Here is a 140,115-nt window from a genome sequence, read left to right on the forward strand (position 1 = left end):
AATGAAAATGGAGCATGAGATGAATGCAACAGAGATTGATACATGAAACCTAACATGACAAACAAGTTTACTTCTTTCTCCCAATCTATGCATATGACTATGATTGCAAGAGATAGTGCTTGCACAAATAGCGCCATAATAATTCCGATCCAAAGACCCTGCGCAGAACACGTAAATTGAAAATTAGTAATTTATATCCATGGAAGATTAAGAAAGTAGGTCAGAAGAAAACCACAAGGATCTGGTGTCACCTTTCCTCCGATGTGCTGCACAAAAGCTAATAAGACTGCAGTAGGAATTCCTATAAGATAATAGGCTCCCAGATTAACATATGCCCCAATCTTTTGCTGCCCACTTCCTCTTATGACACCTAAATTTTTAAATCAAAGTCGCTTCTCTTCAATAAATCGGCTACAAAATATTTTCTTTAAGATGAGAAACTTGGGCATGCAGAATAGTTGAGTGTTTCACATTGATACTTCACCAATTGCACTTATATATCATGTTAATCTTTTTTTTTTCTTTCCGAAATCAGTTTTATGGTATAAGCCTGGTATTATATGAAGCTTTGGAAATCGAAGATTATAACTGAAAATTCTATTGTTATGAGAGAAGAAATTGAGAGAAATAGCAAGAACCTGAAAGAACAGATTGAGGTCCATCGAAAAAGTGGGATAGTGCAACAAAAATCAACATTTCTCCAACATACTTCACAACCTCTTTTTCACTGCTGTAACAGTAACCCCAAACGTTTCGAGCCAATATCATGACAGCAGCAACCACAATGCCTTCAGTAACAATAACGGATAGTGCAACGCATATTGCTATACACACAATTCGTGGTTGCCCAGCTCCCAATTGATTTGAAACTCTTGTACTAACAGACAATGTACAAGTAAAGAACATAAAAGAATTTATGAGACAATACTCACGATAGAAGCATGCAGTACTTAAATCTAGCTGTGAACTCACTTACCTTACGGTACCACTGAAAGCCAGGGGAATCATGTAGACCATTAAACATGTGTTAAAGCTGGAAATGTATAACAATCGATTAGTAATTTCTTGGTTTCTGCTGAATTTTCATTATCTACTAACAAGAATTTGTATTTTCGTTAAGTCATTCGTTAGCATCAAATGTAAAACCTGATTGAGAGGGCTGAGGTTTCAAGCTTTGGATTAGGAAGAAAACCAGATAAGAGCACTATCATTTCGAACGACCAGACTTCTAAGCTGTTCACAGACATAAAAACAAATAACATATCCATTCTAAGTCTTTAATGTTCCAATGGTGAGTCGACTAAAGATTACCTGACCATTACAGCTGAAGGAATTGATAGTTTTAAAAAATTGGGAATTCCATGAAAGGCCTCCTTTGAGAATCCAGTCCATGTGAGCTTGCAAGAGGGAGAGACTCTGACGTAAAGACCCAATAGCAATGCATTGATTGAATATGTGACAGAGGTTGCCAAAGCAGCGCCTCTGTATCCAAGGCTGGTCTTGTATACCAGAACCCAACAGTTAAGCAAGTGCACAAGCGTTGCAGCTCCTGTGCTAACAATCAAAGGAACCACATTGTTTTGAGTTTGCAGGAATCTGGCATGCGATTCTAGGATTGCGTAAGCGAAAAGGCTAGGTATCAAGAAACAAGCATAGTTGCCAGCAGCAGCTGATATTTCTGGATCTTGACCCAAGAATTCAAGAATGTGGCCAGCATTGGCCCATACAAATGCAAGGGGAATGTTTACGAGAAGAAGAACAAGCATTGCCCTCTGCATGTGTATGCCAAGCATATGATACTGTTTTGCTCCATAAGACTGGCCACAGAACGTGTCTAACGCGCTACCCATTCCTCTCTATTCAAGAAATGAAGAGGAGAAATTTAGAGAAAAATGGAGCCTGATATTATCGTCATACACAAAAGTAACAAAAAAGTATAATTTTTTTTTATAAAAAAAATGGACAATAACAGGGGAAGCCATCTTACCGTCAAGCTCAAACCAGTCACCGAAGCGAATGAAGTGGCCATGGAGGCACCTGCGAGGGCCAGCTCTCCAACATGACCAACATACATGACTGAAATAAGCTGCAAGCCAAATAGCAAGAAATTTGATGCGACAAGTGGCCCTGCTAACAACAGCTGCTTCTTCACTTCCTCCACAATCTCATCTTTGACCGGTACTTGTTTTCTTGATAGTAATGATTGTTCTTGGGGAACTTGAATCAAGGCTGACTCGAGACTAGCTGTTTGTTCTTCGAAATCCATTTCTTGCTATTCATACGGATGCTGGAAGAGCTATAAAATGGCCCCAATCCCACATTGACGAAGAACAAAAGGTAGGGTGCTCCTCTCCCTTCTATAAAGAGGTCATCTCCAACATTCTCACACACTCTCTCTCTCTCTCTTATGCTGATTGTCTACTAGGCCAGTCATTGTGGCCTCTCCATTATTAAAGTGAACATACCAACCTACCTTTGTGTTATGTACCAATTGCGGTAACAAAATGGTTCTCTTAGCAGATTTTGATCGAATCAACAGATTTGTTAAGAATAATTAGAAGATCAGTAGATAATTAATATACCATATTTCAAGTTTGTGAAAATAGTCATTAGCCCAAAAAACAAAGAATCGGCCTCATATGCAACTTGAAAAGCAAATTAATCATAGAACGTTGCAAATCATGTCTAACAATCAGGCATATTGTTTTATATGCTCCCATGTTGTGAATTAAACAGTTGGCTCCCTCAAAGCTTGTTGTAGCTTGTTGCATGATCTGTTCGTGGCAGAGGTGCATTTTCAAAGAACCAGTCTTTAGATGTGTCTTTTGATGCCTAAAAGTTTGAATTATATATATGAACGTTAGAAACACTTCATATACATGAATTAAACATAAAAACACTCTTACATAAAGAGGAGTGTCCTCATTGAAGTGGTACCTCTTGATTAAGAGGTGCAATCCAAGAGATATATGGTTTCTGGATTAAAGTTGCACCAATTTAGAAAAGACACAAACTCCTATACAAATAGAGGAGAATTTTCTGCAAAAACTACTTACATTCAATCCTATTCATTCATAAACTCTCCTCCTTCTAGTTTCATAAAGCAAAAACCATTTAGAGATTATAATCTGTAGCAATAGCCTCTAGACATTCTTGATTCTAAAGAGTGTTTGGGGTTTGTCTTTGAGTGTGCAACTCATTGACAAACAATGCAGCTATATGTTGGGCTTCATTGTATCCATGGGCGGAACCACCCTAAGGGCTACACTGGGTTGTAGCCGAGTGAGGTTTTTTAGGGAAAAAACATCAAACTTATATATTTAACTTGTTTTAAATATTAGCCAATATATATTAACTTATTTAAGTCCAAAAAAGTTCAATTCTTTATGAATTTAGTTGCAGACAAGCAATAAAAATACACATTAAAATAGGTACACTTTCAATTCTATCGTTGAATATATTTTTATTTTGATAATATATGTTTTTCAATTGCATTTTATATGTATTTGTTTTATGATAAAGCTTATTGGGAATCAGTCAATAGGGTTATGAACTAACGTGGTTTATATGATATAATATTTACTTTTATTTATAGAAACCTATAGAAACTGTAAGTAAAAAAAAAAATTATCATTAGATTTTAAGTTCATAACTTTTGTTAGCCCACCCATTGAAAAGTTCATGGTTCCACCATTGATTGTATCCACAAGATTTATTTGTGTACCTTTGCACCCAAGTTGTGAGGGGCAAACAGAGTCTGAAAGATAGCGTGACAGGACCTGCCCCGAATTCCTCGGAATCTGTGACGAATCCTGGGATTTTTCCGACATCAAACTGATGTCGAGCCCACTTACTAACAACATCCTCTTCTCCAAAAACAAAGGAAAAGAGGTTTGAGACTTTCTACCAAAATTTTGGCAAAGTCTCCCCTGAAAAACGGACTTTTCCCAAAATTTCAACCCGTCAAACACACGGAAATAAAGATTCCCAACCAGCAGCATGCACAATACAAAAGCACACAGTTTACAAAATAGGCCTCCAGCTTTACATCCAACCCTAACATGGGCGATAACAAAGCAATTATAAGGAAATTCAGTTTACAACCGAAAACAAATGTTCAATGAAAAACAAAAACAATTAAACGTTGCCCTAAAGAAGTTCAGGGCTCGAAAGTGCGAATCTTGGCTCGGTTGCTCAACTCAGATCAAGCTACTACCTGGGGGGTGCAAAATAGAAAAATTGTGAGTGGACAAAAACAAAATTTTATCATAATTGAAAACAACATGCTAATCCCACCGTTTGGAAAACGATGCTAAAAACATGCAATTGGAACCATTCAATACGTAATCAATTTGAAACTGAGGTACTCTCATACTCCCGATATAGTATAGTACTAACCAAGTTCAATTCTTTTGACTCTAACAAACCCCTTCCCGAGATATAGGTTTACAAAACGTAATATGTAAGGAAAGATTATAAAATAATTAAGTGTATACATATATATATATATATATATATATATATATATATATAATTATATACATATAGACCACAAAAGTTCTCATGACTGTATAGATATATGCCCCAAAATTCATAAATATACGTATAATATCTACATACTACAACCTCACACCATCACGAGTATCGGGGGAAAACAATTTAACATGGGAATTGTTTGACTAGCCTGCAAAGTTTCAACTTTCTACCTTGCGTCTAGGGATGAGTTGTCCAACCGAGGGACTACCACTTTACAGCACACAAGCCGGAAAATCCAACACCAAGTGTGATAAAGTACTAACACAACCAAGTGAGCCCACACGCCGAAAAGTCCAATGCCACGTGTGGGTAAGGTAACCAAGGGAGGGTACTTATCATAGTGCAAATACGAAACTCACAAAACAATCAACAAAGTACCCAACTCTCATAATCCACTTGCCCAGTTATTTAATCATAATGTAAATAACAACTTCTCAAAGCATATAGACCATACCCAAAATATCATAAACTTTTGATATCAAAACAACAGCTAATTCCATAATTAAAACAATATATAAACTCCATAGTCAAAATAATCCAATTTAAATGCATGGTAATCTAATATTTGAAAATAATGCTCATTTAAAACAAAGTCTACTCACAGAAAGTCCGAAGCTACGTGAACCTGAGAGGGTCATGCTTGCTAAGCACACTGAGCCTAAGTACCTATTGAAGAACATGAGGACTAGATTAAATAAAGCACTTCAAACGTGAACTTTAAAACAAACTCCTAGTTTTCCTGGGACTCAAATTATGTGTACGACAAACAAGGAGTTTCTAAGGTCCAACTACGCGTTTCGAAAGGTGGAATAACTTCGGAAGACTCTCGGTCAACCGAGTGGTCAAGCTTCTCAAATTTGGTCAAGCAGGCTGCAGGGCCCACAACCTACGATTTCTGATCCGAAAGTTCCTACGGATTCAACAAAGCCTACTAAACACGTTTTGCAAGTCTCCTAATTAATCAAGGAGATTTATTTCCTTGATTAATTAAGGGATTTACTTTCCCATTCCATTTAGTTGACAAATTTGTGTATAATTAGGAGATACTTTCCTAATTCCTGATTGAATCTCATTCCTTGTATAGCACTCTGTAAACTCATATATATACCTCCTTATGGAGAAGAATAAAGTATCTGAACATATTCAAACCCGTATTCATATTTTAGCATGGTATCAGAGCAATCGATCCTAGGTTGTCTCTAAATCCCTCGTATCGAATTTCTTGAAACTCAAATCCCTCGTATCGAATTCTTTGAAACACGAACCCGTATCCTCGTATCCTGAATCTCGAAACCCTAAACACAACCCCGAAACCCTAAGCACAACCCCGAAACCCTAAACACAAATCTGAATCCCTACACATTTTTTCCCTCGTATTCTTCAATCCTTCCGCTGCCATGGATATTGTTTCCAAAACCACCGACTCCACTTCCTCATCCCCCAAATTGTTACTATTCAGAGTGACAACGCTCCGTTTCCTACCGGCATCACCTTGAGAGAGACTAATTATGCCTTATGGTCTCAGGTCATGGAGTTATGTATTGCTAGCCGCGAAAAATTGGGGTACCTCACCGGCGACACTCTGCAGCCCTCTAAGCTCTCCTCCGCTTACAGCCAATGGTGTACGGAGAACTTTCGGGTCAAAAGGTGGCTCATCGACTCCATGTCTCCAGACTTGATGGGTCGGTTCATTCGTTTTAGTACCGCCAAAGAAATCTGGGATGCCGTGAAGAAAACCTACTTTGATGGGGGGATGAAACTTTCCTCTTTGATCTCAACAAACGGGCGTTCCCCATTAAACAGAATGGTGCTCCTGTCCACAAATACTACAGCCAGCTGCAGACCATCTTTTAGGAGATTGATCATCGCACTCCGAATCGCATGCACTGTGACGCCGACGTCGCTGAGCGCCAGACTGAACTGGATCGTCTTCGTGTTCACCTTTTCCTTGTTGGGCTCGATCCTCAGTTTGATCAAGTCCGGGGGGAGATCCTACGCAAAGACCCCAAATTAGACCTTGACCAAACTTTTGCATATGTACGTCGCGAAGCTCAACAACGACTGACCATGGCCAGTACTCCAGACACTGCGGTTCTGGCCACTCAATGTTCGAGGGGCCCTCCGCTCTCTACCGGTGGCGCTTTTCAGACTCAGACCACAAGCTCTCGTCCAGAGACCAAATGCACTCATTGTGGTGGGAGCAAACATACTCGTGCTCGCTGTTATGAACTAATTGGGTACCCGGATTGGTGGGACTACTCCAAAGCTCCTCGCAGGAATAAGAGCACCTCCCTCCACACATCTTCCGTCACGGATCTTGTAAGTCCTGCTGCTCCACCTGCACCGGCTCCGGCCTCTGCTTCTGTAGCCACATCAGGTACCCAAGGTTATGTTTTGCATAGTTCCTCAAAGAAACACACATGGGTCATTGACACCGGAGCCACTGATCACATGACCTTTGATCCGGGACAAATTATCTCTCATACACCGCCTTCTTAATCCGTGGTGTCTAATGCCAATGGTGGGGAGGGTTCTCTCTCTCTCTTTGACTCCCTCACTTTGGATTCTGTGTTGATTGTTCCGTCCTTACATCATAATCTCTTGTTTGTTGCCCAAATTACTACGGCTTTGAATTGCACCGTAACCTTTTGGCCTACTCATTGTGTTTTTTAGGACATTCTCAGCAGCAAGACGATTGGTTGTGGTACTAGGAGGGGCAAACTCTATTATTTGGACATGGCATCTAACAGTGAAGCCAGCCTCAGTCAAGCTTACAAAATTGGGGGGACGAGCGTTGAGAAACAAACTTCCGAAGTATGGTTATGGCATCGCCGTCTTGGACATACTTCGTTTGGATATTTACATAAGCTATTTCCTTCATTATTTTCCAATTTAGAGAGTTCTAGTTTTAAGTGTGACATTTGTGAACTGGCCAAGAGCCATTGTGTTCCTTTTCCCTTAAGTTCCAATAAAAGTTTAATTCATTTTCCCTTGTTCATTCTGATGTTTGGAGCCCTGCTAAAATTACCACTCCTGGGGGAGCTAGATGGTTTGTCACGTTCATTGATGATTGCACACGCATGACCTGGGTTTCCCTTCTCAAAACTAAAGGGGAAGTCAGTTCCCAGTTTCAACAGTTTTATCACATGGTGGAGACACAATTTCATACCTGGATTCAGGTTCTTCGGTCTGACAATGGCGGGGAATTTCTCAACCATGATCTTAATGAGTTCTTCCAAGATCACGGTATCATCCATCAACGCTCATGCCCTTCCACTCCTCAACAGAATGGTGTGGCTGAACGAAAGAATAGACACTTACTGGAAGTAGTTCGTGCATCCCTCTTTAGTGCAAATATGCCTCGGTCCTTTTGGGGCGAGGCCGTACTCTCTGCAGCATATCTTATCAATCGGATTCCCTCTAGTATCCTCCAATTCTGAACCCCCCTTCAAACACTCCAACACCAGAGCCAAATACCTCCCACCCAAAACCTGGAACCCCGCATATTTGGTTGTGTAGTCTTTATCCACTCACATGATCACCAATGCAGCAAATTAGATCCCCGTGCCGACAAGTGTGTGTTCATTGGTTATGCACCTCATCAGAAAGGTTACCGGTGTTATCATCCTCCAAGTCAGAAAGTGTATACTTCTATGGATGTTGTGTTCCGGGAATAAGAGAACTATTTTTCGGATGCATAGGAGGACCCTTCTCGAATTTCTGAATTTTTTCCTTCAGCGGTTTTTCCAGATTCATTCCAGACTCAGAACGACCGGTCGCAGATCTCTAGCAATCGGTCTCCCCATGAAAATGACCGGTTGCTAGATGCAAACGACCGGTGGCAAACGACTCTGCCTGAAAGCGACCGGTCGCATGTCTCTCATGACCGGTCGTCACGCACATCCACGACTCTGCCTGAAAGCGACCGGTCTCATGCCTCTCACGACCGGTCGCCACGCACGTCCACAACTCTGCCTGAAAGCGACCGGTCGCTCCCCCCAGTTTTTTCTGAAATTGTTCCGCTTCAGTCCGATCCCAGCCATCACACTCAGGAGGAGAGAATTGAAGAATTTGTGCCTACTCCGGAGAATTCTTTAGCTCCAGTACCACACCAATCACCTGCTGAGGACGTCATTCAGGTAACTTCTCTACCTGAAACTGATAACATTGAAATAATTGATTGCATTTCAGAAAGTGCAGAGCCTACATATCAGATTCCAAAAAGGAAGAATCGTGGCAAACCCCTAGTTCACTACGAAGCAGATCTAAATGCAAAGGGTAAATATCCCATCAACAATTATGTATCCCTCACGAGATTATCTGAGTCACGGGTACACTTTGTGAAGCAGTTAGCCGACGTACCTGTTCCCAACAGTGTAACTGAAGCACTAGAAGACCCAAAATGGAAAGAAGCCATGAATGAAGAAATGCGAGCTCTCCAGAAGAATGGCACATGGGAACTCGTGCCATTACCTCATGGAAAGAAGACAGTGGGATGCAGGTGGATCTATACTGTGAAACTCAAGGCAGATGGATCTATTGAAAGATATAAAGCTAGATTGGTGGCAAAGGGATACACACAGAGATATGGGATAGACTACCAAGAAACCTTTGCCCCAGTAGCCAAGATCAAAACTATCAGAGTCCTCCTGTCTCTAGCAGCAAATCTCGATTGGCCATTACATCAGTTTGATGTAAAGAATGCATTCTTACATGGAGACTGTTAAGCTCATAATTTCATAAATATACATGCCCTATTTACTTACTTCTTTTGCTTAGTTTCCTAGATTTCTATGTTATTTGCCTCCCTTTGTGTGTTTTGTAGGCCAAAGGAGCATGAGAGCATAATTCATGCAATTCAAGCATGTTAAGGCCTAATTTGGATGAAGGGAAGAAGAGCTTAAAGACAAACTCATTTTTGGCTACAGCCCCCTGCCAGTCCAGTTCCGTAGGTCATATTGCAAGCTTTGTTTCAACAACCTACATAGCTCGAATGAGGCCACATTCTTCATGAAAGTTGTTCCAATGGGTGTGTAATATAACATATCCAAAATTCAGCCCCATTGGATAAATATGGAGTCTGTTACCTAGCAAACACAGAGCCATGCTCAGGATGGATTTTATCAGCGCGCAAAATGAGTTAGCAATTTGTTTTGGCCTTAACTTCCTCCTCCGACCTTGGATTGGCCCAAATGATATATGGCTGGAAAGAAGACATTCTGAACTTCAAGTTTGAGTGCTTAAAGTCTTAATTTGCTTAAGGGAAGCCCAATTCGTAAGCCCTTGAAGTTGCTGGTCATGCTGACCTCAGGATGAGCTATTATTTCTGGTTGGAAGCTTGGTCATGGTGATATGAAGATGAGCTAGGGCTGCTGGTGGGATTTATTAGTGAAGTGCATCAACCATTTCAGATTTTATAATGGAAGTGTTGTATGCATTAGTGAAGTGCATCAACCATTTCAGATTTTATAAAACAAGTGTTGTATGCATTAACCATACTTAATTCAGATTTTCAGCTTCCTTAGGCCTATATATAGTGAGGTTTCCCAAGCTTGTAAACACACCCCAAGGGGGGGAGCTCTCAAACACTTCTCTAGAGCTCCCTTCCCTTCTCTCCCTCAAATTCTCTTAGTTACATTTTCTAGTTTTCAATTGTTGTAATGAAATATTTGTGCTGAAATTCTCTTTAAGTCTTTCCAAGTTCTACTTTAATTTTCATTGTTATGTAAATTCTTTTCTTTAGTTTCAAGTTTGATTAGTTTCCAAGTTTCAATTATGGTTCATGTTCTTATTCATTATGCTTATAAGTTAATATGCTAGTTTGAATGATTGATCACCATTTAGGCTTGCATGTTAGCTATCTTGGTTTGAATTAAGAGTATACACCATGCTTTAATTCGAATTGAACTATGAATAGGAAGAGTATGTATGGACATTCGACAACAGGGATTAGATACATACTTGGTTGTTTAAAATGTTCTTCTATGCTTAATGGGTTCCTAATGCTTAATTTTAGGTTAGACAACAAATGATCAAATTAGGGAATTAGGAACACAAGGTTATGACCACACACCATGGCTTAATCATACTTTAGCTAGAATCAATCCATTAATCTAAATTGAACTTGGGAACTTATCTGCTTGAGTTAGTTATTTTCTTTCTTTCTTGTTGTATTTATTTCCTTTTTTTTTTCATTTCTATTTTGTGTAGGGAAATGAATTGGATCATTCAATCACCAATCCTCGTGGGATCGACCTCGCACTTACATATGCTAAACTACCAACGGCTCGTGCACTTGCGAGTATCACAAGTTGAGGATGCAACTGAATCCATTTTGGTGCAGCTGTATCTACACAACAAGTTTTTGGCGCCGTTGCCGGGGATCGGTAACAGTGTTTGATTCTATTTGGCTTTCCTACTTTATTTTTTTTCTTAACTGGACAATTTCTTGTTTTAAAGTTAATGACGTTAATGGACAAGTTGTGTTTGTAGTCCAACAGAAAAGGACAATTGCCCAACAAGCAAGAGAACTGGGTTTAAGTCCCAGCTTACACAACCCATTGGTGCTTGTTGCTTTGAAGCATGGAATTGGATGTGTGTTGATTTTCCTTTTCATTCTAGTTTTTATTTCCTCATCCTTTTAATTCTATTTCAAGTTTTCTATGTTTGTTTTAGCAATTTATTATAGCTCAATAATAAATGGAGAGAGATGGCAACCTCAATCATAAGAATGGGAAGTGTGGAGCAGTGGGAGAAGTCGCGACCTCCAAGTGCATCCATGCTCGACCTAATCGCTTCAAGGGGGAGCATTTCAATCCTTTCTCTTCTTTGAATTCTGTTTATTTTCGTAGTTGTTTTTGCCTTTTGGTCCATGCTGAGTTCTTTGTTTTTCTATGCTGAATCCAACCATATAAAGAACGTAAAATTTGGACTTACGGTTGGAAAGTTATAGCCTAAAAACTGAACAGAGGTCGAAGCTGAAAAACATAGAAACGAATCTGTCCAAATTGTGATAAACGGGTGATAGAAAGTGCTGTTTGTTTGTTTTTTTTCTTTGGTTTCTTGGTTTGTTTCTTTTAGTACAACAATTTATGTTGTTTGTTTGAATTTGTTTACAGTACTTAGTTCATTTTTGTTTATGGTTTGTTGTTTCATTTTATCTTAATTTGTTTTTATTTCTTATCTTAAAAATTTTAAAATAAAATAAAAAAAAAAAGATTTTTCATATGAGCCGACTTATGGTAACCCCAGTGAGCACTTCCGTTAATACAGTGTCTAGGAGTTCTTTAGGCGACACCTTCGGTGTCTAAGAAGTTTGGGTTTTAAGCGGGACCATTGTGACCCCTCCAACCTTCCCGGATCCCCTGGCTGTGTTTTCTGAGGCCCTTAACTGGTCATCCGTGAGTTGCTTGTATATTTGTGTGTTTTAAAAACAATAATAATAAATATAAAAAAAAAAATTGAAAATTGAAATTTGGGTTTTTATTTTTCCTTGTAAATTGCAATTTGGAACTTCTTTGTTGTTTTTTTTTTTCTTTGTGTGGTCAGTTAGTTGTAAATAATAATAACAAAAAAAAACAAAAACAAAAATTTTAAAAAAATTCAATTTGGAACTTCTTGGTTTTCTTTTATGTTTTTTTTGTTTTATTAGGTTAGTTTATTTATTTACGTGGTGTGGTTAGTTAGTTTATTTCTGAGTGTTAAAAACACATTTTTATTCAAACATTGCATTCAAAAAGATAAAAAGTTTAAAACAAAAAAACAAAAAAAACATTCAAGTAAATTAAAAATAAAAACAACTTCTTCATCTTCATCTTCATCTTCATCGCATGCCTCTGTTTTCTCTTACTTGCAGAATCTGCAGCAGCTCCACATGGTCCTCATTTTTTCTCTGCAATGCTTCCACGTGCTGATTGGCACAATAGAGCCGCTTCTGCAAGTCCGCCACCATAGCCTTCAAGGAAGCTATTTCCTCGCTCATCGCGGCACACTCCCGTGTTCTCGCCAGCAATCGCATGCCCAAATTGGTAGCCGAGACAGCGTGGAGTACAGTTAAATTGTGGGACTCCTCCACCGCTGCCTTGTCAGACCTCTGTGCCACATGCAGATGATCTGTCGGTGTGAGCTTGTTACCAATCATGCCTCCCAGCAGCGCTGCTCTGTTCGGCATTGCCTCAGAAAAGTTCGGTATTATCTCAGCAAAGTTTGAGGCCGTACCGTGATGATATGTGGAGTTTGGGAAGACATGGTTTGGAGGAACCCTTATCTGCGCATTCGGTGGCGCAAGGGACAATTCAAGGTTAAGATCATCAAGGTGAGTGCATGAGGATGCCATTGTTTTGTTTTTGGATTTTTTGATGTTTTTCTCTGAATTTGCAGGAAGAAATGCGGGGTGCTCTTCTACTTCACCGAGATGAGTTTAAATAGACTTATACAGACGAGGGAGCCGAAAGCACTTCGGATCTCGAGGGTGCTATCCTGTGCTCTTTTCTCTCGGATCCCTTCATTTCCAGCGCAAATTGCGAGCACGTTTTTTTTTTTTAAAAGGGAGCATGCTTACACTTTCACTTACTTTTGCCTCCCTGTTTTCTGATGTTTGTGTTTTTGCTTTTTTCAGTTGTTATTTTATTTTTATTTTTTTCAATTGTTTTCTTCTTGTTTGTCAGGTTTCTCAAGAATTTAGTTGGAAGAAGAGACAAAATTAAAGATGCGTCTTGGACACCTGGTGCAAGAATCCCATCTCTTCTTTTAAATTCTTATTTGAATTCCGTGTTTATTTCAGTTTTTATTTATTTATTTATTTATTTTGTTTTTATTAGGTTTTATAATTTAAAACTCATAGGATATTCTTTGAAGGAGCTAAATTTTTGGTAACTCCAGTGAGCAACCGCAGTCTATACAGTGTCTAGGAGTTCTTTAGGCGGCACCTTCGGTGTCTAAGAAGTTCGGGTTTTAAGCGGGACCATTGTGACCCCTCCAACCTTCCCGGAACCCCTGGCTGTGTTTTCTGAGGCCCTTAACTGGTCATCCTTAAGTTTTTCTCTTAAAAGAAGAAGCAGCTATTTGTGTGTTTACTTAACTAATAAAAATTTCATGTTTGGGTTTTCGTGTTTTTGTTTGATTGTCATTCTTTAAATTTAGGGTCAATCGTCTCTTTGAGATAGCATAACATTTTTATATAAATAATAAATAAAAAAACTTTAAAAATAAATAAATAAATAAAAACTGAAATCATTTCTTCTTGGCGCTCGGTGTCTCGACCATAGGAGCTTTTAGTTTGGCCGTCTGGATGTCCACTTCTGGGTCTTCACGCACAGCCTCTTGGGGCTCATCACTTGAGCTCCCAAAGATCGCAATCTTAGCTTGAGCGTAACTACTCTCACGATCTGCTTGTTTGCGTTTACCCGGTCGGTCTAGGTCCTCCAGCTGCTTTCGCATGTCGCGAGAATACAACTCTACCATCTTTGATAGGTTTTTATTCTCGTCCCGCAATACTTCTAGCTGGTGTCGATTCACCTCCACTATCCTTGACCTTTCCCTTTTCAAGCTTTTTATAGCACTCTGACAATCTTCAACCATACTTCGCTCCGCCGCCAACTGAGCTTTGAGCACCTCCACCTCATGGGACTTCGCAAGTAGGCGATGACCCAAACTTGCGACACATGCTGTACTCTGCACGCTCAGTGCCAGGGCATCACTCGTGACCCGGTTGTCATCCCTTGTCCCGAACACACGTATATCTTTGGGAGTCACTAAATTTCTGCCAACTCCAATAGCAACATCGTTGTCTAGGAGTATTGAGTCATTGACAGACACAGGCCCCCGGGAGGAGCTAAAGTAGGGCATCCATACTGGTGCCGCTGCTTGGCCCAATGTCTGAGTCGGTGGAGCTAGGTTGAGATCCAACGAAAATGGGTAGGAAGAGGCCATTTGATTTCTGATTTTTTTTTCTTCTTTTCTCTTTTGTGTTTCTAAGTTTGTGGTTTTGTTTTTATCCCCATCTTTTTCCTTCTTATATACATAGTCTTTGACAAACCCTAGCCATTGCAGCGTCTAAGCATTTCTGAATCTCCAGCATTCCTCGAGTCCCACAACCTTCTCGCTTTCCAACCATACCCAACTCATTTATCACGACATGTCTTTTCTGAACGGACGCGTTCAGTAAAGCCTTCGCGCCTTTCCATGAGCCCGTAATTTCTGCTTGTGAAATCTGCGGCGCTTCTATCTGTCAACACGTGTCTCGCTCAGTCTGCCCATGACTATCCATGAGACGACATCAGGGACCACATTCCCTCTTTTTAGAAATCCCGCTTTGCGCTCATAATTCACGTTTTATCTTTTTAAGAAAAAATTAAAATTAAAACGTGTGGCCTTTGGATTTCATTGTGGGTCGGGTTTTCACCATTGTTTTGGTTTCAAAGTGAGTTAACTTTCTTTGGGGTTGGGCTTTCAAACGTTTGGGTTTTAGTTTGCGTAAGACTGTCTGTTTAGGGCTTACTGTTTTGAGTGTTTTACTGTTTCGTTATTTATTTATTTGTTTGTTTGTTTGTTTTGTAATTTTTATTTTTATTTATTTTATTTTATTTTATTTGTGTATTTTAATTCAAGTGTGTTTTGTGATTTATATTTACTTTAGTACCTTTCATTTCTTGTTATGACATTGTTTGTGGCTAATTTTTAAACATTGAGGACAATGTTCATTTCTAGGTTTGGGGGTATTGGAGTTTAGCATGTAAATTTGGTTTTTCCTTAATTAAATTTTTTTTATTTTATTAAGTCTTGCTTTTATTTTGATTTTTTTTAGTCACTTTCCGAATACATATGATGAGATTGTGATAAATGTTTGCATGACTTAAATGAAAATTGGATTTCATATAAATAAATAATAATAAATAAATAAAATTGGCATTGTTCTAGCATGATATGCTTGAAACCTTCTTTACACTTGCCATTTGTTTCATAATTTTCCAATTAAAGGATTTGCATGATCTAAAGAATTGTATGAAGCATAAATTAGACTTATATAACCAACCATATAAAGTGAGCTTTTGAGCCTTGTACTTCAATTCATGAGTGTTATACACATACTCTTAATTTCTTGTCATCTAAGTTGTTGTTTGATCTCATTATTCATTGATTTGGTTGAACACTTAAAAGTCATTCATTCTTATGCAATTTGACTTCACGACATTTAAGAAGTGATATTAAGGCCCTCTTTGGATCGTTTGTGCCTTTCAAGCTAACCTTATGCATGCTTAAGCATGATTTTCCATTGTTAACCATTTTGAGCCTACATGTAAACCTTTTCTTTCATTTACCAATTATATTTCCTCGCCTTAGCCCGAAAAACAAATATTTACCTTTCTAAGGAACTCATAGGGAATGGGTGTTACATTTCGAAAGAAAATATATATATATATATATATATATATATATCACACAATTGGTGAAAGAAAAGAGAAAAGTTGTGATTAAGTGGTGGTTGAATGAAATTTCATTTTTGGGTTTCATTTTTGGGCCTTCAAAATAAATTGGTGGTTGTTCAGGAAAGGAGTGAATCAATGTAAATGAAGGTATAAGGAGTTTTGATCATGTAAAAGAAAAATAAATTCTCATTGTGATGATTCGAAGTCTTGTAAACAAATGTTTTATGCTCTTATATTTTGAGTTCCTTGGACTTTGTTTTATCCATACCTTTCATTTCTTACTCACCTTACACCCTTGGCCCCATTACAACCTATGTTAAAGACCTAAATTGATCTTAAATGTCATGTGGTTGAATTGCATTCATTTTTCTACTTTTAAGTGTTTGGCATCCTTCTTGAGATCATATTAATGCAAGTTCTTCATCTTTCTATTTCGAGTTAAGTCTTTATGGTTTAACTCTAATCTCATGTTTATAACTGAGTGTTGCATTATAGCCCTCTTCCGAGTGATTCATTTGTGAGAGGACAACTTTGGTGAGATTTGAAGTTGAACTTGTGCTTTGTATGATTTTTGAAATTGTGTGAAAACTAAGATTGGGGAATTTGTTGCATTTGGCTATCACACTACCACACTTTGAGCATATTATGTTTTGAACTTTGCCGCTTTGTGAATAATGTTTAAAAATTGAGCTTTTATTGTTAAAACTTTTGAGTCATGTGCATGAGTCATTTCTCTTCAGAAAATGTTCGGAAAGATTGTTTTGAGTTCTTTTTATTTTTGTAATTTTTTTTGTTTTGTTTTGTTTTGTTTTTGTTAATGTAATTATTTTTTTTGTTTTTGTTTTTTATTTTGCTTAAGGACTAACAATCTTTTAAGTTTTCTAATTACCTTGTTTTACAGAGTCAGTAAAACGTTTGTGGGTATCGTATCTGTTAAACCCTCAGGAGACACAACTCCTCCTACTAGGGATGCCTAGAGGTTTAAAGGCTTGTTGCATATGCTCAATGCAATCGAGTTACCTACGAAAGTGGTCTAGTTAACTTCTTGTTTTGTTTTTAGCTTTGTTTTTCTTTTGTTTTGCTCGAGGACTAGCAAAATTTAAGTTTGGGGGTGTGTTAAGCTCATAATTTCATAAATATACATGCCCTATTTACTTACTTCTTTTGCTTAGTTTCCTAGATTTCTATGTTATTTGCCTCCCTTTGTGTGTTTTGTAGACCAAAGGAGCATGAGAGCATAATTCATGCAATTCAAGCATGTTAAGGCCTAATTTGGATGAAGGGAAGAAGAGCTTAAAGACAAACTCATTTTTGGCTACAGCCCCCTGCCAGTCCAGTTCCGTAGGTCATATTGCAAGCTTTGTTTCAACAACCTACATAGCTCGAATGAGGCCACATTCTTCATGAAAGTTGTTCCAATGGGTGTGTAATATAACATATCCAAAATTCAGCCCCATTGGATAAATATGGAGTCTGTTACCTAGCAAACACAGAGCCATGCTCAGGATGGATTTTATCAGCGCGCAAAATGAGTTAGCAATTTGTTTTGGCCTTAACTTCCTCCTCCGACCTTGGATTGGCCCAAATGATATATGGCTGGAAAGAAGACATTCTGAACTTCAAGTTTGAGTGCTTAAAGTCTTAATTTGCTTAAGGGAAGCCCAATTCGTAAGCCCTTGAAGTTGCTGGTCATGCTGACCTCAGGATGAGCTATTATTTCTGGTTGGAAGCTTGGTCATGGTGACATGAAGATGAGCTAGGGCTGCTGGTGGGATTTATTAGTGAAGTGCATCAACCATTTCAGATTTTATAATGGAAGTGTTGTATGCATTAGTGAAGTGCATCAACCATTTCAGATTTTATAAAACAAGTGTTGTATGCATTAGCCATACTTAATTCAGATTTTCAGCTTCCTTAGGCCTATATATAGTGAGGTTTCCCAAGCTTGTAAACACACCCCAAGGGGGGGAGCTCTCAAACACTTCTCTAGAGCTCCCTTCCCTTCTCTCCCTCAAATTCTCTTAGTTACATTTTCTAGTTTTCAATTGTTGTAATGAAATATTTGTGCTGAAATTCTCTTTAAGTCTTTCCAAGTTCTACTTTAATTTTCATTGTTATGTAAATTCTTTTCTTTAGTTTCAAGTTTGATTAGTTTCCAAGTTTCAATTATGGTTCATGTTCTTATTCATTATGCTTATAAGTTAATATGCTAGTTTGAATGATTGATCACCATTTAGGCTTGCATGTTAGCTATCTTGGTTTGAATTAAGAGTATACACCATGCTTTAATTCGAATTGAACTATGAATAGGAAGAGTATGTATGGACATTCGACAACAGGGATTAGATACATACTTGGTTGTTTAAAATGTTCTTCTATGCTTAATGGGTTCCTAATGCTTAATTTTATGTTAGACAACAAATGATCAAATTAGGGAATTAGGAACACAAGGTTATGACCACACACCATGGCTTAATCATACTTTAGCTAGAATCAATCCATTAATCTAAATTGAACTTGGGAACTTATCTGCTTGAGTTAGTTATTTTCTTTCTTTCTTGTTGTATTTATTTCCTTTTTTTTTTCATTTCTATTTTGTGTAGGGAAATGAATTGGATCATTCAATCACCAATCCTCGTGGGATCGACCTCGCACTTACATATGCTAAACTACCAACGGCTCGTGCACTTGCGAGTATCACAAGTTGAGGATGCAACTGAATCCATTTTGGTGCAGCTGTATTTACACAACAGAGACCTGGAAGAAGAAGTATATATGGACTTACCACCAGGATGTAACTTCACTCGTGACAAGGAGAATCAAGTTTGCAAGCTCAAAAAGTCATTGTATGGGTTAAAGCAGTCTCCCAAGGCATAGTTTGGTAGATTCACTAAATCCATGAAGAATTTTGGATATACACAGAGTAATTCGGATCACACTTTGTTCTTGAAGCGTGATGGAAAGAAGCTTACCGCACTGATTGTTTATGTGGATGACATAGTTGTGACTGGAAACGACACATGAGAGCAAGTGAAACTGCAGAAGTATTTGTCTCAGGAATTTGAGATGAAGGATTTAGGTGATCTGAAGTACTTTCTTGGAATTGAAGTAGCAAGGTCCGCAAATGGTATATTTCTGTTACAGAGGAAGTATGTATTGGATCTACTTGCTAAAACAGGATTGCTTGGATGTAAGCCTGCTGACACACCAATCGAGATGAATCACAAGTTGTGTGAAGGTATGGATCAAGAACCAACCAATAAGGAACAGTACCAACGCCTTGTTGGAAGGTTAATATATTTAGCCCACACAAGACCAGATATTGCATATGCTGTGAGTGTGGTTAGTCAGTTTATGCATTCACCCAGTGTCTCATAGGAATGCAGTTGATCGAATCTTAAGGTACTTAAAGCTAGCCCCTGGAAAAGGATTAATGTTCTCAAAAAATAGAGATCTTGAAGTTGTGGGATACACAGATGCTGATTGGGCTGGATCCATTACTGACAGACGCTCTACTTCAGGTTACTTCACCTTCGTGGGAGGTAATCTAGTCACTTGGTGGAGTAAAAAATAAAATGTGGTTTCTCGGTCTAGTGCAGAAGCAGAGTATCGAGGAATGGCTCATGGAGTTTGTGAATTGCTATGGATCAGAAGACTCTTGACAGAATTGGATTTCAAGCCAGAAAAGCCAATGGAGTTGCATTGTGACAACAAGTCAGCTATTGATATTGCCCATAATCCAGTTCAACATGATCGAACCAAACATGTTGAGGTGGATAGACATTTTATCAAAGAAAAAATTGAGAAGAAGATCATCCGCCTACCATTCGTAAAATCAGAAGATCAATTAGCTGATATCTTAACCAAAGCTGTTTGTAGCAGAGTGTTTTATGACTCACTTACCAAGTTGAGCATTGGTGACGTATATGCACCAACTTGAGGAGGAGTGTTGACGTGAGTCTCCTAATTAATCAAGGAGATTTATTTCCTTGATTAATTAAGGGATTTACTTTCCCATTCCATTTAGTTGACAAATTTGTGTATAATTAGGAGATACTTTCCTAATTCCTGATTGAATCTCATTCCTTGTATAGCACTTTGTAAACTCATATATATACCTCCTTATGGAGAAGAATAAAGTATCTGAACATATTCAAACCCGTATTCATATTTTAGCAGGTCTCAATCGAGCAATCAGATCGGTCTCGATCGGACGGTCATCGGTCGGATCGCTCTCGATTGGACGGTCCTGGTTTCATCGGAGAAGGTGGGGGACGGGAAAAGGAGGCCAGGCCGGTTCGAATGGGGGTGGTCTCGTGGCCGGAGGTGGTCGGAGGAGGGAGTTTGCCAGCCAAACAGTGGCCGGCGTTGTTTCATCACCGAGAGGAGAGAGAGAGAGAGAGAGAGAGAGAGAGAGAGAGAGAGAGAGAGAGAGAGAGAGAACAAGTTGGGTTTTTAAAAATCCAACTTCAAAAAAATTATGGTGTGCCACTGTACTTCCATTGACCGTAACTTCTTCGTTAAAACTCCAATTTGGGCCCACTACGTGTCTACGAACTCGTATCGATAAGCTCTATGCAATAATACCACTCAAATCCCAAAAATCCTTATGGATTGAAAAGTGACTAACGTAACCTTACCCCAATGGCAAAATTATAATTTCACAATTAAATAAATTAAATAAACGGTTAAAATTGGGTCGGGGTGTCACTTAGCGTTTATGTGCCTTAAAGCAACCTTTCATGTCTTTCATCTTCCATAGCCATAACCATAAACATACACATATCCAACACAATTCCCATTTATGCTTGCTTAAATGGAACGACATGCTTACATGAAATGAGACAAACAATGAATTGGGGAAATCGGGAATGACAGTGAGGGATGAAATGGATATGAAATCAACTATTCCTACCTAATCAATCTAATTTTTGAGTTTTCTGGTGTACATTACCAGGGACGGACCCAGGATTTCTAATGTTTTTTCATGTGCGGTGTGGGGGTTAGTTCCTTTTTTTTATTTGTTGGTCAGCCTAGTCCTAGTGAGATTAGTTAATAATATTTTATTTGAGTGGCCTAGGCTAGGGTATTAATTTAGCCTTAACAAAAACAAGTTCCCTGGACTATAGCCCAGATTAGCATGTTAGTAGGACCGTCCCTGATTACGGATTCTAATGTTATGTGTTAGTAAAGGCGAGAGAAATCACCAGTTGGAATTCGATTATTCATATGTACAAAACGTAGGGAAGTCAAGTCATCGTAATAATTTCAATATCCACCCCAGGTAACATGCAGGGCCGGCCCTGGGTGATTGAAGGCCCAGGGCAAAACTCTAAGAGTGTGCCCTTTATTCATAAATTATTATTTTTTAATCAAATAATTAATTGAGTGCTGCTATTTCCATCATCTTGTCCTATTTTCCCACCCACCATATCTTTAAAATTTTAAAGACAAGTTTATCTTTTTGTAAAATAACTTATAAGGACTTATGTAACCCATTCTAAATAATTACCGACCCAATTTGACAAAACTCATTAACTAGTGTATTGCAATTTGCAAGTATGAGAATCGATTGAAATAGCCTTCCTCACCATTTGAGACAAAAACCAAAAGCCTGATAAGAAAATCCTTGTTTAGAGAAACCTAGGGAGGAGATGCATGCTTTGGGTGAGAGAGAGAGAGAGAGAGAGAGAGAGAGAGAGAGAGAGAATTCTTATGCCTGCCACCATTGGGGGACCCATAATTTTTTTAGCGGAGGTGCAATATTGACTAAGTATGAAAAATGGTTTTTCGGAATAATCATTTTCTCAAGATAATTTTTGGCGGCTTTTATTCCTTACACATCAAATAAGAAAACTTGATTTTATGGAATTTTAGTATGAAGTATATATTGACTTAATGAGCCATCATTTTTAGCATAAATCGTATTTTGCACTAAAACCGATTTTTCATATTTTTATTTGGTGGGAATTTGATTTTCTAGTATTTTTATTTGAATCCAAATGGGAGGTACTTCCTTATTTACATTGTAAACTTAAGTAAATGGAGTAATATAAAAATAAATGAAAGTAAAAGGACAAAGACATTTACTTAAATGTTGAAAATGGAAATAAGGTAATATGTACACTAGTTGAGCATAGGGGCAATATAATGTAGCCATACCCATTACTTTTAGTTATTTTATTTTTTTATGAGCACTTATAATTTTGTTTTGCATATACATATATATTTTTTTGTCTGATCATATACATATATATAAGCTAATATAATTTTTTTTTGTGCCCTTCTCAATCGTGGGCCCCCGGTGGTGGCCCTGGTTGCCCTGGCCAAGGGCCGGCCCTGGTAACATGAGTTCATGTGCTCCGGCGGCATCGATCATGGGTCCATATACAAACTAGGTGAAACACCAAAATTAAACATCACATCTCTTTTGCCTTGAGTCCTTGTATTCAAGAAAGATTATTGGGACAAACTCCACGTTTCTGATGGAATAAATAGACTCCGTTTTGTGATTGCTTCTAATTACCTACCCTCGTGCATGCATGACAGGACACTCCTTATAGCCGAAGCCTAGCTCAGATTTCGCAAGATCCCGTGCCAGCCACGTGATCTTTTTTACTCTATAATTGCATGAATGTGGGCATTCATGTATCTGAGATTATATGATATATATATATATATATATATATATATATATATATATATAAGTGGTTGTTCTTGCTTCCTTCAAGTCTCGTGGGTGTTTTTGACTTTATATATATAGATTCATTTTTATTCTGCGCAAGGGCCGCGAGCTTCTTTTTTAGATTGGCAAGAGAGATGTAAAAAATGTTTGGCACGGACGACATGTTGGATGCTGTCACTGATGTAGTACAGCCCTGGGTGTGTTAGTTTAAACACTTGGAGCAATAGGACAAAAATGAATATGAGAAGTTGAAGGGAAGAAAAGATAGAAGGAAGACGGAAATAAGAGAGTTTAAGATAAAACTGAATTTTAAAGAACTACATGGGGTATTTATAGTAAACTAAAATTTATAGACAATAGGATAAAAAACCCCTAGCTAAAACAAAAATCATATTCCTATTAAAATAGGAAACTTAGAAATCCTATTAGAATTTGAAAAACTAACAAATAAATTAGAAAACTAAACAATTTAGGTCCTACGCAACCTGCATCAGTCACTCTATTAGTGGAGTACTTTATTATTGATAATAAAGTGAAGTAATAGGAGGAAGTGATTTGCAATAACTTTGCATGAAATTAAACGTGAAATCATGAAGAGTTAGATTTTCCTTCCTATTGTTGTTATTTTCACAGATATGCCATTTATGCCAATAAATAGGCATTCGAGAATGCCTTACCTTGGAGATCATCCGGAGAAGAGTCACAAAGCATCAATAAAAAGTTTCTGAGTGTAGGAAAGCCGTCAAAGAGAGAGAACAATATTGTCAATTGTAGTATGAGAGGAGTAAATACAATCATGCAAGGGGTTTGCATCTCAAGTTAAAAAGTAAGTACTCTTACACCCTAGGTCCTATGTTCGAAGCCCTTCTCCGCCAATAATTCGTGTATAATGAGAATACAATTGCTATAATATTACGTATGTTTTAGAATATATGTACATTAACTCTCTTTTTTCCTGTATAATATTATACAATAGCTGAATTAGATTTGAACTTAAGACCCTTTTAATGCCCACCTCACTCTAAGGTGTACAATGCCCACCTCACTCTAATGCCACTTGAGATGGTTTCTACTGAGGTTTTTTATTTTGGGATTTTTGTCTTTCTTTTTTTTTGGGCTTTTGGCTTCCGGGTTAAATGTTTTGTTGTATTTTGGGCTTTTTAATTATGTTTGGTTGGGCTTTATTTTTGGGGCTTAATGTTGTAGCTTGGCCAACCCTTCCTCTTTTCTTTGGAACAACCCTTTTCTATATTCCTTCCTTTTGCCGGAGAACCTTTTTTTTTTTTTTTTTTTTTTATGAACAAAAGTTTAGGAGGAGGGGAGGTTACTCCATCCCAGGTCTCTTTGAGGAATTACAGAAGGTTTAAAATTGGTACTTCAGTGAATGGGGTAAATTAAAACCCCAATAGATAAATTTAAGACAACAATGATAATTGTTCGTAGTAACAATATGACTAGTCAATTACTAGTCATAGACTTATGAACAAACAAGCCTAGCACAGACTTATCACAAATCATATGTTAAAACCTACAAGCCTAAAAGAGAACTATGTGACAACCTAGGCACTCAGAAGGACCCGTCAATCTAGGGATCTCATGTGCTACCAACAACTAGAGTGAAAGGTGTGTGAACATTCATCAACATTTAAGAGATAATAGATATAGTATGACTAATCATAAACTTATTATTTGAGCTAGTAGCTTCTCCAAACTTAGTTGAGCTAGTAGCTTGTCCTTCATGGAAATGGCAGCTAGTCCATCAGCTTATTCAACCCTTGGCACCCCAACTGAGCTCCGGATCGTCATCGATGAATGAAATATAGATTTTAAAATGAAATGGTCAGTTTCTTCAAGAAACCATCTTCTTCAAGAAATCAACAGAGAATCTGATCTAGCGAGGATGATGAAGTGTTTAAACTAAACCCTAGATGCATATTTCAAAAACCAATTTTCAAAATCTCATAATGAAAATCCAAACCTCACCAAGTAAAGAATGTAAAGTAAAAGTTTTACTTTCAAAAATTCTCAATGGGTGAAGTGGATTTCGAAAATAGAAGCTGATTTCAAAAGCTATTTGGAAATCTCAATACCAGAAGTCATGAACACTCTCAGACAAACCAAACAAAAAACCAAGTTTTCCAAAATTTTGCAAATGAAAGAGATAAGAGATTAAAACTTTGATATGCAAAGCTATTGTCAAATTTTCTTAAAAAGAAGTAGCTTTCATAATGAAATCTTGAAAACCCATTCCTATGCCATGAACACTCTCAGACAAACCAAACAGAAAGCCAAGTTTTCCAAAATAGTGAAAATGAAAGAGATGAGAGATTAAAACTTTGTATCACTAACAAAAGTTCGAAAAATGAAATTTCAATGAAAGCCCAAAAGGAATTCAAGAACCCATGAACTCTTCTCCCAAAAACCAAAACCTAATTTATGCACATTCTCTCACTAGAACTCTCTCTCTCTCTCTCTCTCTCTCTCTCTCTCTCTCTAAAAACCCATTTGAAAAATGTAAATGAGAGAGTTGGTGAGTCCATACCAACCCCAGCCTTTTTAGCATGTCAAAAGGACACTTGGTAGCCAATGATTAGACTTATAGTAAGCAAAATCACGTGCCTTGGTTAAAAATCTTGTGCTGGAAATACTGTCCTATATAACTAGTCATCAAGACAAATTATTGTGATGAAGATGCTGATTTTCCTAATGATGCCCATTGTAAATGAATGCATAAATGACCTTGGTTTTGTAGCCTCATAAGCTCTTCAATGTACTTTAACTTTGTAGCAAATACCCAAGGCCTAATTTCTAAAGATGAGCTAAGAGGAATTACATGAAAGTGTACATTTGGCAAGGAAAACCAATTCTAAGAATTCAAAACCTAACAGCAGTTCTTAGCTCTTTTTTAAGTTTTTACATATTACCCACCAAGAGGGATTGTTGGCAACAGAACTCGAATCTAGGCCTTGATAGCAAAGAAAACCCTTCTGTATGTTCTTTAATGAAGCATTTTTAATGACAAAAAAAAAACCAAAATACATGCCACCTCATGTTCACGCATCTTGGGGCTTTAATTTACTTATCACCCAAGTAAAAAAAAATTTGCTTAAATTGATTTCAATTCATCATTTAGCTTATGGAAGCTTGGCCATTTTGTGCACAATTTTATTGTTGGCTCATTCCTTTTAGGAGAAACTCTATTGGACGATTTGATCAAATAATGACCATTTTCAATCTCAATGGTTTCTAATTTGTACTGTAAACTTCATGGGAAGCGCTTGAATATATGTGTTCGTGAAAATGCCTAGGAAAATTTTCTGTCTATATTGTATATTGTTGGTGCTCAAGTAAATGTCAATGTCACCAGGTGTTTGATCAAATGCATCACTGAAAATGCTCGAGAAAATTTACGAAAATGGAAAATGAAAAGTTTACAAGAACCAACTTGAAGATTCCAATCTAACAATTTGATCATCAGTTTTTACTAAATGCATCGGCCACGGTCGTTGTGTTGTACACTCTATCGGAGGCTTTCTTCACCTACATAAGAAATGAAATATGGAGCATGAGATGAATGTAACAGAGATTGATACATGAAACCTAACATGACAAAGTAGTTTACTTCTTTCTCCCAATCTGTGCATGTGATTATGATTGCAAGAAATAGTGCCTGGACAACCAGAGCCACAATAATTCCGGTCCAAAGACCCTGCGAAAAACATGTTAATTTGAATCAATAAAATGTCCCTGAAAGATTCAGAAAGTAGGAGGTAAACTACAGTAAAACAAAGTATGGAGGGGACTTGAAAAAATAGAAGTACAACGACTATATGTCACCTTCCCTCCAAGGTGCAGGGCAAAAGCTAATACAACTGAAGTTGGGATGCCCATAAGATAGTAAGCTCCCAGATTAACATATGCCCCAATCTTTTGTTGTCCACTTCCTCTTATGACACCTGAAATTGTAAATTCAAGTCATTTTCATCAAATCAGCAATAAAATCTTCCCTGAAAATGAGAAACCGCGGCATATGGGTAGTATTGAATCCCACAGTTTGATCATATGAGTTGAGTAAAACCCTTTTATATTATCTTTTGTTCTGTTGACTTCAGTTTTAGCTATAGGTTATGCCAGGTATTGCATAAAGGTTTGCAAAACCAGAATCAGAAGGAAAAAAAATTTATTGTTATGAGAAAGGAAATGGTGAAAAACTGCAGAAACCTGAAAGCACAGACTGAAGTCCATCAAAAAAGTGGGATATTGCAACCAAAATCAACATTTCTCCAACATAATTCACAACTTCCATTTCACTGCTGTAACAGTGGCCCCAAACGTTTCGACCCAAAATGAGGACAGTGCCAATCAAAATGCCCTCAAGAATCACTATGGACAGTGCAACACGTACTGCTAGAACTGCGAGTCGTGGTTGCCCAGCACCCAATTGATTGGAGACCCTTGTGCTGTTATATAGAAGTAAATAACAGAATAGAATTTTTGAGACAAAATGTTCAACAACAGGAACGTACAAAACTTAGATGTAGATTTAGAGTTTTAAACTGACCTTGCTGTACCACTGAATGCCATGGGAATCATGTAAATCATTGAGCATGTGTTAAGGCTGCAAATGTGTCAAAGCCGGTTAGTAATATATTTGTTTCTGCTTCATCTGCTTCATCTTCACTAACTAGAAATATGAAAACACTCTCTTTTTAAGCTTAGTTAGAACAAATGCAAACCTGATTGACAGGACTGAGGTTTCAAGCTTTGGATTAGGAAGAAAACCAGATAATAGGACCATCATTTCGAATGACCAGATTTCTAAGCTGTCACAGGCATAAAACCAACAAACAACTATTAGTAAGTGCCAGCATTTCAAAATCTCAAATACATCGAAAGATGTCGAATATCTTTATTTCGGTTTCCCACTGTATTTTAACCCCCTAATGTTACAACAGTATTAGTGAAACAACTAAAGGTTACCTGATCATTACAGCTGAAGGAACAGAGAGTTTGAGAAAATTGAGAATTCCATGGAAGGCATCCTTTGAGAACCCAGTCCATGTGTGCTTGCAAGAGGGAGAGACTCTGACATAAATAACCAATGCCAACGCGTTGATCCAATACGAGATGGAGTTTGCCACCGCAGCACCTCTATATCCAAGGCTAGTCTTGTATACCAAAACCCAACAGACAATCAAGTGCAATAGTGTTGCAGTGCCTGTGCTAACAATCATGGGAACCACATTGTTTTGACTTTGCAAAAATTTGGAGTGGCATTGGTTGACTGCATAAGCGAAGATGCATGGTATCAGGAAACGAGCGTAACTTCCAGCAGCAGCTGCTATTTCTGGATCTTGACCCAAGAACTCAAGAATATGACCAGCATTGAACCATATAATTGAAAGAGGAATGCAGACCAGCAGAAGAACAAGCATTGCTCTCTGTAAGTGTATGCCAAGCATATGATACTGCTTTGCTCCATAGGACTGGCCACAGAAGGTGTCTAATGCACTGCTCATTCCTATCTGTTCAACAAATTAAGATTAAAATGAGGACTATTATATCATCATTGGTTCAAACACATCAAGCATCACAATTTACATACATCATACTATATATGTATATATAGTATGCAAATATAAATAGCATAAACAAAATTAAGGGGGAAAAGCAAGGGGCTCGTAGCTCAAGTGGTTAAGAGCATTTATCCCTGCACCCGCACTCCTGTGAACGAATCCCCCCTACCCCAATATCTCATGTATCAGAAAATAAAAATTAAGGGGGAAAAACTACAAGTATTTTTTTCTCTCTTATTTTTAAAACGAAAAGTACCAGGCTGCCTCTCTATTAGATTTCACAGTGGTCTTAAGCTCTCTGTGTCTCTCTATTTTGTCTGAGTCTTGAGAGTATAAGCCTTTTATGGTATAGGTTTATTTCTACTACAATCAATTATCCTATAAATTACTAAGTCATATGAAATAAGAAAAGAAGCCACCTTACAATCAAGCTGAAACCAGTGACTGAAGCAAATGAAGTGGCCATGGAAGCACCTGCAAGTGACAGCTCTCCAAGATGACCAACATACATGACTGAAATCACCTGCATACCAAAAAGCAAGAAATTTGATGACACAAGTGGCCCTGCTAAAGACAGCTGCTTCTTCACTTCCTTGATAATCTCATCTTTGGATAGTCTTCCCTTTGTTGTTTGTGATTCATGTTCTTGAGGAGCTGGAAGCAAGGGAGATTCAAGACCAGCTGCTTGTTCTTCGGCATCCATTTGTTCTGTTTTTCCTCTTCAAAGAGCAAGAGCTGATGGCATCAACTTTGTGGACGAAAGAGTTATAAATAAAAGGGTAAATTGCCGAGTACCCCACCCCCAATTATTTTGACTGTCGAAATTACCCCTTTGAATTAATTTTTCAGCCAATTTAGCCCTCATATTAAATTTATTAGCCAATTTCGCCCCTGCCGTTAGTGTTTTCACAATTCAATCCAAATGCCCGTCAAATATAAGAGTTTTTTGACATTTTACAAGATATAGTGTTTGTACCATACCTGACCCTCCACTCGTACAACGACACGTGGATCTCATAAACTCGCCCAAGCACCCAAGGCCTCGGACAATCGGCGTAGGCTACTGATGATATTGTCTCAAAGCAGCAAAAGATCATTACAAGCCCAACACAGCCTACAATCGGTGTCCCCTACCGATTCTGCAGAATCAACCTCGAAGCACCCGCCTGAAATATCTAAGGACTCGTGTCAACCTCATAGGGCCCTCCCACGAGTCCCACATCGAAAATGAGCACTAAGAGCATACTAAATGCCCTCTATAAATATGCCCCTTCCACTACAATACAGAGGTAAGACTTTTCAGCTTGACTTTTATACTTCTATATGGTCAACAGCAAGAGCTCTTAAAACAACAAACTTACTTCGGCATCGGAGGGTCTTAGGCTGGTTCCACACCGGTTCCATAGACCTCACGAGTCTCGACTTCTTTCTATTCAGGATCGGCATCCAAGGACAGGAAGAATCGACATCCAACATCCAATCGATCTCTTGATCGTCCATCCCACTTGTAAGTTGCACTCATCTCCATCTGTTCAGTTTTTAGTGCCAACATATAGTACTAAGAAAAATAAGAAAAATGCCCCCCACCCTCGATTTCTTCCCCCCCCCCCCCCCCCCCCCCCCCTTTTTTTCCAATCCCCCCAACCCCGCAGAACCCAGAACCATCGCCCCCTATGTTCGATTTCTTCTCCCCCCACCCCCACTGATTTCTTCTCCCCCCAACCCCCCTATTATACACATAAAATTATATTAAAATATTATATGGTGGCTTGAACTTTTCAGTTCTAAAAGATTAAGTGAGAAAATTTCAATTTTATGGTGTAAAGTGAGAAACCAATATCCCCCCCCTCCCACCCCTCCCACCCCTTCCTCCCATCCTCTACCTGCAAAAACCAATATCCCCTTTCTCCCCCTCCCCCCGATTTATTTCTCCCCCATTCAAGCTCTTTGAAGAACCAGTGAAAAAAAAATTCAATTTTTAATTCAACAGTAAAGCATATGCCTAATATGGTAATTTTTTAACAGAGATTTTGATGGAAATTGCCAAAAACTAACCGTACGGGGTAAATTGGGGATAAAATTTAGTATGAGGGCTAAATTGGCAAGAAAAAAAGTTCAAGGTGGAGATTTCGACAAGCTTGATAGTTCATGGTGTTTTTTGGCAAATAATCCTATATAAAATGGGAATTGAAATGTTGCTGGCAATTATTTATAGCAAGTGTGGAGGCCCATTATTTTTTGATGGACTTGGGAAAGGTAGATTTTGAACTTGAAATCTCTATTTTTCTTTTTTAGTAAAAAACTTGAGATTTCTTTCAATATTAGGAAACCGATGTATCATTATACTCTAATTAGTAAAATACATAATGGGAAAAGTACAAATAAAATACGTACGTGTTTTATTTGGAAAATTTTCTGCAAGATACAACTGAAAAGTTCAGCCACTATATAATATTTTAATATATATATATATATATATTTCAATAATATGTGAAAAATACGTAATAGGTGAATTTTATATGTATTATTTAAAATATGTACGTACGTGTGTAATACGTGTATTGTTATTGTATGTTTGCTTCTTTTTTCTTTTTTTTTAAAGTGTATCTTACCGAGTCTTTAAGACGTGTAAGGAAAATGGAAATATTATTGAAAAATACATATGTACTTGTATAATACGAGCATTAAACGAAAAAAAGTACTTACTATGCATTAGACTAAGAATCCCACCATAAAAATTTATGTAATATTAAAAATTGACTACCTCATCATGTGGTAATAAATGTACTTCTTCGAGAATTTTCCATTATTTAGTAGTGTTATTTAGTGATTTAAAATTTGTAAACCAAAAAATAATAAGCTATGTAACATTTAATATGTATTGTTGAAAGTACATTACTCCAATAGTAAAAATGTGGATATTCATCCTCTCCTCTGTATATGCATATTCGTCTAATAGACTTTGTGCCAACTAGATAACAGTATCAAGTTTTTTTTTTTTTTTAATTTTAATCTATGGAAGTGTATAACATCACGTGATATATTCTTATTGAACTCATACATCACGTGGCATACTCTAATTATTATCACATATAATAATTTCTTTGTTTCCACTAAAGTACAAAGTTTAATACTTATATATATACCCTTACTAAAATACCCTTGCTAAATTTGCAATTTTCTTCTCTCTGTTTTTTTTTTGTTCAAAATTTTCTTCTTTTACAAGAATTGGTGGAATACAGTTGGTTCACGCAAGTTATTAAAACAAATGAATTATGTTTTGAAGGATAGCATCCACAGAGATAACTTCGTCTTTTCCTCTGTTTGAAATTGAAAGGTCCTTAAAATTGATTTTCATTTGATGTGCAGTCAAAGTTGGTGGATTTCATTGACAATTCTTCTGTACGTGGAATCCAGCCTCAATGATGTCGACATCTTGTTTTTTTTTTTTTTGGTCTGAACCATGAGGTGGTCCTGGATGGGCCCCAACTATGGGTGGCACCTTTAAGTCTTAACCACAACCCAGACTAATCCCCACTCACACCGGGTCGGCCCGTAAGGAGTAAAGTGTTGGCCAAAGTGGTGACTCCGTACGAGAGCAGGGATCGAACCCCTGACCTCTCTTAAGGAATGAGAGTGCCGAACCACTCACACCAACCACTTTGGTTGATGTCGACATCTTGTTTCAGTCATGCATAATAATAGCATATGATCATGTCTGATGGGCTGGACTGGATTGGATATATTCAATTAAAATGAACATGGGTTGAGTCCGTTGTTTGATGAGTTTCAAATGCACTTGGGACCGGTTTGGATGAAAATAATCACGTCGGCTACGAATCTAGTAGACGAGGGATTAGGAAACCCAAGCAGAGACGTGGGTTTACAACAACGCCTCCGCCTCTTCTTCTTCTCGTCTTCTCTTTATTAGATTTTCTTCTCTGATGCTACAATCTTATGACTTATCCACATACAGGCACGGACCTTAGTACAGGCTAACCTGGGCTACAGCCCGGGGGCTTTTAGTTTTTCTGAGCTTAAATTAACATTTAGCCCGGCTGCCATAAGAAAGAACAGAGAGATGAGCATACGGAGAGAGAAGAAAGAACAGAAGAAGAGAGGAAGAAGGAAAAAGGAAAAGGAAAGAGGGAGAGAGAGAGAGAGAGAGAAAGAGGAAAAAAGAATAAAAAAAGAGAGGGAGAGATTAAAAAGGAGAGAGACAAGAAAACAAAATATAATAAAAAAAAAAGAGGGGGAGATGTATTTTGTCAGGTGCACTGCCCCAAAATGGGATGTTTTTATTTTATCATTACTTTCTTTTTTAACTTCAATTCCTTATAAATATCTTTTGTTTTTTTTCTTTCTTTATTTCCCTTCAATTCCTTCCAAATATTTCAACAATATTATTAATAATTCCAACATTTTCTCTGTTTCAAATGTCGTATAATAACAAAAAGTTCTAAATATGATGAAGAAAATATACTGAAAAAAGTGCTTATATAAAATAAAAATATAACAAACAAGGGCTTATAATTTACCTCAAAAAAATTTAGCCACCTCTGTGGGTTACCTTTAGTTTTTAGTACCTAAAATCTATTGTTCAAGCCTAAAACTCAAGGTAAATTTTCTTAATATATTTGTACTTAAGGTAAATTTAGCCCGCTCGATTTGCAATTCCTAGGTCCGTCCCTGTCCACATATTTCAAGCAATCTTATCATTTACTCTCTCTTTTTCAAGCAATCTTATCATTTACTCTCTCTCTCTCTCTCTCTCTCTGAAATAGTAACCAAAAAGAAAAAGGACTTTGAATAGAAGGATGGTGGACCTAAAGAGAAGGATAAATCATAAATAAATAAAAAGATCTTTTCACCATAATTCTTTTTTTCATTTTTCTAGTTATTCCTTAAACTTGAATTCTTTCTTCTTCTTTTTTTTTTTTTTTGGAATTTTGTTGATGAGTTGATCTAATTTAATCTCAGTTGTTCTGGGTTAATGAATAATATCAATGTTCGATATAAGTCCCAATCTAAATAATTTATTATTTAATTTGATGCTTTTTAATTTTAATTTTGTGTCTATTTTAGTAATTATTTATGATATTAAATAATGAAATAAACACTAAAATTTAATTAAAAAATCGAAATCCAAGAGTCCAGTCTGGTCCAGCAAATTGATGTACCAAACAACTGATAGGACTTAAAAGTCCAAGCCAATCCAAGCCAATCCAAGCCAACCCAGTTCAATACTTAAAGTCCAATCCTAACCAATTCAGTCCAGCTCACCAAACGGGGCCTATATGTCCATCTCGGTCCACCATTATCTCTTTGGTCATACGATATCATATACTGCAAAGAGGAACACTCCAAAACAGAGACCTCAATCTAAAATGAGGAAAAGTCGATGAAATCATAGTGGTTGATAAATTTTTTCGTTTGTCTTCAAGCCATTTTGTTGTTAATGGGAAACTGGCTCAGATTAGTTCTTTTCTCTATCCGTGTTTGTGAAAATGCCTGTCTATGTTGTCTATTGTTGGTGCTCAAGTAAATGTCTGTCTGCATCACTGAAAATGCTCGAGCACAACTCCAGAAAAATGACCAAAATGGAAAATAAAATGTTCACAAGAACCAATGTTGGGACCCAATACCTAATTTGGAAAAGGTAAGGAAATAGCAATTGGAAATAAAAGGAAGAGAACAACTTTTTCATTTCATGCCTTTTTCAGAATCAACGAGAAGGATATATACAGACTCTCAAATGCCAGATGGCCACAGGCCAGCTAGATGACAACTAATTCCCTACAAATAAGGAACACTGCTAGCCCTTATTCTTAACGGAAATAGATAGGTGATAAACTAGTGATAGGGTACAAACAACCAACTTGAAGATGCCAACCTAACAATTTAAAATGATCATGACTTCAGCACCAGTTTTGCTACGACACATTGGCCGCGGTCTTTGTGTTGTACACTCTATCAGATGCTTTCTTCACCTACAAAGGAAATGAAAAATCGAGCATATATAAGATGAATGTAACAGAGATTGATACATGAAACCTAGCATGACAAAGTAGTTTACTTCTTTCTCCCAATCTGTGCGTGTGATTATGATTGCAAGAAATAGTGTCTGGGAAAATAGAGCCACAATAATTCCGGTCCAAAGACCCTGCAAAAACATGTTAATCTGATATCAATGTAATGGTCCTGAAAGATTCAGATGTGCAACAAGAGGGAGGGGACTTGAAAAAATAGCAGTACAAGGACTAATATATATCACCTTCCCTCCAAGGTGCAGGACAAAAGCTAATACAACTGAAGTTGGAATGCCCATAAGATAGTAAGCTCCCAAATTAACATATGCCCCAATCTTTTGTTGTCCACTTCCTCTTATGACACCTGAAATTGTAAATTCAAGTCACTTCTTTTCATCAAATCAGCAATAAAATCTTCCCTGAAAATGAGAAACCGCGGCATATGGGTAGTATTGAATCCCACAGTTTGATCATATGAGTTGAGTAAAACCTTTTTATTATCTTTTGTTCTGTTGACTTCAGTTTTAGCTGTAGGTTATGCCAGGTATTGCATAAAGGTTTGCAAAACCAGAATCAGAAGGGAAAAAAAATCTATTGTTATGAGAGAGGAAATGGTGAAAAACTGCAGAAACCTGATAGCACAGACTGAAGTCCATCAAAAAAGTGGGATATTGCAACCAAAATCAACATTTCTCCAACATAATTCACAACTTCCATTTCACTGCTGTAACAGTAGCCCCAAACTTTTCGACCCAAAATGAGGACAGTGCCAATCAAAATGCCCTCAAGAATCACAATGGACAGTGCAACACGTACTGCTAGAACTGCGAGTCGCGGTTGCCCAGCACCCAATTGATTGGAGACCCTTGTGCTGTTATATAGAAGTAAATAACAGAATAGAATTCTTGAGACAAAATGTGCAAAAACAGGAACATACAAAACTTAGATGTAGATTTAGAGTCTTAGACTCACCTTGCTGCACCACTGAATGCCATGGGAATCATGAAAACCATTGAGCATGTGTTAAGGCTGCAAATGTGTCAAAGCCGGTTAGTAATATCTTTGTTTCTACTTCATCTGCTTCATCTTCACTAGCTAGAAATATGAAAACACTCTCTCTTTTTAAGCTTAGTACAAATGCAAACCTGATTGACAGGACTGAGGTTTCAAGCTTTGGATTAGGAAGAAAACCAGATAAGAGGACCATCATTTCGAATGACCAGATTTCTAAGCTGTCACAAACATAAAACCAACAAACAACTGTTAGTAAGTGCCAGCATTTCAAAGTCTAAAATACATCGAAAGATGTCGAATATTTTTATTTCGGTTTCCCACTGTCTTTTAACCCTCTAATGTTACAATAGTATTAGTGAAACAACTAAAGGTTACCTGATCATTACAGCTGAAGGAACAGAGAGTTTGAGAAAATTGAGAATTCCACGGAAGGCATCCTTTGAGAACCCGGTCCATGTGTGCTTGCAAGAGGGAGAGACTCTGACATAAATAACCAATGTCAACGCGCTGATCCAATACGAGATGGAGTTTGCCACCGCAGCACCTCTATATCCAAGGCTAGTCTTGTATACCAAAACCCAACAGACAATCAAGTGCAACAGTGTTGCAGTGCCTGTGCTAACAATCATGGGAAACACATTGTTTTGACTTTGCAAAAATCTGGAGTGGCATTGGTTGACTGCATAAGCGAAGAGGCATGGTATCAGGAAACGAGCGTAACTTCCAGCAGCAGCTGCTATTTCTGGATCTTGACCCAAGAACTCAAGAATATGACCAGCATTGAACCATATAATTGAAAGAGGAATGCAGACCAGCAGAAGAACAAGCATTGCTCTCTGTAAGTGTATGCCAAGCATATGATACTGCTTTGCTCCATAGGACTGGCCACAGAAGGTGTCTAATGCAAAGCTCATTCCTATCTGTTCAACAAATTAAGATTAAAATGAGGACTATTATATCATCATTGGTTCAAACACATCAAACATCACAATTTACATACATCATACTACATACATATATTCGGTTGAGGGATCTCTCAAATAAGCTTATTTGAGGGACACCCTTGTAGGGCCCACTACGCATTGTATTTCACTATTCTAAACCCTGTATTTTGTAGATATTCATACAAAGATCATCTCTATAAAAAAAAAATCACTTAAAATCCGATATCATTCAACCATTCAATTAAATTATTAAAATTTAAGTACTTTCTTGAAGCATCTTGTTCATTGATTTTGTTGGTCTCAATTAGATGCCTTAATAATTTTTAATTTGTGTGATTTTTTGCAAGGATGATCTATGAATGAAGATTTAAATTGGATCTTTGAAAAAAAAATCGTAGAATACCCCAAAGGGGACTATATATATATCAATCACAAATTAGGCAATCAAAATTAAGGGGGAATGCAAGGGACTTGTAGCTCAAGTGGTTAAAAGTATTTATCTCTGCACGCGCCATCCTGTGAACGATTCCCCCTCCCCCAATATCTTATGTATCAAAAAAAAAAAATGAAGGGGGAAAAACTACAAGTATTTATTGTCTCTTCTTTTTGGAGAATGAAAAGTACTAGGCTGCCTCTCTATTAGATTTCACAGTGGTCTTAATCTCTCTGTGTCTCTCTATTTTGTCTGAGTCTTGAGAGTATAAGCCTTTTATGGTGTAGTTTTATTTCTACTACAATGAAATTATCCTATAAATTACTAAGTCGTATGAAATAAGAAAAGAAATTTCTACTACAATGAATTATCCTATAAATTACTAAGTCGTATGAAATAAGAAAAGAAGCCATCTTACAATCAAGCTCAAACCAGTCACTGTAGCAAATGAAGTGGCCATGGAAGCCCCTGCAAGTGCCAGCTCTCCAAGATGGCCAACATACATAACTGAAATCACCTGCATACCAAAGAGCAAGAAATTTGATGACACAAGTGGCCCAGCTAAAGACAGCTGCTTCTTCACCTCCTTGATAATCTCATCTTTGGTTAGTTTTCCCTTTGTTGTTTGTGATTCATGTTCTTGAGGAGCTGGAAGCAAGGGAGATTCAAGACCAGCTGCTTGTTCTTCGGCATCCATTTTCTGTTTTTCCTCTTTGAAAAGCAAGAGAGGATGGCATCAACTTTATGGAGAAAGAGTTATATATGATCAAGCCACGACAAGTTTTGAATTCTTTTGGGAACTGTGGAGAGAGAGAGGTGATTAAATGGGAATTGAAACGTTGCTGCCAATTATTTACAGTAAGTAAGAGTAGAGGCCCATTGCTTTTTGTAAAATTCTATACAAGCAATAAATTGAACCGCAGACCTTAGGTGAATGGGTAAATACTTCTAAGTGAATGGGTAAATACTTCTAACTACTTGAGTTAAAATCCTTTTGCAAGGACCATTTTTTTTTATATTTAAGAGAAATTTGAACTTAAAATCTCTCTCTCTCTTTATAATTTACTTGAAATTTCTTTCAAAGTTGAGGAAAGAGATATACCCTTGACCAAGAATATAACCCAATGATACGGTAGTTGAAGTTGTAAGCCATAGCAATTTATGAAATTTTAAAATTAACTGTCTCATCCATATTATTTAGTAGTATTATTTAGTGATGTAATTGTTTGTAAACAAAAAATTATAAGGCATGTAACATGTAATATGTACTCTTGAATGTAATAGTAAAAGTTGTCATGGTTGATGTAAAACTGTGGCTCTTCATCCTCACTTTGTATATACAGGTTCATCTAATAGACTTTGTGCTATTTAGATAACAGTATCAGTTTTCGTTCTCAATAGAACACCACCTGAACGAAACTTGATACTGTTACTCAAGTATAGAGTTTAATACTTACGCATATCCCCTTGCTAAATTTGCAATTTTTTCTCAACAAGAACTGGGGGAATACAGTTAGTTCACGTGAGTTAAAATATTTTTTTTATGAAAACTTTTCTATTGAAATAGATGATAATATATTAAATTCACAAACATTACACAAATGCTAGGGTTCGAACTCAAGATCTTTTTTGAGTTAACAATTGCTTTAAACTATTACACTAGTGAGTCATTTGCCACGTCAATTAATTATGTTTTAACTTTCAAGGATAGCATTCTAGAGATAACTTTGTCTTTTCCTCTGTTTGAAAGGGCTTTCTTGAAATTGAATTGCCCGTGGAAAAAAAAAATCCTAGATGTTTCCATTTGAAGGCCAAGCCAGCCTCAGTGGTGTCGACAAGTCCCTCTTGGTCCATCCATTATCTAAAATGAGGAAAAGTCAATGAAATGAGAGCGATGTGCAGTCCAGCCTCAGTGGTGTCGTCTTTTTATGGAATCTCTTGATTATATTATATAAAATAAAGGCTAGAGGGAGACTAAATTGAAAGGATAATGATTTCCACACTTAATTGAAATATCATCTCTCCTTGTTTGTTGTATTGTAAGCACGTGCTGCTTGACGGTGGACTTGCAGCCCAAGTCTGATAACGAATGATGTTTATAGTTGTTGGAAAAATCGGGTATAATTGCTTTATTTTAATCACATGGAAATTCAGAAAAAATCATTCAATTCAAACTTAAAAATTAACGTATGCTTACAAACATACACAACGAAAAAACCACATAATATGGATTAGAAGAACTTGAATAATTGAGTCGAGACAAGTGTTGGACACACCCCACACAAGTGGTTATTGGCGCTCGCCTCCTAGGATACAACTCATGTCCTTGTGAAAGAATACTACAATTCACAAGGACTCTTTGAACCAGATTATGTAGGAAACCCTCTCACAGACCCTAATCATTACTACACTAAGACTCTTTGGATTCAAATGGATAAACATTGACTAAATCAATTCAGTTTTTTAATTGCAGGAAGACTACTCTATTTGTAGATACTAAAAAACCATTTCCAAAAGCTTATGTCCCAATATAAAAAACCAACTAATGCATCCATTGAATAAACATGTGCTTTGATACCTCTTCTTAAAAATTGACAGAGGACAACATGATCTCATGAACTCTATTAATTTCCATTCAAATAGGAAAATTAATATTAATTAATATTAAATTTCCAACAATAATTATTGTTATAGACCAACTCTGGGTCTGGAATGAGCCTCCTACTTGTTTACTGCCCAATTCTGGATCAAAATTCTTCCTCTCAAAGAAAAAAAGAACGTCAAAATTCTAAGATTTTGTGCTGTAAAAAATATTTTGGCCAAACGTGGCAGTGTGCTGTAAAAGAGTTTTGTGCTCCGCCGGTGTCACATAATAGCCAATGTTTTAAATAGGGTTTTTCTACATAATGTGCCTTGTCTTGTGAAGTTACCAAATAGCACACTCTATGTGAGCTATGTGCTATAGCTTGGTAATTTGCATGAGACGAGCATTAAAAAAACAACTTCTAACAATTCAATGCTTACGCTACGTCCTAATCAACATCAAATGAGACGCATTGTAAGATGAGTGCATGCTTTGATTTTTCCAGTTCTCCATCTTGGAATTTCATACCTTGGAAATAGGTAGGTATCGTGGGCTTGCTTGTTGTTGGGTCTTTGAATTTTTGTCACGTTTCAAATGCAAGTCTCCAATGTATTAAAGAAAATAATAAGTAGAAGAAAAAAAAACCAAATTGAAGTTTCACTTTTATTGGCGCCAAGAAAGACAATGAAGTACCTGATGTAAACTCTAGTGGGGAATTGGCCTTTCCCCAAATCCCCTCTTCTTCTTCTTCTTCCTCACTTCCAAATTCCAAGCTCTCCTTGCCCAACTCCAGACCTACAGAAAGAGTAGCAGTGGACCCACCTTCTTCTTTTGGCAGTAATTACCAACTACCCTTGCTCCATTCTATCTCTGCACAACCATTGGACCCACCAGCCCAACAACCGATTTCACCCATTTCACAAACTGAAGAACCAACAAAGTTCAATAATGAAACTGAGCAAGACCCAAATCGTGAAAGAGGAGAAGAGAGAAGAGAGAATATAAAAGAGGAGAATAGAGAAGAAGGAACGGGATGGATGGGAAGAAGAGAGGTGACGACAAAGGTTTCATTGTAAACCCACCTATGGGGTTGGGTTTCATAACCATAGTTATTTGGGACTTGGATCCGAAGGCCCATATCCAATACGAGACACATGTAAGCCCACCAAACAATGGTTAGGATCCATGTTACCCATGAGGTTTACCAATTTCGTATACCTGAGCTCACCCAACACATTACTTCAATAAGCATGATTTAACACGACCCTAAGCCATTTCGTTACAAACACTACTACATGGCTCGGATGTGAGGGTGCGAATAATATGCAACACCTAGTGCCTTCTCTAGCGTCGAAGCACTTGACAAACTTAAGTGGGCCCAAGCCAAATAAACATGTGGGGCTTAATAAGCAAGTTGTGGTGTGAATGATTACAAAAGTCCATAAGGCATATTGAGGCTCAAAATGTAGAATTTTTGGGCTAATTAGAGGCACCAAAACCCAAACTCACTTTATTGAGCCTAACTACATGGGTTAGCCAAAGAGAGAATTCCCAACACCTCATCTTTGAGAATGAACCAGCTTTGTCCAAAATTCAATTGGAGTCATTAAAACCCAACCAGCCTAGATGCATCTACCAAGAAAAACAAAGCCTTTGACCTTTTCCCTCACGTAGGAAAAGATAAGGGAAAGCCAAGATAGGGCTTTGCCAAGGAGGAAAGCCGTTGCAAGGTCCAGATGCAGTAGGGCTTTGAGCATCAAAAAAATGTTTTGTCCCAATGTCTATGGACCTAGCTAATTTAAAAAATGTTTCATTGATGAAAAGAAGAATTGGGAGAAGTAGCAGTACGAGCAAACATATTCTCTATCTGCTGAAATAGTAAATCTCAACTCAAGCCTTAACCTTTCCATTTTGTTCATTTCCTTCTAAACACCACCCAAATCTTTTCTACAAAACATTGTTTTAACTCAAGCAGCACAAATTCTTCTCTCTCTCTCTCTCTCTCTCTCTCTCTCTCTCTCTCTCTCTTCTTGATTTACCATAACTATTTCTCTTATTGGTGAGAATCATCGAAGAAAACCAAAGCACTCTTTAAGAATTTACACCCTTTGGAATGTCAAATATAGTGTAATTGAGAGAGTAAAGAGTGAGGAATAAGAGATGTTTTGCAGAGAATTCTCCCTTATATCTTTGTATTGCTATCATGGAGATATTTATACACAATGTAGAAAGGGTAACTATTAGTTACAAACAAGTATACAAAACCATGGAGCATTTCCAGGATTTGTGTCTCCCTAAAACATGGAAAATGTAAACATACCTAACTAAGACTTGCCTAACTATGACTTGCCTAATTATGACTTGCCTAACTTACTTGCCTAACTTACTTGACTAACACTCCCCCTCAAGTTGGTGCAAAGATATCACGCATGCCCAACTTGTCAAGTGAGGCATAGAAAACTTTACTTGATACGGCCTTTGTCAGAATGTCGGCAAGTTGGTTTTCCGAGTTTACAAACGGAAACTTAATTATACCACTTTCAAGCTTTTCTTTGATGAAGTGTCGGTCGACTTCCACATGTTTGGTACGGTCGTGTTGTACTGGGTTATGTGCTATCTCGATAGCAGCTTTATTGTCACAGTACAAGTTTGTAGCTTTTAAGGGTTTAACTCCAAGATCCTTCAGTAATCTCCGTAACCAGAGCAATTCACACACTCCTTGAGCCATTCCCCTGAATTCTGCTTCAGCACTTGATCTAGCCACAACTTTTTGTTTCTTACTTCTCCAAGTGACTAAGTTGCCACCCACAAATGTAAAGTATCCAGATGTAGACCGTCTATCTGTGATGGATCCTGCCCAATCAGCATCTGTGTATCCTTCCGGGTACATATGTGTATGTTTGGAGAACATTAATCCTTTTGCAGGGGCAGCCTTCAAGTACCTCAGAATCCGAGTTACTCCATTCATGTGTGTCTCACTCGGTTGATGCATAAACTGACTCACCATACTTACAGCATAAGCTATGTCGGGGCGTGTGTGTGACAGATAGATCAGTCGCCCAACTAACCTTTGATACCTTTCTTTGTCAGTGGGTACTTGATCTGGATACATCCCTAACTTGTGGTTCTGCTCAATAGGTGTGTCAGCTGGCTTGCAATCAAGCATTCCAGTTTCTGTTAGCAAATCTAACACATATTTTCGTTGGGATAGAAATATGCCATGTTTTGATCTAGCAACTTCTATGCCAAGGAAATATTGTAACTCACCCAAGTCCTTCATCTCAAATTCACTAGCAAGGAGCTTCTGCAGATTCTTCATTTCTTCATTGTTATTACCGGTAACCACCATATCATCAACATAGATGATGAGGGCCGTCAGTTTGTTACCACGACGCTTTAAGAATAAAGTGTGATCCGAGTGACTCTGAGAGTATCCAAAACGCTTCATGGAATCAGTGAATCTTCCAAACCAAGCTCGTGGCGACTGCTTGAGCCCATATAGTGATTTTTTCAGCTTGCAAACGGTGTTGGGACCGAATGTCGTAGAGATCCCTGGTGGTGGTTCCATATACACTTCTTCTTGCAAGTCCCCGTGAAGGAACGCATTCTTTACATCATACTGCAGTAGTGGCCAATCAAGATTTGCAGCCAATGACATTAGAACACGAACAGTGTTGATCTTGGCAACAGGTGCAAATGTCTCATGGTAGTCAATTCCATATGTTTGTGTATACCCTTTGGCTACTAATCGAGCTTTGTATCTGTCTATGGATCCATCAGCTTTGTATTTAACAGTGTATATCCACCGACATCCAACTGGTTTCATCCCTTGTGGTAACTGAACCATCTCCCATGTAGAATTCTTTTCCAGAGCTTCCATTTCAATTGCCATTGCTTCAGCCCATCTGGAATCTGTTATAGCATCCTGCCACTTATTTGGAACACATACAGTAGATAATTGATTGACAAATGATGCATATGACTTTGACAATCTATGAGTTGAAACATGGTTATTAATGGGATATTTAGACTTGGCAGCAAGGTCAGGACAATATTGAGGTTTGGGTTTTCCTCTAGTGGTCCTAGGTGGGAGAGTGTATGGTATAGGATTAGGTGGTTCGGGAATTACCTCGAGTGTTTCTTCATCACGAGACGATTGGTCCGATGGTTGAGAAGAAGGGGTTGTATTTTGTAGTTGATCACAGCAAACATTTGGATTGTCATCTCCGGGATCTTCACCAAATAAGAACGATAATGTTTCTGTACCTTCATTGCTGTCCAGATATCCAGTTTCAAGTCTCGGCGACCGGTCGCTGGCTTCTGGGCGACCGGTCGTTTTTGAATCTGTACACAAGCGACCGGTCGTTTCTGGAAGGCGACCGGTCGTTTCCGGCATTTTTGACTCTGTGAAAAAACGACCGGTCGTTTCTGGGAGGCGACCGGTCGTTTCAGGACGATTTTCAGTGTTGTTGGAGCACGACGACCGGTCGCTGAGGTCCGGGCGACCGGTCGCTTTTGAACAGACTTGATTTTCTTCTTGAGCCTTGTTTTCCTTCTCTTCATTCCTCCTCTCCCCCTGAAGAGAAGGGGGCGTAACAGTTTTAAAGTATGATAAATCTTCATGGAATGTGGCATCCATAGTGACAAAGAGCTTGCGAGTAGGAGGATGGTAACACTTGTATCCTTTTTGATTTGATCCATACCCAACGAACGCACAACGAATGGCACAAGGGTCCAGTTTACTTCTTTGATGAGATGGAACATGAGCATATACAACACAACCAAATATGCGAGGAGGCAACTTGAGGACTGTAGGAAGAGAGACGTGACGAGCCAAGGTGTTCAGTGGAGTTTCAAACTTCAAAACACTACTAGGCACTCGATTAATGACATAGACTGCAGAAAGGAGGGCATGTCCCCATAAGTAGTGAGGGACCGATTGATCCAGCATGTATGCACGAGCAACCTCAAGTAATTGTCGATTCTTTCGCTCTGCGACATCATTTTGTTGTGGAGTAAAAGGTGTGGAGGTTTGATGAATGATGCCGTGGTCTCGAAAAAATTGTTCCAAGACCTTGTTCACATATTCCCCACCATTATCAGACCGGAATACTTTGATGGAGGCTTGGAATTGTGTGGTAATCATAGCATGAAATTCACGGATTGCAGCGGAAACATCACTTTTATGAGCAAGTAAGTATACCCAAGTCATGCGAGTGCAATCGTCAATAAATGTAACAAACCATCTTTTGCCATTGGAAGAGACTTTAGCAGGACCCCAAACATCAGAGTGAACCAAATCAAAAGGAAATTCTGTCTTATTATCACTTAAGGGAAAAACAGTTCGATGGCTTTTGGCCAATACACAGGTTTCACACTGAAACTGGTGATTATCTAAGCCACGAAACAAAGACGGAAACAAACGTTGAAGATAGCCAAATGATGGATGCCCTAGACGACGATGCCAGAGCCAAATCTGGTGTTGATTTCGAGCTTGTGAGCTGGAACTATGAGTATGAGCTGCCCTTGGTGGTGGAGATACCGTCAAGGAATACAACCCCCCTCTTCGTTTACCATGCCCAATCGTCGCGTGAGTCGTGAGGTCCTGAAAAATACAATGGGAAGGATAGAATGTGGCATAACAATTATGTGAGTCAAGTAATTTTCCAACAGACAGCAAATTGCAATTGATGGAGGGAACAAGTAGTGTATGAGATAAAGATAAGGAAGGGGAAAGTGATATAGTTCCTTCACCAGCAACATTAGAAGGAACTCCATTGGCACTAGTAATGTATGGATGACAAGACTTAGAAGATAATGTGGAAAACATAGTAGAGTCAAAAATCATATGATCAGTGGCACCTGTATCAATTATCCATGTAGTGGGTCGTGTACCTGATTCGGAGTCAGAAAGTAGAGTGGAAGATGGAGAAGCATCGGTAGTTATAACACATGCTGCCTTGGGAGTTTTGTTGCGGGACTTGAGAGCATCCCACCACTCAGGATAACCATGAAGCTTAAAGCACTTCTCAACAAGATGATTACCACCACAATGAGTGCACTTCTGAGTTCCCTTTGCATCGTCAGTTTTGGGACCCCGGGGGGGAAATCCGGAGGACGTACGGTGTGGTGGTCGATAGGGCTTGACGGCCATTGCACTTCCCCCGCCAAGCATGGAGGATTGTCGGTTATCTTCTTCTACCACAAGTGCATAAGCTTCAATGACTGCTGGAAGCGGGTTCATAGCAAGAATCCGACTACGAACGGAATCAAAGTTGGGATCGAGTCCTCCCAAAAAATCGTACACACGTTCAACTTCAAGTGCTTGTTGATGAAGAGCCACATCATCGGGATTGGTATGTTTGCAGGGACGGAGGCTGTCAATTTCCTGCCATATGATGTGTAACTTTTCATAGAAGACATTCACAGGCTCACCATTTTGAGAGGTGGTGACGGACTGGCGACGGAGTTGGTACAACTTGGAGCTATTCTGAGTAACAGTGTAAGTCTTCCGAGATGCATCCCACACCGCATAAGCCGTTGAGCAATGGTCAAATAAGGCACGTACATTTTTGGTCATGGAATTGAGGAGCCATGACTGCACCAAACAGTTGTCTTCATCCCAAGTTTCATAGCTAGGATCATCAATGGCAGGTGCAATTTTTTTACCATTAATGAAACCAGCCATACGACGAGCAGTGATGGCCAAGCGAACACTACGAGACCATGCAGGATAGTTGGACCCATCCAACTTATCAGGAGTAATTTGAGAGTAATCATGAGAGGACCGGAGTGGTGGAGTTGTGGAGTCGCTTTTGGTGGAGTCGATCTTAGAGGAGTCGGCAGTGGAGTTGGTGGTGTCTTCCATGAGGTAAATAGGTGAAGAGATTGATGCTGGGAAGAGGAAAAGTTGGTGCTGGAAAATTGGTACAGGAAAGAGGTAAAGAGATGCAGCGGAAGATAGCTTAGAACTTCAGCAAACAAGAGCACAATTTTCAGCAAAGTGTAGAGGCAAGGCAAGGGTAAAGGTAGGAGCAATACAGCAGCAAAGTATGAGCAAGGGTAAGTAGAGATTAGGCAAGGATAAGGTTATGCAGAGGCAACCAAAATCGATTGCTCTGATACCATGTCAAATATAGTGTAATTGAGAGAGTAAAGAGTGAGGAATAAGAGATGTTTTGCAGAGAATTCTCCCTTATATCTTTGTATTGCTATCATGGAGATATTTATACACAATGTAGAAAGGGTAACTATTAGTTACAAACAAGTATACAAAACCATGGAGCATTTCCAGGATTTGTGTCTCCCTAAAACATGGAAAATGTAAACATACCTAACTAAGACTTGCCTAACTATGACTTGCCTAATTATGACTTGCCTAACTTACTTGCCTAACTTACTTGACTAACATGGTTACTTGACTAACATGGAAGTGTCTGGGGCCCGGTTTTGTGAACCTAGAGAAAGGGGGCAGCATCACTCATCTTTGAAGCGGCCCAAGTCCATTAAATTTGCTGGAAAATTCTTCACCGTGAATTTGACTCCTCGGTTGGTGTTGACCTGAATAGTTCCCAACCCTTTATTAATAATAAAAATAGGAAATTACAAACATACTTCTAATTCTAACGTGGATGAATTGCGGGCGTGCCAGCATCCGACCTCTTGCCCTTGGGTTCTCCTACATTGAAGACAAGGCTTTAGTGTGCTTAATCAACCAAGTTATCGGTGACACTCTAACTCAGTAAGTGAACTCGAATTCTTGTTCCAAAGGAGTTAAATCCAAACCTTGAAAAGTGTGTAGATCTATCTTGAAAATATAAATATCCTACAACGCGACTGGTGAAAAGCATAAAACTAGATGGTGCTCAAGAACTTTGCGAAGAACAAAATCTTATTTGATATAAAAAAGATAGATGGTACAACAACCTCTAGCAATTGGCTAGAAACTGAAAAAACAGTATAAAGATATTTTGACAGCACTTGGGATGCATTCCATGACTATTTGATCTTTTTTTTAGTCGAAAGATTACTATTTGATCTTGATCTCCAAATCTGATAATGATTTAACTCAAGACCCCAACTACCGGATCACATTGGCATTCATTGTTCAGAACTTCCCTGACTCGGTGTCCAAGTCAAACAAGACTTTGAATCAAATGGAGCAACCCGTTGGGCCGCACCAATCTTTATGTTTTTATGGGTTGTTGCACATTGTAGTTCAAGCTTTGAAAAGGGGGTTTGCCTTTGCACCTTAGGTCTCACGTGCATATCCTCCATTCTCCTCCATTCTCCTCCATTCCAATGTTGCTTGTATACCAAAAAGAAGAAGAAACAAATAAAAAAACATTGGTCCCATCACCACCAGTTCCAGTTGGTCACCCAGTCCAGCCATTTACGCTTGCTCGGTCCACATATTATTTCATTAACCAAAACATTTAAATCTTCAGTTGTGCGACCATACGATTTAACAGCCTCTTCAGCAAACACTTTGAGGATACTAGTTCTCTCTCTCATTTCGTTTCCTTGTTTACTCGACAAAAATAATTCCAATGCCTTCATTGCTCCACTTTTTGTCAAAACACCTCCTTCAATCCCCACACCAATTCTCCACAAAACCTCTAAAGTTCTCATGTTCAGTGGCTGGTCAGCCAGAAAAGGCCTACATATCATTGGCACACCACCCGTTATGCTCTCCAAAACTGAATTCCATCCACAATGTGTCACAAAAACTCCAACAGAGGAATGATTTAATACTTTAGCCTGGGAAACCCAGGGGACTACTTTTCCAAGTCCATTTCGATCTGTTCTTTCAACAAATCCCTCGGGGAAATCTTTTTCATTTCCCCTAAATGACCAGATAAACGGAAATCTGCCTTCCTCTAGGGCTTCGGCTAAGGCTGCTAGCTCATGAGGGGGCAGTTTTGCTATAATTCCGAAGCTAACGTAGGCTACGGAAGCACGTTTGTGCTTGTCTAACCACTCTAAGCAGCCGTGCTCGTCATGAATTGGTGCTGTTGGTATTAGAGAGAAGGGTCCAACATGAAGGAATTTGTGGAACCTTTTCTTTAGCTCAAACACAACTTCGAGGTCTATATCTTGAAAAGAGTTTATGGCAACTGCAGTTGCCTGTGGTAGCTTCTGTCCCATTTTATGGACCATAACTGCAATTGGTGATTCTGAATTTTCAAATGCTACTCCTTCAGGCAAATCAGATGCATGGAATGCTGAAAATCCAGGAAGGAAGTCTAGGGTTTGGTCTTTGTCTCCTGCAAAAGGAAAAAATAACACAAATAAATAATGTTAATATTGTAATCTATTGGGAACTATGATTCTTGCTCTAAATAGTTAAAGCTAGGTGCTCTTATATTGTCATACAAATAATTATATTTCTAGACTGTGAATCTTGTTCACACATGGATCGAGGCAAAAAATATTTCTATTTTGACAATCACATATGTAATTGAAACTTGATTGAAATATTCGACTAAGAAAATTATTTCTTACCACTAGCTCCCACTTTTTCTCTAATCACATCGGTACCAACATGAGCAAGCAGAGAGCGTTGTCCCGAAGTCCATAAGGGCACCCAAGGGACCTGCATTTCTTCTGCCATCTCTCCTGCAAACCAAAGAAACGCATCTGATATCAAGCAGCCCACCTTCTGGCCAATCTCAGCCTCGGCCTCTTCAATACCTTTCTTAAAGCTGCCCGGTGCCACATTAAGAAAGAGATCAATTGGCTCCAAAGGGTTCCCAGAGAACGCATAGCCCCCTGGCACGCCATCCCATACGTTGAAAGGCTTAATATTTTCAAACCCCTTGCTGTTGGATTCTGTGAAGAGGGAGCTATTGGATTTAGCAAGGCTCAAGAATGAGAACTTCACTTTAGGGGCCATGGCTGAGATTATACGGATAAAGCGGAGAAGAGTGCCAGGATGGGAGGCGAACGGAAAGACTATGACGGCAACATGTTGAGTACAAGCTTTGTGGTTCATTATTGGCATTGTGACAGTATATTGGATTTTGATTAATTGTGTTCTTTGAGTTTTTGCATGTAATTAATGGAGTTGGTGACGGTAAATATATATGTGGGAGAGAAAGAGGAAGTTAATTAGCTACTGACAACAACAATTTAACAAACATGAGGTGTTTTCGTTTTCGCACGTTTGGAAATGGGTAGTTTTATTTTATTTTTTTTCACCTTTTAAAAATTGTTAAATTGGTTAGTTTTGTGCGAGGACAATTGCTAGACTTTAGTTCCTGTTTGATTAACCAGGTTGGACATGATCATACCATTAAGAGGAAACAGATCTCCTAACAAATACTTGGGCATGATGATTACCGTGTTTACACTAGAGGAAAAATAGAACAAATACTTGGGGCATCATTAACTAACAAATACTTGGGGGTGTGATGATTACCAACTTATGTGTTATAAGATGGGTTGATATATATATATTTCGTACACCTAAGGTAGAATATTAATAAATAGATGTATAGGTTATAATATGAGGGGATAGCTTAAGACGAAAACACTCTCTCAAACCCTAGTTCCCTCTCTCCCAAAAAACTCTCCTAGAGTCGTTTTCACTTTGAGGGGGAAGGAAGTCACTGTTCTTCATCCTCTCTCCCCTCTTCTCTTCCTCCCTCTCTTCTCCCCCCATTTTTAGAGACAAAAGGTTTTCCTTATTTGTTTCGTTTTGTTATGATTTTCCTCCAACCATCACAGGTGGCTATGTCTCGGCGTCGGATCTCCACTTGCGTTTTGGCGTCGAATCTCCACCACCATCTTTTTTGCGGTTTCTTTATGTTCATAATAAGTTATAGAGACTCTTTGGGTTCTCTGCGTAGGTTTCACCTCTTCTTTTTAAAGAGTTTTTCACCTCTCATTTGTGAGAGCTTTTCACCTTTCCTTTGTGATAGATTTTCATCTCTCATTTGTGAGAGTTTTATTTGTGTTGTTATGGCTTGGTTTTTCCAAGCTTTATCTTTGTTTTATTATTCTGAGTTTGCAATCTTAGTTGGGATGCCTATGCCAAAGTTTATTCGATCCTCCGTGATTGTTATTGGAGGCGCACCAAATTATCTTGGAACAAAATCGGGTCGGTTTTTGTCGCCGTCGCCGCAGCCCCCTCCCCGATCCAGAATGGCTGCCTCCTATTCAACTCAGATCCCCCTCCTCCCCGACCCCAGATTTCCACCCCACCCCTCTCCTCCCCGACCCCAAACCCTGTGTCGTGAGTTGCAGAGAGAGAAGAGAGAAAAAAAATTCAGGAATTTTCAAATGAAACCAACCCCATCAAATGAAATAAAAGGCCATAATTTTGGGAGGGGATTGAGCTGATAATTTTGGTATGTGGGAGGGAGGAGACGGTGGAGATGGTACGCACAGAGAGACTTTTTTTTCTTTTTAAATTTAAAATTTTAAAGTTTTTTTTTCATTTTTAATTAATAATTAGTTATTTATTTGTAACTACACGTGGCATAATATGAGTGGTCCATTTGGTCCGTTGATTGCCACATAATTATTTAACTGCAAATTTGACAGTCAAACTAACACAGAGATATGAAAGTGGTAAAAATAAAACTTTGGGTATCAAGTTGACATGAAATAAACTTTAAATAGCAAAGTCTGAATTTCGGAAAACTTGAAACTTATCCAATTTTTTTTTAGAACCTAGCACATTGTCTAGTTTTCTTAATAAATTGGATATGTTGCCCATAATTTGTTGCATCAATTTAACTGTGTGGGGACAGGCGTCATGGCCTCCCCCTCCCCAAACTACCTTGAAACAAGTATTACAAAACTACATAATATTACTTGGTGACAATCTCCACCAAGCTATTGAAAGCTCGTGGGGAGCTACCATTCCCTTCAACAGCTTGTTGGGCAAGATTTTGTAGGACCTTTAATTTTTCTCTCATTTCTTCTCCTTCTTTTTGCTTCAAGACCAGTTCCAAGGCCTTAATCGCTGCAGGTTTTGTGATGAGCCCTCCCTCAACCCCAACACCAATTCCCCATGCAGCCTCTACCGTCCTCATGTTAAGATTTTGGTCCCCAAAAAATGGCCTGCAAATCATAGGCACACCACCAACAATGCTCTCCAAAATCGAATTCCACCCACAATGTGTCACAAAAACCCCAGTTGAAGAATGCCCCAAGACTTGCACTTGTGGAGCCCATGAAAGTATTTTCCCATTTAGGCGCATTTTGTCATACCCCTTGGGCAATATTTCCTCTATGTTGCCCCTAAATGACCAAATAAATGGAAACCCACTTTCAATCAATGCTTCAGCAAATGCTGCTAGCTCATGAGGTGGTGGTGTCACCACGCTTCCAAAGCTAATATATGCCACTGATGCTGGCTTCTGCGTGTCCAACCACTCTAAGCAACCACTTTCGTCGTTAAGCAATGGTGGCGGTGATGGTGATGGTGATGACGGTATTAGGCTAAAGGGTCCAACGTTGAGGAACTTCTGGAATCTTGACTTGAGCACATTTACAACTTCAGGGTCTACTTCTTCAAAAGAATTTATTGCAACAGCGGTTGCTTTGGGCAGCTTTTGTCCCATTTTGTATAATAGGGTAGCTAAGGGTGACTCTAACTTTCCTACTATTCCTTCAGGTAGGTCGTCCATCTGAAATCTTGAAAATCCAGGAAGGAAGTCGAGGGTTTGTTTTCCACCTCCTGAAAATAAATGTTATGATGCTATCAATATTCAACTAATGTATATGATCAGTATAATTAACCTACTTTATGAGCCAAAATAAGCTGCAAATTAATTCAGAAAAACTAAACTTAATTATGGACTAATAAATACAACAAAAGAAAGAAAATAAAACTCTCTCCTGTGGATTCTTCGTGCGCCATCTACCAAAGCAACCACAAGTCAACTGCCCGACTTATTTAATAAAAGTACCAGGGAATTCGAGCTTAGGTTCATGTGCCACCTACTCACGGGCTTAAGTACTTGTTAAATTTATTAAATTCATTATTTAGACTAAACGTTGAAATAGTATGAAATTACTCTATTAGCCTTAAGTATTAAGTTCATTATTTAGACTGTACAAGACAAAGAAACTGAATACATTATACCTGAATAAGGCTAGGCTTACCACATTGAGTACGTATTATCTCTTTAATATAAGTGGCGCCCACCAATACAATGGGGCGCACCTCTACGAGAAATAATACACGGTGTGATATATAGATATGGTATGTCTAGAATAGCACACTCATTGATCTTCTAGAGTAGAGTAACAAGAACGAGGAGAAAAGAGTCAAATTATTCTTCAACAAAACCACTAGGCAGTAGCATATATAATTAAATTAACAATGCATTGAACTTCCTATGGCCAAAATTCGCTGACTTTTTATAACAAAAAATAAAAATAAAAATAAAAATTCGAAATGACCATAAAATGCATAAAAGGTTGAATAAAGCGTGTAGGGTCCTTGTTCATAAAAAAAAAAAAAGCGTGTAGGGTCCTTGGGTAATTATCGAATAGGAAATGAATCCTTACCACTGGTTCCAAGCCTTTGGCGTATCAAGTCTGTGTCAACATGAACCAGCAGTGAACGTGGTCCACCCGTCCAAACCGGCACCCAGGGGACTTTCATTTCCTCCGCCATATCTCCAACAAACCAGAAGAACGCATCCGATACCAAACAACCAACCCTCAAACCCGTCGCCGCCTCGGCATCCTTCAAACTCCTCATAAAGTTCTCAGGCGCCGCCTTCAAGAAAAACCCGACAGCCACCTCAGGGTTTCTAGAGGGCACAAAGTCCTCTGGCAACCCGTCAGGCACGTTGTAAGCCTTCACATTGTGGAGGCTCAACGGCGACTTGGAGAAGAGGGCAGCGTTGGCTTTGGAAGTTGTCAGGAACGAGAAGGTCACCTGCGGGGCCCCCGCAGCCAGTCTGAGGACGAGGCTGAGGAGAGGGCCGGCATGGGAACCGAAGGGAAAGGCCAAAACGGCAACATGGTGAGTTTGGGGTTTGGAGTTTCCTACCATAGTTATTGGATGGTCTTGATCTTGTCCTGCATGTTAGCCTAAACCTCAGACCACATTTTTTTTTTATAGGAGGGGAACATGGATAGGTAGGTAAAGAAATGGTAGCAAATTACTTGTGCGTGGTTATGGCACGTTCAATGATATTTTTTGGTTGTTGAAAAGAAGTTAATGACATAGTGGAGAGAGCTGGGAGATACTTGGTTGTGAAACGAACAACGAGGCGTGAGAATTAATTTCACCATGTATGTGACGGTGTTAATACAACAGCCATACATATGTGACAACTAATTAATTCTAGAGTTTACTCAAAAGCTCATGAAATATTTGAGCTATATCGCCTGAAACGACCCCTTGAAGGATATAAACTGCCATAAAATTCTCAATTAAGGATTAACACTAAGAACCTGAAGCTCAAGTTATGTACTCAATATTATTAGGATAACCAATAGATATAAATTGCTACAATTGCCTAAGTGAGTACTACGAATTCAAATTTGATATAGTGGCAACATATATCATCTATTGGAAAAGTTATTGAAATTCCTGAAGAATTAAATCATTTGAAATATTGCCTCGATCAGTAGATCGAGCATTGAGCCAACGTAATTCTTATTCTCTAATTTTGTGTGTGTAAGGTCTATTTTATTTTTCCAAACAAATGGACCTACAAAAATTTAAATTTGGAGAACCTATGATATGACCTACAAGTAACATAAACACAAATTTCAGGGGCCTTCCTCATGAACTATCAAATCTACACGTTGCTTTAGTTATTCTCTGATCCTCAACAATTTTTAGTTTGTTATACAAATGCTAGCAGTTTTATTATATAGAAAATTTGGTATAAGTCCAAAATTGAGAATATAAGTTGGATTTAATCTTCGCATTTGTTGTCATTGATGTAAGTCCTTTGACTTTTCTGCCAAATAAGATTACATTCCTTTTTGGTATTTTATTATGTAGATCTATTATTATTATTATTATTTAAATTATCTTGTTATTCCTATTATACCCTTGAAGTATAAATTAATTTATAACACAATAATTACGAGATCTACAATTGTTATGTAGATATATTAATTATTATTATTATATACTCTTGTAGATATATTATCCTATGGTGTAGGTACGTATATTGTCGTATTGCGTACTGCATAGGTATAAATGTGGTTTTTCAGATTTTTGATGTGTAATAGTTTTTCAGAAGCCCTAAATTTTATTGTAATTAATCTCCAAGCTTTCTACTTGATATTACTTGGTGACAATGTCCACCAAGCTATTGAAAGCTTGGCTGGAGCTACCATTAGATTCAACCGCTTGTTGAGCAAGAATTTTAAGGGCCCCGATTTTGTCTCTCATTTCCTTTCCTTCTTTATGTTTCAAAACAAGTTCCAAGGCCTTCACCATTCCAATTTTTGTAATGACCCCTCCCTCAAACTCAGTTCCAATTCCCCAAACAGCCACTACGGTCCTCATGTTGAGCGTGTGGTCACCAAAAAATGGCCTGCAAATCATAGGCACCCCACCAGAAATGCTCTCCATAACCGAATTCCACCCAGCATGTGTCACAAAAACCCCAACTGAGGCATGTCCCAAGACCTGCACCTGGGGAGCCCATGAAACTATTTTCCCATTTAGGCTACTTTTGTTGTACCCTTTGGGCAAGAAATCCTCTATGTTGCCCCTAAATGACCAAATAAATGGAAACCCAGTTTCAATCAATGCTTGAGCTAGGGCTTCTAGCTCATGAGGTGGTGGGGTTGCCGCGCTTCCAAAGGCAATATATACCACAGATGCAGGCTTGTTCTTGTCCAGCCACTCTATGCAACCACTTTTGTCTTCGGGCGATTGTGGTGATCTTGATATTAGGCTCATCGGTCCATAGTTGAGCAACTTCTGAAACCTTGACTTGAGTGCATTCTCAATTTCAGGGTCTACGTCATCGAAAGAGTTAACCGCAACAACAGTTGCTTTGAGCAGTTTTTGTCCCATTTTGTGTAGCAGGGTTGCTATGGGTGAATCCAAGTTTCCTGTTACTACTCCATCCGGTAAGTCACGTATCTGAAATCTTGAAAATCCGGGAAGGAAGTCAAGCGGCTGTTTTCCACCTCCTGAAAAAAAAAAAAAGGGCAATGGTTAAAGGAATTAAAGTCCTTCATGAGCCAGACGAAGCTGCAAGTTCAGAAAAATTTAAATGAATTATGGGGGTCTTTTTTTCTTTTTCTTCTTTCGTTAGAATGAAGAGGCCTTTTTGGGTTTTACCTACAGTTCCGGTCCAAATTTGGGGGCCTTATATTGGGCTGCGGCCCGCACAGTAGGTGCGCACATGAGAGAGACGGGCTCATCGCCGGTTAGCCCGATGGCATTTCAAATGAGCCGATAGAGCAGCACCCAACACCCCAACAACGTCCATCATATAAAATGGGCTCAATGTCCAATTATGAAGCGGCCTATAGTAATTAGTAATGGCTACCTTTTTGTTGTTGTTTTAGAGGAGATGCTCTATAAAATATAAGCACCCTAAAAGAGTACAACATATAAACCTAACAGCGAGTTTCTATCGGACGTCCTACATTAAGTCTCAACAAATCTAAATACTGAAAACAAAAAGATACAACAATCGAAATTAAAATCAAGCAGTGAAAGTATCTAAACTAATCAGGTTAAAATCTTCGTAAAAATAAACTAATATAAAATAACAAAATTGAAGTAAAAAAAAATTAACCAAGAAACGATTGAGTATAAAACATATGTTAAACAATGAATAAATCACATAGTCCAACTCATTGGAATATATACACAAATATTAGGTATTAGACATAACAATTCTTATTAATTAGGATTTGAGACATAAAGTATTTCTATTTGGGTTTTAATACCTAGGAATCAAATTTTGTTTTGGATTTAGCCAAAGAGGAGGCCCAAATTCATTGGGCATGTCTAAATTAGAAATGTAAAAAATACAATTTTACCCTTTTTGTTTAAAAGCCTCGCCAAAATCAGATCTCATCATTCCCCTATCTCTCTCGACTGGAAAGCAAAGCATCCACATTCCCAATTTCACAGTGACTTTCCATCGTCTTAACGACCTTATCTCGTCGTCGTTGCTTCCCGAAAGTTGCTCACCATCACTTCCTCTATTATCTTCCCAAAATACCCGACCCAAACAACCAGCGTTAATGGCCAATTTTGGCTGGAACAGTCTAGTAGTCGTGGCCTACTGCAAACCCAATTTAATGGCGAGTTTTCGTCACCATAACGAACTTATCTCACTATAGTTCCTTTACAAAAGTTGCTCACCATCACATTCTCTATCATCCCGCCAAAATACCCAACCCAAACAGCTGGAGTTTGTGGTCAATTTTGTCTAGAACAGTCCAACAGTCATGGGACTGTAGCACCACGATATCCAAGCCCTGTCTAGTGAAGTGTCACTGCTATCACCTGTGTTATTTGGCTCGTCTAGGTCAATCAACTCATCTCTCTCATTTCTGCTTCTCTTTCAATTCTCTTAGTTTGGCACCCAATCAATTTTGCCATGGAGTAAGAAACCAAACAAAAAGAACGTGGTTTGCAGTTTCAGTTTTTGCATTGCAGTTTCTGTTTCCATTTTAGTACTTTCATCATGGTCTTGCATTTTGGTTCCTCACTTATCAATATGTTTATTTTTCCCCCATACTCTGTAGTGTAGTTTTTATTTCTATAAAATTAGTTTTTGTTTTTGTCGCTATTTTTTATTTTTTGTTCAAAATTTTTGTTTTGTTTTTTGCATTTTTTTTGTTTTTCTTTACATAATTGATATCCACATTTTTTTTGGGTTAAAAATCCCCCTTAAATATGAGAACTTTTGGTTTTTTATAGAAACTGCAGTGCATTTTTCGATCTTCTTCTTCTATTGCAGTATTCATGTTTTGATGTGAAGCTCAGTTTTTGACAGAACCCGACCCAAATTCCACTTTGGAATCCGAGTCGAACCTTGTGCATGTCTGACACCTGGCGGTTGTACGGCACAATTGACCAAAATTGCCCTTCTAACCAAAATTCAATGAAATTCAAGTGCGACTTCTGCCAAAAATTCGGCAGAGTCTCCCCTGTAAATTGAACATTTCCCAAAAAAATTGCCACCTGTAAAACATGCATACATATTTATATATAACCCAACTACCAGGCCTCAAACATCATATCATTCTGGCCTCAGGCCTCAATAAATTGAACAAATCATTCTGCTAACAACATTCAATTCAATTTCTTAGAACATCCCCAGAACAATGTTAGATTTCATAATAACTTAACTGGACTACCTTTTTATTACTTGACCTCGCGGCTGCACCTATTTACTCCAAGCTGCCTATGTACCCTTAACAAGGAATCAAGCCACACGTAGTTCTTCCAAATTTTCTTATCAATCATATACTGAATATAAATATGTCATACACTGAACTCCCTTTATTTTAGTTTAAGAATATCTCAGAACTGAAACTCTCTCCAACTAGGCATACCCCCATTCCTAATCCGTCAATTCTATTAATACCGTCAATTCCAACCTTGCAGGCCTTGGAGACACCAAGTCCACTTGAGCCGCAATCCTTGCAAGCCTCGGAGATACCACTTCTATCTGAGCCGCAATCCTCGCACCACACGGTTCAGGGGTCCTCGAAACACGTGGGGCATTATTTATAAATGACAATGTTTCAAACAACTAGGGGGTACCCTTGTGATGGGTTTGAAAAACCGTATCCCAAACTTATATCAATACTTTCCTTTTATTTCACAATCTATTTCCTGGCCTTTATATCAATTTTCTGATAAATTGATTCAGATAACTCATTCCCGGTCAAGACTCGTTTACATGGTCCTTCTAACTTGGTCAGGACTCGTTTACATGGTCGTTTACAGGACTCGTTTACATGGTCCTGTCAACTCTTAAAACGCTGTCACCAAAGACAATTCAGATTTGGCCATCAATGGTTAGAGTTGATGTTGATTCAACAGTTTCAAATGATTAAATGGTGAAGTTCGTTGAAGATAGTTAAAGTAAGCAAATCACATAGGAATACATAATTTTTGAGACATTTAATTGCACATCAAGGGCAAGGAAGGGTGCCGAAGGAGTATTTCAGAGAGTACTTAGGGAAGATTTGGAAGATACTCATAGTATCCTCTACAGTTGGCGTAGGCATGCATCATTCAAGTTGCTTATAACCATGTTGAGGTGGATGATGATTACAAATTGATAAAAGATCATTTCTGGAATTCTTTTCGAAGAATTATGTCGGCAACACCGTCTATCAATTTTAATGAAGGAGGAAAGCTGGAAATACTGAATCCGCTGAGATGAGATAAAAATTGTCAGGAGCTTTCAAAGGTTGGATCATTTCATAAAAGAAATTACAGGAGCAAAATTGTTGAAGAAAGTCGATGGATAAGCTACATAGGAATGGGTGAAATGGGAGCTTTTGCCTGATTATAAAAATGGCGTATGGTATTGCATGAGGTGGATGTTCATAATATGAACCAATACCCTATTCTGATTAGATTATGATTTGATTGCATAATTTATAATTTCCCTCATGTCAGTCACTTGCTTGGCCCCTTTTCTTTGGAACACGAAATGTTCCGAATTTGGTTTCATCAGGATTTGAACAAGGGACTAGAGTCTTTAACAGTGAACAAAGGTCGGGAGAGGTACTAGAGTCCTGACATTTAAGTTGCATTTTGGTGATATTCATGTTTTAAAGGCCAGCCTATGGAATGTTTTGAAGTTGAGTGACCCTCGGATTGAAGCTTCTTCATGGGGAGGTTTGGGAAATGTGGGAAGTTAAGTTCTCGTCATACCAAGTTGAGGAGGAGGTTACTTGGGAACCTGAGTAAAAGATGTGGGGCCAGTATCCATACCCCTTTAGTGACATGTATGAAATTTCGAGGATGAAATTTTATAAGGGGGGTAGATTGTAACAACCTGGTTCTAAATTAATAGATAAATATTAAATTATACAAGAAAAAGATAATTTTACCCCCGAGATTTATTTAAATGATTGAAGAGTTGACTTTTTATTCGGGGAAGATTAAATAATTAAAATAAGAAAAAATAAATTTATATGAGGAAAGAAGTGGAAATGAATAATCAAATAAAATGATTTGAATTAATTAAGGTTTTTGGAAATTAAAGTATTATTTAATATTAAAGGGGTAAAAAGGTCATTTTAAGTTCGGGAGGGAATTTGGAAGTTTCGATTGGACCACTGCGTAGAGCACGTTGAGACGAGTTCGTAGCCATGTAATGGGCCCGAATCGGGGTTGTAACGAAGACATCGCGATCAAGAATAGGCCAATTGCATAACCGTAAATATTTCGAAGTTCAATTTTTTTTAAAACCCATAATTTCTTCACTTGGGTAGCTCTACCAGCCAACTTCAGGTCGTGATTTCTCCCAACTTTGGCCTCCGTTTCAAGCAAGACCAGTCCCAAATGAACCACCACACTTCCCTCTTCCAACCCAGCCCTTCGCCGCCTCAATCGGCCACTGTAGTCGCCGGAATCAGCCACGAAATAGGCAGTTTTGGACATATTTTTCTTAAACTTTCACCGGCCGTTTCTCCCTCCTCCGGCCACCATACTGGTCGAATAAGGTATGCTTTTCCACCTATTTTTTATGCTCTAACTGATGGTTGGGTAGGATTTGAGAAATTTCTAGTGTTGATAGGTTGAAATTCGAGTTGGATTTGGCTGGTTTTCGGATTGCATTTCCAGCCACTTCCGCTTGTTTTTTTGGGGTAGGTCTAAGAACAAAATTGCTTCCAAATGGGGTTTTACACCTAGGGTAGGAGTTTGGGCTGACGTTTTGGAGAATTTATGGCCGCCGAAAATTACTCTGCACACCCAACACACGGCCGGTGCGTGGGCGGAGCCTGGGCCAGGTGTCGGGGACCACTTCTGGTCCTAAAATGATATTCGTGTTCTCACGAGCGCGTAGTTACTTTCGGATTTCAATTCGGATAACGTTTGAACCCCGAACGGATCTCGCCTATTATGCGATTTCCGGGTTCGATACGTTTGAACCGTTGGATCATAGTCAATTTCATATATGTTGATCTAGGTAATTCTATGATCATGTAGGATTTGACGGATCGTAAAACGGAGTCCCGGATACTCTAGAAACCCCAACCTAGGGCTAAGTTTATAGTAACCGTCTGATCGTACGATCGTGATTAATTCGACCGTCCGATCAAGACCAAACTTTCGGGACATGTGTCCTAGGCATATTGGAACCTTTAGGGACTCCCAGTTTTGTGATATGAGGTCGTGGGCCCTGCGAGCCCAGTTGACCAAGTTTAGGCGGTTTGACCCCTCGGTTGACCATGAGTCTTCCGAGGCAGTTATATCCTTTGGGAAGGGTTAGAAGGACCATGTAAATGAGTCCTAACTGGGAAAGAGTTATCTGAATTGAAATCTGAAAGTACCTACGCACTCGTGAGAACACGATGATCATTTTAGGATCGGAAGTGTTCCCCGACACATGGCCCATAGGCCTACTATGCGTGGGTGTGCAGAGTAATTTCCGGCGGCTGAAAATTCTCCAAACCGCCAACCCAAACTCCTACTCTAAGTGTAAAACCCCATTTGGAACCATATTTGTTCTTGGACCTACCCCGAAAAACAAGCGGAAATGGCCGGAAATGTAATCCCAAAACCGGCCAAAATCCAATTCGAATTTCAACCTATCAACGCTTGAAATTTCTCAAATCCTATCCAACCAACAGCTCGAGCATGAAAAATAGATGGAAAAGCATACCTTATTCGACCGGTTTGGTGGCCTGAGGGAGAAACGGCTGGCGAAAGTTTAAGAAAAATCTATCCAAAATCATCTGTTTCGTGGTTGATTCCGGCGACTACGGTGGCAGATCAAGGCGGTGAAGGGCTGAGGTTGGAAGAGGGAAGTATGATGGTTCGTTTGGGACCGGTCTTGCTTGAAACGGTGGCCAAAGTTGGGAGAAATCACAACCTGAAGTTGGCTGGTCGAGCTGCCCAATGAAGAAATTCTGGGTTTTAAAAAAAACTGAACTTCGAAATATTTACGGTTATGCCACTGGCCGATTCTTGATCGCTATTTCTTCATTACAACTCCGATTCGGGCACACTACGTGTCTACGGACTCGTCTCGACGTGCTCTACGCAATGATCCAATCGGAATTTCCAAATTCCCTTCCTAACTTAAAATGACCTTTTTGCCCCTTTAATATTAAATAATACTTTAATTTCCAAAAACCTTAATTAATTCAAATCATTTTATTTGATTATTCATTTCCACTTCTTTCCTCATTTAAACTTATTTCCTCTTATTTTAATTATTTAATCTTTCCTGAAGAAAAAAAAGTCAACTCTTCAATCATTTCAATAAATCCCGGGGGTAAAATTTTCTTTTTCTTGTATAATTTAAAATTTAACTATTAATTTAGGACCGGGTCGTTACAGTTTTTCTACTATTGAGGTATGTATATTCTTGTTGAAATTGTTATTTGAATTTTCTACTTTTTTTTCTTCTATTTTTATAAGTTGTTTTTTCAACTCTTTGATGTTGTTTTTGTTTTTACTTTGGATTTTTTATTATATCATATTTGATGTAACATCCCGGTCCAAAATAAAAGGAATGATGAATTAATTAATTTCAAGAATTATGAATTTAAAATTTTGCCCTTGGAGTAGGGGTAATTTGGTCATTTTTAATCCGGAAGGATTTCAGAGCAGTGGCTGGTACCTTTACGTATGTCGTATTGAGACGCATCCGTAGACATACGGTAGGCTTGAATCGAAGTTGTAACTAGAAAGTTACAAGCAAAACATCACCAGTAGCATAATCGTAAATAAGTTGAACTTTGATTTTAATTAAAAAACAGAAAACCCCTCATATCTCTCTCTCTCTTCCCAGTTCCTCCCTCTACGCGCGAACCCCTCTCCCTGTTACTGTTCATCCGAACTGTTTTTGGGCCGCCATCTTCTCCTCCGGCCAACCCAAGCGACGGCATTGGTACCAAAATGACTGGCTAGTTGTCCTCTTCCCATCCCGACCAACCTCAGCCGCTGGAACCACTGGAGATGGCCAGAAAGCCCAAAAATTCGACCGATTTTGACCCAGTTTTAACAGATTTTTCACCGGCGGTTTCTTCCTCCTCCGGCTACCAAACCGATCGATTAAGGTATGTTTTTCCACTTATTTTTCATGCTCTAGCTGATGGTTGGGTAGGAATTGAGAAATTTCTGCGTTTTGGTAGTTAAATGGGGATTGAAAATCTGCCAGTTTTCGGCCTCCGATCCGGCCACTTCCGGCCATTTTTCGGGGTAGGTCCAAATTGTCACACCCCGGGATCGTCTCCGCCATATCACGATATTGTCCATTTTAGGCCCCCCTCTCTGCCCTCACGGTTTTGTTTCTGGGAGCTCACGAGCAACTTCCCAGTGTCACCTATCCTGGGATTGCTCTAGTCCCAACTCGCTTAACTTCGGAGTTCTCATGACTCCGAAGCCAGTGAGCTCCCAAAAGGCCTCATACGAGATGGAGGTGGGCATGTACATATAAGGCACATCACCCATTCTTCGTTGGTCGATGTGGGATTTTACAATCCACCCCCCTTAGGGGCTCGACGTCCTCGTCGACATACTCGCACCACATGGCAGAGTGGCTCTGATACCAAATTGTCACACCCCTGGATCGTCTCTGCCGTAACATGATATTGTCCGCTTTGGGCCCCCCTCTCTGCCCTCACGGTTTTGTTTCTGGGAGCTCACGAACAACTTCCCAGTGGGTCACCCATCCTGGGATTGCTCTAGTCCCAACTCTCTTAACTTCGGAGTTCTCATGACTCTGAAGTCAGCGAGCTCCCAAAATGCCTCATGCTAGATGGAGGCGGGATGTGAAGAGACAACTAGCCGGTCATTTTGGTACCAATGCCGTCGCTTGGGTTGGCTGGAGGAGAAGATGGCTGCCCAAAAACTGTTCGGATGAACAGTAACAGGGAGAGGGGGTCACACGCAGAGGGAGGAACCGGGAAGAGAGAGAGAGAGAGAGAAAGGAGGGGTTTTCAGTTTTTTAATTAAAATCAAACTTCAACTTATTTACGATTATGCCACTGGTGATGTTTTGCTCGTAACTTTCTCGTTACAACTCCGATTCAAGCCTACCGCATGTCTATGGATGCGTCTCAATACGACCTACGTAAAGGTACTTGCCACTATCCCAAAATCCTTCCGGATTAAAAATGACCAAATTACCCCTACCCGAGGGCAAAATTTTAAATTCATAATTCTTGAAATTAATTAATTCACCATTCTTTTTATTTTGGGTCGGGATGTTACAATTGAGTTTGAGGTGTTGTTTGGTTAGAGATTTTTGTATAATTTTATAGTACTGTCATCATAGTTTTGACTTTTAGTTCCTCACTTTTAGTAGGTGCATTTTTACTCAGACTCTGCATTGCAGTTTTTGTTTATGCTTTGAAGTTTTCGCTTCTGCATTGTAGTTTCCATTTTCCGTTTTAATACTTTTGTCATGGTTTTTCTTTTTGGTTCCTCACTAATTTTAGTACTTTCATCATGGTTTTGCAGTGCATTTTTTGTTTTTGTTTGGAGTTTGTAGTGTGTAGTTTTTGTTTTTGTTTTTGTTTTTATGTCATTGATATCTACATTGTATTGTTGTTGCAGTTTCTGTTTTTGTGTGAATTTGTGTTGAAATTAATTTTTTTTAAACCTTTGATTGTTTATATAAATATTGTGCAATTGAATAAATATCACAAAAACAAGTTTGGTGTAGTGGTTTGTGAGTGAAGCTTCCTTCTTTAAGGGTCAAGGTTCAAGTCCCTTCAATGACACAAAAATTTTGGTCTTTGGCCTTATGCTAATTAGATGAAATTGTACCAATCTTCCAAATTAGTAAACTATAGTGTTTTAAAATGAAAGCGATATGAGAAAGTGTTTTTAGTGCCAAATAGTTGTATTTGGAAAGAAAGATGGGAATTTTTCAATTGGAGATGGATCTTAGAAAACATTTTTGTATGAATATATGTCTTATTCACACTCGGAATAGACCCTCTCTTCCGACATGAGAATACTTTTTTATAAGTAAATATGCAACTCAATAAGTACCGGACCACAGCAGACAATAGTTAGATTAATAAATTGGCATTCTATTGCCTACTTCCTCCATTCACGATGCATAATAAGCCATTCACGATGCGTAATTCAATTGTCTTAATTTTGATGTTAGATCGCTCCGTTATTGTAACGTTTGCATTAAATCCTATACTTGTATATTCTAAAGATTATATACATTGTTGCCAACAATGTCATTTCACTGTCTGTTTGATTTTATATCTTAGTCAAAAGAAACAAAAATGCTCCAAAAGCCCAAATACTATTTATGCAACATTCTCACACCAAAAAAACAAAAAGCTACTGTGACTATATCTTTAACCAAAATATTGTAACTCATCTCTAAGTTTTATGTATTAACTCTGAATAAAGTATTAGTAGAGGAGGAAAAAAAAATGGACATGCGGGAGCCCCGAGTGAATTGGTTGAAAGAAGAAAAATAAGAGTAAATGTAGGATAATAGAGAAAAAGGAAATAACACAGACTTACAAAATTACTAGCTCTTCGCTATTCAAGTTGTTATTTGAAATTGTTAATTCGAATGGAGGGTAGGTAATATTGGATATTTTCCATTTTCAATCACACGTAGTGTTTTAGACGAGAGTACGAAGAATAAGGCAGACAAAGACTTAGTCAAGTTGGCTAGAGAGATATGTGCTCCTCATTATGCAATCGAGTTAGAATCCCCCACTCCGTAATTTAGTTTAAATTAAAGTATAATATCGTTTGTATTCAAAAAATATCAAAAGTAGAAAGAATATGGAGAAAAGAGTGCTCAAATATCAAATGATTCTTCAGGCAAACCACAAGGCATATACTAGAATATATACATAACAATGGATCTAGTTTCCTATGGCCAAAATTGGTTTAACTATAAAATGTATGAACTTAATATCTAAATTTCAGTTGCCAAAAACAAAAATAAACATTTCAGAAACATATAAATGCTCACAAAATGAAATTAAAGGAAATTGATTGCTTACCAGTAACGGTTCCAATCCTTTCCCGTATGAAGTCAGTCTGTACATGAACAAGAAGTGACCGTGGTCCACTAGTCCAAACCGGCACCCAGGGCACTTTGATCTCCTCCGACATATCTCCCCCGAACCAAAAGAACGCATCGGTCACCAAACACCTGACCTTCAAACCCGTAGCCGCCTCGGCGTTCTTCAAACCCCTCATGAAGTTACTGAGCGCCGCCTTCAAAAACAACCCGATAGCTTCCTCAAAGTTGGCTGAGGGCACGAAACCCTCAGGCAACCCATCCGCCACTTCGTGAGGCTCAACATTGTGGAAGCTCGACTGCGAGACTTTGGAGAGGAGGGAGGAGTTTGCTCTAGAAGTGGTGAAGAAGGAGAAGAGGACGTGTGGGGAAGCTGGAGCTAGTTTGAGAACAACGTCGAGAAGAGCACTTGCATGGCTCCCAAAAGGGAAGGCCAGAACGGCAATATGGTGAGTTTGGGGTTTGGGGTTTCCTACCATAGTTGCTAGTGGTCTTGGCTTTGTGCTAGCTAGCTGTAGAGACTGTGACTTACTTATATATGAGGAACAGTAGATGAGGGCAGAAGTGTCGGTGGCTATAGAAAGGTAGATGGAGATACTTGGTTATCAAACGAACAACAAGTCCTCCAAATAAAAGTCTGATATAATTGTGGTTGTAATAATTGACAAAGAAAAGTTACCACAAATAAAGTAAGCGAAAAAACAATCTAACTTGTCTCCTTTTGTGTTATTGAGGAATTACACTAGGTCCTCGTGTTGAGCTTGCGGTCCCCAAAAAAATGCTTGCATTTATGTATCTCATAGGCACACCACTAGCAACACTCTTCAAAACCGAATTCTAGCATGTACCACTATCATAGGTGCTCCTGAATGATGACTATAAATAAATGGAAACCCGCTTTCGATGTTTGTCACAGATGCAGGCTTGCTTGTCCAGCCATTCTCAGCAACCACTGCCATCTTTATGCAATGACGGTGATGATGATATTATAAAAAGGTTGCCATGTGGTGGGTTTGGGTAAACAAGTTTTTGTTGATATTTAAGGCTTTTAAAATTTTAAACGTTAGTTTTTAAATTCATTTGGCTGTTTTCCTATTTATTATGAGGTTATACCATTTGAATTCTCAGTTTTTTTTTAATAAATTTATTGCCTTAATTTTCTGGTCTAAATTATACTTGGATGTTACAATTGTTGGATGCCTATAAAAGGTCACTCCTCCTTCACATTTGAAAAACACCACAATCTGATTTCTCCTACTTCCATACTTTCTCTACTTTCGATATTATTATTTTTGAGCAACGGTTTTGTGACTTGGAGACTTTTATCCAACTATGAACATGTTTATAACGGACCTTAAACTTGAGTAGTATTGGGGGTTGTATTTTGGAGTCTTGTAGACCATCAATACATGCACGTAGGGAGGCTACAAAGGGCCAAAAAGAGCTCAAGCCATCTATAGAAATCATCATGTCAAAGAAGCTTCAAGAAGCTGATAATTAACTTAGATAACCAAAGAAGAGAAACTTGTATAAGTACATAATATTCTCTCAATGAAGCACCAATTTATGGGACACCAAACAATACAAAATGTTGAAACCAAAGAAAGAACAGCAAAGACCCTCCCTGGGGTTGTTGGTCTCAAATCAATATAGTGACTTGAGCTTTATTATCCCACATGTCTCGCCAACTACCCCATTTTCTTAGGAGAAGAGGGTGTGTAATTGGAGAAAATGGTGTTATCATGCTTGCATATAAAATATATTGACATCAATCCATGAAACAACGGTAAACTATGTATATGGAATATTACTTGCTGGGTTTTAGAATTTTTCTTTGTATTATAAACATGTCACCTACTAGGCAATTCTAGATGTACAAAACAACTATGAAAAATTGAGCAATTGGCTCAATCTCAAAGAGGAGCTCTTGATAAATTCATTTTTCTTTGCTTATTGTTTGTACTGAACTTACTTATTATTTATCTTTCTCAAATTGAAAAGTTTAAAATTTTATGAATTTTTTATTATCATTGCATGCTAATTGATGATGAAGTTAGCTAAAAAAAGTTGTTTCATAACATTAAGTCATGCTAATTTTTTAGTTTTTTTATATTTAGTTTTTCTTTATTATATGAGGACCTCAATTTAAGTTTCTTTATTATATGAGGACCTCACTTTTTAAAACAAAAATCCATATTCTACTGATATCGACAAACCTTTGAACATGTCTTCATACAACTAGGTTTCACTTTGGGAAGTAACTGTTAATCAAATAAAAATTTCTAGAAGAGAATAAATCTTTGTTCTTATTTTAATGCCTCCTCTCTCCAGGGTTCTAATCCTTTAACATAAATATTAATTGAAAATATTCAAAATCAATTTCTTCCTTTAAATGCGATAGAAGAATCTATCATAAATTTAGAGTATATATTAATTTGGCAACCCACCCTGAAATGATATGAAATTGGAGAAATAATTATTTAATAGGTTATTAATTGAAACCTTTGTGGCTTAATTTGTCCCCCACAAAAACAAATGTGGCAATCATCATCGAACATGGGTGCCACCCCAGAGTTGACACTTTATACCCCAAAAATCCAACTACTGCGGCCTCCAAATTATAAATAAACACAATGACCCACTTATAACACAAACTTCCCCAAATTCTCTCAAATAAAAGAATATTTGGACTTTCACAAAACAAAATGCCTGCAGCATTGTACTACTACTTCACCACCACAATTCTTCTCGTCCTTATCTCAAGCACAAATGCTGCAACAAGGCACAGCCAGTACCTAAGCCAGGCTAACCAATTTTTGGCTCCTCAAAATGCTGCCCGGTCAGCCACCAAAATGAAGCCATTGGTTTGGGATGCGAAGTTGGCAGGGTATGCACAATGGTATGCAAACCAAAGGCGATACGACTGCGCTTTGAGGCACTCAAACGGCCCTTATGGGGAGAACATTTTCTGGGGTAGTGGCACCGGGTGGACACCGGCTCAGGCAGTGACGGCATGGGCTTCGGAGAGCAGGTGGTACAATTACTGGTCTAATTCTTGTGCTAGAGGGCAGGAATGTGGGCATTATACACAGATTGTGTGGAGGTCCACAAGAAGAGTTGGGTGTGCTAGAGTCACTTGTTTGGGTGGTAGGGGTGTGTTCATGGTTTGCAACTATGACCCTCCTGGGAATTATATTGGAGAAAGGCCTTATTGAATATTTCATAGAAATTGCATGCTGTTTATGTGCCTTTGAGGCTGGCAACAATGGAGACTATTTATGTGGATTTTTCTAATCTCTATTTAATTATAACTAATAATATTACAGGATTATATTATATAATTAAGCGGCATGAACCTTGAGGATTGCGTCTATAGCTTTATGAGTTTTATTTATGCGTTGTAAGACCACAAAGGCGATTACATATCTTGGAGTGAAAAGATAAGAATGCTTGACAGAAATGTTGGTGCATTTGTTTGGTAGATTATTTTCTTCTCTTTTGAGGGGTGAGTATATTATCTATAATCGGGGCATCATTAACAATTTAATATACGTAAGTTCAAGTAATTAGAGCATTCATTTCTCCTCCCGAGGTCGATCATCTGTTCGATTGCTCACACCTTCAATATAATTAGATTGCATGATAATCATGTAAACATATCAACTTAATTTAATAAAATAGCTCCTAAACCAGAAGCAGTGTTTTAAGGTAGAAGGAGTTTTTGGTACTTCCATTATTTTTTTTCCTTCAAACTAGGGATGGATGCGATCCGATTTGGCTCAATTCTTGCCTAAAATCATAACCAGAACTGCCCTATGCATTCAGTCCAATTCAGTCTGTTTTTGACTGAGATGACTAAAAGGAGTGAACTAATCGAAACCTATAAAATCCAGTTCGGTTCTTCCAATTCTTGGTTTAGGCCGGCTATTTTTTATTTTTTATTTTTTTAAAATTCCAGCTAGTTTGAAGTTCAAACTAGCTGGTAATGAAACTGGGTCCAAGATGTAGGCTGAAAGGATAACTAAGAACCCATATTGGCCTGAATAATGAATATGACACAGACTGTAAAGTTACATGCATGTCACCTTCATACAATGTCTCACTCTCATGACCCCAATAAATAATAAATAAAAATATATAAAGTCATATATACATTGTTATCTTATATTTAAGAATTGGTTATTAGGAAAATTCATTGTAGTGCAATTTCTTTCTTTTATACATTTTCCTACGCCCATGAATTTTTTTTTATTTTATAAATTTTATGTAGCTTTGATAAATTCATATATAAGGAATAAGGACAACGTGCAAGCAATAAAGGTGTGACTTTCTGCACCAAGTAGCCAAGCCAGGGTTGGAAGAATGCGGTCAAAATGCAAGACAGGCTCCAGGTTTAAAATATTTAGTAGCATACATATTTAATTCACACTTACAGCCATATATATATATATATATATACACTTTGTACAAGACTTCGGCTTTTGTAATTTTCAACCACATGAACTAACTGAGCCCACACCTAGGGCCTAGCTAGATGACCATTTACATATATAATATTACATATTGTTTATACAATATATAATTTACTTTAATTTAATCTAAACTACGAGTGGGAATTTGTACTCACGTGCCGAGTGGGAAGCGCTCTTAACTAAGCCCATACCTTAAAATTGAGCATTACTAATATGGCCTCTCACCAATATAATTACCAGGCGGATCATAATTACAAGTCATAAAAACATCTCCATCATCACACACCGCCCTAGCACACCCAACTCTTCTTGTACTCTTCCACACAATTTGAGTATAATGCCCACACATTTGCCCAGCCTCACACGTATTTGTCACATAAGTATAGTACTTCTCTTCAGCTGCCCATGTATTCACTGCGTCACTCGGCGTCCAAGTCGAGCCACTGCCCCAGTATATGTTCTCTCCGAGCTTGAACTCGCCTTCCGGGAACGAATGCTCCAACTTGCAGTCCGATTTTCTTATGCCTGCCCACCATTGAGCATATTTTTCAAGCTGAAAGTCCCACATCAAAGGTATCTCCCACTTGGCTGCCCTGACCAAATTGTGTTGGTACAAAAATTCTAGGGACTCTCCTATGCAATCCCAGCATAGTTGCTTTGAGACCCTCAGTATGGTCTCGTTGTTGGGCTTTTGTTGGAAAAAATGTGTTTGAGAAGTGGCTGAAACAATAGAGTTGGAAGTGAGAATAACGTAGAGGACAAAGAAGAAGATGAGGAATTGGGGCTTCATTTTTTTTCTGCTTGTCCCACGTCTCGTTTGTGGAGCATATGCTTGGAGAGAAGAGAGGAAGAAGAACCACACGCAGTAGGATGTGTGGAGCACAAGGGAGATTATAATTGGAAGGTGTTGTAGATTCTGGTTTCTTTGCATGGCATATTTATATATAAGTCTCTATGTATGATTGAAGGTGCTCTCGTGAATTTGGCTAATGTTGTGTCCGTGAACTGTGTTTTGTTTTATTAGGGGACATTGTGCCCACCATGGTGCTCTCTAGAACATATGATGCGTGGCATAAGAAAGCTTTAGGTACAATCAAGATATTGTGGCTAGTAAACTAGGTTCCAAAGATTTAATTTTTGTCTTTTTTTTAAATACAAGCAATAGTCTAAATTATAAGAAGAGAGGATTGCTCATACACAAACTATTCAAAGTGTCATGGGATCTGAACTTGAGAACGAGCTCTTTTCCAAGGAAAATACGATGTTTTCTAGTAGTGGCCACTAGCCTAGACCCGATTGGCCATTTTTTTTGTTTCAATGATTAGAAAATGATAATTTTTCATAGACAAATATATGCTAGAAAAGTAAACAAATAAGTACAAGAAATTTAAATATATAATTGTTGGAATATTACAATATTTATTATTGTTGGTGTTTGGTGGTTGTTGTATTGGAACCATTAGAATTTACTCTGCTTGGTCCCTGAACTTGTGCTTAATTTTGAATTGACCCTATATCTTTTTTTCTTAGAAAATTAAAGATATGAACATTTTTTTAGCCAATTTCCCCCAATTTTCATTCAATTTTATGTTAAATTATTAAAAAATATATTATTTTTTTTTTGGAAAAATACAAGAGAACGAGAAAAAAATAATGTAAAAACCTATCCCCACCCAGACACCCATTCGCGCCCCTCTTCCCCTCTGTTTTTTTCCTCCTCTCTCCACGCTTCTCCCCAGGCCAACCAGCATACATTCAAAGCCATAAGAGAGAGCATGTGTCTGTGAAAAAGGCTTAGCCAAATTCAGAGAGAGATTGGAGATTTTATTGGATTTGGATAGGCTCTGTGTTTCATTTGGGACCGAGATATTTGGGTGGCATAGAGAAAGAAGAAGGGCAAAACAACCAGAAGTGAAGAACAAAGACGCAGCCTGTTGATGTCAAACTCTTCACCCCTGACGCACCTTCCCCCGCCTCCCTCTCTATCTCGTCGCCCTCTTCACTTAGGCTTTAGGATTTTGATCTTTTTTTTTTCCTTTTAATTTCTGCAAATTTAATTTGTGAAAACTTGAACAACAAAAAAATTGGAGCTTGCATGGGTTGTGGGAGGGCGTCGACAGGGTGGGGTGGACCATGAGCAGCGCCGCCGGGAGAGAGTGCCCAAAGAAAGAGAAAGAGAGGGATGACAATTTTCCCCAAGTAAGGATCTTCGTGGGGATTCAATCTTAATAGGTCGGGTATCAAGGATAAAAAAAGGGTATGGAGACGGGTACGGAGAATTTTTTGAGTGTGGTGTTCGGGAAAGAGCGGGGATTGAATTTTAATAGCCAACTCGAACCCTCCACGTTTAGCATATATATATATATATATGCTATTAAAGTGATTGTGCCAACTAAGTTTTATAATTACAAGTCATAAACACATCTCCATCAACACACAGCCCTAGCACACCCAACTCTTCTTGTACTCTTCCACACAATTTGAGTATAATGCCCACACATTTGCCCAGCCTCACACGTATTTGTCACATAAGTATAATACTTCTCTTCAGCTGCCAATGTCTTCACTGCGTCACTCGGCGTCCAAGTCGAGCCACTGCCCCAGTATATGTTCTCTCCAAGCTTGAACTCGCCTTCCGGGAACGAATGCTCCAACTTGCAGTCCGATTTTCTTATGCCTGCCCACCATTGAGCATATTTTTCAAGCTGAAAGTCCCACATCAAAGGCATCTCCCACTTGTTTGCCCTGACCAAATTGTGTTGGTACAAAAATTCTAGGGACTCTCCTATGCAACCCCAGCATAGTTGCTTTGGGATCCTCAGTATGGTCTCGTTGTTGGGCTTTTGTTGGAAAAAATGTGTTTGAGAAGTGGCTGAAACAATAGAGTTGGAAGTGAGAATAATGTAGAGGACAAAGAAGGAGATGAGGAAATGGGGCTTCATTTGTTTTTTTCAGCTTGTCCTAGGTCTCGTTTGTGGAGCATATGCTTGGAGAGAAGAGAGGAAGAAGAACCACACGCAGTAGGATATGTGGAGCACAAAGGAGCTTATAATTGGAAGGTGTTGTAGATTCTGGTTTTCTTTGCATGCCATATCATAAATAACTCTCTATGTATGATTGGAGGTGCTCTCGTGAATTTGGCTAATGTTGTGCCCGTGAACTGTGTTTTGTTTTATTAGGGGACATTGTGCCCACCATGTTGCACTCTAGAACATCATGCGTGGCATAAGAAAGCTTTAGGTACAATCAAGATATTGTGGCTAGTAAACTAGGTTCCAAAGGTTTAATTTTCTGTTTTTTTTATATAAAAAAATACAAGCAATAGTCTAAATTATAAGAAAAGGGGTTGCTCACTTGCAAACTATTCAAAGTGTCATGGAATTCAAACTTGAGACCAAGATTTTTCCGCATAAAGTATGATGTTTTCTATTAGTGGTCACTAGGCTAGACCTGATTGACTTTTTTTTTAATGATGGGAAAATGATAATTTTTCATAGACAAATATATGCTATAAAAGTAAAACAAATAAGTACAAGGAATTTAAATATATACTTGCTGGAATATTACAATATTTATTATTGTTGGTGTTTGGTGGTTGTTGTATTGGAAACGTTAGAATTTGCTGGTGATTACCATATCTTTTTTTATTTATAGAAAATTAAAGATATGAACATGTTTTTAGCCAATTTCCCCCAATTTCCCCCAATTTTCATCCAATTTTATATTTAATTATTAAAATTAATTATTTTACTTTTTTTGGAAAAATACAAGAGAACGAGAAAAAAATTAAAAAAAAACCTATCTCCATCCACAGACCCAGACCCATTCGTGCCCCCCTCCCCTATGTTTTTTTCCCCTTCCTCCTCTCTCCGATGCTTCTCCCCAGGCCAACCAGCATACATTCAAGGGTCTTTATATAATAGGCTCTTGCAACTCTAATAGTCTATACAAAAATTCATCTACATATATATTTACTTCCAACCAAAATCCAGTTTTGAAAACGGAAGCCATGAAGGATAAAAGTTGCCCATTTCTTATTACTTATTTACAAAACCCTGCCATTTTTGTTATCCAGCGATTTTTCCTAAACAATCTCTAATATCGCCTTTCCATTATTATGGTGTTGCTGGACTCAACAAATCAAAACATTCTCATAATACATATAATATATGTTCGTTCATAAATAATATGTATATATAGCTATACATATAAACCATAATTACATATAATGTAGGTATATTAAAACAGATACACTATTCATACTAGGTAAATTATATTTTTCATAAAACAAACAATAAAAAGATTATTAGTTATTTTTCATAGAACAAGTAATAGGTACATTATTTTTTCAACATAATTAGTATGTACAGTATTATTCATAAAAAATTATAAAGTAGATTATTAGTCATGTATAATTCATAAAAAGAAAATAACATAAACATTTTTATTAAACAACCGATTACCTAAATCTGTATTTATTGTTAAATTTTAAAAAAATATTTCCAAATTAATTTCTATATCCATTACAACCATTTGGAGATCTCTCCAATTTCAACGTCTGTCATTATATACAATCCAATTAAAAACTGTTTCCATATTGATTCCTACATTAATATACAAAATGCAATAATGGCTTAGTTGGGGGTATTTTTGGAATCTGAAAAGTACAATGAATAAGATTTTATGCTTATATTTATGTTGATGATATACTGATTACCGGATATAATTTGGCTGCCATCAATTCCCTTAAAGGTTTCCTTCATACCCGTTTTTGCATCAAGGATCTTGGGGACAATAGAGACTCGGTAATGGCCTATAGCTGAGTGGCTATACGGGTGTATATAAGTATAGCCGTGCGGCTATACTATTTTTTTTTTTTTTTTTTTTTTATAAAAATCAAGTATAGCCGCGCAGCTTTTTTTTATAAAGAAAAAGGCAAAACAGAGTATAGCCGTGCGACGATATTATTTTTAAAATTTTGTTTTGGAAAAACCGAGTATAGCAGCGCCACTATACTATTTTTTTAATGAAAAAAAATATTAGAAAAACTCACATCCTCTCCAACTATCTTTTTTGAAAATCTATACTTATTGGTGCGCTGGTGTTGCAGTGAGATGAATCACACAACCTTCCCCAACATATATACCTGCATTGAGTGCATGTCACCATGCTATATGTTATTATAACGATCCATCTTATCATTAACAAATCAAAATAACTTTCTACAATATATACTCACCGTCACCATGGTGGGAGTATGTACCCAAATACATGCATAGATATGGACTAGAAGGAGACTAGGGTTTCAGTCTCATTCCTATCAAACTCATAGATGTGGACTCGAACTCAGATCTTGTCTGGGTCCTTTGCATGTGGTTCATATTTAACACTTGACTTTAAATAACCTTTACAAGAATTATCACTGATTTAATAATAATAATAATAATAATGAAGATGATGGTTTGATGGGAATGGAACTGAAACCGAGTAGGTTTGGAAACCGCGTTACACCAAGACTCCAACAGTAAACCAAGACTCCAACAATACAACAAAAGAAAAGAAAAAGAAAAAGAAAAGAAAAAATAAACATACAACTTGTGAAGATGGATCAGAAGACATAAGACTTAAAGAGAACATGAAGTCCATTCTTACAATACAATACAATACAATACAAGCTTCTAATTTAGAGATACTAAGTACGTGTGCTCTCCCTTCCTATTCAAGATGTACGTATTTCTCAGTTGCTGGTTAGATAAAATGTGCATCTCTCTCTCAACATCAAAAAGCTAATGCAATAGAGCTTATCTTAGCTTACAACATGAGTTTATTGAAACATACTAACTAATTAACTAGCTATAGCTTCTTAATGAAAAATTGGTTTTTAAACAAACACATGTACTAGGCTTAAGATAGTAGGGAGGATGATGATTCAGATGCGTCGACCTTGTCCTCCTCCTTCTCCATTGACTCTATAACCTCGTCGAGTTCATCTTGGTCAACATCCTTGTTTAAGAGCTTTTCGAGATTGGCTATCATTTCCTTAAAGGGTAATTTAATCTGAGTTTCAATAGTTTGTTTCAACTCCATGAGTTTGGTTGGGTCATGAACCTGCACATCCTGAAGAAGCCTATCAATTTTATTCTTCAAGAATGATTTGACTGCGTGTTTAGCCAAATTAACAGCAGAGAATGCCTGCCCGCTCATATGCTTGCCGGTTTTGCAGTAAATTGCAAAGGCCTCGCAATTGTTTTCGAACAGGTCGTATTCACCGAAACCTTTGCTGCTCAGTAAATTGGTGGCACGACTTATGCTTTCATCTGATGAATCACAACGCCCCGTCGTGCAAGTTCCTACTTTTTTTTATTAAGAAGTGACTAACAGAGACACCATATTCGAAGCGATAAAGCTCCTTCCCTGCAAGGAAGCAGTCAACACAAGTCATGACCGCTCCTCGCACCGTCTGTGGGTGATGCGCACAGGTTTCGCAATGCCGTCGTCGTCCTATCCATGATGTTTTTGCTTCTTTTGTTCTAGTGAAGTGGATCACTGATAAGTGCATTATTTACTATATTTTTATATCTCTTTTATTTGGTTTTTGTAGGGAAAGTTAATTTAAAATAGCATTATTACCTTACTTTCCTTATTTTCAGCTATTCTGCACTCTTGGAAGGATTTCGACTGAAAATCGACTTTTCAAATGAATTTTAGCGCAAGGCCAATTGGAGAAGAAAGCTAAGACATTGAAGATCATTGTATCAAAGTTTCATAATTTTCTACCAAGCCAAATGCTCCAGACTTGCAAGTCAAGACAGCCTAAGTTGAAATTCCGTCAAAACTGCACTGCTGTGGAAGATTGAAGATTTGAAGACCTTTCCGATTTTTCCTAGTGGCGTGTAATATATGCCTGGAAAGCTTAGACATAAAGCTACGTTTCTCATATTTTTCCAGAATTTTCTAGGAAGTGGAATGACCCCAAAGTGTACGTGCAAGTTGGCTGACGTGTTTCCAAGTCAAAGAAGGATTCTTTCCTAATTTGTTTCCTTAATTGTTTGGGATTTTGTTTTGCTTTAGGAGAGTTTTTCCAGACCTTTTAAGAGTAGGGTTTAGTTGTTTTACACTATATAAGATCACCCTAAGGATCTCTTCAGATCATCCTCCCATATACCATACTTTTCCACCAACTTTCATACACCCAAAGAAACATCAGAGAGAGCCAAGGATTTGCTGCTGCACTACTTGAGGAGCTTTCGAAGGTGTTCCTGTGGAGACTCCGAAGATCAAATTCATCTGCCAAATCGGTTTTATGACAATAATTCTCTTGTTTATCTTTTCTTTTGTCATGAACTAATTATCCTTGCTAGGGCTACGATGTAGCCTAACCATGAATACTTAATTTTTATAGTTATATTAATTTCTTATTACTATTCCATATTGAGTATTTGTTACTGTTCTTAATGCTTTGAATATCTGGCCAATATTTAATTGATTTGATGATCCAAGCGGAGACCGAGAGGAGATGTTTGGTGTTTGCTTCTTGTAACAAATACCATGACTTGAATGAGTGCCCGAGAGGGACTAACATGACTCATGCAGTTTTCTTGCAGGTTCTCATAGAACTTAATGGGTTCTTGATTTTCTAAATCCGTTGCTCGAGAGAGAATGGGTTGTTAATTAAGAATACTTTTGGTTGAGCCCGAGAGGGGATATCGAATGAATTAGGAGAAACCAACTGTCAACATGGATAGTAATTAGGGTTAATTGGCTATAAGAATTAAGTGGAATTGGTTATGGTGAAATCGGATGCTCTAGTGTCTCATCATCTTAATTTTCTATCATTAATTAAATTGCTATTTTTCATAATTGTTTTAGGTTACTTAAATCAATCAATCTTCTTAATCAATTGTTCAGATAAACTTTTGAATTAATCATAATTGGTAATTAATAGGAAATTACAGTCTTCGTGGGAACGATACTCTACTTATTTCTATATTACTTGTGCGAATTGTGCGCTTGCAATAATTTCACAACAAGTTTTTGGCGCCGCTGCCGGGGATTGTTTTATTTTCTATTAATATCAATATATTTTAATTCGGAGTTTAATTTGAATTTTTCTTTTTATTTTCAGGTACATTGGATTTTTCCGACACCCCCATTTATGGCGGATGAAGCTGAAAGAGCAGTGAGGGAATTTGGCCCCCCAGTGGCAACTCCCTCAGCGATCCGACGTCCTTCTATTGCAGCCAACAATTTTGAGATCAAGCCAGCCATGATCACCATGCTACAGAATTCATCCGTATTTTGTGGTCTGCCGAATGAAGATCCAAATATACATCTTGCGATATTTTTGGAGATTTGTGACACATCCAAGTTCAATGGGGTATCTGACGATGCGATTCGTTTAAGGCTATTCCCCTTTTCCTTGAAGGATAAAGCCAAGCTTTGGTTACTGTCACAGCCACAAGACTCCATCCGTACTTGGGATGATTTATCCAAGAAATTCCTTGCTAAATTTTTCCCACCAGCCAAAACTGCAAAATTCCGACAAGATATTATGTCATTCGCTCAGTATGATAAGGAGCCTTTATATGAAGCTTGGGAACGATTCAAAGATTTGTTGCGCAAGTGCCCTCACCATGAGCTACCAACCTGGATTCAAGTTCAAACTTTCTACAATGGGTTGAGTCAAACAAGCAGGACACTAGTTGATGCAGCTGCTGGAGGGGCTTTAATGGCAAAAACGGCTACTGAAGCATTTGAATTATTGGAGACCATGGCATCCAACAACTACCAATGGCCGAGTGAGAGAATGAATCCGAAGCCAGCTGGGGTCTTGGAAGTCGATGCTATAGCTTTGCTAGCAACACAAATTTCTAACCTTACTAAAAAAGTTGATTCTTTGAGTGTTAATGCTATAAACACTAATACTAATTTTGGTTGTGATTTTTGTGCAGGTCCTCATCCAAGTTCAGATTGCACCACAGGGAACCCATTCACGTCTGTTGAGCAAGTCAATCAGGTTGGAGAATTTAATCGACAAATAAATAATCCTTATTCCAATACATACAACCCCGGTTGGCGAAACCATCCAAATTTTTCATGGAGCAATACTCAGAATGTATGTGCAGAGACCACCACCTGGCTTTCCGGCTCAAGAGAAGAAAATAAATTTGGAAGATGCACTTACTCAGTTGACTATGTCTACCACCAAATTTATGACTGAAACAAAAACCCAATTTCAAAATCAGAGCGCTTCTATTCGGAATTTGGAGGTGCAAGTAGGCCAACTAGCTAATGTATTGAGTGGAAGAAATCAAGGAGTATGGCAAAGCCAACCCGAAATTAATCCGAAAAATCAAGAACAAGTAATGGCAATCACACTTCGGGAAGGGAAGCAAGTGAACACAGCGGTCATCTTGGAAAAAGAAAAATTAGAAAAAGAGGAAGAAGCTGAGAAATCTCAAGAAGAAGAAAATTATGCTGCTATGCCGTCCCCTTCTCCTCCATTGAAGCCATATGTCCCACCGATCCCTTTTCCGCAGAGGCTGAAGAAAAATAAAATTGATGGGCAATCTTCTGATTTCTTAGAAATGTTCAAAAAGGTGCAAATCAACATTCCATTCGCTGCAGCTTTGGAACAAATGCCAAGTTATGCAACATTCATGAAAGACATCCTTTCCAAGAAAAGGAAATTTGGTGATCATGAGAAAATCCAACTGACAGAAGAGTGCAGTGCCATCCTACAACGGAAGCTTCCACCAAAGAAAAAAGATAGAGGGAGTTTTAAAATTCCATGTACTATTGGAAATAATTTCTTTGAAAAAGCTTTATGTGATTTGGGTTCTAGCATTAATTTACTACCTTTATCTGTTGCTAAAAAGATTGGTATTGGTGAAATTAAACCCACCACTGTTTCTTTGCAGATGGCGGACAGGTCAATCACATACCCAGACGGAATTATTGAAGATGTTTTAGTAAAGGTTGATACACTCATATTCCCAGCAGATTTTTTGGTTTTGGATATGGAAGAAGATTCTGACACACAATTAATTTTGGGCCGTCCATTCCTGATTACTGGACAGACTCTGATTGACATGGAAGAAGGTTTAATAACTGTGAGAGTTGGGAATGAAAAAGCGACATTCAAAGTTTTTGAACCAATAACATTTCACGGAAAAGCAGAGGAAAAGGAGACTCCAAGCCATCCATTGGTACATGCCTCCACCTCTAAAGCTGACAAACCAAGAGTTGCCAAACCTGCCTTGTACTTGGATGAACCAAAACCATATGACCCAGGAAGGAATGAGTTAGAGGAACTTCAAAATAAATCTTATGAAAGTGCAAGAATTTACAAGGAGCATACAAAGAAGTGGCATGACAAGCATATCAAGAATGATCGTGACGATATAACCTTCAAAGTCAAAGGCCATCGATTGAAACCACATATGGCAGCTGCATTTCTTAAGGATGAGACCAACGTCCTCCTCAATAATCCCAAATAACGCATCTGAAAGTCGGGCTATTGACTTTAAACTAAGCGCTTGTTGGGAGGCAACCCAACTAGGTACCTTCGTTCCTTATCTTTTTAATTTTTCGTTTGTGTGCTTCTCGCGTTCATTACTTTTACTATTCTCTGTCCTTACTTTTATTTTCATTTTAAACATTGAGGACAATGTTTGGTTTAGGTTTGAGGTGGGTAACATTCGTTTTATTTTAATTTTTTTTTCGTTTTTAGTCTTTTTTGAGTCATGCAAAACATTGGTGTTTATGTTTCGATAATACTGTTTTAATCTGTAATGGATTTGAAGATTTGGCCCGCGTTGTCTTCTTCAGTTTTTTGTGCTGAATCCAGCCATATAAGGGCCGTAATTTTCTGACTTTTCGTTTGCAAGTTATAGCTATTTTTCTGAACAGGGGTCTGGATCTGGAATTTTTCTGCGATTCAGTACTGATTTCTGTTTTCAACATCAGTTTTCATGAAGTTCTACTCTGTTTTCTGGTATTTTTTTCTAAAGAGAAGTTGTGCGTTTGTTTGTCTATTTTCTGAGCATATAAGGCTTGTCAAAATCTGTGCAATACTTTAAGGGATAATTGTTGAAAACTGATCTAAGGTCGAAATTGAAAAGAAGCAGTTTTTGTGAAATATAAATTCTAGTTAAAGTTATCACTTTTCCTTGCTAATAGAGATGTATATGTCATGTTTTGATCATGAATGCTTTACTAACGTGTTGCCATGAAGGGTTATTGCATTATAATCTTTGCACTTCACAATACCATACTCGTAATATTTTGGTGGACAAGGTTGCTATGCTCGAATGACTATGGAATATTAGTGGAGACTACCTTTGTGAGATATTGAGCCAAAAGCCATTCCTTGAGAGGGGTTTTATTGTTTCTACTCTTAAACACTCTTCGATTTTGTTCTTAATTAGATTGCTCTCATTAGGTTTGTATTGGATACTAAAGAATTCTCTTATTTTTGTAGGTACGTCGCTTCCAAGTTGGATGGACCATGAGATATGATGTTAGGCTATGCATGTTTTCACCCTCTAAAAGACCTTTCATCCTACCCTTTTGTGTGCGTCATTAGCCCCTTTGTAACCAAACACTTAACCTTTCTTTCACCACCCTTATTATCTATGACCTATACAACCCGTTTCTAAGCCATACCTTATAGCTTAGGATGTGCCAAAGTGATGAAAATAAGAAGGTTGAGCTCTACACCAAAGAATTGGCGTGTACCGAGGTGTTTGTGCAAAATTGCAAGAAGAAGAAAAAAAAAATATAAGAAAAGATGAAAAAAAAAAAAAAGTATTTTGCAATTCAAAAGAGTAAAAGTTCAAAATCACTCCAAATGGAGTAGGAAATATGCACAATTCCTGGACGCTAAATACTACAAAATGTCAAAAGGAGCTGGCCGTGTATGTGATCATGAATAATGCTTTGGTATGTCCTAAGTTTTTGTTATTCCTTTCCTTTCTTTCATACCCCAAGCCTAGCCTTTCATTACAACCTGAGTAGAAGACCTAACTGATCTTTTGGGAAATCTTGCTTGGAGGTGAGGTATGTACTCTAGTTCTTAGTATTTGATTCTTTTCATGAGACATTATTTTCAGAAATTTCCATTCTTCAAGCTAAGCATATGTGTTAATATTTGATTTCCATTACATAACTTCATACACATATGTGACATTTGAGTGTAAGCCTAGGATTCCGAGAGAAAAAATAGAGTGATATCCGGTGAGGGATAGAGTCAAGGCGAAATAATTCCATGGCATTCGAGTGTGGTTATCTTTAAGCTTGGAAGTTATGACTTTTGGTATTACACGTTACACCATGATGCAATTATACTCAAAGTGGCATAGCTTTAGTGATGCAAATGTGATTGGCATGCATTGGTTTTTATTAGCTTGTTTAAAGTGGTGCCTTTAACGACTTTGTTTTGCAGTTAAACGTTTGTGGGTATCGTAACTGGTAAACCCTCAGGAGACACAACTCCTCCTACTAGGGACACCTAGAGGTTTAACGGCTTGTGGCACATGCTAAGTGCCATCGAGTTTACCTGCGAAAGTGGTTTAGTTAGTTTTTCGTTTTGTTTTTTTGTGTTTGTTTCTAATTTTGCTCGAGGACTAGCAAAAGATAGGTTTGAGGTAGTTTGATAAGTGCATTATTTACTATATTTTTATATCTCTTTTATTTGGTTTTTATAGGGAAAGTTAATTTAAAATAGCATTATTACCTTACTTTCCTTATTTTCAGCTATTCTGCACTCTTGGAAGGATTTCGACTGAAAATCGACTTTTCAAATGAATTTTAGCGCAAGGCCAATTGGAGAAGAAAGCTAAGACATTGAAGATCATTGTATCAAAGTTTCATAATTTTCTACCAAGCCAAATGCTCCAGACTTGCAAGTCAAGACAGCCTAAGTTGAAATTCCGTCAAAACTGCACTGCTGTGGAAGATTGAAGATTTGAAGACCTTTCCGATTTTTCCTAGTGGCGTGTAATATATGCCTGGAAAGCTTAGACATAAAGCTACGTTTCTCATATTTTTCCAGAATTTTCTAGGAAGTGGAATGACCCCAAAGTGTACGTGCAAGTTGGCTGACGTGTTTCCAAGTCAAAGAAGGATTCTTTCCTAATTTGTTTCCTTAATTGTTTGGGATTTTGTTTTGCTTTAGGAGAGTTTTTCCAGACCTTTTAAGAGTAGGGTTTAGTTGTTTTACACTATATAAGATCACCCTAAGGATCTCTTCAGATCATCCTCCCATATACCATACTTTTCCACCAACTTTCATACACCCAAAGAAACATCAGAGAGAGCCAAGGATTTGCTGCTGCACTACTTGAGGAGCTTTCGAAGGTGTTCCTGTGGAGACTCCGAAGATCAAATTCATCTGCCAAATCGGTTTTATGACAATAATTCTCTTGTTTATCTTTTCTTTTGTCATGAACTAATTATCCTTGCTAGGGCTACGATGTAGCCTAACCATGAATACTTAATTTTTATAGTTATATTAATTTCTTATTACTATTCCATATTGAGTATTTGTTACTGTTCTTAATGCTTTGAATATCTGGCCAATATTTAATTGATTTGATGATCCAAGCGGAGACCGAGAGGAGATGTTTGGTGTTTGCTTCTTGTAACAAATACCATGACTTGAATGAGTGCCCGAGAGGGACTAACATGACTCATGCAGTTTTCTTGCAGGTTCTCATAGAACTTAATGGGTTCTTGATTTTCTAAATCCGTTGCTCGAGAGAGAATGGGTTGTTAATTAAGAATACTTTTGGTTGAGCCCGAGAGGGGATATCGAATGAATTAGGAGAAACCAACTGTCAACATGGATAGTAATTAGGGTTAATTGGCTATAAGAATTAAGTGGAATTGGTTATGGTGAAATCGGATGCTCTAGTGTCTCATCATCTTAATTTTCTATCATTAATTAAATTGCTATTTTTCATAATTGTTTTAGGTTACTTAAATCAATCAATCTTCTTAATCAATTGTTCAGATAAACTTTTGAATTAATCATAATTGGTAATTAATAGGAAATTACAGTCTTCGTGGGAACGATACTCTACTTATTTCTATATTACTTGTGCGAATTGTGCGCTTGCAATAATTTCACAACAATCACCCTATCTCCCCCCACATATATTCCTACACACACATATATATATGAATTGCAATTTGCATGTATATATATGTAACCGAAATATGTATATATATATATATATAGGATGAGAGGTTATTAATTAATTCTCTCATCTCATGAATGATGAACCTGAAAAACACACACACACAATTATATATAAAATTTGGGTTGTTAGTTACTGACCATGGTGGGAGTATAAGTACAACATTCTATAGCAATAGATGTGATCTCCTAGCTGGAGCTGGGACCTATTCACTTTGTTTGAGCGCAATCCCATCTCTCTCTCTCTCTCTCTCTCTCTCTCTCTCTCTCTCTCTCTCTCTCATCCAAAACCAAAGTGTGGAGATGTTGCACTTGCATTACATGGACTCAAATCAACTCTATTACTTATAGCATGTGGCTATGAAATCCACGTTGTTCGTATTGTCGCCAACACTTAGACTTGAAATGGTCTTATTGGAATTGTCTCCGACTTCTAGATGAACTTAACTGTAGATGGGACTGAAACCGAGTAGTTGGAAACCAAGACTACTCAAAACTTAGAATTTTTTAGTACGCTAAAGACCAAGACTACTCAAACAGTTGACCTTATACAACACAAAACCTTTCCATGACGTCTGATTTGCGTTATGGAAAGCAATTAATGACGTGGATCAGGCATCGTAAACCTTGTCGTGGAAACAGGGACGGACCCAGGATTTTAAAATGGGGTGGGCTAGATTTACCTTATTGAACTGTGAGATTTTAGGCTTATGGATTGATCATATCTATATATATAATGTAAGAACATATAATTTTTATTTTATTTGTTTAAAAGACCTATTTTACACCAACAATGCCAACTAAGGTCTACCATGATGAACAAAAATGAATTCAAAGAAAAGAAAATTCATAAGAAAATTCAAAAATGAAAATTTATCATCACAAAGATAGAGTCAGATAGACACATGACAACTAAAGGTAACACTACAATTATCCGATTAGTTCAAATTAATATTTCTGCTATAAATGGGATTAACATTAACACTGACTATAAGAAATAAATAAAAAAAACTCACCTGGGCTATAGCCCAGGTTGTACAAGTCATAGGACCGTCCCTGCGTGGAAAGGAGGGGTCATGGAAAAGTTTTTCAAAACACGTCGTGTGTTCCATGTCATTGAATGGGCTTTCAATGATGCGGATTGCATGTCGTTGAAATTCTTTATAAAAACATTCAATAAATTTTTTAATCTGTATATATATTATTGAAGAAAAATGTGAACCTCCTAACACAATTTTACCACCACTAATTAAATAATGGGGTTTTATTATTTTAGATTCGACCCATTCGAGACGCAAGTCTCTTAATTACAATCCCTTGCTTCAAGGGAAAACCCTTTGATTCCATCATAAAGAAACAGAACGTGTGTGTTTGGTTTTGCGGCTGCTCCCAAGTCCAACCTCAGAGTGCCTACGTATCCCTCGCGGGAATCAAGCCACTTGTGGTTCAAAGAATTGCAATGACTCATTGCAAAAGAGAAAATTTGTATGAATTTGATTGAGAAAGTGTTTGAGTGAATTTAGCTGAATAAACCAGAGATTCGATTTTGATGTGTGTTTGGGGTGAATTTGGTTAAAAAAATGAACCAGGGATTCAATTTGGATTTGAGATTTGGGCGGTTGCATCTAGATTGAGTCTCTAGATTGCCTACGTACCCTTTCGAAGGGATCAAGCCAACGTAGTTCAGAATTGATTTGGAAATTAATGAGTAAGTGTGGACCACTAATTAAGAATTTGTGTCTTTGAGACAGTTTGGAGATTTTGAGATTTCCATAGGTAGATAACCCATGAGAAAAATTGGAAATCAATGGGTAAGTGTGGCTCACTGATTGAGAATTTCTGTTTGAGAGATTTGAATTTAATCTCATTGGACTTTTCATGGGTAGATGACCCATGGGGAAAATTGGATGGTTTTGTACCATTTTTCTTATTATTAATATCCAAGAAAAATAATGAGTAATTTTAAATGCTATTAAACAGAGCCTTTGGATGGTTTTGGGATGTCACACCAAGGAAAATCCTTCATTGAGCATCTAGCAAAAATGAAAAGTATGTGGAATGAGCTTGCACTGTGTCAGTAGCATTTTTTTTTCTTCTTAAATGCTATTAAACAGAGCCTTTATAACTTTTTCACTGAAAATGCAAGTGTCCATCAAAATGCTATAGTACAAAGTAGATTGAACTATTAAATCAAAGCTCCTTTTTAAATGAAACAAAGCCGGTTCGACATAATTCGATTTTTATGTAGCCCATTTTTGGTAAGCGCGATTTCTCTTTTGAAAGCGTTGTCTTTTTATAAAGTGGAGCGTTTATATTTGCCACGTCAACAATTAACAATTCTATTAACAGATTGACTAATGGGAATAGTCAATTTGGAGAATTCATTCGAGTTTGTGTATTAATTTGTAAATCACCTAAAACTCGTGTATCAACTTAAAACAATAATTAAAGTTAACCAAAATATTTAATTTAAAAAAATAAAAAACAGAAAAAATAAACAAACAAACAAACGGATGATTTTTGTATCTTGCAGCAACAGATCAGGCCCTTCGCTGGGTCATCATTGACTGAAATGCCAAAAATAATACCACGTGATTATATAATGATTTTTTGGGTCAAGAGCACGTGCTTATATTACTCGATTGATCTTTCACAACATGAACAGAACATTATCTTGCAAAGCTGATTCAATCAAAACAAAAATAGAAAAAGGATCAATATTAAATAATTTTTTATTTGATTAGTGAATATACCAACAAAAAAGGAAAAAACCGGTAATCTCCGCGCCTACATTCATTCACTGCTTTCAATGACAGCAGCTTCCATTTCACTGCTCATACTTTACTCGACGCTTTTTCATACCCCAATCTCTCTCTCTTTCTCTCTCTCTAAAACACATGATCGCGGCCATTTCTCCCCTCCATTCTGCAACCACGGTCCACGCTGCCAACCCGACCCGAAAGAACCGCTCTTGCGAGGCCCTCTGCTGCAGCAGCAACCTAGGGTTTCGGTCCTCTGAGCGTAGGCGGTGGGTAAACCCGACCCGGATGGAGTTGCTGAACCGAATTATAGGCGGCGGAGGCTGCTTCAGGGACCCCAGCCGCCGGGAGATTAAGGTGGAGATCGACAGCGGGGGCGAGGATGTCTTCGCCGCCCACCCCAAGGGCGGCGCTGTGCCTGAACATCTTGTCATTATGGTCAATGGAATCATCGGCAGGTTCGCCTTTCCCATTTTAATTTGTGGGTTGATAAAATGTGCTTGTTTTTTTTTTCAGTATATGTGGTGATATGTGTAAAATTATAGTTATATATGTGTTTGTTAAAGTAGAATTGGAAATGGTATGCCTCATTGGAATGAAGCAATCTAAAAGATAATTAAGGTTGCTTTCAATGCTTTATTCTGTAGACTAAGAGAAACGTGGGTTTTGTATTGTGCTCTGCTTGTTTTTTGGCAGCTCGACTCAGTGGAAGAGACGAGCCAAAATCAAGCAAAATATTAAGCTTGTTAAAAAAAATACAAATCAAGCTTTAACTTTGATATGCTTGATTTGCAAAACTTGTGAGCAGTTCAAATTTCATCACAACGAGGCCACTTGAGTTCGACTTGAGTGCCGGATGGCTCATAGTAAGACTCATCCTTTGCTTATGTCCAAGCGAAGCCAAGACAAGCTCAGGCTTGGCACATCCCACATACAAACCAAACCAAGCTCAACCTTGGAAAGAATTATTCAAGCCAAGCTTGAGTACATTTATGTCGAGCCAAGCCTAAACACCCCATTACTTGGCTTGGTTTAGCTCATTTCTATGAAGCAAGGATATGCCAGTTTAGCTTTGTATCCCATATTGGATACGATACGCTCCGATATGCGTCGGATACATTTCGGAGACAACGGATATGTTTTCTGACACCTGGATATGTGTATCCAGCATACTGGACACGGTCAGATACGTCTGTAGAAATTTAGATGGGAGTAGGAATCTGGAGAATAACCCGTGATGGTTTTTTTGATTGTATTGCAACTCTTTATATTGTTAACAGTTGACTTGTACATAAAGTATATGCAGAAACTCTGATTGGCTGTAGGATGAAGGAGATTTGATCCTGATTGAGACCTATGTTTTTCAATTTTTTAGAGTTTTTGGATGTTTTAAATTTGAATGATCTTTTAAAATCTTTAAAGTTTGATTGAAATGAATGTTATTTAAAATATTTTTTGAATTATATATATATTTTTACTATATATTAAATTATTAATATATATTTTTAATTGTCATATCCATGACGTATTGTATCCTAGTTTTTAGAGATTTTCCGTATCGCCGTGTCGTTTCGTGTCGTATTAGGCTCATTTAGAGCATCCATAATGGACTCCCTAAACCACCTCCTTAGATAAAATTTAGGGAGAAAGTGAGAAAACCCACCTCCAACCATGCTCCCTATCCAACTCCTAAAATAGGGACACCTCTAGGAGCTCCTAAATCTGAGGAGAGAGAACTCAAAGCCTACCCCTCAAAAAGGATGCACAGACAAAGAATTGGTTGAATCTCATCCTTCAAATTACTTTTGTAGCCTTATCTTCTGTACCCATCTGTGATTTCAAGCGGTATATATCTTCTTCCTATTAAAGATACTCCCTTGTAAATATTCCAAATTCTTATGTTGTCCGTCCCTGACTAATCATGCTGTTTGTCATTTTTTAAGCATGCTTTTGCTGCATCTCATTTGAAATTTTTCCGTGATTTCAGTGCTTCAGACTGGAGATATGCTGCAGAACAGTTTGTGAACAAGCTTCCTGATAAAGTAATTGTGCACCGTGAGTGCTTCTTGTCGCTTATGATTTCCTCTCTACATGTGCACCGAATATACTAAGCAATTACATATATTAGATTCTTTTCTATTTGTAAACATTTATTTAATTGGTGCGAAGGTCAAGTTTGGATTTGACTGCGTATACTAAAATCCTAGGCAAACCTGAGTGCAAAATATGATTAAGAACCCTCTTTCCAAGTCTGTTCTGAATCTGAACTACATAATGCATCTGGCAGTAGTTTCCTCCATCCACATTATACTAAATGTTCATACGAATTGAACGTGTCAGTGAAGGTCAAATAAGGGACAATTGTAAACAACCCAACTTTAATTCCCAACGTTTCCTTTCCAGCACTCATGGTATGCTCACTTTAGAGTTTACACATTGTTCTCTTTTTTATGCAAGGGTTTGGTACCTTTTCTTGGGACATGTAAGTTGGGATAAATAGTGTTCTCCATTAATAAATCAAAGATGAAATCAATTAAATGAATTATCTTTGGCTCCCAATGAATTGTGCATGGCCATCCACCATCCACCATCTGCAACTTGGCCCTGCCTCCACTGTCCATGCTTGAAAATTCATCTTATAGTACCCCTACCCCCCCAACTCCCAATTACTCCAACTATGAAACTATATCAAAGGTGTAGTTGAGTTGAACCATTAGAGTTAAACAAGCCAACATTCGCACAGAAAAATTTACAACACAAAGTTCAAATCAAATAATATGAAGACAATGCTTGAGGCTCCTCGCGATGACACTTTGGTGTTTCAGGATGGGAGAGGAAGTTTGAATTTGTTCGCTGGGATGGCGTCTGTCTTACTTAAACCTTGTTATGTTTTAGCCCATCTATAGTCTTGTATAAACCAGGAAATCCGAAGTTTGATTTGAGATAATAGTTTGCAAAATTAAAGCAAGATGGCTTCTGTCTTTCATTTGAAAATAATAATAATAATTGTCGATGCTCTTCTGTATCTGACATCTGTTTATTGATGCTGTAATATGGTAGGAAAGCTGTTAGTCATCAAAACATTCAAATTCTACAAGTTCCTCCTTTGCTGCAAATTTAGTGTAGGAATCAGAGTCTTATCCAGAATGCATGATTTTTCTGACTTGGTATTTTTCCCGCAGGCAGTGAATGTAACTCTTCAATGATGACATTTGATGGTGTTGACATGATGGGTGAAAGGCTAGCCGAAGAGGTATTTGGAAATAGCATATTTGTCCTCATGTTTTAGCATAGCTCCCTTGGTTTATGAAACTATCCTCAAGTGGGTATTTTTTTAATGCAAATAACATGTATAGTACTCTCCAATATAAGAAAACTGCAAAGACAAATACCAATATTAGAAAGTTTTTATTTGAACTTTATTCAAATCTTGAATTCTAGAATAATATGTGATGCAGGTATTAGCTGTTGTCAGAAATAGGTCTGAGGTGCGGAAAATATCATTTGTGGCTCACTCTTTAGGAGGGTTGGTTGCGAGGTATGCCATCGGGAGGCTCTACGAACATTGTCCAAAATCTGAACACTCAGGTCATAATGGTAATTGCCTAATTGAAGGGCATACAAATAATTTGACACAATCCCTTGACCAGCCTCACCACGGTACAATTGCTGGACTGGAACCAATGAACTTTATAACGTTCGCAACACCACATCTTGGTTCAAGGGGAAATAAACAGGTAGATCAAGTAACTGTTGTGTTTGCTATGGATAAACAAAAATTGAACATTTATGCACACAAAGGTGGTTGCTAGAAATCTTTTGTCCTTTCATAGTGGAAATAAACAGGTAGATCAAATAACTGATGTGTTTGCTATGGATAAACAAAAATTGAACATCTATGCACACAAAGGTGTTTGCTAGAAAGATGTTGTCCTTCCGTAGTGGAAATAAACAGGTAGATCAAGTAACTGTTGTGTTTGCTATCGATAAACAAAAATTGAACATTTATGCGCACAAAGGTGTTTGCTAGGAATCTGTTGTCCTTTCATAGTGTGTGTGTGTGTGTGTGTGTGTGTGAGAGAGAGAGAGAGAGAGAGAGAGAGAGAGAGAGAGAGAGAGAGAGAGAGAGAGAGGGAGGGAGAACAAAGGGGTTGGCTAGAGAATCTGTTGTCCTTTCATAGTGTGTGTGAGTGTCTGTGTGTGCGCGTGTGTGAGAGAGTGAGAGAGAGACAGACGGAGACACAGAGAGAGCCTTCTTTTTCTATATGTTTAGTTATTTTCTATATTCTATTTAAATTCTCAAGTTTCTACATTCTTATTTATCATTCAATTGTTTACTATTGATTTTTAGTAATTCGTTTTGTGATTTGAAGGATATGCTTGGTTTGACAACTGATAAGATAAGCATTGAAATATGTAGTGTTGACAAGTAGCTGGTTGTTGAAGGTTTCCTAATGTATTTGTTACTTCCATTCTATATTAGAGAATCTTCTCAGTAAATGTAGAGAATCTGTGCAATGTTATCATACACCTCTATTTCTAATTGATTATCACATTTGTTTTGTGAACTTAAACTCTGTTTTGTTAACTTTGTTTCCACAGCTCCCATTTCTCTGTGGTCTTCCTTTTCTTGAGAGAAGAGCTTCTCAAACTGCACACTTTATTGTTGGGAGATCCGGGAAGCATCTCTTCCTAACAGATGATGATGATGGCAGACCTCCTCTTCTTCTTCGAATGGTTAATGACTCTGATGACCTAAAATTCATGTTAGTAATACTATGTCCATAATGCTCATTGATTTCATAAACATTCAATTATAATCAGTTTTGTCAATGGTATTACAATATTTTTCTCTGGCATGCACAGATCAGCATTACGTGCATTTAAGCGCCGTGTGGCATATGCTAATGCAAATTATGATCGTATCCTTTTTCCGGATTTAAATTGCTTTGAAAATATTGATATCTCTCATACATTGTTTATATGTTTAAAACCATGAATGTCTTGTTTAAGTTCACTGATTTTTAAGATATGGTTGGGTGGAGAACATCTTCAATCCGGCGTCAAGATGAACTTCCGAAGGTAAGGCTTCCTTGTTTCCCTCTCCACGTCATGCCTGTTCAGGGTTTATATATCAGTTATGTTCCAAACTCACTCCAATACTTTTTTCTTCATTGCTTATTTGCAGTCCAATCTACTTGGAACCAATGACAGATATCCGCATATTGTATATGTCAAGCAAGAAACTTTTGATGATATTCATATGAAAGCCTCTTCATGTGCTCAAGACCAAAAAATAGACTTGGAAGGTTTGTCAAACTTTTTATCTGCTTGGTTGTGTTTAACTATTGGAATAACTGAGGGACCTGGGCTTTGGGCCAGATTGTGTGGCTGGTTAGGTCCTAAGTTTATGTCTCCACCCAATAAGGACAAAACTGTTTAAGTTGTGTGCCTAGCAATGGGCCTTTTGCAGAGACATGGTGCCATTTTTTTGAAATGTTAAAACATTTAGCAGATGGGCAAGTAGGACAGCAGTGGTGTATTCTGTAGTAGTCTTTATATTGTGTTAACGTACATAGATACTTTTACATTCTGCACACTATCATGTTAATAGACACTGGAATGGCGGTTATTTGGACAAGGAGAGAAATAGGAGTGGTCATCAGGAGAGACACAGAAGGGGAAACTATTGACAACCTCTTCATCATTTATAACTTTAGTATTTCGTTTTTCGAGAAAAGGTCCCATCCTTCAATATCATGATTGGGTCGACCAGGCCAGATCATGAAAGGGAGTCAGCTGTCTGCGCGAGTCACCTTCTTCTAGGCTCCGCTGTATTACTGTATTTGGGGTTTATATGCCATGAGAATGACATAACTCATCTGTCCTTAAACAACACTTCAAAACCTGAAGTCAGAGTTGCCTGAGTGCAGCAGTGCCAGATACATAGTAAATTTCCTTTCCAACATGCTTTTTACCGCCTGTTACACATGTTTTCTCTTTGTCCCTCATTATTGACTTCAGGACAGAGTACTGTTTCTTACAATGATTTCAGGTTGTCTTATGTTATATATTCAAATTCTTTTCTGGTTTACTTCCAGCTTTAAGTAGTATTTTTCATTTCTTGTGTATAGAGGAGATGATTAGAGGCCTTACTCAGATACCTTGGGAACGTGTGGATGTCAGCTTTCAAAAAAGTCGACAACGATATATTGCTCATAATACCATTCAGGCAAGTTTTGGTTGGCTCTATTGCTATGACTAATTAGTGGCATGTACACAGATAATTTTTTGTTTTATACAAAATACTGAAGGAAGCATTTTAACTTTGAGCGGATATATAGGCAGACTGCTATATGGTAGAAGTTAGTTTCTAGATTTTAACCCCTTTTAAGGCGTAGAACTTGTCCAAGTTCCTAATGAACTATACTCGTAACAAATTTATTGTCATAGAGAAGCATTTGGTGTTGTGTGTTTTCTTTTTCTTATATATATCTACTCCTTCATGCCCATGCAGGTGAAGAGTTACTGGTTGAATTCTGATGGTGCAGATGTGGTTTTCCATATGATAGATTACTTCCTTCTCTAAGTCTTCTTTAAGTTTGATTTTTTATTTCTTCCAATACGTGATTCAACAATGGATTAGACTGCTGCTTTATTAAATTTATCAATTTTAAAGCTTGTCATGTACATTTTCACCTATGAAGATACTGTGATGTATATTTGTCAAATGTAAATGCAGAGATGTGTGTAAGCTCTCATTATTGTTGCAAGCCATGTCCAAGTTGTTAGTTTCTGCATGAATACCTTTATTTTGTAATCAAACCCTTATACTGGCCTTTTGTAATTAAATTGAAACCATGGAATAGATGAGTCTGCGTTTGTGCTGGACTTCATTTTAAAGTTGATTTACGTAACTTGCGGTGTAACCAAAATGTACTCTTTAAGAATTATTTCAGCCTTCAATTTATATTTGTAGTTTGTAATTGATCTCCTTGGCCCTTGAAACTTTGATAAACTTTGTATTAGAAAAAGTAGTCCTTGGGCACTGACTGTGTTATTCATATTGTACTTGAGAATCTGGCACAAAAATTTTGGCCACATTTGAGGAAGTTGTGAAGATAGTCATGCTCTTAACGTCAGTAGGAATTAACTCAGTGACTGGAAGCCTTGAGGCTGTATGGTCCCAGTACCCTTTCTTAAGAACCAACCAATTACAGCAATAGAAACTATACTAAACTTTTAAGTAATAGATAGATGTGAAATGTAGTGAGTAAAAAAAATGTTCTATGTAATAGATAGATGTATTAGGAGAATTTTTTTAATTAAAAAAGTCATATTCATCACAATCACCACAACAAGCACGGCCATCGCCACATCCACTGCAACCACTACCATAAGCATGCCACTGCTGTCATCACCACTGCCCTTGCCAGTGCCAGTTGCAGTTGTTGCGACGGCACCAACCATCCTTGCCAGTTGGCACTACTAGCGCCACTGTCTCCACCGCTCATCATCCCTGCTGGCTCCACCGTTGCCACTACCATTCCCTTGCTTCCACCACTAGTAATGCCATGCCACCATCACAACCTTTCCACCTACACGCTGTTGTGACCACCCCCCCCAAAGGCCCCATCACCACCGTAACTGCCATCTTCAACACTAAAACCAACCACCACCGGAACCAATAGTGCTGCCTCTACAGCTGCCACTGCTACCACCGCCAGCATTCCCCATCCCTGACATCACCCCAACCCCAACCTCACCACCACCAACATGGCACTTCAATTTCATAATATTATAGCTTGTATTAAGATTTGTATTGTTGTTTGGATTATGATATAAATTTATTAGTTTGGGATACAATAGGTCAATTAGTTAATGGAGAAAACAGGGAATACTGGTTTTAAAATATGATCTGTTATGCTGAACTAGTTTAAGCTATATTGATTTGGATTGTTGAAGAAAGTATATTTGGAGCTTGAATATGGAGTCACGTTGTAGATAAATAATCAAATCTGCTCTGGAAAAAAAAATAAAAAAATCAAGGCAAGAACTTATAAATCTTTGAAATTTCCCTTCGTCACAGCAGGAAAATAGTGCTTTTGGATTGTGACTTGTTTTGTAAACAAGTAGAGAATAGTGCTTTTGGATCGTTCAAGAAAGCTGTTTTTGCTTGAATATGAATCTATCTTTAGACAAATATATAAATCTGGTTTCAACAAATCAGTAAATTTTATTTCTTGTCATATATGTAGTACAATGGAAAACCGCAGTGGTGAAATCCGCTGTCATCTTCAGGCAACATATTTTGTCTGAGAAGTTGGGTAAAAATGATAAAAATGAATACACAGCAGAATTTGAAAGCAATCAAAACGTTCTGCTCTTCTTGCTCTTCTTTTCTTCCGGCCAGCGAGCAAAAAAGCTTTCCAGAAATCAGGGTTTTTTTTATTTTTTATTTTTTATTTTTTATGGTTCTTATTAATCTACATTTACAGCTTCCTTTAGGAACCATCTGTAACTTGGTATTGAGAAAAAAACAAAACCAAAAAACAAGAAGAAGCTACTCAAGACGATGAATAGCCACGGTAGTCTTTAATTTTTCTGGAATTTGTCTCCTCAGAGCTGCATATAATTATTGAAAAATAGTTTGTCAGCCAGCTGCAGCAATCTATGTTATATACTTGTAGTGATCATTGCAGAATAATACCTTTCTTTTTTTCGGATACTTTGGCATTGAATGCTGACCACATCAGACTCTTGCATTTGTGATGAAACAGCAGGTTCCTCTGTCAGCTGGCTTGATAAACTCTTACAGAACTGAACATTTTCAACATAATGTTATCTGAGTAAGTAAACAATTTTTTTGATTATAAATGCAAAAACCAGCTCATGGATATGGTCATTATACTTCTCTGTATGTTCCAAGCTCCCCTGCAGATCTTGATATTTCTACGACGCAATTAGTCGGAGCAACTTCAATCACCTGCCAGTTGCCACTCGAGTTCGTCAGCATACAAAAGATTGAAATTAAAATCCTTCATTCATTTGAGTCAGAAAAATGTATGACAATTACTCACCTCTGCTGATATGTCAATATATGATCTAGAGCATCTAGTCATAATCTGTTTTGCATGCATTTTCATCTGATGAAAAGAAATCATTAGTTTGCAGGAACTGTGAAAACAGGAAAGAAAAAGAAAGCAATAATATAAGTTTCCTGTACCCTTAAGTTATTCGTTCTTTCTACCGAAAGGCTCACATCCATTGCAGCAGCTTCTATTTTCTTTATGGTTTCCTTAATCGTATGCTTGGATCCAATCCTTGTTTTCTGCTTGTTTTCATCCTAAACAAAGATTGCAGTTCAACAATATTCATTATAAGCCAAAAGAAAAAAGAAAAAAAAGCAGGATAGATATTATAGCAAATCTATTTCTTTTCATTGCAGACTTGCCTCTTCCTCGAAAAGACCTGACAAATCGAGATCATTTGACATGGCTATCAATTGGAATGCATTTATAAAACTTGCAGATTTTGGGATTTTTGTCTCCATGTCATTCTCCTGCAAGGAACAAATAACAACGTTAACACAAATCTGACATTTGGTATTAAAAGTGTGATTATAGCATTTCCTCTGTAGTGCAATTATGGTTGAGCTTACCTCAGTTGAATCAAAAGCAGCATTGACATCATCTAAGTGTATTTTATCGTCACTATTGTTTCCACATGAAGGCACATAATCCTTTTGAAACCATTCATTTTCCAGGATCTTTGGTATTGTTAGTCTCTGCTTTGATAAAGGAAGCATATCAGACAATGTACTCTATGAAAGATATGATCAGTCAACACGGTAAATGTTGCATTATTCAACGAAAAATGCTTTAAAGCGTCTAACAAATGTGGCAGAGCTATACCGTTTTAGGATTTGGATCAAGTATTCCGGAGATCAGCTTCTTTTGGCTTTCTGTAAACCATTGTGGAAATGTGTAATCTGCTCTGCAAATCTATCCATGGGCAGAAGTTTCAGATACAGGTAATTTGTTTGTATTCGAAATGGGGATTTGCTTATTGGATGCTTTTGAAGTATACCTTTCTATATAAACTCATCAAGCTAGAGTCATCAAATGGTAGATCACCAGCAAGTAATTCAAAAAGAATCACTCCACAAGACCAAACATCTGCAGCTCCTCCGTCGTAGACCTTATTGACAAGCAGCTGTTCATGAATAATGAAGGCGATCAACCACATAACGAAGTGAAATTCAGGTATGAATTTTGTACATTACAATGGTTAGTCATTTTGAGCTGATAATTTTTCTTTCTATGCACAACTTCACAAAACGTAATTTGATTTGCTACATACCTCAGGAGCAACATAACTTGGAGATCCACATTTTGTTGACAAAAGGTCACCAGGCTGTTGATCATCAGAATTTCAGCAAAGCACCAATTTTTATTGTCAGATTTTAGGACTTACAAATAAATAATGGCTCAAGAACATAAGGAATTTGCAAAATTGTCGCTACCTTACGCAATGCACTTAGTCCAAAATCGGATATCTTCAGGTTCCCCTTACTGCCCAAAAGCAAGTTTTCTGGCTGTATAAGATGCCATAGTCCTTGTCAGTTCCCGGACCTCCCCTGTGGAGAATTTTCGCAAAAATGATGTGTATGGTTGTGTTTTAGTTTTTACTCACCTTTAGATCTCTGTGATATACACCTCTGTTGTGACAGTAGTCCACTGCATCAATCAATTGCTGAAAAAGTTTTCTTGCCTCTCCTTCACTAAATCTTTTGGCATACAACTTTTTTTTAAAAAAAAAACATAAGAAATTCAAATTACTATACACATGAAAAAGCTAGCTACCCAAAAAATTATTGTTGGATCAGAGATGAAGGGTAGATGAGTCTCACCATCTTGTCTGAGAGTTGACCTCCACATACATATTCCATTACTATGTAAATTTTGGTCTTTGTACCAATCACCTATAATCGAAATTCGAAACAAAATCTCTAAATTCATTGGACTCAAAATTTGTATATACCAAACTTTTGTAGCTGCTAAAGATATATACCTCATGTATCCGTACAATGTTGGAGTGGTTTAGAAGCTTCATGGTTCTAATTTCTCTCTGTACCTGAAATTTGTGGACAACAGGTTTGTTCAGTTTTTCATTTTGTCCAAGAAAACAAACAAACAGACAAATCAAATCAAAAGGTTGATTTTTAGTTTTGCCTGATTCTTGAGATTGCTTTCCATGACCATATGCTTATCCAGGATCTTGATGGCAACATACTTGCCATTGGTGCTGTCCAGTGCCAGCTTAACCTTGGCAAAAGTACCTTCTCCAATCGTCCGCCCGAGCTGGTACTTCCCTATGTTGCTGGCAAATCCCATGTTTCTGAACTCAGAGAGAAGCCAAATAACAAATCAAATCCCCTGCCTTCTTCTTCTCCAACAATATATCTGTTCCTCCTAAATCCCCTGCAAATGCTCCTTATATCCTGGCTGTTGTAAATCTTGTTCGAAAACGAAAAACATTCGATCGAATTCGGGATGTAGCTCGTGCTTATTTCTAGCTGCCATAGTAATGGCTGAGGTTTTGTGATTATATATGAGGGATACAGTTGACAGATTACATGTGGTTTCTAATAACTGAGTCCTACCAGTTGAGAGAACTCATTTTGCTTTTGTGTGTTTGTGGGGAGAGAGAGAGAGTCCTTGCATGGAATTTGGAAAGTTCAATGACTAGTTGGCTAGTTGGTATGGACCATGGACGGTAAACGTGTTTTGAATGGAAGGTGGCCGTTGATAAGGTATTTCATGTAGATATGGTCAATGAGAAAAGGGGCAACATTAATATTGTTAAATATTTTAGAATGATGGTGAGGAAAACCAAAACCCAATTGTGGAATGCAACATTGTTATCAAAGCCTTAAACTCATACACGTTCAAATTTGCCCTCTGCACAGCGCTTGATATGTTATAAATTAATTGACCACCAAATGATGGATTTTGCGTATACGATTTATATGTTGATATGGTGTTTATACTCAAATTAGAGTCGTCTCTCAATCTTACATTTTAATCATTCTTTATGTTTTATAAGATAATTAGTATGTAATTTTATGTTTTGTTTGTGAAAAATCGAATTTCTATTTGTAGTCTTATGAAATGAAGTTCGGAGCAGAAGACTTCTCATCAAGGCGGATCCATGGAATTTTATAGGGGTGGGCTAATTTTTTATTATGAGAAATCCATTATATTACTTTTTTTTTTCTTCTTAAAAACAGGTTTACATGGTTAATTGGCTATAGGCTATAGGTTTTTATTTTTTTTTATGCAAATTAAATGAGTGGTAGCAACTATTCTTCAATTAACAATTTTTAAATTTTATGGGAGTACAAATAGAAGTAGGGGGTGCAGTCATATAGATTTACAATTGCACAATCACAAGCTTCAACAAAACCAAGAGACAGCTAGACTAAATAAAAGTAGAGATCAAGTAAATAGACTAAACCAAAAAAAGGATGAGTCATCAATAAAATCCAAAATTTAACTCCCAAACCCTAAATCATTGAAATTGGAAATTAAACAAAAAGTAAGAGAGAAACCTACTAATATTAAAGAACCCATTCAATACAATTTTTTTCATCACCAACTTTAGCACTAAGCTAGAGCCCACTCTAGCTCATACATAAATCTGCCGTTGTTTCTCATCTATATGAAATGAAATCAAGTATATAGTTATAGTTTTCTATTATATAAAGTTTACAAGGGCGTTAGATATTAGCTTAGTTAAGTTGGCTAAAGTGAATTCCTACTCTGAACACTCAAATTCAAATTTCCGTTTCCGTAGTTTAGATTAGAAAAGTAAAATATCATTTGTATTATAAAAAAAAAGTTTACAAGGATTAGGGGTTTGTGCATGGCACCACACCATCTGTACTGAAATGGTCATAATTGAAGGCAAACCTATCTCTTCCAATATGCAAAACTATCACGTAACACACGTTTTCCTTTTTTATTTTAAGCACGTGAAGGAAACTTTTATCATTATTTTCAGGGAGGAAAACTCTGATCGACTTTAGGAATTTATATTATATTTATCTCAGTGGAAGACAAATCTGTAAACTTTATTTTACATATTCTTAATTACAATGGTAAGTGGCTTTTCTTTGGGGGATGTGGAAGAACTGTAGCCTCTTGATTTGTTACCAGTGTTAAACTGTAGAATATGAATGCTTCTGGCTTGACTTTGTATTTTAGCTTTGACAACAAAGCTTCCAGGTTTCAAACCTTTTTTAGTTTTTAATGATAACCCAGAAGTAATTAATTAATAAGTATCTTTTTTCCTTTTTCTTTTTTGACATACAAGTCATAATCTAAACTATAAGAGAGGGCGTTTCTCTCCCACACGCTATCAAGATATCATGAGATTTCGTAAAACCCATTTAACCGAATTAGACCCGTTTCGCATAATTATAAATGACAACGGCTCGATGGAGCAGCCAATATTGATGTTTCATTAATTTATAAATACAACTTGAAGAAGTCCCAATCCCAAGCATATGTTTCATTAATTTATCAGCTCTACCTGGACCGCGTACTTTATTTTTTGGAACACTGGCGATACGAACTTTCCCATTTTCTTGGGAGAAGTTGCTCATATTTTTCATAATAGCATTCTCCTTTTTTGTTGGTGGGGGGGGGGGGGGGGGAATTTGCCATAACATTTGTTTATTTATTTATTTTCCTTTTCCTAAGTATTGGAAGATTAGATGCATGCATGCTACAAGTACTCCTTCTTCGATTTGTTGTTGCACGTGATGGGAGTTTGTTGAAGTAGATACTACCTGATTGAGGTGCATGTTTTTGTCTCTTCCACCAAGGTTTGTTGAAAATGTTCACCTACGTTAAAAAGTTAAGGGATCGAATCTGAGTTTAGTTCCCCATTACCAATTGATTTTGATCCTCAACTTTCTTCAAGACTAGCAAATTTGGGTTTCCATCCACATGGTAAAGTGTTACTTATGAATTATGATTGATTAATTTGGCATTACAAAACAAGTAATAATTAATTCATTAATTAATTGCGGGACAAATCTCATTTGTATACACATGACATGGGCTTCATTTTCAGCATTTTCAGCATCATATGTTGGGGGGTTTGCATTATTTTAACTCATGTCTTTGTGGCATTCCTTTTAACACATGGAAAATTTATTTCTTAGCAACTTCCTGATTTGCCAGCTATATAAAGTGCAAGCATTTTTATGAATTTTTTTCGTCTGTAAGTGTGAGCACCACGTTTTGTTTACAGACTGTACTTGGTGAATGATTGGTAATAATATTATAATGCAGTATTAGCTTATTTACTTGCTTTTAAATTATTTCACTCATTTAATTAGTTGAAATTGCGGGATGGAAAATATCTGAAATATGTATATATCAAAAAAGAAATAAATAAGGTTTTTTTTTTTTATATACAAGCGATATTAAAAGAAGGGAAAATCGAACCTAAAACCTCGAGTGCATGAGTAAGTACTCTTAACCAACAAAACTATAGGATTATTTTTCTAAAACTTCGTTTCCCCAGAAATCTGTATGTGCTGGAGATAAAATTATTGTATGGCGTTTGCTGAGTGTGATACATGTGACCCCTCGGGTGTGGGAAACAATAATATTCTGGATCTAAATCAATATGGTGCATGTGACCCCTTGGGTGTCAACTAATTTTAGGGCTTTGATTAATTACTTACAATTAATACGCAGCAATAACTGGAATTTAAATTCTTATTTACATACATATGTGTGACCCTCAAAAAACCTTCTCTCGGAATGTCACTTACAGCAACTCACTTTGGTATTACCATGAAATCATCTTCAATACTAACAGTCATACGAGATCTTCGAGATATATCTTAAGAGAGTTCATGTGTTAATATACCAGAATACATTTAAATTAATCCAATGACTGAGTGTGGATGAACGATAATTTCTTTTTATTTATTTATTTTTATAAGTACAAATAGCATCTTCGTGTCTTAAACTAAACAAAGTTTGATTTTCAATTCTACACAAACTAAAAAAGTAATTTTCATTTTCCATTCTTTGTGAAAAAAATATGAGAAATGATTTCTCAACAAGCCAAACAAGGCACCTCAACAAATCCATGAGAATCATAAAGAAAAATTTCGAATGCTCCAAATAAATCTACCATCATCAATTCCCGCAAAACAAAAACAAAAACAAAAAGAAATAAAATATATATAATTAACCACATGAAACTTGAGACATCAAAAAGTTCAATAAGTTTAACCACATGAAACGTGTACAAATTAAAGTTCACACACTTATTTTCTCCATCTCACCCCCTAACACTTTTTCTCTTTTTTTGCAATAATTTAAAGTTCACACTTATTTTCTCCATCTCACCCTCTAACACTTTTTCTCTTTTTGCAATAATTTCCATATAGAGTAACTTCCATCACGTGCATCACATGTGTCATGCTGCTAGCTTGCTCTAGGGTCAAATCAAAATATTTTTTTGAGATTTTCTATTTAAATTCCGCACTTCTCTTTGTTCATCCAAATACTTAAATTATTAAGCTGTAAGTTTTATTATTGTGTAAAAAGACAAAAAAGGTCATCCAACTTAATAATTAACCCTAGTACTTCTATACACACACCCTGACTTCTTGTTTACAAACTCTCTCTCTCTCGTACTTCTATACACACACCCCAACTTCTTGTTTACCAACTCACTCTCACTCTCTCTCTCTCTCTCTCTCTCTCTCTCTCTCTCTCTCTCTCTCTCTCTCTCTCTCTCGTACTTCTATACACACACACCCCCACACACACCAATTTCTTGTTTACAACCTCACTCTCTCTCTCTGTGTAGAAAGTATTAAATTTCGGGTTTGGGGTTCCATTTGTTTGTGTTTTTTTCTGCTGGGAACAAAGAAAATTGTGGGGTTTAAATAGAAAATCTCTTTTATTTCTTATTTTTTCAGTTTGGGGTGTATTTAAAGGTAGTTTGGGAAGATAGTGAGGTTTTCTTAAAAATTGTGAAAATTTAAATTAAAAGATGGGGTGAACTAAGAGAAGTGTGGGGTTTAAATTGAAAATCTCTATTTTTATTTATTTATTATTATTGCAAGGGTTTAGGGTAAATGTAAAAAATTAGGCCCTTAAATTATATCACACGGTATAGGTACTAGTACGGATACGCCGATATGATATGATATGGCGAAATTCTAAAAACTAGGATACGGATACGGCACCGATACGGTGATTAAAATAATATAAGTAGCAAAAATTAATATTGTTTAATAGGATTAAAATCATCCATCATAAGTCAAAACATAAAACTAGACACAAAATACAAGTCTACATAAACAAAACACAATATACAAGTCTTCATAGGATTGTTTAAATCATAAAAAAAACAAAACAAAAATAAATTAAAACATTGAGAAGCCACTTCCCAAATCTCTAACTTCATTCATCAATATCACCAAAGGTAGATATGATAGCTTTTAATCCCTTCTTCCTATTTCTTCTTCTTTTTTGGTTACTCTTTCAAATGAAATGAAGACCTAGCTTCTATGAAGAAGAAGAGGTTGGGTCTTTACAAATGGAGTTTTTAAAATTAACTATATCGGAATATAGTAGGAGTATCGGTGTATCAAATACAAGTATCCACAAATTTGATGAGAGTATCTGTATATTGAATACGAGTATTGGCATATTAGATACGAGTATCGGTACGAGTATCGGAGTATCAAATATGAGTATACCCCTCCAATTAAGAGTATCAGTGCAACTTATATAATTTTTTTTTTCACTTAAGTATTTTTCAATCTAGATTTAACTTGTTCAAATTAATTAAAAATTTAACATTCAAGATAAATTTTATCAATTCAAACATCAATATATAAAAATCTAAAATAAGAGGCTACGCTTGATACATTCAAATCTAATGCATACACAAGATAAATACTTGTAACAATTTAGTCATTTATTTTTCTTTCTTGGCTTTCAGATTGTTGTTTTTTCATGAATCATTGCTACTTGAAATCAGAAACAGTACAAGGAAATCTAATGGAATTTTAAAACTTCAAATAATAAACAAGGAACAACATAACTTGGAATTTGAGAAATGCCCCTCCACAACAGCAAACTTAAAAATTCCAAATTTGCAATCAATTAGAGCTTGAAAGAGTTGAAAGACCTCATGTTACTTTTTTTATAAAATAAAAATAAAACTATACCTCTTTATAATTAAAAAAAATTTAAATTTTGTCGCCTCTGGATAGTGGGCCCAGGGCAGTCACACTGCCTACCCTTGTCTAGGGGCAGCATTGATTGTGGGTCATATATGACGATAATATTTCGGCCAATAAAAAAATAGGTAGATTAAAATTGGTCGTTTACAAAATGAAAAAAAAAAGAAGAGCTTTACTATTATACCCAATATAGGGGCACAAATTATAAAAAGCCCCTATATGAAATGTACTTTAGAAACACATTCAAAGCTTATTTACAACATAACAAAGAGGCTTCAAACTTTCTATAAATTACAAAACTGCCATCAATTTTCTTAAAACAAATCCAACCCTAAAACTCACCAAAAAAAAAAAAAACCAAAACAGTCAAAGGAAAATAAAAGAAAGACTTATTACCCATGAAACTTCGATCAAATCTCACTTTACCCCCAAAGTTAAAGTGGCCCACTTAAAACCCTTGACCGTAGTTTTGTGTTCCACTTTACCCCTTCCCCCCCTCCCTCACAATTAACGTCATTCAAAAGACCGTAAAAAATGATGACGTGGTAAGGTCATTATGGTAAAAGTACCCACGGTGGCCAATTGCTGAACGTAGTCAGCATCCTACGTGGCATAGTGGACCCCACAGGTTTTTAAAATCCAAATCTAAGTAGTTGAAGGGGTGAAGTGGACCCCAGTTAACAATTCGCTCTCTTCTTCTTCGATAAAAGGGTTTCTAAACCTAGAAAAATTACTTACCACCATTTGAAGGATTTAAGGTTGTATACCTAGAGAGAAAAAAAAATTATCCATCTTTCTTCGATTAAAGGGTGTGAAGATGAGGAAAGAACCTCCACGAGGAGAAAAGCTGGCCGTTGCTACACCTCATTGCTACTGTGGGAGGCTTGCTTGGCTGCAAACTTCTTGGATAGAGTTCAACCCACTTCGGAGGTTCTTTGTGTGTCCAAAGTTAGAGGTAGGTTTTGAATTTGCTATTTTACCGAAATTTGGACAATAAATTGTGAGATTGTGATGGAACTTTTGTTTGAATGCAGCGGGGGAAAAACAGGCATAAAGTTAATGCTTGAGCCTAAATCTAAAAATGCTTTATCAAATTGAACATCATTAATAATACACGAAATTGTAAAACTCTCTGGATCCTTTAGTTTTGGAGGCAATTTCTTAACCAACACCGCGCTACACTCTTCAATTAACAACACTTTCTCATGCGCTACGAATTTCCTTTTGTTTGTACATGCATCCTTCAAAAATTTGGATAAGAAGGAAATTGTTTGTTGGTGTCCAACAATAGAATATTGATATGGAAGTTTTTGAACATCTCTAAAATATCCATTTGATCTTTCTTTTGTTTATGGACTCGTTGGGCTGCTGGAAACTGAAGTGGGGGAACATAAATCCTTTCTTTTGTAGGGGTGATTTGATCAACATTAGTGGTTCTTTCGAAATCACTTGGTTTGCCTTGGGTAGGTGCTGGAAGTAGTCCTTTAGTTTCTTTTGTACCTTCATCTACTTTTCCAACACTTATCGTGGCTTCTTCTCGTCTATCATATGACTTGCCACTTCTCAGAGTTCTAATGGACTTGACATGCTCAACATTTCGAGGATTAATTTCGGATTGGCTTGGGAATGTGTCTTGTGTCCTCTCATGCACAATAGTTGCGAGTTGGCCTACTTGAGTTTCTAACTTAGTGATGGACGCTTGCATAGTATTCTGATTTTGTTGAGAAGTCTGTACAAACTGAGCAATTAAGTCTTCCAATGCTGGTTTTTTAGGCTCACTCAAAGGCTGCATTTGTTGCTGGAAGCGATGGCTAGAACTAACTTGTTGTTGCTGGTTGCTCTATGAAAAATTTGAGTGTTATACCACCCCAGCTTATAAGTGTTCGAATATGGATCATTCCGAGGTCATTGAAATGAATTAACTTGGCAAACTTGCTCAAAACCTTGCGTAGTAGATGGACAAAGTTCCATTAGTTGAGTTGGGTCAGAACAAATGGCGCAAACTTGCTGTGGGGAAGGTGGAATAACAACATGCATAAGAGTTTCAAGTTTTTTCTCAAGGCTTGAAATTTGAGCAGCAACCGCAGTGTTCGTGTCGACTTCATGAATTCCTACCTTCTTTGTCCGCTCACTGCCCCATTGTTGATTATTATTGGCAAGCAAATCAAATTGATCAAATGCTTCTTGAGGTGTCTTCTCCATCAATGCACCTCCACATGCAGAGTCAACCATTCATTTGTTTGTAGTCGTAAGTCTTTCATAAAAGAAGTGCATCTGCATCCAATCAATAATGCCATGTTGAGGGCATTTTTGCAGTAACTCTCTAAATCTCTCCCAAGCTTCATAGAATGACTCTTGCTCTTCTTGAGTAAAACACATGATATCACTTCTAAGCTAATTCATTTTTTGTGCTAATCCCTCTCATGAATTAATGGGTTCAGCTGGCAGTGAGTGAAGCCAAGCTTTGGCTCTATCCTTTAATGAAAACGGGAACAATTTCATCCTAACCACTTCATCAGAGACATTTAGGATCTTGATAGTGCCACAAATGTCAAAAAGTTCCCGAATATGCATGTTAGGGTCTTCGTTCGACTTGCCATAGAAAGATGATAACAAGTGAATCATTCCATACTTGAGTTCAAATGAATCTGCTTCGACTTCTGGTACTACAATACATGATGGAGTGTTGGAAAGAGTTTGGATGGAGTACTCCTTCATAGCTCGAGCAGGTTGTGCTCATTCCATTGCTTCCTATTGCGCTAATTGTTGTTCCCCAACGTTCTTGTCACTCTTCTCGTTTATATTTTCAACGGAACCTCTATCTTCTTGATGTTCCAGTGAGTGAGTGAATTTGTATTTTTGTTTCCTAACTGTTCTCTCAATCTCAGGATCAAATAGTATGATGTCTTGACCTTGAGAGTGTCTACCAGTCATACACTAAGCTGAACCTAATAAACAAGACAAACAAGAAACACAAATCAATTCCAATAATCTGAAATTTTCCAGTAAATTTTATAAAAAACGAAATAAATAAAATAAAACTAAGAAAATAGAAATGAATTATAAATAATAATATATATATATATAACGAAATAAACAAAAAGAAAATTGAAAAGCTAAATTAAGATTGAACTAAATCGTAGTTGACAAAGACAATTCCAGGCAATTGCGCCAAAAACTTGTTCTGAATTTTAGACAACCTGAAAAATGGAGATTATAAAGATTAGTCTAAACACAAATTATACTCGCAAGTGCACAAGGTCAATCGTAATTTAGTATGGCAAATACGAGGTCATTCTCATGAGGATTGAATTCAACTTCCAACTAGTCTAACCTAATTTACTTCACAAAATACTTTAACTACTCTAATTATATAAACAGAAAATTAAACACGTAGCATACTCACGTAAACACAAAAGGGGTTTTTGAAAGAATGATTTAATTAACAACGAAATTAAAAGAAAAAAACAAGTAGAAAGTCACGAAACACAAGATGAGAAATTCAAATTGATAAAAGCACTAGGACAATAAATTCACCACTTGTAATCGGATCTAGCCTCTTATTCACCTACCTATTAACTAACCATTTGATGTCGCTGCTTAGTTTTCCTTTTTCATGAATTACCTATGGTATTTAGGCTAACTCGTATATTCCTACATGCAATTCGCCTATGGTATTTAGGTCAAATATCAACACATAGAAACTCATTAAGATCAGTGAAAACCTCCAACAAGCATGTAAACCCTAGGAGAATGGTATCTACCCTAGACGAATTACATATCCTAATCACAAGAAGCAAGCCTCAAATTAAGTGTGGTATTTACTCTAATTTGCATCCGATTAACTCAATTAAAAGTGTAGATGGTGATCAAGCATCAAGATAATCAACCAAGTTATTAAGCACAATGATTAAGAATCCCATCAAACGGCAATCAATAGATAGGTAAAATAAGAAAACTAGATTATCATACTAGGGTTACATCATACCTTAGCAACAGAAAATTAGTTACACATAATCATATAATTCGACATAAGCAAAAACATAAGGCAGAAAAAATAAAACTTAGTCAAGTGCGGTACTCGTCTGGCGTCTCCAATTTCTCCCAGTCTTCGCGTGACCCCAAAGGAGTTGTTTCTCATGCTTAAATAAAACACCACACGTCTATTCCTACCCTAGCTGGGCTTTTACAATAGCCCAAAAATAAAGAAAAACATAATTAAAACATAAATCAAAACTGGGTAAGTAATTGACTCAAACTTCCTACTTTGATTGGGATAACACATCAATTTCTTTGCACGCACGTTTGGGGTGGTTCCTCCTCCAAGAAAATTCGGGAAAAATATGTAAATTGTAGGTGTTTGTCTTATCTTTCTAGCCATATATCGCACGCCTTGAGGAAAAATTAGGAAAGTCTTCAAATAATCATTCTTCCAAAATAAAACTTAGCCAATTGCGGTACTCTTCTAGCGTCTCCAATTTCTCCCAGTCTTTGCGTGACCCCAAAGGAGTTGTTTCTCATGCTTAAATAAAACATCACACGTCTATTCCTACCCTAGCTTGGCTTTTACAACATCCCAAAAATAAAGAAAAACCTAATTAAAACATAAATCCAAAATGGGTAAGTAATTGACTCTTTTTCCTACTTTGATTGGGATAACACGTCAATTTCTTTGCACACACGGGATTGCACCTTATGCTGACGTAACTTCAAATACTGCTCTCAATAGCTGCGCCGAAAATTCTAGAAAAATTCCACAATCATCTTCAAGATCTTAGCTTTCATCTCCAACTGGTCTTGTACAAAAACTCCACCAAAAAGTCATATATTTCCATTGAAAACAAATTACTTGCTCTGGAAAGCTGAAATTTGAGAAAATAAAGTAATAAGTCCTTTTTACCTCCATGGTGTACTTCAAAGGTGATTGTTCCTTTGTCATCTGCACAACATGACATAAAAAAAACACACTTTAACCACTGCCTAGTCATATGTACAATTTTAAAAGGACAACACAACCACTAAACTACCAGTAAACAGACATGGAGCAAGATTCACAAGCAACTAACATTTTTAAGGCACTAAAAGAACCTTTAAACAACTAGTAAACATGAAAACATAACAGCAAGACATAGGAGACCACAACAATTTTTTATTTCAGGCTTTTCAAACTCAACACCTTTGTACCCAACCCAACAAAGCAAGTAGACAATAAAGAAGCTTGAACTTGGAACACACTCTGTAAATCTCTTGCTTTCGTCGATTCCATTTCAAAAGAGAAGGGCCACTTACCGTACTCGGGTTGAGAACCTCCTTTCTCTCTTGGCACCGTCATTGTCCTTTTCAATCTCTCTAATATTCGCGATTCTCCCAAGATTTTGATTCTTCTGCAATATTCACTCCTTCTCAATTTTTCGAATCTCTCTCTCTCTCTCTCTCTCTCTCTCTCTTCGATTACACACTCCAAACCTTAATCCCCAAATTATTTCGACTGAGAAACTTCATCTTTTGGACAAATCTACGAACTGAGCTGCTTAGATTTGGATTTTAAAAGTCTGTGGGTTCCACTATGCCACATAGAATGTTGACTACGCTCAACAATTGGTTACCGTGGGTGCTTTTACCATAATGACCCTGCCACGTCAACATTTTTTTATGGTCTTTTGAATGGTGTTAATGGTGAGGGTTAAAGTGGAACACAAAACCACAATCAAGTGGGTTAAGGGGCCACTTTAACTTTGAGGGGGTAAAGTAAGATTTGACTAAAGTTTCAGGGGGTACTTGTTGTGTAGATTTAGCTCCACCAAAATGGATTCAGCTGCATCCTCAACTTGTGATACTCGCAAGTGCACGAACCGTTGGTAGTTTAGCGTATGTAAGTGCGAGGTCGATTCCACAGGGATTGGTGATTGAATGATCCAATTCATTTTCCCTACACAAAACAGAAATGAAAAAGAAAGGAAATAAATAAAACAAGGAAGAAATAACTCAAGCAAATAAGTTCCCAAGTTCAATTAGATTAATGGATTGATTCTAGCTAAAATATGATTAAGCCATGGTGTGTGGTCATAACCTTGTGTTCCTAATTCCCTAATTTGATCATTTGTTGTCTAACCTAAAATTAAGCATTAGGAACCCATTAAGCATAGAAGAACAATTTAAACAACCAAGCATGTATCTAATCCCTGTTGTCGAATGTCCATACATACTCTTCCTATTCATAGTTCAATTCGAATTAAAGCATGGTGTATACTCTTAATTCAAACCAAGATAGCTAACATGCAAGCCTAAATGGTGATCAATCATTCAAACTAGCATATTAACTTATAAGCATAATGAATAAGAACATGAACCATAATTGAAACTTGGAAACTAATCAAACTTGAAAACTTAAGAAAAGACTTTACATTACAAAGAAAAATAAATTACAACTAAGAAGCAAAAGGAAAGCTAGAATTGAGAACTAGAAAGCAAAATTAAGAGAATTTGAGGGAGAGAAGGGAAGGGAGCTCTAGAGAAGTGTTTGAGAGCTCCCCCCCTTGGGGTGTGTTTACAAGCTTAGAGAACTTCCCTATTTATAGGCCTAGGGGAAGTGAAAATCTGAATTCAATATGGCTAATGCATACAACACTTGTTTTATAAAATCTGAAATGGTTGATGCACTTGTATTAGAAAATCTAAATTGGGTGATGCACTTGTACTAGAAAATCTTGAATTGGTTGATGCACTTCACCAATAGATCCCACCAGCAGCCCTAGCTCATCTTCATGTCACCATGACCAAGCTTCCAACCAGAAATGATAGCTCATACCTAGCTCACCATGACCAAGCATCCAACCAGCACATGCTGAGGTCAGCATGACCAGCAACTTCAAGGGCTTACAACTTGGGCTTCTCTTAATCAAATTAGGACTTTAAGCACTTGAAATTGAAGTTCAGAATGTCTTCTTTCCAGCCATATGTTATTTGGGCCAATCCAAGGTCGGAGGAGGAAGTTAAGGCCAAAACAAATTGCTAACTCATTTTCCGCGCTGATAAGATCCATCCTGAGCATGGCTCTGTGTTTGCTAGGTAACAGACTCCATATTTATCCAATGGGGCTGAAGTTTGGATATGTTATAGTACACACCCATTGGAACAACTTTCATGAAGAATGCTGCCTCATCCGAGCTGTGTAGGTTGCTGAAACAAAGCTTGCAATATGACCTACGGAACTGGACTGGCAGGGGGCTGTAGCCAAAATGAGTTTGTCTTTTAAGCTCTTCATCCATTCATCCAAATTAGGCCTTAACATGCTTGAATTTGCATGAATTATGTTCTCTAAAGCCATCATTATTACCTAAAGCTCAATGAACTGAAAGATAAACACAAAAAGGATTAAAAGCACAAGTTTAACTCAAAAACATAACCAAATCATAAGTTAAAAGGGTACAAAATGATATGTAATTTATGCACCGATCAAATACCCCCAAACCTAGATTTTGCTAGTCCTCGAGCAAAACAACACAAAACAAAGTTAAAAACAAAACAAGAAGTTAATTAGACCACTTTCGTAGGTAACTCGATTGCATTTAGCGTATGCAACAAGCCTTTAAACCTCTAGGCATCCCTAGTAGGAGGAGTTGTGTCTCCTGAGGGTTTAACAGATACGATACCCACAAACGTTTTTCTAACTCTACAAAACAAAATGGTTAGAAAACTTATTAGATTTGTTAGTCCTTAAGCAAAATAAAAATAAAAATAAAAATAAAAATAAAAATAATTATACAAACAAAAATAAAACCAAAAACCAAAAAATAAATAAATAAAATAAATAAATAAAAACAAAACAAAAGTAAGACTCAAAACAATCTTCCCGAACATTTTCTAAAGAGAAATGACTCATGCACATGACTCAAAAGTTTTTAACAATAAAAACTCAATTTTAGACATTATTCACAAAGCGGCAAAGTTCAAAACATAATATGCTCAAAGTGTAGTAGTGTGATAGCCAAATGCAACAAATTCCCCAATCTTAGTTTTCACACAATTTCAAAAATCATACAAAGCACAAGTTCAACTTCAAATCTCACCAAAGTTGTCCTCTCACAAATGAATCACTCAGAAGAGGGCTATAATGCAACACTCAGTTATAAACATGAGATTAGAGTTAAACCATAAAGACTTAACTCAAAATAGAAAGATGAAGAACTTGCATTAATATGATCTCAAGAAGGATGCCAAACACTTAAAAGCAGAAAATGAATGCAATTCAACCACATGACATTTAAGATCAATTTAGGTCTTTAGTAAAGGTTGTAATTGGGCCAAGGGAGTAAGGTGAGTAAGAAATGAAAGGTATGGATAATACAAAGTCCAAGGAACTCGCAATATAAGAGCATAAAACAATTGTTTACAAGACTTCGAATCATCACGATTATATTTTTTCTTTTACATGATCAAAACTCCTTATACCTTCATTTACAATGGTTTACACTCCTTTCCAAACAACAATTATTTTTGAAGGCCCAAAAATGAATTTTCATTCAACTACCATTTAATCACAACTTTTTTTTTTCTTTTCTTTCACCGATTGAGTGAAGTTCTCTTTTTTTTTTTTTTTTATGTAATATCCCTTCCCAAACTTAGCATGAAAAACACATCCGAATTAGAGCTCATGAGTTCCTTAGAAAGGTAAATATTTGTTTTTCGGGCTAAGGCGAGGAAATATAATTGGTAAAATGAAAGAAAAGGTTTACATGTAGGCTCAAAATGGTTAACAATGGAAAGTCATGCTTAAGCATGCATAAGGTTAGCTTGAAAGGCACAAACGATCCAAAGAGGGCCTTAATATCACTTCTTAAATGTCATGAAATCAAATTGCATAAGAATGAATGACTTTTAAGTGTTCAACCAAATCAATGAATAATGAGATCAAACAACAACTTTGATGACAAGAAAATAAGAGTATGTATATAACACTCATGAATTGAAGTACAAGGCTCAAAAGCTCACTTTATATGGTTGGTTATATAAGTCTAATTTATGCTTCATACAATTCTTTAGATCATGCAAATCCTTTAATTGGAAAATTATGAAACAAATGGCAAGTTTAAAGAAGGTTTCAAGCATATCATGTTAGAACAATGCCAAATTAAAATAAATTTTTTTAATTTTTTTTTTAATAAAGAAAAAAAAAACATTAAAATAAAATGAAATCCAATTTTCATTTAAGTCATGCAAACATTTATCACAATCTCATCAAATGTGTTCGGAAAGTGAATAAAATAAAAATAAAAATAAAAGCAAGACTCAAACAAAATAAAATAAAAATAAAAACAAGCAAAAAAATTAAATTAAATTAAGGAAAAAAATCAAATTTACATGCTAAACTCCAATACCCCCAAACCTAGAAATGAACATTGTCCTCAATGTTTAAAAATTAGGAACAAGCAATGTCATAGCAAGAAATGAAAGGTACTAAAGTAAATATAAATCACAAAACACACAAGAATTAAAATACACAAATAAAATAATTACAAAAATAAAAATTACAAAACAAACAAACAAACAAACAAAAAAAAGTAAACCCTAATCACACAATTCTGAAACCCAAAAAAAAAAAAAATTTGAAGCCCAAAGCCCACAATGAAATTAACCCACCTTGAAACCAAAACAAGGTGAAAAACCGACCCAAAATGAATTCTGAAGCCCACACATTTTATTATTATTTTTACGTTTTTTTTTTATAATTTTTTTTTTTTTTAAAAAAAAAAAAACGTGCAATGGGAGCGCAAAGAGTGTGATTTCTGAAAGGGAAGAGCGTGGTCCCTGATGCCTTGGTTCCTGGGAAGTCACGGGTGAAAGGGGTGAGAGACGTGTCGCCGCGCAGAAGCAGCTGTCACATCCCCCAAGCCAGAATTATTGGCTTCTTGGGTGAAGCGGGACGACTTTTTCACTAGAAGGTGGTGAAAGGTGAAAATGCAATTAAGGGGGGTTGGGAAACGGGTGCGGCGACATATAGAGATAAGCCGTAAGGGCCGCACAGAACTCAGAACCGCAGCGGCTAGGGTTTAGCAGACTAAGTCTATAAAAGGTAAAAAGAAAGGGTAAAAAAAAACACAAACTCAGAAACACACAAAAGAGAAAAGAAAGAAAGAAGAAAAGAGAGTGAGAAATCAAATGGCCTCTAACTACCCATTTTCGTTGGATCTCAACCTAGCTCCACCGACTCAGACACGAGGCCAAGCAGCGGCACCAGTATGGATGCCCTACTTTGCCTCCGCACGGGGGCCTGTGACAGTAACTGACTCAATACTCCTGGACAACGATGTTGCCATTGGAGTGGGCAGAAATCTGGTGACTCCTAAAGATATACGTGTGTTTGGGACAAGAGATGACAACCGGGTCACGAGTGATGCCATGGCACTGAGCGTGCAGAGTACAGCAACAGTCGCAAGTTTGGGTCATCGCCTACTTGCGAAGTCCCATGAGGTAGAGGTGCTGAAAGGTCAGTTGGCGGCGGAGCGAAGTATGGTTGAGGAGTGTCAGACTGCTATAAAAAGCCTGAAAAGGGAGAGGTCAAGGATAGTGGAGGTGAATCGACACCAGCTAGAAGTATTGCGGGACGAGAATAGAAACCTATCAAAGATGGTAGAGTTGTACTCTCGCGACATGCGAAAACAGCTGGAAGACCTAGACCGACCGGGTAAACGCAAACAAGCAGATCGCGAGAGTAGTTACGCTCAAGCTAAGATTGCGATCTTTGGGAACTCAAGTGATGAGCCCCAAGAAGCTGTGCGTGAAGCCCCGGAAGAGGACAGCCAGAGGGCCAAACTCAAAGCTCCAATGGTCGAGACACCAAGCACCGAGAAGAAATGATTTCCTACTGCATTATTGTTGTTTTTATTTTATTTTGTTGTTTTTGTATTTTCGTTATTTTGTTTCGGAAATAAAAGAGTAAGGTTGCAGAAAGAAAAAGAAAAAGAAAAAGAAAAAGAAAACAAAGACGACAAACGGAAAAGAAAACACATTTCCCTAACTAAAATAAGATAAAGATGATAGCCGAAAGGGAAAAGCAAAAACACAAAGCTCTAGAAAATGAAAGTAACGGGCAAAAACATTAAACACCAGAAAACACGGAAAAAAGAAAAGTAAAGTAAAAGTAAAGGTGCTCCCCCTTGAAGCGATTAGGTCGAGCATGCCCGGGAAATCCGAAATGGTGTTGGCTCTCTCTCATCAGCATATGTCTATTTAAACCACACCTCTGCAAGCGGATGATACCCAGCATTTCTTCCTGCAAACTCAAGGAAAAACATCAAAAAATTCAGAAGCAAAACAAATGGCATCCTCATGCACTCACCTTGATGATCTCAACCTTGAGCTCTCACTTGCACCACCGAATGCCCAGACAAGGGCTCCTCCAACTCATGTCTTCCCAAACTCCACATATCATCACGGCACGGCCTCAAACTTTGCTGAGGCAATACCGAACTTTTCTGAGGCACTGTCGAACAGAGCAGTGCTGCTAGGAGGCATGATTAGCAGCAAGCTCACTCCGACAGATCATCTGCATGTGGCACAGAGGTCTGATAAGGCAGCGGTAGAGGAGTCCCACAATTTAACTGTGCTCCACGCGGTCTCCGCTACCAATTTGAGCATGCGATTACTGGCGAGGACAAGGGAGTGTGCCGCGATGAGCGAGGAAATAGCTTCCTTGAAGGCTATGGTGGCGGACTTGCAGAAGCGGCTCTACTGTGCCAATCAGCACGTGGAAGCACTGCAGAGAAAAAATGAGGACCATGTGGAGCTGCTGCAGATTCTACAAGTGCGAGAAAATAGAGGCAAGCCATGATGATGATGGAGATGAAGAAGATGAAGAAGATGATGAAGAAGATGATGATGTTGTTTTTTTATTTTTATTGTTTTTTTTTATGTTTTTTTTTTTTTGTTTTGTTTTGTTTTTTTTTTTTTATGCAATGTTTGAAATAAAAAAAAGTGTTTTAACACTCAGAAATAAACTAACTAACCATACCACGTAAATAAATAAACTAACATAACAAAACAAAAACAGAAACAAAACAAAAACAAAGACTCAACAGAAAAGAAAACAAAGAAAATAAAGAAAACTTAATTTAAAAACACACGAATATACAAGCAACTCACGGATGACCAGTTAAGGGCCTCAGAAAACACAGCCAGGGGATCCGGGAAGATTGGAGGGGTCACAATGGTCCCGCTTAAAACCCAAACTTCTTAGACACCGAAGGTGTCGCCTAAAGAACTCCTAGACACTGTATTAACGGAAGTGCTCACTGGGGTTACCATAAGTCGGCTCATATGAAAAATCTTTTTTTTTATTAAAATTTTTAAGATAAGAAACAAAAACACATTAAGATAAAATGAAACAACAAACCACAAACAAAAAAGAACTAAGTACTGTAAACAAATTCAAACAAACAACATAAATTGTTGTAATAAAAGAAACAAACCAAGAAACCAAAGAAAAAAAACAAACAGCACTTTCTATCACCCGTTTATCACCCGTTTATCACCATTTGGACAGATTCGTTTCTATGTTTTTCAGCTTTGACCTCTGTTCAGTTTTTAGGCTATAACTTTCCAACCGTAAGTCCAAATGTTACGTTCTTTATATGGTTGGATTCAGCATAGAAAAACAAAGAACTCAACGCGGACCAAAAGGTAAAAACAACTACGGAAATAAACAGAATTCAAAGAAGAGAAAGGATTGAAATGCTCCCCCTTGAAGCGATTAGGTCGAGTGTGATGCACTTGGAGGTCGCGACTTCTCCCATTGCTCCACACTTCCCATTCTTATGATTGAGGTTGCCATCTCTCTCCGTTTTTATTAAGCTGTCATAAATTGCTAAAACAAACACACAAACTTGAAATGGAATTAAAAGGATTAGGAAATAAAAACTAAAATGAAAAGGAAAATCAACACACATCCAATTCCATGCTTCAAAGCAACAAGCACCAATGGGTTGTGTAAGCTGGGACTTAAACCCAGTTCTCTTGCTTGTTGGGCAATTGTCCTTTTCTGTTGGACTACAAACACAACTTGTCCATTAACGTCATTAACTTTAAAACTTGAAATTGTCTAGAAAAACATGAAAATGAAAAATAAAAATAAAACAAGTAGGGAAAAGAAATAGAACCAAACTATGTTGCCAATCCCCGGCAACGGCGCCAAAAACTTGTTGTGTAGATTTAGCTCCACCAAAATGGATTCAGCTGCATCCTCAACTTGTGATACTCGCAAGTGCACGAACCGTTGGTAGTTTAGCGTATGTAAGTGCGAGGTCGATTCCACAGGGATTGGTGATTGAATGATCCAATTCATTTTCCCTACACAAAACAGAAATGAAAAAGAAAGGAAATAAATAAAACAAGGAAGAAATAACTCAAGCAAATAAGTTCCCAAGTTCAATTAGATTAATGGATTGATTCTAGCTAAAATATGATTAAGCCATGGTGTGTGGTCATAACCTTGTGTTCCTAATTCCCTAATTTGATCATTTGTTGTCTAACCTAAAATTAAGCATTAGGAACCCATTAAGCATAGAAGAACAATTTAAACAACCAAGCATGTATCTAATCCCTGTTGTCGAATGTCCATGACCATACATACTCTTCCTATTCATAGTTCAATTCGAATTAAAGCATGGTGTATACTCTTAATTCAAACCAAGATAGCTAACATGCAAGCCTAAATGGTGATCAATCATTCAAACTAGCATATTAACTTATAAGCATAATGAATAAGAACATGAACCATAATTGAAACTTGGAAACTAATCAAACTTGAAAACTTAAGAAAAGACTTTACATTACAAAGAAAAATAAATTACAACTAAGAAGCAAAAGGAAAGCTAGAATTGAGAACTAGAAAGCAAAATTAAGAGAATTTGAGGGAGAGAAGGGAAGGGAGCTCTAGAGAAGTGTTTGAGAGCTCCCCCCCTTGGGGTGTGTTTACAAGCTTAGAGAACTTCCCTATTTATAGGCCTAGGGGAAGTGAAAATCTGAATTCAATATGGCTAATGCATACAACACTTGTTTTATAAAATCTGAAATGGTTGATGCACTTGTATTAGAAAATCTAAATTGGGTGATGCACTTGTACTAGAAAATCTTGAATTGGTTGATGCACTTCACCAATAGATTCCACCAGCAGCCCTAGCTCATCTTCATGTCACCATGACCAAGCTTCCAACCAGAAATGATAGCTCATACCTAGCTCACCATGACCAAGCATCCAACCAGCACATGCTGAGGTCAGCATGACCAGCAACTTCAAGGGCTTACAACTTGGGCTTCTCTTAATCAAATTAGGACTTTAAGCACTTGAAATTGAAGTTCAGAATGTCTTCTTTCCAGCCATATGTTATTTGGGCCAATCCAAGGTCGGAGGAGGAAGTTAAGGCCAAAACAAATTGCTAACTCATTTTCCGCGCTGATAAGATCCATCCTGAGCATGGCTCTGTGTTTGCTAGGTAACAGACTCCATATTTATCCAATGGGGCTGAAGTTTGGATATGTTATAGTACACACCCATTGGAACAACTTTCATGAAGAATGCTGCCTCATCCGAGCTGTGTAGGTTGCTGAAACAAAGCTTGCAATATGACCTACGGAACTGGACTGGCAGGGGGCTGTAGCCAAAATGAGTTTGTCTTTTAAGCTCTTCATCCATTCATCCAAATTAGGCCTTAACATGCTTGAATTTGCATGAATTATGTTCTCTAAAGCCATCATTATTACCTAAAGCTCAATGAACTGAAAGATAAACACAAAAAGGATTAAAAGCACAAGTTTAACTCAAAAACATAACCAAATCATAAGTTAAAAGGGTACAAAATGATATGTAATTTATGCACCGATCAGTACTACAATAAATAAGCCTAAAAGAAATTAATAATGGGAAAAACCGATCAATCACGCAACCCAAGTTCAATGTCAATACATTTCTCATGACTATTAATAAACATTCTACAATTGTTAATACACTTTTTATAACTATTAAGACACTTTATATGTATGTTAATTTCTTTTTATTTATTTATTAATATGGCAAAACCAGAAATTATTGCCATCCATGCCCCCTCAAACAATTCCCGAGCTGATCCCATATCCCCAAACTTAGTATAAGCAACAATTAACTTGGTCCAAAAAAACCACACTTCACATGTATATCAATCATGATGTTTCCTACATACAAGTCCGCCGCAAACTCGCCAACAAAGATCGTATGCGCATGTATCTGCCTACCCAACTTCACACCAAGCACATCCCCACAAGCTAAGACTCAGTAATAATGTTTGATCAGTAGCCTCATACCTCCAACACGAAATATCTTGAGGTATGAGGCTATGAGCTATATGGTCTCATTTTCCTTTTCGTTGACCTTAACTAGAATATTGGCTGATCATGATGCTGCATGCACTCTAAGCCTGTTCCAACCGTCGGAGTTTTGCTGATGAAGCTCTGACGAGGGTCTTTAGAATTATCATAAGGTGAAAGATTTGTCAAAGTCATGATAGGTATAGTCTTGTTTTCATGGGGGTGATGTTGTTGATTTGGACATCAATAATTACTGATAATGATTTTAATGTTGCCTTTATTTTAAAAAGAAGAAAGATTAGAGAGAAAGTGGTTAGCATTCCCTTTACTGCTGGAGGAATAATTACACACTATAATATAATGCCAGTCAATTTTGATGCATTTGTTTCTCTGAGCATCTATCCACTGAGAGAGAGAGAGAGAGAGAGAGAGAGAGAGAGAGAGAGAGAGAGAGAGAGAGAGAGAGAGAGAGAGAGAGAGAGAGAGAGAGAGAGAGAGAGGAAGCCATAATTTTGAAGAACAATTTGTTATGCTCATGCTCATGCTCATGTTGGGCGGCGTAGCCGCATTGACTGGGAGGTGGGCGTGAACCTCCTTGACTTTTTATGATTTGAACGCCATAAAAAAGAAAAGGAAAATTTGATAACTAATTTAATGTTAAAAGGGCAATGACGGTATTTCATCTCATTAATTAAGCTAAATAAATGGTATAGCGTTTCTTTTTGGGTTTGTTAATTTATTCTTTTGTTTCTTTATTTCTAAAATGAGGTATATTAGTTAATTAATCAACCTTCTGGTCAATTACAGGGGACATGGATCATTTGGGAAGTAGCTTCAAGGGCCATGGAGAAGCCATTAGCTGCGAGGATAAAATTTTTACGAAGATGCCAATCACCATCGCATATATACGTTGCTTTCCTTAGTCAGATAATATGTTGTTTTTTTATAGTAAGATAATATGTTGTTTTCCTTAAATATTTTTTTATAACACAAGTGATGCTGAAAGAAGGGGATTCGAACGCAAGAACTTGAGTGCATGAATAACTCATTTTCACCACTTAAGTTATAAGTCCCTTACGTTACTAATATTGTCAACGCACGCCTTGAAGGTGACTTGGATGACTTCGCTTGTTTGTTTGCATACTGGGGTACCACAAGCACAAGTCCAACTTTAAACCAAATCAAATTGCTTGATCTCATCGCCTAATCCTAATGTTTGAATATTTTTCTTTTGATTGGTTATAATATCAGAGGAGACCAATTAAAAGCTTCCTCTTGGAAATAATGAGTTTCTAAAGAAAAAAATATTAATCCATTTGAAGACTAATCAACATAAAAGCGAAATTGGAATCTAACTTGTTTTGGACTAAGTCAAGTGTGAGTCGTAGACTAAGTCAAGTGTGAGTCGTAGACGAAGTCAAGCTTAGATCCGATTTGAAGGGGAGATTGGTATGATGGCATGTTGTTTATGAGTGGTGGCGTGTGTTCATTGGTTCAGTATCATTGTTTTGTGGCATTAGTATGTTAATTTGTTATCTTTAAATCAGGGAATTTGGTTAATTGAGATGTTAAACAGTTGGATTAGGCGCTGAGTGTTTAGTGGAATATTCATGGGTTTGATTAGGGGTGGGCACTCAAACCAGCGAACCGGAAATCCGAGCCGAACCACACCGAATCAAACCGGAAAAAAACCGAGTTGACCAAAAAGTCAACAACCGGTCAAAAACCGAACTGGACCGATTTGGACCGGTTTTGGATCCGGTTTCATGTCTTCAAAAACCGGACCGGGCCGAACCGAACCGGTCAAATTAAAAAAATATATAATTTCAATATTTATTTATATTTAATGCTATATTTTTAATCTAACAACTAATATTATTCAAGTGCAATTTCAAAATATCTATCTTTTCTAACTTTAATATTTATTTTTATAAGAAATTGAATAATTTGTTAATTTTCAAGTAAAATAAATAAATTTTCAGTTGAAAATAATATTAAAAAAATAATTTTTATAATCCGGTTCAACCCGAACCGAATTGGAACTGGAATCGGACCGAAATCGGTTCAACCCAAACCGGACAGTTTTTGAAATTTTTTAATTAAAACCGAACCGATCCAAACCGAATAAATAGTACCGGATCGGTTCTAATTTGAGGCAAAAATCGGTCCAACCCGAACCGTGCCCACCCCTAGGTTTGATGGTCCTTTTAATAGAGCAACACGTGGGCTTCTAGGGCGATTCATTCCACACGTTGTCCTTAGGCCCCGACCGCATGAGTATTAAGGGTTTTTGGGCCTTGTTTTTGGCCTTTTGAGCCCATCCACTTCCTTAAGTTGCGAGACTTTGTTTTTGATCTTTTTTTGACAATTTCTATGACAAATCTAGCCTTATTAACAATTAAAAATACCAAGACATGCATTAATTAAACTTTTTATTGCATATTTTTAATTTAGGTGTATAAATGGAAAACTAAACGAAATGTGTTTCCAGTTCCTCTACAAATCGAACATGGGAAAGAGTCTTCGATTTCACTTGCTTAGGTAAAAGATATGGGGATTGATTTCCCATCAATTCTTTTCCGTTAACCAAATAGGTTCCAAGAGCATAGCAAGGGTGAAAGACCAACAATTATAAAGCAAACCCAATATGACCAATAAGACTCATCAATCAGCTCAAAGAATATGATTCAAAAGGCCTAAATCCAAGTGTATTCATCTATATAAAGCAAATGGGAGATATGTTGTTTTTTCTCCTGTGTATGGCTTATGTTGTTTACATGAACAACAAAGGAAAAGAGTCAATATATTTCTTTGGTTTTCTCATCTACTAATGTATTATACACTTCATTTTCAGAAAATAAAAACAATGAAAACGTGTCTGATAGTACAATTTGAAATAATAATATGTGAGTTATTTTTATGAAAACTTTTTCCACGAGAATGAAAATAACTTTTTTCTGTTTTCTATAAGTACACATGAACTTGTTTTCATTTTTAATGAAAACATTCTCAGTGTTTTCTGTTTTGGGCCACCGAATGTGTTTTTACCTCATTTTTGTTCTCTGAAAATGAAAACAACCTCTTAAAACGTTACCAAACGGACCTCAGCGTTCTGTTTTGGTTATTGATAATTTGATATCGTCACCGCTGAGTCAGACAATGATCCTTGCCACGATAAGATAAAAACGGATCACTCTCATTATCCCATACGATAAGACCAATTGTTTAGTCACCAACAAGAAATAAAAGCAGCTGTCCAATGAAATTTTGCCTGTGATACAATTACCTCCTCACGTGTAATGCTATCATACATATTCAGATAATCCTTGTACTTTTTTGTTTTTGTTGGCATGGCATCCTGATTTTGTTCGAGAATCGAGATCATAGGCAAAAGATCATCTTGTCAAGTGACACATTTGTCACTGTTATTATCTCTAATAAGCAGCAACCAGAAGGGTAAACTGGTAAATCAAAACACATGTAACAAATGGTTTGGAAGTTTGAACCCCCTGAATGCTATGGAAGGATAAGGGTGAGCTAATCTAATCCCATTTGGAACTAATTGGAAATTTAAGTTCTGCATTTATTTTGGGAAACCAGTTATATATATATACAGAGACTTAGTTTCTTTAGCACTTGCAGAGAGCCCATCTCATTCTGTAAGTTCCTTCTCCCTCTCTGTTTTTGTAGACAACACTCTGAGCCTTGTGTGGTTGATTTTCAACTGCCTTTTTGGTTTTGATGAAACTGTTGGATATGATAATTAAGAACAAGTGAGTAGTCTAAGCTTTGGGTACTTTAAAGTTTGAACCTTTCTGCTTTGATGATCAAATATTTTAAGTTTTGGTGGAAACCCATCTTTTTATTATGTGCTGATTTTGATGATGGGTGTCCATTATAATTGAATAAATGTTTGCCTCTGTGTTTTTATGATTGTGGGTCACCCCCAAATTTCTCATATAAAGTGTGAGTTTATTAATTGATGGTTGGTGATCAGTGGTCCTTCTGAGCTTTATATGGCTGAGCTCTCCACAGAGGGCTCACTAAATTTCTGTATGGGGTCTCTAGGTGAGAGAGAGAGAGAGAGAGAGGTTTTGTGTGAAACTGATAATGGGTTTTTCCCAGAATACAATTATGATTTGTGTGTATATTCGTAATTATGGTAAATGATCAATTGGTTGGTCTGTTTTGTATATTGCAGAGGTATTTGCATGAGACAATGAAAATGAAGGCTGGGAGGATATTGCTGCTTCTTCTTTGTTTGAGTGTGGTTACCTTTGGAGTGGTAAAAAAATCTTCCTCTACCTACAATATTTTCTTATATATATACGTATATATTTTTTGTTTAAACATTATTTCCACTAGAAATTTTTTCTTGTTGTCATCCCTTTTGTTTACGCAGATTGCTGGTCCGCAAACATGTCCTGCATCGGATCTTGAAAGTGGGTGTAGTGATTCGGAGGAATGGAGAGGGGAATTTTTCCCTGGAATTCCCAAAATTAAGTATGAGGTAGAAAGACTTATGAAACATTTCTCTTATCTTTATAGACCTTTTCTGTTTAGAATAATTTCCTCCTATACACATGAGATTCATATAAGTTACCCATTTTTTCAGTTAACTTGATTTTGAGGAACGATTGCATCTGAACATCTTTATGATTTTTCTTAATCAAAAAAATATCTTTATTGTTTTTGTTTGGCCAAATTTTCATTTTGTTTCTTATTAATTTAAGAAAATTTTCATTACAAAGCTGTTTCATTTATAAATGCTAAACTTTAGTGGTTATCTTCCACCAAATATACACCATACATATTTTTTGTCTTTCAGGGCCCGTCTAGCAAGAACCCCTTATCCTTCAAATGGTATAATGCGGAAGAGGAAATTCTCGGGAAGAAAATGAAGGTCGGTTCTTCTCTCTAATAAGTTTTGAATTTATCTAGCAGTTAATGGTTTGTGACTGAATTTTTTGACAATCATAGGATTGGTTGAGGTTTAGTGTTGCATTTTGGCACACATTCCGTGGAACGGGAGGTGACCCATTTGGTGCACCTACAAAGAATTGGCCATGGGAGGATGGAACTAATTCTGTGGCTATGGCCAAAAGAAGGAGTAAGAGTATTCTCTGTTATTTAAATCTTCTGCATTTGGCATTGAGGAATATATCAACTAAAGAAATATTTATATTTGCGTACCTGAAAATGCAGTGAGAGCCAACTTTGAGTTCATAAACAAGCTTGGAGTCGATAGGTGGTGCTTCCATGACAGGGATATAGCTCCTGATGGAGAAACTTTGGAGGTGAGTCAATTTTTAAGGTTACTTTACTGCTGAAATTTATGACACTGTTTAGAATGTGAGCAAAGAAGGTATGAGATGGGAGATTACATTTTTTTTTTCATAGAAAGTACAGATAACACAAAACTGGAAAGTGTTCATTTACCTTGTATGTTTGTTACAGGAATCTAACAAAAACTTGGATGAAGTGGTGGCCCTTGCTAAGGAGCTTCAGGTACCAGGAACTGATTATATGAGTCAATTCACATAAATTATAAAGGCAATCCATTTTCATGCAAATTGGAGTTCTGTTACAAAGGCTTAAAGACATGACAGAAATACTAAAATCTTTGACCGCAATTTAGCTAGGGCTCATAGGTTGTTTGATGTTCCTTTTCTACTCACTTTACTTTGCAAATGGATTATGACCAAAAAAAAAAAAAAAAAAAAACCAGCATTCTTATTTTAGCATTTTCATTGTTTTCAACACCTTTGTCTATTTTATAGATGCCAACTTGTTTGTGTACGTATGTTTCAATTATAAGAAGCCATCTCCCTCATTTAAATTCCTTGTTATGTGACTGTAGGGAAGCAAAATTCGACCTTTGTGGGGCACAGCTCAGCTGTTTCTGCATCCTCGCTACATGCATGGTGGTGCTACTAGGTAATCTTTGTATTAAATATTTAATATACTCTGTTCTTGGACTCATTGCATGGACTAATACTCTCAACATGCTTTACAGCCCTGAAGTAGGTGTATATGCATATGCTGCTGCTCAAGTTAAGAAAGCCATTGAGGTGGGTTTTGGTGTGTGTAATAACAAATAATGAAGTTAATTGTTTGCATGCATGTAAATTTGTAATGTTGTTATTTCTTTGAAATGTCTGTGATGTGTTACATATCCTGCAGGTCACAAATTATTTAGGGGGCGAAAATTATGTCTTCTGGGGTGGCCGCGAGGGTTACCAGAGTCTCTTGAATACTGACATGGGACGAGAGCTTGATCATCTGGTGTGTTTTATTTGCAGATATTTTAAACGATAAGCTTCCTTTCATTTATACATTCAACTTGTGTCTCATTTAATTAAAAAAATGTTTTTTTTTGCTTGATAAGAATTCAACTTCTCTCGAGTAAACCATCTTTTGGCAACTGTAGTGCAAACCTACCAAGGGATCTGCTTTATATATGCTACCATATTACTGTGATCTATTCATTGTTTTCATAATGATGCCTTCCTCGTTACTTAGCATGAGCTGTGGTTTGTATTTACAGGCACGGTTTCTTGAAGCTGCAGTTGCCTACAAGAAGAAAATTGGATTTAATGGTATACTTGTGCTAAATTTATACCAATGCATACCAGATAGTTTTATAACTGACTTTAGTTTTTCACATTTACTGAGAATAGTATGAATGATTTCTCAACACTCCTTTTGAATTTTTATTTGTTTAATTATTATTTTTTTCATGAATTGCTTTGCTTAGGAGAGCTTATATTTTTCTTTCCCTTCTGTGCCATTCAGGGACACTCTTGATTGAACCCAAGCCTCAAGAACCTACCAAACACCAGTATGCTGCTTGCTTGATTACTTAGTAGTTTAATATGGTTTACACTCATCGTTTGTTTACCTATGGGTTGATTATGTTAGGTATGATTGGGATGCTGCAACATCAGCAAATTTCCTCCGAAAATATGGCCTAATAGGTGAATTTTTCACATACCCTCTATATTCACGAGTCACTTAACTTTGTTACTTTTAGTTTTTGTTTCAGCTCTAGAGTTGGCTGTATGAATGAGATGAATTGTGGAATTTCATACGGTACAATAGGTGTTTTGTATTTGGTTTTTGTACTCCTGTCGGACATGCCATTTTGCACCCTACTCCATTTATTTGAATTATTTATGTAAAAGTTTTGCTTAACAGTGTAGTATCCTTCCTTAAATTGGAACTGGAAGTGCAAAGCCATTGAAAAGTATTTTTCAGAAGTAATCCTCAACTTTGTCATCCCTTTTCCTTTTGTAGGAGAATTTAAACTTAACATTGAGTGCAATCATGCCACGCTATCTGGTCACAGGTACATCACAGCTTGTGTCTTACCTCATCTGAAGAAAATATTTACTTCATGTTTCTCCCTAGAGTTTTGTGGGCACATGAGAAAATTTGAAATACTTTGTGTTCTTTGCAGCTGTCACCATGAGCTTGAAACTGCAAGACTCAATGGTTTATTAGGAAATGTTGATGCAAACACTGGAGATCCTCAGACTGGTATAGGATACTTGTATTTTTTTTTGAATTTATTGGTACTGAACCAATCTAAGAATGAAATTTATAATATGGTCATTTTGTCATTGTCACAGGATGGGATACAGATCAATTTCTCACAGATATTGCAGAGGCAACTCTGGTTATGCTCACTGTAGTAAAGAATGTATGTCAGAGATGAATCTATTTCGCTTTAATGTTTTAAGTTTTAAAAACTTGTGATTGGTTGGGCATGCAATTTCATGAGCTGAATCTGTGTGTTCTTTCTTTTTCCCCTTTATCACAGGGAGGAATTGCACCAGGAGGATTCAACTTCGATGCAAAATTGTCAGTTTCTGTCTTTACATTTGACTTGTCTTTGCATATTGTGATATCTGTTATGCTGGTACCTAAGTGCCCTCTTATATTGTTTTGCTTTTTTACCTCTTTAGACGGAGAGAAAGCACAGACGTTGAGGATTTGTTCATTGCTCATATTAGTGGAATGGATACCCTGGCGCATGGGCTCCGAAATGTTGTGAAGCTCATTGAGGTAGTGTGTGCAGACTCTCCTTTATGTACTTCTCAACGAATCTTATGATTTGTTTCCACTTGCTAATCATGGTATTATATCTCTTCTTTTGTGAATTACAACATTAAGGATGGTTCTCTGGATGAGCTTGTTCGCAAGCGATATGAGAGTTTTGATACAGAAATTGGCGCACATATAGAGGTAACAATTTTCAATCACTTCTTCACATTTTTTGGTTTTAAATTGCCTAGATGGCTAATGCACTGTAATGCACCTTGAACAGGCTGGTAAGGGTGATTTTGAGTATCTTGAGAAGAAGGCCTTAGAATGGGGTGAACCCAAAGTTCCTTCTGCCAAGCAGGTAATTTGAAATATACATTTTGTTTAAAACAATTCCTTCGATCAATGAAATACAAAACTTTCCTTTACATGTTCCAGTGATTGTTTTGCTTGAGATACAATGTAACAAATTCTGGAATCTGTTTCAGGAACTTGCGGAGATGCTTTTCCAGTCGGTTTTGTAGACATGCAGCGCAGCGTAGGATAACAAAAATAATATATATTGTAATCATTACCAATAAAGGACACTCTTTTCTTTGTTTCTTAAAAACATACAAGTAACTAGTTGATTCAGATCCTTGTAACCGTCTAGAACTTGCATATTGCTTGCATAGGAATAAAATCAGTGAAGTCGTGACTTGGGGAAGTTGTGATTAGGAATAAAGGAATGGTATGAGATCAACTATTATTCCCAATCAATTTAATTCTTGGTTTTTCAGATATTTGATTATGTATAATTTGGAAATCACAAATTTTTTTATTCTCTATTAGTAACTGCAAGTAATGAATGGAATTAAGTTTGTGCCATGTTTACTTATTAGGAATGGGGGAAGATATGAATCGGAGAACTTAGATAGGGGAATCAAGAAATTGGAATTGGATGAACTACTCTAGGAAGTCAGGAATTGGAATACTCTCATTCCGTTTAAGTAAACATTATTAACAAAGCACAATTAACCGTTCAAGTTCTAAGCTTAGAGAATTTAAAATAAACTAATAATGATTCTCAATGAGCTGCAATTCATGCCATATCAAAAGAACGAAGTAATGTAGGATGGGCCCCTTCTTGTATATGGGTAAAGTAGACACATCTTTGCTTCTCCACCGCTCAGTTGTATTATCCACTTCACTCAAAACTCTATATAAGAACCCCAAAAAGAAAAAAAAAAAGATTAAAAAAAAGGTTGAGCAGCAGAAGAAGCAGAGAGAGAACGATGAAGCAGCTCAATCTGGCACTACAAATATGCTTAACGACCTCTCTGATACTACAGCTAGTCACTTGCTCAAACTTAACCCCAACGCCCATCCCATGGCCAGACCAATTCCATGCACTTTTGTTTATGAACTTGAGCACAACAAAGCTGCAGCTCAGTGACCTCTGGTACGACTGGCCTAAGGGCCGAAACGTCAACATATTTCAGAAGCAGCTGGGTGAGGTTCTGTACGACGTAGAGTGGAACAACGGCACGTCGTTTTACTACACCATAGGGGAGAATGGAGCATGTGAGGTTATGGAGTTTGAAGTTGGCATTCCTAGGCCTGATTTTCTTCTTGATGGGGCACACTATCTTGGGACTGAAGTCACAGATGGGTTTCTTTGCCATGTGTGGGAGAAGGTGGATTTTATTTGGTATTATGAGGATGTTTACACTAGGAGGCCAGTTCGCTGGGATTTCTATGATGGTACGTATGTGATTCATCTTAATTACTTGCAATGTTTGTTTACATTTTCCCTCTATTTCCAGGAAATTCTATTAACACGTATGTTGCTAGATTGACAGTCTTATAAGATAACATTACATATATCTGACGAGAGAATATTACCTTATTTGTATTTGTTTAATTTTTTATATGTATACAGAGAGACTATGAACACGTATATTGACCGTATGAGAACATAACATTGCACATATCTAGCAAGAGAACATTATCCTTATATGTAATTTTTTTATATAAAAAACATGTAATACAAAGACTAAATTTGATAACATATTGCAGGAATATCTAGTCAGGTGATGACATATGAGGTTGGTGCAGTTTTGCCAGATTCAGTGACTCAAGCACCTGCATACTGCTTCAACCAAGACAAAGATGCATAAGCTTTAGAAAGTAAATTGTCAAATATTTGATTAATGATGCATTTAAGTTTTATCCTTCGTTAAAAAAAGAAGCCATATATGCGTCCCCTTGAAGAAAATCCTTTTGTGAGTTGTGACCCATAGAGTCGATTTAGTGGATTATTGATCTCTGTTGTTAGCCAGTGTTATTCGCTTATTATCAAATACACAGACTAATTGAGCACCTAGGAGCAGAACAATTATGTCGAAATAATTAATCTTTGTTCCGAACAAATAAGTTTATCAAACTCAACAAGGCAGGCCTGCTGTTTGTGTCCCGTCTCCCATGTAAAATTAGTTTTATCAAGGGTAGATACTTGGTAGTTGGTAGGGGTGGGCACGGTTCGGTCCGGTAGTTTTCACTTTACACTGGAATCATAAGTGATACTATTAAATGTATATGGTTCAATCCAGTTTAAACCGATTTCGATGTGGTTTTTTATTTTCTGGTTTTGGACCTAATTTTTTTTTTTTATTTTATTATTTTATTTTTATTTTTTACAAATTCCAACTAAATTTTTTTTTTTTTGGGCTTAGAAAAGAGAGGTGCTTTGAAGTTGGGCTTAGGGAAATATTAGTTATGGAACTAGAAATTTAGCATTGGACTTTTTAAAAAATTAAAAAATACACACCCCGTCTGGTCTGCTTTTGTAAGGTGTGAAATCGGCACTATAATCGATTTGAACTTGTCTAGTCCGGTTCAGTGCCGATTTGTTGACTTTTTAGTCAACACGGTTTTTTTCTAGTTTTTCCGTCCAGTGCGGCTCGGTGTTCTGTTTCCCCCCCCCCCAAACTTTTGGAAAGTTTCACACCTTACAAAACCCTAAATTTTAATGAGGTGGTATGTGGAGAATGAAAGTTCAGGAGATCATGGCAGAGAAAATTAGAGTAGAGGATATGGATCCCTTAGTAATTGGGCTGGGCATATTCATCGAGAAACTAATCAAATCGGTCTGGTTTTTAAATAATTTTTTTGAAAATTCGTTCTAAAACCAAACCAAACCAAATAATTCGATCTTGTTCACAATTTGAATATTGCCAAACTGCGGGTTCGTTCGGCCACTTGGAAATAGCCAAATATTTCAAAAACTAGTACGCCAAGGGTAGTCAAAATTATGACATATAGTTGCGCATTAAGCCAACTTACTATTAGGCCCCGTTTGGTTCACGGAATGAATTTGATGGGAAATCATTTCCCATGTCATTTCCCAAGGGATGGGAAATGTTGATTCCTTTCCCATGTTTGGTAATGCCGGGAAAGTGATCCGGAAATATCACTTTATTTCCTTTCCCATGTTTGTTTTGAGTAGGAATGGAAAACAAAATTTGTTTAGTTTCCCAATTGTACCCCTATTAAAAAAAAAAGAATACCAATAATTGTTGGATAAAAATTGTAATTATGAATTGTTAGTAAGGACAAATTAGTCAAAAAAAATTGTATTTAATGCTAGTTTTACTTTCCCATGGGAAGGGAAAGTGAAACCTAAGGAGGAAGGAAGGATTCACTTTCCCTCCTACTTTCCCATGTGCTAGGAATCGCTTTCCCATGCCTGACTTACCAAACATGGGAAAGGAATTGATTTCCCATGCCCAAGATTCCTTTCCCATGAACCAAACGCAGCCTTATGGTAATCACTTTTCTTGTGATATCTTTGTACATTGAGGGGGTTTTTTTTTTTTGGACTAACTACATTTTACTCCATCAAGGTTTAGATGTCGTATCGAAATGGGACTTCAGGTTTCAATTTCATCAAGTTGATACCTAATGTTTCAAAATCTGACCAATTCACACTTCCCCTTAGATTGACCATCTGATCAAACGTTTAATGCTACTGTGGCAACTACAGGACCCACCACAGATCCTAACATGCCAGTTCAACTAGTCCATGTTAAGGGTATTTCCGAAAAGAAAAAGAAACAATAAAAATAATTTCAAAATAGTATTTTTAAAACCAAAAAACAAAAAAAAAAATTCCTAGCCCTAGCAACCCTCTCTCTCCCTCCCCCAGCCACTCTTCATAAACCCTCCACAAACACCCCTCCCCCCAAAACCACCCTAGGCCTAAAATTCACCTAACAAGGGATCAACGACCATTCTCCGCCGGCCTTTAAGCCTCTGATCGAGGACTTCAACCTTGCCCTCAATATCGGGAATCGATGCCTCCTCGTAAGATCCAATGGTGCCTGGAAAACCACGATCTTGAAGATCTTGGGAGGCAAGCACACACGATATTCTACTTTAAATTAACCTAAACTATAGGGAGGGAGATTCGAAATTTAGTGTAGAGTGGGGATCACATTTGCTTTAGCCAACTTGGCTAAGCCCATGTCGGTTACAATTAGGATATTTAAAGGCATTTTAGTGGAATTTAAATACATTATAAAATTGATAAGCCTATGTCTGCTACTCGGTGTGCCTCTTCTCTCTCCTCTTCTTTGTCTCCCTTTCTCTTTTTCTCTTTTTCTTTTTCTCTTCTATTCCATGCTCTCTTTTCACTGTTACTCTTTCTCAACCGTCGCCGCCTCATATTCTCTCCATTTCTTCTCCTTTCACAAGTATCTCCCTAGATCTCACCACCTCATCACCTAGCTCTCCCCCAAAAACGGAATCGAATCGAAACCGAACGTTTATTCGGTACACCAACGCCTTCCGTTTTTGGTGCGGCGGTTTGGTGCCAATGCCGGAAAGTACTGCACCAAAGCTTTTGGTTCGGTGGTCAGTTTGGGCTCGAAATTGAACCAACCCAAACCCAGCTTAGCCATACTTTGTAGCACATCTATGACAATGAAGATGTAGTTGGTTTTGGTGCGAGCATTGAAAGATAGGGAAGCTATGGGCTCATGCATGGACGTTGCCATGAACTTTTCTTAGTGAGGGTGACTTTGAAATAAGGTTTGACAAAAAGTAATGTGAAGATGACCATATTTTTCTACTGCTGATCACCTATCTACCAATTTAAACAAGGTCGGCTCTATAAGGGGTTTGTAGCTCAAGTGGTTTACAATATTGGATCCCGAGCCTCTACATTAGCAACTATGCATTTACCCACATTTCGCAAGATATGAACCATTCTAATAATTTAATAACTCAAGATATAACACATCAATTTTTAACTTTTGACACCTATCTATTTAATTAACACAAAATAATTATTAAAAAAATAAAACAAAAAAATAAAGAAAAAAATTAAAAAACCTAGCGTCATCCTACCTACACGTGAGAGAGAGACGGGGAGGGAAATTAGGTGAGGGAGAGAGAGACGGGGAGGGAAATTAGGGGAGGGAGAGAGAGAGAGAGAGGGAAAATAGGAGAGAAGGTTGGCTGTGCCTATGAGGAGGGAAAGAGGTTGCCGTGAGTGGGGTAGGGTGGGGCGGGGCATGTCATGGGTGGCTGTGAATAGGTTTATAGTTTTTTATTTTTATTTATTTAGACCTAACGATGTTTAGTTGGAATTAATTATATAGATGGGTGTCAAAATTTAAAAATTGATGTGTCATATCTTGAATCGTTAGATTATTATAATGGTTCAAATCGAGCGAAATGCAGGTAAATGCACAGTGCCTAAATGTAGAGGCTCGAGATCCAATAATATTTACCATATACTCAAAGTCCTAGGGTCGATTATTCCTTTCCTAATATCGCTTGTATAAAAAAAATTGAAACAAAAAGAAGGCCAAGCCTGACGGGAGTTTGAAGAGGGAATCACCTAATAACCATGTCCTAGAAGGCCCCACAAAATGTCTCTTAGGTTTTCAAATATAGGCCTACTAAATAGACCGGGCCAACCCGAGCACGATACGATTAAGTAAGGCCCGACACTGCGTGGGTCGTATCTTTGGAAGGACTGGGACAAGGTAATTCGACCGAATGGGACATGCCAGCCTATTTAAAGCCCATTTATTAAATTATATTTGTTTTAGAGAAAAATAATACTTAATATTATTATATTTATATCTTAAATTCAAGTCTATTTCTTTTCTCTAATAAAATAATGATTTTGTTTATGAAGTTTCAATTTTTTAAACCTAAACAATAATCTAGCTATTTTCTATTTAAAATGTACTTCAAATAAAGTTATTGGCTTCTTTTTCCAACAAATAATAAATCTTGTTAGTATATAAATAATTTTAAAAAAGATTGAAATGATATTAAAAAAATTACAAAAAATAGCAATACATAAGTCAAATTTGGTATGGGCCCATATCGGCCCATTTAGTGGCCCGACACGAGCCCAGGCCGGTCCCATATGGACTAAGGTCATGGGGTCAGGCCAAGCTTGATGATTTTCATAAATGGACTATTCTGGCACGGCTTGTTTGACACCTCTATTACCAAACAAATTTCTTTGAGTTTTTGACTCAAATTCTATTTTAAGTTTAAAAAGTTGAATTCAAATAGAATACCAAACATGCTCAGATTGTGGTGGGATAATGAGTTCTTCAACTTTTGGATTAATTAAGGTGTTGACTCAATATATCTTTTTTATTTTTCATTTGGAATGAAATTAATCATCAATAAATTCATGCTGGAACTTAATTAATTGAAAACTGATTATTTGGTATATGATATCTTATTTGAGACTCAAATTTGGTATGGAATTTGGTATCTTGCAATTATTCTATTTTTTTTTAGGCTAACCACATTATACCCCTTATAGGTTTGGGGGCATTATCGAAATAGACTACGAGATTTCAATTTCATCAATTTATTCCCTAACATCTTAAGATTTGTTCAATTTACACATCCTGACAATTTTATTGTCTAATGTTATGTTAAGTTGATGATGTGGCAAGTGAGGAACCCACCTTTGTGTTAATAAAAACACTACATGAAGCCCTTATTTGCTTAACGAAGGCTGATTCAATAGGGATGGATCATATAGCTTCAACCTAGCCTTGTTCGCACTATGAGGCCTCTAAAGGATCACCATTCCTCCTCCACTGCCATGGCTATTAGATCGTCCCCTGTTCCACCCGTAAGAGCTAGGATGCGGTGGATGGTGGTGATGGTGAGAAGGCTGCCCATACGATTTGCGCAAATTCACAGATACAAACATGGTCCATCCCAAACCCCTCCAAGCTTTCACAATTCCACCCAAACTCCTCCAAGAACACTAACCCATTAACCAAATTAAGGAATTTTTATTGACACATCAGCACAAAGGAGGGTCCCTCACTTGCCACGTCATCAATTTAACAAAACACCAGACGGTCAAATTGACAAAATGTGTAAATTGAACAAATCTTAAAGGGTGTTGTTAAACGAACCTGAAATTAACCGAGTACACATTATGATCTAAGTACACCCTAATATTTAAATCAAAATGTAAAATTAACTGAAGGGAGATTCACTATTATACCCAATATAGGAGCCCAAATTAAAAAAAAAAACTCTATATGAAATGGACTTTAGAAACACATCCAAAGTCTATTTACAACATAACAAAAAGACTTTTAACTTTTTTTAAATTACAAAACTGCCATTGATTTCTTAAAACAAACTCAACCCCAAAACCTCATAAAAAAGGCACAAAACACTCAATAGGGCATCAAAGTAATATAATAATCAAAATTTAATTCAATAGGGCCAACTATCATTTTTGGGGTTTTTTTTTGGGTGCGTTTATAGAAATTAAATGGTGTATGGTTTATTTATAGTTTTAGTACTAAGAATGGATATATGACTAAATATCTCTTAACTAAATACACCTTGTTGACGCATGGTTATGACCAAGGTTGATATTTTGTCTAGGCCTCACCATTACGAGCCCAAGGGTCTCATTAAGCCAAGGCCCACTGCCAAAGTCGGTTGGGAAAGGCCTATAAGAGGCAATGGGGTTGATCACTCTAGGGGATCTCTCTCCAGATTGCTCGGCTGAGAACCAGCAACTCTCTCCTCATATCCCAAGCTCCATCCTTCTTATTTACTAAGGCTCTCAAGCCTATCTCAATGTAATAAAACTCTCTACACATATATACAAATGCAACAACCAGTGGATGTAGCCTAAGTTTATGGGTGAACCATTCAATCCCTTCGTTCTACTCGTATGATTGTGATATTATGTCTATCCCAAGTTTATGGGTTCAACACACCTTATTTAACTACCAAAAATATCCATGTTACACCTTATTTTCTTCCACATTGATATCTTCCTTCTTCATCCCATTAGGCAATTTCCAATCATACCAGTAGAGAAGATTTCCAAGTCCAAGCTATAGTGTTGCTATTCCCATGTACATCCCAGGACAAATTCTTCGACCAGCTCCAAATGGTAAAAACTCAAAATGCTGCCCTTTATAATAAATGAAGCTGCCATCAAACCTTTATGGGATAAATTCTTGTGGGTCTTTCCAAGACCCAGGGTCTCGTGCAATTGCCCAGTAATTGACAAAGACAAGTGTTTTGGGGTCAATATCACAACCTTGGATTTTGAAATGAGACATGGTTTCTCTTGGAATAATCATTGGAGCTCGAGGATGCAATCTCAGGGTCTCTCTGATTATCATCTTGAGGTATTGAAGCTCATCTGTATCTCGTTCACTGATTTTTCCTTTGTTTCCAATGCATCTTCTAACTTCTTCTTGGGCTTTTTTAATCAATCGGTATCTATTCCACCTAAAAAATAATTTATGTTTCCAGTGCAACTACAATGATGTGGGACGGGGGACGATCTTTTACTCTGCCATCACTCACGTCATTGTAGTTGCACTGGTATCTATTCCACCTAAAAATAAATTATGATTCACGAAAGTACCATGAGACTTGTTTACATTAATGAATTATTAAATAACGATTAAACAAATTGTTGGAGTTAATACTAAGGTTTTTGAAAGTAGGATTTTTCACTGACATTTGAATAAGGTGAGTAGGGTGCACTTATTAAAATTACATTTGTTTCACAATTCAATATATCTTTTTTGGCCATTTTATATTAAAGTAAATTAGTAATTTAATAAATAGTTTGGAAGTAGAGTGTACTTAATTAATTTTAAAATTCGTTTAACAACACCATCTTAAAACATTGGGGTGCTTTGATGAAATTGAAACCCCCGTAACCCATTTCGATAAGGGAGATTCACTATTATACCCAATATAAAAGCCCAAATTATAAAAAAAAAAACCCTATATGAAATGGACTTTAGAAACACACCCAAAGCCCATTTATAATATAACAAAAAAACTTTTAATTTCTTTTAAATTACAAAACTGCAATTAATTTCTTAAAACAAACCCAACCCCAAAACCTCATAAAAAAGCCCAAAACACTCAATATGGCATTAAAGTAATTTAATAATCAAAATTAAATTCAATAGGTCTAGCTATTAGTTTTTGGGTTTTTTTTAGGTGTGTTTATAGAAATTAAAAGGTGTAGGGTTTATTTATAATTTTAGTATTAAGAATAGATATATGACTAAATATCTCTTTCGATAAAGCTACCAAACCTACAGGGGCCGTTAGAACTTTATTTTTTGACTTGAAAACCAAAGAGTTCTTATTCCATGATCATCAAACAGTAGAATTTTGCCACGTAAGCCTTTCGGTCCCACTGGAAATGAAGGAGCATGTACAGCGCTTCAAGTACCGGACAAAATTATTTCTCCAAAGTCCAGACTGCGTTTCTTCCAATTCTCATGTTTCCCAATTTCGATTCGTTTCTCAGAGAAAATTAAAAAGCGAGAATTTTTTTCTTATCTCCACTCCACCACACTTTTTACTAGTTTCTCAAATTCTCAACAATTCTCTTAAGCAGGCCCTCTCTCCTTTTTCCACAGGCATGCAAATCTCAACTCTCTCTCTCTCTCTCTCTCTCTCTCTCTCTCGCTCTCGCTCTCTACAGGATCACACTTTTCACACTCTGCTGGTTTTGCAGGGAGGTACAGGGTTCTGCGTTCGAGATCCGATCTCAGACCCTCAAAGGCTCAAACCCAGTTGATCTCTGTTCCCATTCATGCGCTGAGGGAATTCAAATCGCAACACAGACATGGGCATTTTGTTTACTAAAATGTTCTCTTCCCTATTTGGGAACAAGGAAGCTCGGATCCTTGTCCTTGGATTGGACAATGCTGGGAAAACTACTATTCTCTGTACGATTTCGATCATTCCGCGCTTACCATATTCATAATTTTTTATTTTTTGGAGTTGGTTTGTGTTAATTTTGGGTTACTTGTTGGATTTTCTGCAGATCGGCTCCAGATGGGGGAGGTTGTCTCCACGATCCCAAGTTGGTATTCCTTTTCGTTTCTTTGATTTTGATAATTTATGGATTTTTAATTATTTGGTTGCTCTCAAGTTTTGAGAATGATGAAAATTTGAATATTTGACAGTTCTTGTTGATTTACGAAGTCACTCTACCAAGTAAATGGTAGCCTAGAGAGTTTGTGCAGCTTACTATGTTCATCAGTTTAAAAATTGGAATATTTTGTTGAATCAATTCTTTTACTTGGATGCAGCCATTGGATTTAATGTTGAGACAGTGCAATATAACAACATCAAATTCCAAGTCTGGGATCTCGGTATGGCTATATTCCCTATTCCGTATCTTCAATTGGCACAACATGACATATGCTACTTTGCTATTATATTGTATGAGAACAGTGAGTTATATTAAGAATATACCTGAAGTCAGAAATTGGATGCACTTTTATTTGATTGATTTTAAAGAGTCAGTGTGAATTTTAAGGGGGAACACTCTGTATGAGGTTAAAGACTTGAATAATTATCTAATATCTTAGTAGGTCTTATCTTTATAATTATGATGTAAAATTTGGGTACTTAGTGGATAAGGAAATCATTACCAGGCCAGATTTGAAGCATAGTGTCCAGAAATCCTTCAAATTCTATAGGATCCACTTCTAAATCTGGATCACAGGACTGTTCTTAAGGCCTGCTTGATAACCATTTTGTTTTCTTTTTTCAGTTTTGTGCGGATGCTTCTAATTGTTAATTGAGAGTGATATTGCCACCCCAAAATGCTCACCCCACCCTTATTTTGTAAAAATTACCTACAATTGTATCCTCGCATGAAATTACATAGGAGAACAATATTGAGAAGAAAAAGAACTAAGGCTGCCATGGCAGCACCCCATTCACGGGGTGTTGCCTATGGAGTAGTGCTCACCCTGAGGACTTAATATGAGGGAGAATGCATTTAATGGCTGGATTCACTTAAAGTAATTATTGATTTCAACATTTGTGCCAAATCCAACCATAAAATGTATTGCCCCTCAAGTTTAAGTCCCCAGCACTTCTAATTTTCCTTTTAATATGTATCCTTGTTGGGTTAGGAAAAGCAGATGCTGAGGTGAGCATGTTGAGAGGATCCTAAGAACCAGATCCAAATCCAAAGGAGTTGGTTTTACTTTTAGCCAATGTGGGGATTTGTGGTCAGGTTTATTCAGTTTGGACTTAGGTTGATCCTATTTCAAAGGATTTGATGATAAGCTGATTTAAACTTGTTGGAATCACATGAAATTAATGTACATAGTTGTGCAGATGGTTTTGATGTGGTGTACTGGTCGTTCAAGGGGAATTAAGGGTGATAAATACTGCTTGCTAACTGTTTTTTTAGTGCACTGGTGGTGTAAAATTTCTAAAATCACTGTGATTAATGGATTTTATTCGCATACTAACGTGAAATAAAAGCTACTACTAGTCTACCTGGGTTACTGGGACAACTTTCAGCTTGAATTGTTGAACGGTTAAGCCTTGAATTAATGAACTGGATTGAAGGATAGCATGAGTTGAACTCAAGCTATTCATAATTGGCTTAGATGCTTTCTTTTGCAACCACTATAAAAGGATGGTTTTATCAAAATGTGCAAAACAATGTATTGGTTAGTTATTAAATGAAGTGGGTCTAACTTTGATCACTGCCCCACTCTGCCCCCTCCCTTTTCCCTCTTTCTGGTTACTGCCTGTGTTGAAATCCTTACAGAAAACAAACTTATAAGTTGATATGAATGATACAAAGTCGAAAATGTCTGCACTTTGACTTTTGTGATGTAAAAGTTGACTGTCCATATTTATTTATTTATTATGGAATGTGATGGATAGTTTATGAGGATGCAAAAGCTTGACCACTGAATAGAATTATTATCTGGAGGGGTTTATTTATTTAGTTTTAAGGTCTGGCACCTTTTTTGTTGTTGTTTAGTTTCCCTACACTACTTTTGTTCCTTCAGAAGTTATTCAAGCTTCTTGAATTTATTTTATGTTGTAGAACTTTCTTTTAAGCTACATTGGCTGCTACGGCCATCATCTTTTTGGCATATATATCCTGCCGGATGGTGGAAAATAACTCTTACAGCTTTTATGTAATTTTATGTGATAAGTTTAAAATTTTTGTTTTCAACTGACCTCTTGCTTATGTCATTTCTGTTTTTTCATTCAAAGAGATGGGTCATGATTTTATCTTGTTCTGATGAGTTTTGTACTTTGTGTTGATA

The 140,115-nt window shown here is 37.3% G+C and overlaps 15 protein-coding genes, 1 long non-coding RNA gene, 2 other non-coding genes and 1 pseudogene across 22 annotated transcripts in view; 7 read left to right on the forward strand and 12 right to left on the reverse strand.

Annotated features, from left to right (window-relative positions):
* Nucleotides 1-2,656, reverse strand: part of LOC110748485 (protein DETOXIFICATION 16-like) — a 2,787-nt gene extending 131 nt beyond the window's left edge. Inside the window, exons 1-7 of the mRNA XM_088247380.1 lie at nucleotides 1,988-2,656; nucleotides 1,312-1,856; nucleotides 1,147-1,233; nucleotides 977-1,033; nucleotides 639-877; nucleotides 252-370; nucleotides 72-158 (exon numbers count right to left, since the gene is read on the reverse strand). Of these exons, the coding sequence (XP_088103506.1) occupies nucleotides 72-158; nucleotides 252-370; nucleotides 639-877; nucleotides 977-1,033; nucleotides 1,147-1,233; nucleotides 1,312-1,856; nucleotides 1,988-2,266 (1,413 nt within the window). The 5' untranslated portion in view covers nucleotides 2,267-2,656. The remainder of the gene's footprint in view (nucleotides 1-71; nucleotides 159-251; nucleotides 371-638; nucleotides 878-976; nucleotides 1,034-1,146; nucleotides 1,234-1,311; nucleotides 1,857-1,987) is intronic.
* Nucleotides 2,657-25,948: 23,292 nt separating this feature from the next.
* LOC110752508 (protein DETOXIFICATION 16-like) lies at nucleotides 25,949-28,974 on the reverse strand. Of its 2 annotated transcripts, none has more exons than XM_021953178.2 (8): nucleotides 28,648-28,974; nucleotides 27,628-28,172; nucleotides 27,384-27,470; nucleotides 27,209-27,265; nucleotides 26,869-27,107; nucleotides 26,485-26,603; nucleotides 26,270-26,356; nucleotides 25,949-26,187 (listed from the first exon to the last, which is right to left on the reverse strand). In XM_021953178.2, exons 1-8 carry the CDS (start codon nucleotides 28,924-28,926, stop codon nucleotides 26,122-26,124), a joined length of 1,479 nt encoding a protein of 492 aa, XP_021808870.1. In that variant the 5' UTR covers nucleotides 28,927-28,974; the 3' UTR covers nucleotides 25,949-26,121. The 2 variants fall into 2 exon arrangements, with proteins under 2 accessions (XP_021808870.1, XP_021808872.1); XM_021953180.2 differs by having other exon boundaries at nucleotides 28,643-28,777.
* A 4,930-nt stretch (nucleotides 28,975-33,904) lies between these two features.
* LOC110752535 (protein DETOXIFICATION 16-like) lies at nucleotides 33,905-37,440 on the reverse strand. The gene is made up of 8 exons (XM_088251524.1): nucleotides 37,062-37,440; nucleotides 35,642-36,186; nucleotides 35,398-35,484; nucleotides 35,225-35,281; nucleotides 34,885-35,123; nucleotides 34,498-34,616; nucleotides 34,300-34,386; nucleotides 33,905-34,213 (listed from the first exon to the last, which is right to left on the reverse strand). Exons 1-8 carry the CDS (start codon nucleotides 37,338-37,340, stop codon nucleotides 34,157-34,159), a joined length of 1,470 nt encoding a protein of 489 aa, XP_088107650.1. The 5' UTR covers nucleotides 37,341-37,440; the 3' UTR covers nucleotides 33,905-34,156.
* A 7,078-nt stretch (nucleotides 37,441-44,518) lies between these two features.
* LOC148297200 (uncharacterized) lies at nucleotides 44,519-46,622 on the reverse strand. Its single transcript, XM_088251751.1, has 2 exons — nucleotides 45,123-46,622; nucleotides 44,519-44,832 (listed from the first exon to the last, which is right to left on the reverse strand). The coding sequence occupies exons 1-2, from the start codon at nucleotides 46,093-46,095 to the stop codon at nucleotides 44,798-44,800; spliced, it is 1,008 nt and encodes a 335-aa protein (XP_088107877.1). The 5' UTR covers nucleotides 46,096-46,622; the 3' UTR covers nucleotides 44,519-44,797.
* An 851-nt stretch (nucleotides 46,623-47,473) lies between these two features.
* Nucleotides 47,474-49,221, reverse strand: LOC110752540 (flavonol 3-O-glucosyltransferase F3GT2-like). The gene is made up of 2 exons (XM_021953221.2): nucleotides 48,732-49,221; nucleotides 47,474-48,493 (listed from the first exon to the last, which is right to left on the reverse strand). The coding sequence occupies exons 1-2, from the start codon at nucleotides 49,219-49,221 to the stop codon at nucleotides 47,583-47,585; spliced, it is 1,401 nt and encodes a 466-aa protein (XP_021808913.2). The 3' UTR covers nucleotides 47,474-47,582.
* Nucleotides 49,222-50,827: 1,606 nt separating this feature from the next.
* LOC110752525 (flavonoid 3-O-glucosyltransferase) lies at nucleotides 50,828-53,390 on the reverse strand. The gene is made up of 2 exons (XM_021953205.2): nucleotides 52,752-53,390; nucleotides 50,828-51,915 (listed from the first exon to the last, which is right to left on the reverse strand). The coding sequence occupies exons 1-2, from the start codon at nucleotides 53,242-53,244 to the stop codon at nucleotides 51,044-51,046; spliced, it is 1,365 nt and encodes a 454-aa protein (XP_021808897.1). The 5' UTR covers nucleotides 53,245-53,390; the 3' UTR covers nucleotides 50,828-51,043.
* Nucleotides 53,391-54,401: 1,011 nt separating this feature from the next.
* Nucleotides 54,402-65,960, reverse strand: LOC110752521 (flavonol 3-O-glucosyltransferase F3GT2-like). Its single transcript, XM_021953198.2, has 2 exons — nucleotides 65,370-65,960; nucleotides 54,402-55,355 (listed from the first exon to the last, which is right to left on the reverse strand). The coding sequence occupies exons 1-2, from the start codon at nucleotides 65,866-65,868 to the stop codon at nucleotides 54,496-54,498; spliced, it is 1,359 nt and encodes a 452-aa protein (XP_021808890.1). The 5' UTR covers nucleotides 65,869-65,960; the 3' UTR covers nucleotides 54,402-54,495.
* Nucleotides 65,961-68,043: 2,083 nt separating this feature from the next.
* Nucleotides 68,044-68,674, forward strand: LOC110752548 (pathogenesis-related protein PR-1-like). Its single transcript, XM_021953232.2, has one exon. The coding sequence runs from the start codon at nucleotides 68,095-68,097 to the stop codon at nucleotides 68,602-68,604; it is 510 nt and encodes a 169-aa protein (XP_021808924.1). The 5' UTR covers nucleotides 68,044-68,094; the 3' UTR covers nucleotides 68,605-68,674.
* Nucleotides 68,675-69,779: 1,105 nt separating this feature from the next.
* On the reverse strand, nucleotides 69,780-70,780 carry LOC110752515 (pathogenesis-related protein PR-1 pseudogene; annotated as a pseudogene).
* Nucleotides 70,781-71,581: 801 nt separating this feature from the next.
* LOC110752516 (pathogenesis-related protein PR-1) lies at nucleotides 71,582-72,947 on the reverse strand. Its single transcript, XM_021953189.2, is given in 2 exon segments — nucleotides 71,582-72,293; nucleotides 72,295-72,947. Coding segments are annotated over 2 exon segments (549 nt in total). The 5' UTR covers nucleotides 72,804-72,947; the 3' UTR covers nucleotides 71,582-72,253.
* A 5,069-nt stretch (nucleotides 72,948-78,016) lies between these two features.
* On the forward strand, nucleotides 78,017-81,135 carry LOC148297201 (uncharacterized). Its single transcript, XM_088254332.1, has 2 exons — nucleotides 78,017-78,976; nucleotides 79,371-81,135. Exons 1-2 carry the CDS (start codon nucleotides 78,017-78,019, stop codon nucleotides 80,358-80,360), a joined length of 1,950 nt encoding a protein of 649 aa, XP_088110458.1. The 3' UTR covers nucleotides 80,361-81,135.
* Nucleotides 78,395-78,501, reverse strand: LOC148297202 (small nucleolar RNA R71). The gene has a single exon (XR_015833250.1). It is a non-coding gene; the product is annotated as a small nucleolar RNA R71 (small nucleolar RNA).
* Nucleotides 81,136-86,817: 5,682 nt separating the features above from the next.
* LOC110752545 (alpha/beta-Hydrolases superfamily protein) lies at nucleotides 86,818-93,593 on the forward strand. The gene is made up of 10 exons (XM_021953227.2): nucleotides 86,818-87,278; nucleotides 88,808-88,875; nucleotides 90,003-90,073; nucleotides 90,279-90,557; nucleotides 91,423-91,586; nucleotides 91,687-91,742; nucleotides 91,850-91,902; nucleotides 92,009-92,129; nucleotides 92,955-93,052; nucleotides 93,338-93,593. The coding sequence occupies exons 1-10, from the start codon at nucleotides 86,959-86,961 to the stop codon at nucleotides 93,407-93,409; spliced, it is 1,302 nt and encodes a 433-aa protein (XP_021808919.1). The 5' UTR covers nucleotides 86,818-86,958; the 3' UTR covers nucleotides 93,410-93,593.
* A 1,440-nt stretch (nucleotides 93,594-95,033) lies between these two features.
* Nucleotides 95,034-98,610, reverse strand: CIPK21 (CBL-interacting protein kinase 21). The gene is made up of 15 exons (XM_021953210.2): nucleotides 98,055-98,610; nucleotides 97,894-97,956; nucleotides 97,733-97,804; nucleotides 97,516-97,623; nucleotides 97,346-97,417; nucleotides 97,183-97,236; nucleotides 96,910-97,035; nucleotides 96,735-96,824; nucleotides 96,482-96,607; nucleotides 96,275-96,382; nucleotides 96,047-96,166; nucleotides 95,901-95,966; nucleotides 95,732-95,806; nucleotides 95,531-95,640; nucleotides 95,034-95,445 (listed from the first exon to the last, which is right to left on the reverse strand). Exons 1-15 carry the CDS (start codon nucleotides 98,214-98,216, stop codon nucleotides 95,388-95,390), a joined length of 1,410 nt encoding a protein of 469 aa, XP_021808902.2. The 5' UTR covers nucleotides 98,217-98,610; the 3' UTR covers nucleotides 95,034-95,387.
* Nucleotides 98,611-105,184: 6,574 nt separating this feature from the next.
* Nucleotides 105,185-109,563, reverse strand: LOC148297203 (uncharacterized). Of its 2 annotated transcripts, XR_015833702.1 has the most exons (3): nucleotides 109,400-109,563; nucleotides 109,011-109,049; nucleotides 105,185-108,901 (listed from the first exon to the last, which is right to left on the reverse strand). It is a non-coding gene; the product is annotated as an uncharacterized LOC148297203 (long non-coding RNA). The 2 variants fall into 2 exon arrangements; XR_015833701.1 differs by having other exon boundaries at nucleotides 105,185-109,049.
* LOC148297204 (small nucleolar RNA R71) lies at nucleotides 106,401-106,507 on the forward strand. Its single transcript, XR_015833248.1, has one exon. It is a non-coding gene; the product is annotated as a small nucleolar RNA R71 (small nucleolar RNA).
* Nucleotides 109,564-122,835: 13,272 nt separating the features above from the next.
* LOC110752518 (xylose isomerase family protein) lies at nucleotides 122,836-128,274 on the forward strand. Of its 3 annotated transcripts, none has more exons than XM_021953191.2 (21): nucleotides 122,836-122,978; nucleotides 123,648-123,731; nucleotides 123,849-123,956; nucleotides 124,275-124,349; nucleotides 124,427-124,556; nucleotides 124,652-124,743; nucleotides 124,904-124,954; nucleotides 125,307-125,383; nucleotides 125,463-125,517; nucleotides 125,630-125,731; nucleotides 125,994-126,045; nucleotides 126,242-126,287; nucleotides 126,368-126,423; nucleotides 126,743-126,794; nucleotides 126,906-126,985; nucleotides 127,078-127,148; nucleotides 127,269-127,309; nucleotides 127,414-127,513; nucleotides 127,622-127,693; nucleotides 127,776-127,853; nucleotides 127,981-128,274. In XM_021953191.2, the coding sequence occupies exons 1-21, from the start codon at nucleotides 122,934-122,936 to the stop codon at nucleotides 128,014-128,016; spliced, it is 1,503 nt and encodes a 500-aa protein (XP_021808883.2). In that variant the 5' UTR covers nucleotides 122,836-122,933; the 3' UTR covers nucleotides 128,017-128,274. The 3 variants fall into 3 exon arrangements, with proteins under 3 accessions (XP_021808883.2, XP_021808886.1, XP_021808884.1); XM_021953194.2 differs by having other exon boundaries at nucleotides 122,966-123,105; XM_021953192.2 differs by lacking the exon at nucleotides 122,836-122,978 and adding an exon at nucleotides 123,064-123,219.
* Nucleotides 128,275-128,692: 418 nt separating this feature from the next.
* LOC110752519 (uncharacterized protein At4g14100) lies at nucleotides 128,693-130,111 on the forward strand. The gene is made up of 2 exons (XM_021953196.2): nucleotides 128,693-129,235; nucleotides 129,551-130,111. The coding sequence occupies exons 1-2, from the start codon at nucleotides 128,767-128,769 to the stop codon at nucleotides 129,649-129,651; spliced, it is 570 nt and encodes a 189-aa protein (XP_021808888.1). The 5' UTR covers nucleotides 128,693-128,766; the 3' UTR covers nucleotides 129,652-130,111.
* A 7,159-nt stretch (nucleotides 130,112-137,270) lies between these two features.
* The window catches only part of ARF3 (ADP-ribosylation factor 3), a 6,118-nt gene continuing 3,273 nt past the window's right edge, over nucleotides 137,271-140,115 (forward strand). Inside the window, exons 1-4 of the mRNA XM_021953203.2 lie at nucleotides 137,271-137,442; nucleotides 137,541-137,754; nucleotides 137,853-137,891; nucleotides 138,121-138,183. Of these exons, the coding sequence (XP_021808895.1) occupies nucleotides 137,652-137,754; nucleotides 137,853-137,891; nucleotides 138,121-138,183 (205 nt within the window). The 5' untranslated portion in view covers nucleotides 137,271-137,442; nucleotides 137,541-137,651. The remainder of the gene's footprint in view (nucleotides 137,443-137,540; nucleotides 137,755-137,852; nucleotides 137,892-138,120; nucleotides 138,184-140,115) is intronic.

Source organism: Prunus avium, chromosome 1, assembly GCF_965620075.1.
Source record: "Prunus avium chromosome 1, drPruAviu1.hap1.1, whole genome shotgun sequence".
In the NCBI taxonomy this organism is placed as follows: Eukaryota; Viridiplantae; Streptophyta; class Magnoliopsida; order Rosales; family Rosaceae; genus Prunus; species Prunus avium.

What these genes read in the sequence shown, in the direction of transcription:
- LOC110752545 (XM_021953227.2), top strand. Translation starts at nt 86,959, where the DNA reads ATGATCGCGGCCATTTCTCCCCTCCATTCTGCAACCACGGTCCACGCT. An exon ending in TGATAAAGTAATTGTGCACC is followed by an intron (nt 88,876 to 90,002) that starts GTGAGTGCTTCT and finishes TTTTTCCCGCAG; the next exon opens with GCAGTGAATGTAACTCTTCA. An exon ending in GTGAAAGGCTAGCCGAAGAG is followed by an intron (nt 90,074 to 90,278) that starts GTATTTGGAAAT and finishes TATGTGATGCAG; the next exon opens with GTATTAGCTGTTGTCAGAAA.
- LOC148297200 (XM_088251751.1), bottom strand. Translation starts at nt 46,095, where the DNA reads ATGGAAGACACCACCAACTCCACTGCCGACTCCTCTAAGATCGACTCC. An exon ending in ACTTTCTGACTCCGAATCAG is followed by an intron (nt 44,833 to 45,122) that starts GTACACGACCCA and finishes TGTATTTTTCAG; the next exon opens with GACCTCACGACTCACGCGAC.
- LOC110752535 (XM_088251524.1), bottom strand. Translation starts at nt 37,340, where the DNA reads ATGGATGCCGAAGAACAAGCAGCTGGTCTTGAATCTCCCTTGCTTCCA. An exon ending in ACTTCAGTCTGTGCTATCAG is followed by an intron (nt 34,617 to 34,884) that starts GTTTCTGCAGTT and finishes TTACAATTTCAG; the next exon opens with GTGTCATAAGAGGAAGTGGA. An exon ending in GCACAGATTGGGAGAAAGAA is followed by an intron (nt 34,214 to 34,299) that starts GTAAACTACTTT and finishes TTTCCTTTGTAG; the next exon opens with GTGAAGAAAGCATCTGATAG.
- LOC110752548 (XM_021953232.2), top strand. Translation starts at nt 68,095, where the DNA reads ATGCCTGCAGCATTGTACTACTACTTCACCACCACAATTCTTCTCGTC.
- CIPK21 (XM_021953210.2), bottom strand. Translation starts at nt 98,216, where the DNA reads ATGGGATTTGCCAGCAACATAGGGAAGTACCAGCTCGGGCGGACGATT. An exon ending in AAAGCAATCTCAAGAATCAG is followed by an intron (nt 97,957 to 98,054) that starts GCAAAACTAAAA and finishes CACAAATTTCAG; the next exon opens with GTACAGAGAGAAATTAGAAC. An exon ending in CAAGTTATGTTGCTCCTGAG is followed by an intron (nt 97,036 to 97,182) that starts GTATGTAGCAAA and finishes ATTCATGAACAG; the next exon opens with CTGCTTGTCAATAAGGTCTA.
- LOC110752521 (XM_021953198.2), bottom strand. Translation starts at nt 65,868, where the DNA reads ATGGTAGGAAACCCCAAACCCCAAACTCACCATATTGCCGTTCTGGCC. An exon ending in AAGGATTGGAACCGTTACTG is followed by an intron (nt 55,356 to 65,369) that starts GTAAGCAATCAA and finishes TTTTTTTTTCAG; the next exon opens with GAGGTGGAAAACAGCCGCTT.
- LOC110752508 (XM_021953178.2), bottom strand. Translation starts at nt 28,926, where the DNA reads ATGGATGCCGAAGAACAAGCAGCTGGTCTTGAATCTCCCTTGCTTCCA. An exon ending in TCACTGGTTTCAGCTTGATT is followed by an intron (nt 28,173 to 28,647) that starts GTAAGGTGGCTT and finishes TTTGTTGAACAG; the next exon opens with ATAGGAATGAGCAGTGCATT. An exon ending in CCTTCAGCTGTAATGATCAG is followed by an intron (nt 27,471 to 27,627) that starts GTAACCTTTAGT and finishes TGCCTGTGACAG; the next exon opens with CTTAGAAATCTGGTCATTCG.
- LOC148297201 (XM_088254332.1), top strand. Translation starts at nt 78,017, where the DNA reads ATGGCGGATGAAGCTGAAAGAGCAGTGAGGGAATTTGGCCCCCCAGTG. An exon ending in CATGGAGCAATACTCAGAAT is followed by an intron (nt 78,977 to 79,370) that starts GTATGTGCAGAG and finishes CCTCCATTGAAG; the next exon opens with CCATATGTCCCACCGATCCC.
- LOC110752519 (XM_021953196.2), top strand. Translation starts at nt 128,767, where the DNA reads ATGAAGCAGCTCAATCTGGCACTACAAATATGCTTAACGACCTCTCTG. An exon ending in TCGCTGGGATTTCTATGATG is followed by an intron (nt 129,236 to 129,550) that starts GTACGTATGTGA and finishes AACATATTGCAG; the next exon opens with GAATATCTAGTCAGGTGATG.
- LOC110752518 (XM_021953191.2), top strand. Translation starts at nt 122,934, where the DNA reads ATGGTTTGGAAGTTTGAACCCCCTGAATGCTATGGAAGGATAAGG. An exon ending in GGCTATGGCCAAAAGAAGGA is followed by an intron (nt 124,557 to 124,651) that starts GTAAGAGTATTC and finishes CTGAAAATGCAG; the next exon opens with TGAGAGCCAACTTTGAGTTC. An exon ending in ATGCATGGTGGTGCTACTAG is followed by an intron (nt 125,384 to 125,462) that starts GTAATCTTTGTA and finishes CATGCTTTACAG; the next exon opens with CCCTGAAGTAGGTGTATATG.
- LOC110752525 (XM_021953205.2), bottom strand. Translation starts at nt 53,244, where the DNA reads ATGGTAGGAAACTCCAAACCCCAAACTCACCATGTTGCCGTTTTGGCC. An exon ending in CCAAAGGCTTGGAACCAGTG is followed by an intron (nt 51,916 to 52,751) that starts GTAAGGATTCAT and finishes ATTTATTTTCAG; the next exon opens with GAGGTGGAAAACAAACCCTC.
- LOC110752540 (XM_021953221.2), bottom strand. Translation starts at nt 49,221, where the DNA reads ATGAACCACAAAGCTTGTACTCAACATGTTGCCGTCATAGTCTTTCCG. An exon ending in AGAAAAAGTGGGAGCTAGTG is followed by an intron (nt 48,494 to 48,731) that starts GTAAGAAATAAT and finishes TTCCTTTTGCAG; the next exon opens with GAGACAAAGACCAAACCCTA.